Here is a 144,179-nt window from a genome sequence, read left to right as displayed (position 1 = left end):
GACCCGTATTTCTGTTGGTGGAAATACTATAGTAGTAGTAGTAGTAGTAGTAATAATAATATAGTAATGATAAAAGATAGCTGAAGTAGCGGTAAGAACATAGTAGTGCAACCAAACTGAATCTAAAGTTGACCTGTATTTCTATTAGTAGAAATACTATAGTAGTAGTAATAAATAATATAGTAATAATAAAATAATAATATAGTAATGATATAAGATAGCTGAAATAGTGGTAAGAACATAGTAGTGTAACCAAACCAAATCTAAAGCTGACCTGTATTTCTGTTGGTAGAAATACTATAGTAGTAGTAGTAATAAATAATATAGTAGTAATAATAATAATAATAATAATGTAGTAATGATAAAAGATAGCTGAAGTAGTGGTAAGAACATAGTAGTGTAACCAAACCAAATCTAAAGCTGACCTGTATTTCTGTTGGTAGAAATACTATAGTAGTAGTAGTAATAAATAATATAGTAATAATAAAAATAATAATATAGTAATGATAAAAGATAGCTAAAGTAGCGGTAAGAACATAGTAGTGTAACCAAACCAAATCTAAAGCTGACCTGTATTCCTGTTGGTAGAAATACTATAGTAGTAGTAGTAATAAATAATATAGTAATAATAAAAATAATAATAAAGTAATGATAAAAGATAGCTGAAGTAGCGGTAAGAATATAGTAGTTTAACCAAACCAAATCTAAAGTTGACCTGTATTTATGTTGGTAGAAATACTATAGTAGTAGTAATAAATAATATAGTAATAATAATAATATAGTAATGATAAAAGATAGCTGAAGTAGTGGTAAGAACATAGTAGTGTAACCAAAACCAAATCTGAAGTTGTCCTGTATTTCTGTTGGTAGAAATACTATAGTAGTAGTAATAAATAATCTAGTAATAATAAAAATAATAATATATTAATTATAAAAGATAGCTGAAGTAGCAGCAAGAACATAGTAGTGTAACCAAACCGAATCTAAAGTTGACTTGTATTTCTATTGGTAGAAATACTATAGTAGTAGTAGTAGTAATAAATAATATAGTAATAATAAAAATAATAACATAGTAATGATAAAAGATAGCTGAAGTAGCGGTAAGAACTTAGTAATGTAACCAAACCGAATCTAAAGTTGACCTGTATTTCTGTTGGTAGAAATACTATAGTAGTAATAAATAATATAGTAATAATAACAGTAATTATATAGTAATAATAAAAGATAGCTGAAGTAGCGGAAAGAACATAGTAATATAACCAAACCGAATCTAAAGTTGACCTGTATTTGTATTGGTAGAAATACTATAGTAGTAATAAATAATATAGTAATAATAAAAATAATAATATAGTAATAATAGATAGCTGAGGTAGCGGTAAGAACATAGTAATGTAACCAAACCGAATCTAAAGTTGACCTGTATTTCTATGGGTAGAAATACTATAATAGTAGTAATAAATAATATAGTAATAATAAAAATAATAACATAGTAATGATAAAAGACAGCTGAATTAGCGGTAAGAACATAGTAATGTAATAATAACAAAATAATAATAATGACAATAAAATATACTTATAATAAGATAGTAGCAATAATAAAAAATAGTAATAACAATAATAATATAGTCCTAGTAATAATACTATAAAGCAATAATAAATAATACAGTCGTAAGAATAATATAGTAATAATAATGAAGTAATAACTGCAACAATTATACCAATCATACAGTCATACAGTAGCAATAATAATAAAATCGTAATAACAAGAATAATATAGTCAGAGTAATACTACCATAGTAACAATAATAATTAATACAGTAGTATTTTATTTATTTATTTATATATTTGTATACCGCTTTTCTCAGCCTTTGGGCGACTAAAAGCGGTTAACAATAGCAAAATTCAATAATACAGTAATGATCATAATATAGTCAAAGTAATACTACCATAGTAACAATAATAAATAATACAGTAGCAACAAGAATAATATAGTAATAATAATGAAATAATAACAACAAATCATACAGTAGTAATAATAATAAAATAGGAATAACAAGAGTAATATAGTCAGAATAATACTACCATAGTAACAATAATAAATAATACAGTAGTAGTAATAAGAATAATATAGCAATAATAATGAAATAATAACAACAAATCATACAGTAGCAATAATAATAAAGTAGTAATAACAAGAATAATATAGTCATAATAATAATAATATTATAGTAACAACTAGCAGTCCCCTGCCAGGCGTTGCTGTGGCCCAGTCTGGTGATATGGAAAATAAAGTAATTAGAAAGTGCTGGTTTCTAATATATGTAAGGTCTTGATGCTTGTGGGTAAACAGCATTTCTTGCTGTTTCTTTGCCAGTGTGGATGTGGAGATTGTCTGGTTTGCCTACTCTGGAACATGCAACATATTATTGTCCTTCTTTAGGGGTCCCTTTCAAATCTATGATACTATATCTCTCTGTGTGTGAATCATATCTATCTATATCTATGGCTGGATGGCTCTGTTTTCTTGCTCTGGTGAAGGTAGTTGGACTGGGTGGCCTTAAGTATTTTCTGTTGGTCATGGGGGTTCTGGGAAGTTTGCCCCAGTTCTGTCATTCGTGGGTTCATTTAGAATTGTAGGTGAACTACAAATCCCAGTAACTACAACTCCCAAATGCCAAGGTCTATTTCTCTCGAACTCCATCTGTATTCATATTTGGGCATATGGAATATTCGTGCTAAGTTTGGTCCAGATCTATCATTGTTTGAGTCCACAGCGATCTCTGGATGTAGGTGAACTACAACTCCCAAACTCAAGGTCAGTGTCCACCAGTGTCCTTCCAGTATTTTCTGTTGGTTGTGGGAGTCCTGTGTGTCGCGTTTGGTTTAATTCCATTGTTGGTGGGGTTCAGAATGCTCTTTGATTGTAGGTGAACTATAGATCCCAGCAACTACAACTCCCAAATGACAAAATCATAATTTTTTGAGTGATGGTCACTCCTTGTGTTGTGAGACGTTTTGTTGCCAAATTTGGTGTGATTTCCTTCATTAGTTCTTTTGTTTTTAAGGTACTCATTATGCACAGAGCATTTTTATATATATAGATAAATAAATAATACAGTAGTAATAAGAATAATATAGCAATAATAATGACAATAATAATAACAAATACAGTAGCAATAACAATAAAATAGGAATAACAAGAATAATATAGTCAGAATAATACTACCACCATAGTAACAATAATACATAATACAGTAGTAATAAGAATAATATAGCAATAATAATGAAATAATAATAACAATCATACAGTAGCAATAATAATAAAACAGGAATAAGAAGAGTAATATAGTCAGAATAATACTACCATAGTAAGAATAATAAATAATAGAGTAGTAATAAGAATAATATAGCAATAATAATGACAATAATAAATAATACAGTAGTAATAAGAATACTATAGCAATCATAATGAAATAATAGTAACAATAACAAATCATACAGTAGCAATAATAATAAAGTTGTAATAACAAGAATAATATAGTAATAATAATAATATTATTATAGTAACAATAATAAATAATACAGTAGTAATAAGAATAATATAGCAATCATAATGAAATAACAACAACAACACAGTCCTCATTAGGCCAGGAAAGGCTGAGTTCCACTTCAATATCAATATTTTATAACTTTTCAGGGGGAAAATACTATTAAGAAACAAACAACAACAACAATAATAAAGGAGGAATCAAGTTCCGTCCTACCTCGGAGAAGGAGCCAAAGGGAAAAGCCCGGAAGAGGCCGAGTCCCCCTCCAAGCCTCCTTGGCTGCCCAGGCCTTGGGGTCAGGAAAGCCAGGCTTCATTCCTCCGTGAATTCGCATAGGCCGCAGTTGGGCCTAGTTGGGCTTCAAGCGGGAGAACCTTCATGGAGGGCTTTGGGCCCTTCCACACAGCCCTATATATATATATATCCCACAACATCAAGGCAGTGTGGTCTCAGATAACCCAGTTCAAAGCAAATATTGTGAGATTTTCTGCCTTAATAGTATGGGATATGGGGCTGTGTGGAAGGGCCCTTTCTGAGGGAAAAGGGTGAGGTAAAGACGGAAATCCTGTGGAGACCGAGGGCCCTTCCACACAGATTTTCAGCCATGAACTGGGATTTGTGGCAGGGTGGACCTTCCTCGCAGTATCAAGGCTTTGAACTGGGTTATCTTGAGTCCACACTGCCATATATCCCAGTTCAAAGCCAATAATGTGGGGTTTTATTCAGCTGTGTGGAAGGGCCCTCCATTGATGATTTCTGAGGTAAAGAAGTGTGAAGTCTCCCAAATGAGACAGAATGTAGGACTTCCTGAGGTTGAAAAGTGTAAAATCTTCCAAATCACATCATATCGCGTACGAATTTATGACTTCCTGAGGTAAAAAGTGTAAAATCTTCTAAATCACATCGAGTATGAATTGATGATTTCTTTACCTCAGAAATCTCCCAAATCACATCGTATTGAGACTGAATGTATGCTTTCCTGAGGTTAAAAAGTGTAAAATCTTCCAAATCACATCATATCGAGTATGAATTGATGATTTCTGAAGTAAAGAAGTGTGAAATCTCCCAAATCACATCGTATTGAGACTGAATGTTTCAATACGTATGAATTCACAACTTTCTGAGGTAAAAAGTTCCACCTCGTAATTTAAGAACTACTGGAGAGGCCCTGCTCTCGGTCCCACCGTCTTTGCAAACGTGTCTGGTGGGGACAAGGGACAGGGCCTTCTCAGTGGTGGCCCCCTGCTTGTGGAATTTGCTCCCCAGCGAGATTAGATTGGCGTCCTCCCTCCTTTCTTTTTTTAAAAAAAACTAAAATCGTGGTAGTGGAGCCAGACCTTTGGCTAGTGGGGATAGCAGCACTTTAGACACTGAACCTGGACCACAGGACTGTTACAACAATTGGAAACGGCTATGTGACAATAATAATAATAATAATAATAATAATAATAAAAAACCTTTATTTATACCCCACTACCATCTCCCGCAGGACTTGGTGCCAAAATTATACAATATGAGACTTTGCGATTTTCTGAGGTAAAAGTAGAAATCACCAAAATCACATTGTATTGACACTACATGTATGACTTCCTGAGGTAAAAAGTGTGAAGTAAAGTCAGAAAATGCCAAAATCACACAATATAAGACTGATTTTTAGATTTTCTGAGGTAAAAGCAGAAATCATCAAAATCACATTGTATTGAGACTGAATGTATGACTTCCTGGGGTTAAAAAGTGTAAAATGTTCCAAATCACATAATATAGAGCAGTGGTTCTCAACCTGGGGGTCGGGACCCCTGAGGGGGTCGCGAGGGGGTGTTAGAGGGGTCACCAAATACCATCAGAAAACACAGTATGTTGTATTGGTCATGGGGGTTCTGTGTGCCAGGTTTGGGCCAATTCTATCATTGATGGGGTCCAGAATGCTCTTTGATGGTAGGTGAACTATAAATCCCAGCAACTACAACTCCCAAATGTCAAGATTTATTTTCCCCAAACACCACATTTGGGCATATTGAATATTTGTGCCAAGTTAGGTCCAGATCCATCATTGTTTGAGTCCACAGTGCTCTCTGGATCTAGGTGAACTACAACTCCCAAACTCAAGGTCAGTGCTCACCAAACCCTTCCAGTATTTTCTGTTAGTCGTGGGACTTCTGTGTGCCAAGTTTGGTTAAATTCCATTGTTGGTGGAGTTCAGAATGCTCTTTGATTTTAGGTGAACTATAAATCCCAGCAACTACAACTCCCAATTAACAAAATCAACCCCTCACCCAACCCACTAGTATTCAAATTTGGGTGTATTGGGTATTTGTGCCAAATTTGGTCCAGTGAATGAAATACATCCTGCATATTGGATATTTACATTACAATCCGTAATAGTAGCAAATTTACAGTTATGAAGCAAAAACGAAAATAATATTATGGTTGGGGGTCACCACAACATGAGGATCTGTATTAAGGGGTCGCGGCACTAGGATGGTTGAGAAACACTGATATAGAGTATGAATTTATGGCTTTCTAAGGTAAAAAGTGTGAAGCCAGAAAATGCCAAAATCACACAGTATAAAACTGTGATTTTCTGAGGTAAAAGCAGAAATCACCAAAAGCACATTGTATTGACACTTCATGTATGACTTCCTGAGGTAAAAAGTGTGAAGTCAGAAAATGCCAAAATCACACAGTATAAGACTGACTTTGTGACTTTCTGTGGTAAAAAGTGTGAAAGCCAGAAAATGACAAAATTACACAATATGAGACTGACTTTGTGACTTTCTGAGGTAAAAACTGTGAGGTAAAAGCAGAAATCACCCAAATTACATTGTATTGAGACGACATGCATGACTTTGTGGTAAAAAGTGAGAAATCTCCCAAATCACACAATATTGAGTCTGAATTTATGACCTGAGGTAAAAAGTGTCTGGTAAAGACGGAAATCATGCAAAACTTTAGCAGATGCCAGGAGTGGGTTATTTTAAGTGTTTTAAATGTGATTTAATGTCATTTATATGTTTTAATATCGCAATTATTATATATTCTATATATTAGTCTCGGGGAAAATGGCAATAAAATCAAATATATCCCAAATTATGTGCTACGGAAAATCCCGTTTATCTCTTTGCACATGCCCCGAAAAACTAGACACACACACGGCAGCGGCGCATGTTTGAAGTCTGCAGGCTCCCTAGCTCCTGTTAGAGCCCCATCTGCATATTCATGAGCACCTGATAAATTAATCATGATGTCAGCAATGTTCACGCTGCAAAGGAGGCGACAGCTGAAGGTTGTGTTCGCACACTGTGCGCTTCCAATGGCTTTGAATCCCAATCTTTGGGGAAGGAGGAAGGAAAGCAGGACAGAAATACTGTGTGTGTATATATATGCATTTATATATTTATTTCAGGCAAACTTGGGCCCTCCAGGTGTTTTGGACTTCAACTCCCACAATTCCTAACTGGTTACCCATGCCTGATCTACCTATCACCCATGTCTATCTTTTACTCACTCTATCTTCCATCCGTCACTCACTCACTCCATTCCTCTCTATCTTATCTATCATCCATCCTTCTTTCTATATCATCTATCATCCATGTCTACTCACTCTATCTTCCATCCATCACTCACTCACTCCATATCTTATCTATCATCCATCCCTATTTCTATATCATCTTTCATCCCTGTCTATCTACTACTCACTCTATCTTCCATCCGTTACTCACTCACTCCATCCATCCCTTTCTATATCGTATTATCTATCATCCACCCCTTTCTATATCATCTATCAATCAATTATCTATGTTTATCTTCCACTCAATCTTCCATTAGTCACTCTCTCCATCCATCCCTCTATATAATCTATCTATCTTCTACTCAATGTTCCACCCATCCATCACTCACTCACTCACTCCATTCCTCTCAATATAATTTTATTTGTCGTCCAGGTCTATCTTCTATTCACTCTATCTTCCATCCATCCGTCACTCACTCAGTCTCTCTCTACTATCATCTATCCCTTTCTATACTACCTATCATCCATGTCTATCTTCTACTCACTCTATCTTCCATCCATCCGTCACTCACTCAGTCTCTCTCTACTATCATCTATCCCTTTCTATACTACCTATCATCCAGGTCTATCTTCTACTCACTCTATCTTCCATCCATCCGTCACTCACTCAGTCTCTCTCTACTATCATCTATCCCTTTCTATACTACCTATCATCCATGTCTATCTTCTACTCACTCTATCTTCCATCCATCCGTCACTCACTCAGTCTCTCTCTACTATCATCTATCCCTTTCTATACTACCTATCATCCATGTCTATCTTCTACTCACTCTGTCTTTCATCCATCCGTCACTCACTCAGTCTCTCTCTACTATCATCTATCCCTTTCTATACTACCTATCATCCATGTCTACTTTCTACTCACTCTATCTTCCATCACTCACTCACTCCATCTCTTTCTATCTTATCTATCATCCATCCCTCCTTCTATATCATCTATCATTCATGTCTATCTTCCACTCAATCTTCCACTAGTCACTCCCTCCATCCCTCCATCCCTCCATCCCTCCATCCCTCCCTCCCTCCCTCCCTCCCTCCCTCCCTCCATCCATCTATCTATCTATCTATCTATCTATCTATCATGCCTATCTTCTACTCAATGTTCCATCCATCCATCCATCACTCACTCACTCACTCCATTCCTCTCTATATAATGTTATCTATCATCCAGGTCTATCTTCTATCCATCTGTCTCGCTCTATATCATCTTTTCTATCATCCACCCCTTTCTATACCATCTATCATGCATGTCTGTCTTCTAAACTCCACTTACTTCACCCACCTTTCTATATAATCTATCAATCAATCAATCAATCATCCACCTGTCACTCACTCACTCCTTCTATATCATCTTATCTATCATCCATTTAATCCGTCACTCACTCAATCTTCCATCACTCAATCACTCCATCATCTTTCCATATCATCTTATCATCTCTTCCTACCTTTCTATAACATCTACAGTATCAATCATCCCTCCATCTTTCTGTATCATCTACCTACTTACCATTCCTCACTCCATCCATCCATCTTTCTATATCTATCCAACCTTCTATATCATCCACCCATCATCTACCAATCTACCTTTCCATCCATCCAATCTTCTATATCAACTATCCATCCATGTGTTCTGCATCAGAAACGAGCTGATGTGGTCTATCCAATGCAATTTTCTGAATCAGAACCCCAAATAACCAAATTGGCTCTGAAGTTGACCATATTTCTAAACCTTTTGGTACTAATGTTGGAGAGTGGTCCCTGGTCAAAAAAAGGTTGGGAACCACTGATCTATATAATCCATCATCTCCCCCTCCCTCTTTCTATATCATCTACCTACCTACCATCACTCACTCCATCCTTCTATATCATGTATCTATCCATCCAACCTTCTATCCATCCAACCATATCAATCATCCATACAGCCACCATACATCATCCACTCATCCATCATCTACCTACCTACTATCACTCACTTCATCCTTCTATATCATGTATCTATCCATCCAACCTTCCATATCAATCATCTATACATCCACCCTATATCATCCACTCTTCCATCATCTACCTACCTACTATCACTCACTCCATCCTTCTATATATCTATCTATCCAACCTTCGATATCAATTATCCATACATCCATCCTATATCATCCACTCATCTATCATCTACCTACCTACCATCACTCACTCCATCCTTCCATATCATATATCTATCCATCCAACCAACCAACCCTCCATATCAATTATCCATACATCCACCCTATATCATCCACTCATCTATCATCTACCTATCCACCATCACTCACTCCATCTTTCTATATTATGTATCTATCCATTGAACCTTCCATATCAATCATCCATACATCCACCCTATATCATCCACTCATCTATCATCTACCTACCTACCATCACTCTATCCTTCTATATCACGTATCTATCCATCCAAACTTCCATATCAATCATCCATCCAATATCATCCACTCATCCATCATCTACCTACCTACCATCACTCCATCCTTCTATATCATGTATCTATCCATCAAACCTTCCATATCGATCATCCATACATTCACCCATCCATCATCTACCTACCTACCATCACTCACTCCATCCTTCTATATCATGTATCTATCCATCCAAACTTCTATCCATCCAACCATATCAATCATCCATACAGCCACCCTATATTATCCACTCATCCATCATCTACCTACCTACTATCACTCACTCCATCCTTCTATATCATGTATCTATCCATCCAACCTTCCATATCAATAATCCATGCATCCACCCTATATCATCCACTCATCAATCATCTACCTACCTACCATCACTCACTCCATCCTTCTATATCATATATCTATCCATCCAACCTTCCATGTCAATTATCCATCCATCCATCCTACAGAATCCATCATCTACCTACCTACCATCACTCACTCCATCCTTCTATATCATGTATCTATCCATCCAACCTTCCATATCAATCATCCATCCATCCACCCTATATCATCCACTCATCTACCATCTACCTACCTACCATCACTTACTCCATTCTTTTATATCATGTATCTATCCATCCAACCTTCCATATCAATCATCCATACATCCACCCTATATCACCCACTCATCCATCATCTACCTACCATCACTCACTCCATCCTTCTATATCATGTATAGCCATCCAAACTTCCATATCAATCATCCATACATCCACCCATCCATCATCTACCTACCTACCATCACTCATTCCATTCTTCTATATCATGTATCTATCCACCCAACCTTCCATATCAATCATCCATCCTATATCATCCACTCATCCATCATCTACCTATCTACCTACCTGCCTGCCTACCGACCTACCTACCTACCTTCCTTTCCATCCATCCTTCTATATCAACTATCCACCCATCTTTATAATCTATCTACCTCCATCCATATCAACAATCCATATCTATGTGTGTATGTGTTATTGACACAACTCTCTCTATCTACCTGCAATGTATCAGAGTTTTACCCTGGAGTCCCGGGGGGCCGTGTCCTCATCCATCTCTTTTGCCAGATCTGTTTCCCTCAAAACAGGGCCACCTCCCCAGGGATTGAGGTCCAGACAAAACCAAGACAGGCACCGGCTGCAAAACAGTGTTTAATTCCGACCTGGAGGAGTATGATGATGATGAGGATGACCTGGGACATGCGCTTGGCCAAAACGCAGGCGGAGGGACCGACAAACAGAACAGAAAGAAAGAAGGCTTGGAACGGAACGGAAGCGGAAGGAGCGCAATCCGATTCGACAGCAAAAAGAAAAAAAAAGCAACGTCTGCTACATAACCCGGCTTTGCATATGTGAGGCTGCATTTCGAGAAAAGTTGCCTTTTTTTCGGAGACTTCAATGTCCGGCTTTGCAGCCACCGAAATCCCTCAAAGCGCCCGCCGAGTTTCCCGATTGTTTCCCAACAAAACAAAACGGACCGTTTTCCCCATTTTAATGCTTAATTTAATGCCGCTTTGCCCGCCTGTGAGTGTCTTGCCCGGGTCTGAAAACCCAACAGAATTCGGTTTATTGCCTTTGCGACAAGGAAGTTTTTCCGCCCTGCGTCATCATCCCCTATTTAACCGAAAAGCCATCTAAAGGTACAATTGATTTCCTTAAGTGTTTAAAAAAAGGCCTCAAATGGACCAAATATGGCAAAACCGGTCTCCATTTTGGCGCATGAACAATAGAAAGAAAAAAAGACAGTGTTACGCACCGGATTCCACATTGTGATAGCGCTATGTTCTGCTTCAATGGCAGAACAATGAGATTTGTAGTTCGGGGAGGCCCAAGGGCTCCTATTGGCTTAAACTACAAATCTGAGGGTCCCGCAAAACATTGCCATGGGAGCGCGTGGAATGGAAGCGCAATAATGCTTCCAAAGGATCCTGATTCCGCTTCAATGGCAGAAGGATGGGATTTGTAGTTTGGGGATGCCCAAGGGCTCCCTATTGGACTAAACTGCAAATCCCAGCATCCTGCAAAAGATTTAATTGGGAGCGTTAGTGGAATGGAAGCGCTATAATGCTTCCAAGGGATCCTGACTCCGCTTCAATGGCAGAAGGATGGGATTTGTAGTTTGGGGAGGCCCAAGGGCTCAATATTGGCCTATACTACAAATCTCAGCGTCCCGCAAAACATTGCCATGGGAGCGAGAGTGGAATGGAAGTGCTACAACGCCTCCAAGGGATCCTGACTCTGCTTCAATGGCAGAACGATGGGATTTGTAGTTTGGGGAGGCCCAAGGACTCCCTTTTGGCCTAAACTTCAAATCCCAGTGTCCTGAAAAACATTGCTGTGGAGCTAGAGTGGAACAGAAGTGCTATAATGCTTCCAAGGGATCCCGATTCCCAATGCAGCCTCTAAACTACAAATCCCATTGCCATGTAATATACAGTGCAATGACAGTACAGTGCAATGATGCCTATTGCTGTTATGAAGTTGAAAAACTTTTTTGGGGGGGAGGAAGGACACCTGCCAGCATCCTTATCCGCCATGACGGGGGATGATGGGAGTTGCAGTCCCAAATGAGCAAGCACACCCTGAGCAAAACAGACCTAGGCCTCCCAACTGGGTTGACCAATGGACTCTCTCTTCCGACCGCCTCGCTCCCCTTTATGGATCGCAAAACCCAGCATCCACTGCCCTTTGCCTTTCCCCCCACCAGATAAGTTAAATTAACAAAATATTAATAATAATTAGAATAAGAACAAAACGACAAGGAGGAAAGAAACCAAAGAGTGTGGGACGTGCCAGAGCGAAAGGGGCGACGAGGGGAGGCTGTGGTCCGGAGCCAGGCTCTCGCTTTGGGCCCTTGGGTGGAGAGGCAGGGGCCCCTTGCTCCGGCTCTTTCTTCAGTGGGAGACCTTTCCGGAACGGTGCTTCCTCTTCCGGGGGTCCCACCTCCCAAAGTGGGGGGCCGCCTCCTTCTCCCTCTTCTCCTACGAGGCGACCGGGTGGATGGGGAGCAGGCTGCCAAACTTGAAGTGCTGGATCACGGGGAACTTCTCCAGGCACTGAAGGAGGACAGAGGGAGGGAAGGAAGGAAGGCAATGCAGCATTGTTATTATTGTGATTATTATTATTATTATTATTATTATTATTATTATTTTACTGATACAAAAACACAGTATGTCATAGCCAACGAGATCTCTGTGCTGGATTTCGTATCACAAAATCACAAGTCGAACACTATTATTATTATTATTATTGCTGTTAGTATTATTATTATTGTGGCTCTGTCCTGGGCCTTTCAGGGCTCTTCATCATCATCATCATCATCATCATCATCATCATCATCATCATCTTAGTGCCATAAAGAAAGCTCTGTTCTGGGCTTTTCAGAAATTATTATTATTATTATTATTATTATTGCTGTTAGTATTATTATTATTATTATTATGGTGGCTCTGTCCTGGGCCTTTCAGGGCTCATCATCATCATCATCATCATCATCATCATCTTAGTGCCATAAAGAAAGCTCTGTTCTGGGCTTTTCAGAAATTATTATTATTATTATTATTATTGCTGTTAGTATTATTATTATTATTATGGTGGCTCTGTCCTGGGCCTTTCAGGGCTCATCATCATCATCATCATCATCATCATCTTAGTGCCATAAAGAAAGCTCTGTTCTGGGCTTTTCAGAACTTATTATTATTATTATTATTATTATTATTGCTGTTAGTATTAATATTATTATGGTGGCTCTGTCCTGGGCCTTTCAGGGCTCTTCATCATCATCATCATCATCATCATCATCATCATCATCATAGTGCCATAAAGAAAGCTCTGTTCTGGGCTTTTCAGAGCTTATTATCATTATCATTATTATTATTATTGATGTTAGTATTATGGTGCCATAATGAGGGCTCTGTCCTGGGCATTTCTGGGCTCATCATCATCATCATCATCATCATCATCATTGTGCCATAAAAGAGGGCTCTGTCCTGGGCCTTTCAGGGTTTATTGTTATTATTATTATTATTATTATTATTATTATTATTATTTTACTGACACAAAAGCACAGTATGTCACAGCAAACGAGATCTATATGATGGATTTCATATCACAAAATCACAAGTCAAACACTTCCCAAGCGTCCAGGATTGTGTGATGATGATGATGATGATGATGATTATTATTATTACTATTATTATTATTTGAAACACAACAAAATGAGTCCACAGCAGACAAGATTATTATTATTATTATTATTATTATTATTATGTTACTGACACAAAAGCACAGTATGTCACAGCAAACGAGATCTATATGATGGATTTCATATCACAAGATCACAAGTCAAACACTTCCTAAGCGTCTAGGACTGTGTGATTATTATTACTATTATTATTATTATTATTATTATTATTATTGTTAGAAACACAATAAGATGAGTCCACAGCAGAAAGATTATTATTATTATTATTATTTTACTGACACAAAAACATAATAATAATAATAATAATAATAATACTGTTAATATTATTATTATGGCTGAAGGCAGTTGGACTGGATGGCCCATTGGAGGCTTTCTAACAAATCTATGACTCTATATCTATCATATATATCTATATCTGTTGTCATTATCTGATCTATGGCTGGGGGGCCATCTGTTGGGAGGGCTTTGATGGTGTCTTCCTGTCTGGCAGAAAGGGGCTTAGATTGGATGGCCCCTTGGGAGTCTCTTCAAAATTTATGACTTTATACTATCATATATATCAGCCAGTTTCCAATCTCCCCTATTTGGGCAAAGTCATGGAACGTGTGGTGGCAGCACAACTCCAGGGGTTTCTGGTAGACACTGATTATCTTGATCCGGCACAGTCTGGCTTTAGACCGGGACATGGAACGGAAACAGCCTTGGTCGCCTTGGTAGATGATCTTCGCAGGGAGCTAGACAGGGGGAGTGTGTCCCTGTTAGTTCTGCTGGACCTCTCAGCGGCCTTCGATACCGTCGATCACGGTATCCTTCTGGGACGCTTCACAGAGATGGGACTTGGGGGTACTGCTTTGCAGTGGCTCCAGTCCTTTCTGGAGGGACGGTCCCAGAAGGTGTTACTGGGTGACACCTGTTCGGCTCCACAGCCATTGTCATGTGGAGTCCCTCAGGGATCAATTCTGTCCCCAATGTTGTTTAACATCTACATGAAGCCGTTGGGAGAGATCATTCGGAGTTTCGGACTGCGATGTTATCTCTATGCAGATGATGTCCAGATCTGTCACTCCTTCACACCTGTCACCAAGGAGGCTGTCCAGACCTTGAACCGGTGTCTAGCTGCTGTGTCGGACTGGATGAGAGCTAACAAATTGAAATTAAATCCAGACAAGACAGAGGTCCTACTGGTCAGTCGTAAGGCCGAACAGGGTATAGGGTTACAGCCTGTACTGGATGGGGTTACACTCCCCCTGAAGTCGCAGGTTCGCAGCTTGGGAGTGATCCTGGATTCACCGCTGAGCCTGGAACCCCAGGTCTCGGCGGTGGCCGGGAGAGCTTTTGCGCAATTAAAACTTGTGCACCAGTTGCGCCCGTACCTCGGGAAGTCTGATCTGGCCACGGTGGTCCACGCTCTTGTTACATCCCGAATAGACTACTGCAACGCTCTCTACGTGGGGTTGCCCTTGAAGACTGTTCGGAAACTTCAACTAGTCCAGCGAGCGGCAGCCAGATTGCTCACCGGGGCGACATACAGGGAGCATACCACCCCCCTGCTATGCCAGCTCCACTGGCTGCCGGTTCAGTTCCGAGCACAATTCAAGGTGCTGGTCTTGACCTATAAAACCCTGTACGGTTCCGGTCCAGTGTATCTGTCCGAACGTATCTCCCGCTACGTCCCACCTCGGAGCTTGAGATCATCTGGGGAGGTCCTGCTCTCGACCCCACCACTCTCACAAGTGAGGCTGGTGGGGACGAGGAGCAGGGCCTTCTCAGTGGTGGCCCCTCACCTGTGGAACTCACTCCCCGGGGAAATCAGAGCATCACCATCCCTCCTCTCCTTCAGGAGGAGGGTGAAAACTTGGTTGTGGGACCAGGCCTTTGGGCAACCAGGCAATTAAAGACCAGCAGGATGGACAAAATGGTATTAAAAGCGGAACTATGAGACAGCAAACACTGACAATGTAAGGGAGGAATTTAGGTTTGTATTGTTTTTATTGATTTTATAAATTTTTACTGGAATAATGCATGAAGCCGTTATTAACTGTGAAATTTTACTGTAAGTGTGATGATTGTTGTGATGATTGTTGTGATATTGGCATCTATTTGTTGCCTTACTGTGTAAGCCGCCCTGGGTCCCCTTCGGGGTGAGAAGGGCGGGGTAAAAGAACCCCAAATAAATAAATAAATAAATATATACACATATATCTATATCTATATCTGTTGTTATATCTGATCTATGGCTGGGTGGCCATCTGTTGGGAGGGCTTTGATGGTGTCTTCCTGCCTGGCAGAAAGGGGGTTAGATTGGATGGTCCCTTGGGAGTCTCTTCCAAATCTATGACTCTAGATCTATCACACACACATACACACATCGGTCATCATATCTGATCTATGGCTGGATGGCCATTTGTCAGGAGGGCTTTGATGGTGTATCCCTGCCTGGCAGAAAGGGGGTTAGATTAGATGGCCCCTTGGGAGTCTCTTCCAAATCTATGACTCTAGATCTATCACACATACACACATCTGTAATCATATCTGATCATATACTTGTGTTTTCCTCCACAGAAGAAGGGGGAGGGTTGGACTGGATGGCCTTTGGGGCCCCCTTCCAACTCTAGGATTCTAAACAGGACTCTGAACCCCTTCCGTCCCTCACCTCCGCTTTGTACATGCGGACCAGGCCTTGGTTGACTTTGGACCACGATGGGACCGCGCTGATGTTCCACAGCTGGTTGGAGTGTTCGGCGAAGGGGCCCGTCTTCATCTGAAAATAGGAATCATCATCATCATTAGTAATAGTAGTATTAGTAGTAGTAATGTTGTTGTTGTCACTGCTGCCCTGCTTTTCTCTCTTGATCATCATCATCATCATCATTATTATTTATCAATAATAATAATAATAATATAGTTATCCCTTCCAACTATAATAATAATTTGTACACATTTAATAAATACGTTCTCTCCAGGAATCTCTAGGTTTTCCATGGGCAACCCCACATCATTCTCTCTAGATGGGCGATAAATACATTTTAATTCCATATTTTTGCCATCTGTGGATCCCGCAAAGTCTTCATGAACTCCACATTGTCTCTAGATTGTTTCAAATCAATGTATTTCCAATATGATGATACCCCAAATGGTCTCTAGATGGGGATATAAATATAATATAATGCAATATAATATAATGTATATACATATAATATTTATATCATTATAATGTAATACAATAAAATAATATTAATAATATAATATTATAATTATATATTACGGTATATATTACATGCAATATTACTAATAATATTACAATAGTGGTATAGTACAATATAATAATATATAATACTGATATTGTACTATGCTAATATAATATATTGTATGTATATGTATATATGTATGTATGTGTGTCTGTCTGTCTATCTATCTATCTATCTATCTATCTATCTATCTATCAAGCCTATCTATCTATCTATCTACCTACCTACCTACCTACCTACCTACCTACCTATGTTGTAAGCCGCTCTGAATTCCCTTAGGGGTGAGAAGGGAAGCATATAAATGTTGTAAATAAATACATAATAAATCAATATATCTCCCATACATTGACCCCCAAAGTCCTAATCAACCCCAGATTGTCTCTAGATGGGATATAAATACAATTTAAATCAATATATTTCCCATACATTGATCCCCAAAGTCCTAATCGACCCCCAATTTTCTCTAGATGGGATATAAATACATTTAAATTGATATATTTCCCATACATTGATCCCCAAAGTCCTAATCCACCCCAAATTGTCTCTAGAGGGGATAAAAATACAATTTAAATCGATATATTTCCCATACATTGATCCCCAAAGTCCTAGTCGACCCCAAATTGTCTCTAGATTGGATATAGATACATTATAAATAAATATATTTCCCATACATTGATCCCCAAAGTCTTAATCGACCCTAAATTGTCTCTAGATGGGATATAAATACAATTTAAATCGATATATTTCCCGTACAATGTTCCCCAAAGTCCTAATTGACCTCAAATTGTCTCTAGATGGGATATAAATACAATTTAAATCGATATATTTCCCATACATTGATCCCCAAAGTCCTAACTGACCCCAAATTGTCTCTAGATAGGATATAAATACATTATAAATCAATATATTTCCCATACGTTGTTCCCCAAAGTCCTAGTCGACCCCAAATTGTCTCTAGATGGGATATAAATACAATTTAAATTGATATATTTCCCATATAATGATCCCTAAAGTCCTAATCAACCCCAAATTGTCTCTAGATGGGATATAAATACGTTATATATAAATATATTTCCCATACATTGATCCCCAAAGTCCTAATTGACCCCACATTATCTCTAGGTGGGATATACATACATTATAAATAAATATATTTCCCATACAATGTTCCTCAAAGTCCTAATTGACCCCAAATTGTCTCTAGATGGGATATAAATACATTTCAAATTGATATATTTCCCATACATTGATCCCCAAAGTCTTAATTGACCCCAAATTGTCTCTAGGTGGGATATAAATACATTTATTTTGCAATCCACTGGTACCCCAATGCTCTTGTGAAACCCACATTGTCCCTAATATATTTTAGTTCCATTTTTTCTGCCATTTTTTCTGCCATCCATTCATTTCTTGAAGTCCTAGTCAACCCTGTGTGGCCTCTAAATGGGATACGAATCTATTTGGGCTTGGATATTTCTGCCCCACATTGCCTCTAGATGGGGTTTGAAGACATTCAAAACCAATGTGTTTGCATCTCATCACAAGAGGAAACCTGGCCAGGGCTCCTGACAAAGGAAGGAGAAGGAGGGAATGGGGCCCGGCCAAAACAGGGGAATTTCCATGACATCATCAGACTCGACCCACCGAGAAGGGACTGTTTCGAAGTAACGCCCTTCCTCTTCTGAAACAAGAGGAAAGAACTCAACACAAGACGTGTCTCGTGTGGCATTGCGCTTCCAAGAGGCTTTCCATGGCAGGAAGAGGCTTCTGGTCAAGGCAGGCAGTCCCCAAGTTACAAACAAGGTTTGCAAGTTGGAACAGGGACTTTTTAAAGTGCAACTCCAGGCATACACACACATACACACCCTTCTTTATGCTGTCCAAAATGAATATATATAAATGTGTGTTTGTGCATCTATATAAATAAAAATGTAATGTTCGTTGGTGGGATTACATACAAATATTAGTTTTGAACAGCATAGGGAAAGGTGTGTGTGTGTGCGTGTATCTATATAAATAAAAATGTAATGTTCATTGGTGGGATTAACATAACTCAAAAACCACTGCGCGAATTGACACCAAGTTTGGACACAAGACACCTCTCAGGTCAACGAGTGACCATCACTCACAAAAACACTAAAAACACAGCAGAAGGGACTTAGAAAGCAAAAAGACCCCCCCCCCCAAAATGCACAAAACCACATATATACACATATACACAAATATATACACACAAAAAACACATATACATAGACTGGGCCACAGCAACACGTGGCAGGAGACAGCTAGTGTGTGTGATATATGATAGTATAGACTTATTGTCAGGGGGAAACGTTTACCTATGTGTATATATGTGTGTGTGTGTGTATATGTGTGTGTATGTATGTATATATGTATGTGTATGTGTGTCTATATATATATATATATATATATATATATATATATGAGACAGTATAGACTTAATGTCAGTGGGAAACCTTTACCTATGTGTATATATGTGTGTGTGTGTATATATGTGTGTGTATATATATGTGTGTGTGTGTGTGTATACATATACATATACATATATATATGAATGACAGTATAGACTTAATGTCAGGGGGAAACCTTTACCTATGTGTATATATGTGTGTGTGTATATATGTGTGTATGCATGTGTATGTGTGTGTGTGTGTATATGACAGTATAGACTTAATGTCACGGGGAAACCTTTACCTATGTGTATATATATGTGTGTGTGTATATATATGTGTGTATATATATATATATAGAGAGAGAGAGACAGTATAGACTTAATGTCAGGGGAAACCCTTACTTATGTGTATATATATATGTGTGTGTGTGTGTATGTATATGTATATAGTACATAGTATATATAGTGTGTGTATATATGTGTGTGTGTTAATTTTATATATAGGCAGTCCCAAAGTTATGAACAAGATAAGGACTGAAGGTTGGTTCTTAAGTTGAATTTGTTTGTAAGTCAGAACAGCAACATTTTTAAGTCTAACCCAAGCCAACACACGCACACACACATACTAGCTGTCCCTTGCCACACGTCCAGCCTGTGTATATGTGTGTGTATATATTTGTATATATGTGTATATATGTTTGTTTGGGTATATAGGTGGTTTTGCGCATGCATTGTAATGTATTTGGGGGGAGGGGTTTAAGTCTCTTCTGCTGTGTTTTCCAGTGTTTTTATGAGTGATGGTCACTTGTTGGCCTGATAGGTGTCTTGTGTCCAAGTTTGGCAGCAATTCGTCCAGTGGTTTTTGAGTTATGTTAATCCCACAAACAAACATTACATTTATATATATAAACACACACCCTTCCCTATGCTGTCCAAAACTAATACATATATTTGTATGTGTGTAGGTATATATATATATGTATATGTTTTATATACAAGCAGTCCCCAAGTTAGGAACAAGATTGGTTCTGTGGGTTTGACCCACTCTACATGACCCACTGTTGTGGTTTGGAGGAGGATGGATCATGGACATGGGGACTTGCATATGGGATCCTTCTCACACACAAAGGCAGGCTGGGTTGCAAAGGGAAAGAAGGGTGGGAGGGAAGGAAGGGAGAAAGGAAGGAAGGTAGAGAGAGAAAAGACAGAAAGAATAGAAGGATGAAGACGGACAGACGGAAGAAATACATGACATTGCCCTCTCACCCAATGTTTTAAAATTTTAATTTTGCAATTGACCCTGCCCACTGTGATTATTTCCAGCGTTTTAATGTTCTGGTTTTATATTGTTGCACCGTTTATTTATATTGGTTATTTTATTTTCTTATTTTCTGTTGTGTTCTTGTGTTATATCGTTTTACTCTATTGTTGGGTGTGGCCTCATGTAAGCCGACCCGAGTCCCCTTGGGGAGATAGTGGCGGGGTATAAATCAAGTATTATTATTATTATTATTATTATTATTATTAGAGGAAGGGAGGGAGGAAGAGAGAGAGGGAAAAGGAGGAAGACAGACACACAGAGAGGAACAAAGAGAGAGAATCAGAGAGATAGAGAGAAAGAAAAGAAAGGAGGAGAGAAAGAAAGGAAGACAGGCAGGCAGGCAGGCAGGCAGGCAGGCAGGAAGGAAGGAAGGAAGGAAGGAAGGAAGGAAGGCTGAAAGAATGGAAGGATGGAGGGAAGATGGATGGAAGGAAAGGGTGAAGAGAGAGAAAGAAGACAGACACAGAGAGAGAGAGAGAGAAAGAAAGAAAATGAGGGACAAAGAAAGACAGAAAGCAAGGAGGAGAGGAATAAAGGAAGACAGACAGAGAGAGAGAGAAAGAAAGGAAGGAAGACAGAAAGAAAGACAGAGAGAGAGAGAAAGGAAGGGAGGGAGAAAGGAAGACTGAAAGAATGGAAGGATGGAGGGAAGATGGATGGAAGGAAGGGATGGAGGAAGAGAGAGAAAGGAAGACAGACACACAGAGAGAAACAAAGAAAGAGGGAGAATGAGAGAGAATGAGAGAGAGAGAGACAGAAAGCAAGGAGGAGAGAAAGAAAGGAAGGAAGACAGAAAGAGAGAGAGAAAGAAAGACAGAAAGAGAGAGAGAAAGGAAGGAAGGAAGACAGAAAGATTGAAAGACTAAAAGTAAGAGAGAAATAGAAAGGAAAGAAGGAAGGAAGGAAGGAAGGAAGGAAGTCAGACACATAGAGAGAAAGAGAGAGAATGAGAGTGAGAGAAGACTGAAAGAATGGAAGGATGGAGGGAAGATGGATGGAAGGAAGGGAGGGAGGAAGAGAGAGAAAGGAAGACAGACACATAGAAAGAGAAAGAGAGAATGAGAGAGAGAGAAGGAGAGAAAGCAAGGAGGAGAGAAAGAAAGGAAGGAAGACAGAAATAAAGACAGAGATAGAGAGAAAAAGAAAGAGAAAGGAAGGAAGGAAGAGAGAAAGGAAGACTGGAAGAATGGAAAGATGGAGGGAAGATGGATGGAAGGAAGGAAGGGAGGAGGGAGAGAAAGGAAGACAGACACATAGAGAGAAACAAAGAGAGAGAATGAAAGAGAGAGAGGACAGAAAGCAAGGAGAGAAAGGAAAGAAGGAAGACAGAGAGAAAGACTGAAAGAAGGAGAGAGAAAGAGAGGAAGGAAGGAAGGGTGCCTGTGTGCCTGAGCTGTGTGTTATGTGTGTGTGTGTGTTTCTCTGCTGTGTGCGCAAGAGCGGGAGTGCAGGAGGAACAAGGCAGGCCCGCCGTTGACCCCAAGGGAGCGGAGTGAGTCAGGGCAGCCATATTGAGCAGGAAATTACTCACAGACGCGGCTGCCTTCCTCTCTTCTCTCTCGGCCTCCCCAGAGAATCGGCCTTTTGTAAATGGTTCCTCTGCCAAGGAAGGAGGGGAAAAAGGGGGGAAGGCAGGAGAGAAAGGAGGAGAGGGGGAAGGGAGCTGCCTGGCTCTCACGTCCAGATGAAACCAGAGCCCCTCTGCTTTCATTTTTTCTTTCTTGCTCCCCAAAAGAATGCCAAATTGAGGCTGGAAAGAGAGGGAGGCCGAGGCAGAAAGAGAAAGGTTGCATTGCTTTGGGAATGGAAAGGAAGACCACCCTGGTTTCCTTCACTGGCGTCTCTTTCCTTCCCATAGAAATCAAGTGGGTGGGTGGCTGGGGTCCCCAAAGAGGCCACAGATCCCATTGAATATAGTGCTATTATTATTCTGACATTTACCTATATTATTATTAATATTATTTGGATTTATCTATATTATTTGCTTAGTGTATTACTATTATTATATTTACTTATTATTATTTATATCATTATATTTTCTTATATTGTTATATTTATTATTATTTAGATTTATCCATATTATTATTTGCTTATTATATTATTACTATAATATTTACTTATTATCTATATTATTATATTTTCTTATATTGTTATATTTACTTATTATTATTTAGATTTATCTACATTATTATTTGCTTATTATTAATATTATATTTACTTATAATCTATATTATATTTTCTTATATTGTTATATTTGCTTATTATTATTTAGATTTATCTGTATTATTATTTGCTTATTATATTATTATTATATGTAATTATTCTATTATTAATTTTACTTATTATATTACTTATATAATTAAAATTACATTTACTTATAATTACTATTATTGTATGTATATTGTTATGATTATTTATATTACTGTTATTATGTTACCTATATTATTATATTATCATTATATTTGCTTATTATATGTACTTAATATATTTATTTATATTATTACAATTATATTTACTTATTATATTTATTATTATAACATTTATCTATATCAAGACTATATTATTATATTTATTTGTTATATTTACATTGCTATTATTATATTATGTATATTATTATATTATCCTTATATTGTTATATTTACTAATATTACTATGACATTTATCTATATTTTATTACTATATTATTATATTTATACTGTTATACTTATATTGGTATTATATTATATCATATTTACTTATTATGTTTATTCTAACATTTAGATATATTGTGATTACTAATTATAACATTTATCTATGGATATATTTACTTATTACTATTATTATTATTATAAATACTAATACTAATAATTATAATTATTTAGATTTATCTATGTTAATATATTTACTTATTACTATTATATCTATGTATGATTATAGTATCATTATTTACTATATTTATTATTATTATTAACTATTTAATTATGTTTATATGTCTCTATATTGTATTATTATTATTATTTATATATTTCATTACAAGCAGAAAGGCCAGTTTGAATATAGAATTTGGGGCATCCCAATTATAGGGAAACCCGGATTTTTGGTTCAGTTTTTTCTTGGTCAGGTTTATCCAGAGGGGCTTTCTAATGAGGCTGAGAGAGTGTGACTCACCCAGCTAGTTTCCATAGTCCAGCAATAGAATGCAGGAGAGCTATAGCCAAGATCTATACACTGTGGCTCTATGGTGCCACCTAGTGGCAGTAAGAGGCAGAACTATTCAGAAAAAGATAAACAAAATGATGATAAAATAATAAAAATTATATAATAATATTATTATTACTATTATCTTTATTCCTATCTCGCCGTTCTCCCCATTGGGACTCAAGGCAGCTAACAATATTATTATCATCATCATCTTTATTTCTATCCTGCCATTCTCTCCATTGGGACTCAAGGTTGCTAACAATATAATATTATTATTATTATTATTATTATTATTATTATTATTATTATTTGTAATAATATAGTGATACTGACACTGTAAAGCATCATCTTCCCCTGAGAAAAAAATTATAATATTACAAAGGACGACTTGTGTTTTATGGTTTTTATTGTTTGTGGCTTTTATATGATTTATATTATACATAATGTTTTTAACTGTATTTTATGTTGTTTGGGGGCATTGATTGCCGTCTGTAAGCCGCTTCGAGTTGCCTCCGGGCTGAGAGGGGCGGTATATAAATATAGTAAATAAATAAATACCACCTTTATATTTATTTATATTGTTGTACTTATATTGCTATTATATTATGTCATATTTACTTATTACATTTATAGGGACTACCACCTTACCCGCCTCATAGGAAACGTGCTACAAAACAGGAGCTTTTTTGTTGAGTTCCAGGGCCAGAGAAGCAGATGGCGGACACAGAAGAACGGCCTGCCTCAGGGGAGTGAGCTCGCTCCATCCATGTTCAACATCTACACAAATAACCAGCCACTGCCAGAAGGGACAGAGAGCTTCATCTATGCTGATGATCGTGCCATTACTGCTCAAGCAGGGAGCTTTGAGATGGTTGAACAGAAGCTTTCCGAAGCTCTAGGTGCTCTGACTGCCTATTCCAGGGAAAACCAGCTGATCCCCAACCCATCTAAAACACACGCCTTTCATCTCAAGAACAGACAAGCATCCCGAGCTCTGAAGATCACCTGGGAAGGAAGGAATCCCACTGGAGCATTGCAGCACACCCAAATACCTGGGAGTCACTCTGGACCGTGCCCTGACCTACAAGAAGCATTGCCTGAACATCAAGCAAAAAGTGGGTGCTAGAAACAATATCATACGAAAGCTGACTGGCACAACCTGGGGATCACAACCAGACACAGTGAAGACATCTGCCCTTGCGCTGTGCTACTCCGCTGCTGAGTACGCATGCCCAGTGTGGAACACATCTCACCACGCTAAAACAGTGGATGTGGCTCTGAATGAGACATGCCGCATTATCACAGGGTGTCTGCGCCCGACACCACTGGAGAAATTACACTGTCTAGCCGGTATTGCACCACCTGACATCTGCCGGGAAGTAGCAGCCAATAGTGAAAGGACCAAGGCAGAGACATCTCCAGCTCATCCCGTTGGGGTACCAGCCAGCACGTCAACGACTTAAATCCAGACATAGTTTTCTAAGATCTACAGAGACACTCGCTGGAACGCCTCAGCAAGCGAGAGTCCAAAAGTGGCAGGCTCAAACGCAGAACCTCAACCAATGGCTGATACCAAATGAGAGACTCCTCCCTGGGCGACTTGGAAGGTGCTGAACAGACTGCGCTCTGGCACCACGAGATGCAGAGCCAATCTTCAGAAATGGGGCCACAAAGTGGAATCCTTGACATGCGAGTGTGGAGAGGAGCAAACCACTGACCATCTGCTGCAATGCACCCTGAGCCCTGCCACATGCACAAGGGAGGACCTTCTTGCAGCAACACCAGAGTCACTCCAAGGGGCCAGATACTGGTCAAAGGACATTTAACCAACTACCAAACTCATACATTTTGTATTTTCTCTGTTTGTTTGCTTTGTTCTGTTAGAAATGTAATATAATTGACTGGCTGCCCTGACACGAGAAATAAAAATAAAAATAACTATATTATAACATTTATCTATAGATATATTTACTTATGTTATTATTATTTAGATTTATCTATATTATTATATGTACTTATTACTATTATATCTATTTATGATGATATTACTATAATTATTTACTATTTAATTATGATTATATGTATCCATATTATTATACTATTACCACTTCACCCGCTTCATAGGAAATCTGCTACCAAACAGGAGCTTTTTTCTTGATTTCCAGGGTCAGAGAAGCAGATGGTAAAAACAATGTTTAACATTTACACAAATGACCAGCCACTGCCAGAAGAGACAGAGAGTTTCATCTATGCTGACGATCGTGCCATCACCGCCCAAGCAGGGAGCTTAGAAATGGTTGAACAGAAGCTCTCTGAAGCTTTAGGTGTTCTTACTGCCCATCACAAGGGAAAACAGATGATTCCTAATCCATCTAAAATACAGACGTGTGCTTTTCAGCTTAAGAACAGACAAGCATCATTGTAATGTAATATATTACATTATAATATATTATTATATTATAATAATAAAAATTATTATCATTATTATTATTGCTTATAGGTCCTGGTATTTCCTGATGGTCTCCCATCCAAACACGAACCAAGTCTGACCCTGCTTAGCTCCCACCGGCAGACTTATAAAAAACCAATAAATACCACACACACACAAATATGTAATTTCTGAAAAACAAATGCAAATTAAAAAATAAACCATAATCTATCTCCACGTCAAAATAGACACAAATAACAACACAGTCTATCATCTGATTTATAAAAACCCAAATAAATACCACACACATAAATATATAATTATTTAAAAAACAAATACAAACTCAAAAAACAAAACTAAAAACCATAATCTATCCCCACCTCAAAATAGACACAAATAACAACAACACAACACAATCAGCAGACTTATAAAAACCCAATAAATATCACACACACAAAAATATATAATTTCTGAAAAACAAATACAAACTCAAAAAACAAAACAAAAAACCCATAATCTATCCCCACCTCAAAATAGACACAAACAACAACACAATCTATCAGCAGACTTATAAAAACCAAATAAACACCAGACACAGAATTATATAATTTCTAAGAAACAAATACAAACTCAAAAAACAAAAAAACCATAATCTATCTCCACCTCAAAATAGACACAAGTAACAATAACAACACAACAACACAATCTATCAGCAGACTTATAAAAACCCAATAAATACCACACATACACACAAATATATAATTTCTGAAAAAAAATACAAACTCAAAAAACAAAACAAAAAACCCATAATCTATCTCCACCTCAAAATAGACACAAATAACAACACAACAATACAATCTATCAGCAGGCTTATAAAAACCCAATAAACACCACACAGACACACAAATATATAATTTCTGAGAAACAAATACAAACTCAAAAAAAAAAAAAAAAAACATAATCTATCTCCACCTCAAAATAGACACAAATAACAACAACACGATCTATCAGAAGACTTATAAAAACCCAATAAATACCACACACATATGTAATTTCTGAAAAACAAATACAAATTCAAAAAACCAAACACAAAACCCATAATCTATCCCCACCTCAAAATAGACACAAATAACAACAACGCAATCTATCATTTATATGGCTGGATGGCCATCTGTGAGGAGAGATCAGATGGTGCATTCTTGATGTGGCAGTAAGAGGTTGGACTGGGTGGCCTTCCTTGGGCTCCCTTTCAACTCTAGGATATGTCTAATTGATATCTATCTCATATCTGTCTCTTCCTCTGTCTATGTATCTATCTTATCTATGGCTGGATGGCCATCTGTCGGGAGGGATTGATCTTTTCCTTTTATCCCCCCGGTTCCAGAATCATGTCCGGATCCTTTGCTGTCTTTTGGGGACAAAAGGGAACCAGATCGAGAGAATAGTATAAAATAAAGCGATGGGCCTCACCTCGGTAATGAAGCGGATGCATTCGAGGAACATGAAGTCCTTGTGGTTTTCGTTTACCACTTTCTCGTCCACGAAATGCCGCGGCTCCAGGTTGGGATGGTCTGGAGGGGGAAAGGGGAAATAATAATAAGCTTAATAATAATAGTAATAGTATTATATAATTATAGTTGTTATATAACTATTATTATATAAATATTATATTATATTATTGTCCAGGTTGGGATGATCTGGAGGGGAAAAGGGGTAATAATAATAAGCTTAATAATAATAATAATATTATATAATAATAATTTGTATATAACTATTATTATATAATTATTATATTATATTATTGTCCAGGTTGGGATGATCTGGAGGGGAAAAGGGGAAATAATAATAAGCTTAATAATAATAATATTATATAATAATAATTTGTATATAACTATTATTATATAATTATTATATTATATTATTGTCCAGGTTGGGATGATCTGGAGCGGAAAAGGGGAAATAATAATAAGCTTAATAATAATAATAATAATAATAATAATAATAATAATATATAATAATGTTATATAACTATAATTATATAATTATATAATTATTATATTATATTATTGTCCAGGTTGGGATGATCTGGAGGGGAAAAGGGGAAATAATAATAAGCTTAATAATAATAATAATAGTATTATATAATGATAATTGTTATATAACTATTATATAATTATATTATATTATTGTTATTATAAAATAATTATATAATAATAATAATAATAATATAACTATTACTATATAATTATTACATTATATTATAATTGTTATTATATTATTTAAATTGGGGAGGGGGGCAACACCAAAGGGCCACTTCGGCTGCCTTTCCTTAAAGTGCCGGGAAAGAAAAATATGTCCCCCTTCCAAGGAAATACCTATCAGCTGAGAGCTGCCCCAGATGAAGGGCAGGAACTGGAAGTCGTCCAGGCCCCAGACGCCTTGGCTGCCGGCTGGCTCCATCCGATAGGTCTTCTGCAGCTTCCGCATGACCTCCAGGTACCTGAAGAGAGAGGCGAGGGAGGGAGGTCCGGTTTAAACTGGGTGGCCATCTGTCAGGAGGGATTGCATGGGTCCTTCCTTACTTGGCAGAAGGGGGTTGGGACTGACTGGCCCTTGAGACTCTCTTCAAACTCTTAGGATTCTGTCATATGTCTATAACTACCTATCTATCTTATCTATGGCTTTATGGCCATCTGTCGGGAGGGATCGGATTGTGCCTTCTTAACTTGGCCAAAGGAAGTTGGACTAGATGGCCCTTGGATTCACTTTCAAACTATGAGTTTATGACCCATCAATCAATCAATCTCTATCAGCCTACCTATCTATCTATCTATCTATCTATCTATCATTTCTATGGCTGATGGCCATCTGTTGGGAGAGATCAGATGGTGCCTTCTTTACTTGCCCAAAGGGGGTGGAACTGCTTGGCCATTGGATTCACTTTCAAATCTATGAATCTATTCTCCATCCATCAATCTATCTGTATCTCTGTATCTATCTAGCATATCTATGGCTGGATGGCCATCCGTCGGGAGGGATCGGATTGTGTGTTCTTTACCTGGCCAAAGGGATTGGACAGCCCTTGGATTCACTTTCAAATCTATGGGTCTATGCTCTATCCATCAATCTATCTGTATCTCTGTATCTATCTATCTATCATGTCTATGGCTGGATGGCCATCTGTCAGGAGGGATCGGATTGTGCCTTGTTTACCTGGGCAAAGCATTTGGATGGCCCTTGGATTCACTTTCAAATCTATGAATCTATGATCCATCCATCAATCTATCTGTATCTATATCTCTATCAATCAATCAACCACATCTATGGCTGGATGGCCATCTGTCGGGAGGGATCGGATTGTGCCTTCTTTACCTGGCCTTAGATTCACTTTCAAATCTACGAATCTATGATCCATCCATCAATCTATCTGTACCTCTGTACCTATCTAGCATATCTATGGCTGGATGGCCATCCATCGGGAGGGATCGGATTGTGCCTTGTTTACCTGGCCAAAGGGATTGGATAGCCCTTGGATTCACTTTCAAATCTATGAGTCTACGATCCATCTATCCATCTACCTGTATCTATATCTCTATCAATCAACCACATCTATGACTGGATGGCCATCTGTCGGGAGGGATCGGATTGTGCCTTCCTGACCTGGCAAAAGTAGATTGGACTGGATGGCACTCTTTCACTTCCCATTCAACTCAAGTATTCTAGGACATATCTACTATGTATCTCCTATTTCTCTATCATATCTATGGCTGGATGGCCATCTGTCAGGAGGGATTGGGTGGTGCCTTCTTTACCTGTTGAAGACCTTGAAGACGATGGCTAGCTGGTCATCCACCCGGAGGACCCCGATCTTGCAAAGGCAGCACAGGAAGGCGGCAAAGGCGGCTTCGTGGCCTGGGGGGGGGGGGGTCAAAGGTCAAGGCAGAGCTCCTTAAGACTGCAGGTTGTGACCCCAATAAATATAATATTATTTTATTATATTTATTGATCGATATTAATGATATTCATAATAACAGTAATAAATAGCAACTTTACAGCTCAAGGCAGGGTACAAGAGGGCTAAAATAATGTGATTACATTATTATTATTATTATTATTATTATTATTATTATTATTCTGCTTCCTTCCCTAAAAGAGACTCAAAGCACTGAAAAGGATAAAAACATCACAGTATCCAATGTAAAAACCTAAACAAACAACTGGAAGGACAACAGCACCCACTGCTGGTCAACAGCAGCATATCGGCTGGCTATGCAGTTGCAAAGACCTTGGCCTGCACTTAAAAACAATCAGCGCTGACAAAATTACCATCTCTCAGCTGCAAAAGGCCACCCTACTGAGATTTGCGTGCATTATTCACCGATACATCATTTTTTAGGGGTGAAAAAGCCCCTCTTGGCTTATATTCGAGTGATGGACCTGGCCGGCTGATATTCGGGCTGGCTTATACTTGAATATATACGTTCTATTTAAACCTTGGAAATAGGAATGCCAATTTATTTTACAGATGACAGCCTTATCTTAAATATCTTTGCAATGGAATTATTTGCAATGGAATTATTATTGTTGTTATTATTAATTATTATTATATAGTGTAATTAATCTGGGTCGGTTTATACTCGAGTATATACGGTAATGTAATATGTTTGCAATGGAATTATTATTATTGTAATAATTATTATATAGTGTAATTAATCTGGGTCGGCTTATACTCGAGTATATACGGTAATGTAACAGGTTTGCAATGGAATTATTATTATTGTAATTATTATTATATAGTTAATTAATCTGGGTTGGCTTATACTTGAGTACATACAGTAATGTAATATCTTTGTTGTTGTTATTATTAGTATTATTGTATAGTGTAATTAATCTTGGTCAGTTTATACTTGAGTATATACGGTAATGTAATATCTTTGCCATTGAATATTTTATTATTATATAGTGTAATTAATCTGGGTTTGCTTATACTTGAGTACATATGGTAATGTAATATCTTTGCAATGGAATTATTATTGTTATTATTATTATTATTGTATAGTGTTATTAATCTGGGACGGTTTATACTGGAGTATATACGGTAATGTAATATATTTGTTGTTGTTATTATTGTATAGTGTAATTAATCTGGGTCGGTTTACACTTGAGTATATACGGGAATGTAATATCTTTGCAATTGAATTTTTATTATTGTTATTATTATTACATAGTGTAATTAATCTGGGTCGGCTTATACTTGAGTATATACGCAAATGTAATATCTTTGCAATTTAATTATTATTATTATATAGTGTAATTAATCTGGTTCGGTTTATACTCAAGTATATACGGAAATGTAATATCTTTGCAATGGAATTATTATTATTGTAACTATTATTATATAGTGTAATTAATCTGGGTCGGCTTATACTCGAGTACATACAGTAATGTAATAACTTTGCAATGGAATTATTATGGTTGTTGTTATTATTATTATTATTATTATATAGTGTAATTAATCTGGGTCGGCTTATACTCGAGTATATATGGTAATGTAATATTTTTGCAATGGATTATTACAGTGGTTCTGGATCCATGAGCGAACAACAGCTACCTGTCCCGTAGTCGATGCGGGTGGAGTTCCCGACCGATTCCTTCAGGTAGACGGCCACTTCGGGGACGGCACCGGCCAGGTCTTTGGGGATCACAGTGGCAACCAGGCCCTCTGCCCCCTAAGGAAAGGGAAAGGCATGTTTCTAAAACATAGTTGGTAAAAATGTTGTCAGTACAACACAATTTCGTTACTTTTTTCCCATTAATTGCGCAAGTGGGGAAACAGGACCGGGCTGTGGTGCAGCTAGTTAATAGCCAGCTGCATTAAATCACTACTGACCGAGAGGTCATGAGTTCAAAGCCAGCCTGGGTCAGAGTGAGCTCCCGACCATTAATAGTCTAGCATGCTGTTGACCTATGCAGCCCGAAAGACAGTTGCTTCTGCCAAGTAGGAAATTTAGGTTACTAATTTAACTAATTTACGACACCATAAAAACCTTTCAGCGGCATGCGGAAGAATGAGGAAGTACTCCATCAAAGACTCAGTGTCACAAGTGGATGGTGAAGCGACAGCTCCCCCCTGTGGCCCGAATCGAGCATACCCTCATGAAGCCAGAAAGCTGGAATGTTAAATTGCCTCTGTGTGACGAAAGGGGCAGGATCGCCCTCCGATTCCCCCCTGCCTACCTGGTCCAGCTTGGCGTACCATGTCCGGAAGGCCTTGTTCCCAAAGCGAGAGGGCTGGTCCACCGGAGGGGTCTCCTCGATCCACCGGTCCAAAGTGTTCAGGAGGGACACCAGCTTCTCAATTGGCTGCAAGGGGAGGAGGAGGAGCAAAGAAAGCTCGTCACGCCACAGGAAAGGCCCGACACGGGACCATTAGTTCAACCTGCACCACCCCAAAAAGGGGTTGCTGTTGTTGCTATTATTATTATTTTTCCTGCAGTATCCCAACAAAGGGTGGTTGCATTGCTATTATTATTATTATTATTATTATTATTATTATTATTTTGCCTGCAGCATCCCCCAAAAGGGGTTGCTGTCATTGTTACTGTTAATATTTTGCTTACAGCATCCCAACAAAGGGTTGTTGTTATTATTATTTTGCCTGCAGCATTTTAAAAAATGATGGTTGCAGTTGCTATCATCATCATCGTCATCATCATTTCGCCTGCAGCATCCCAACAAAGGGTGGTTGCAGTTGCAATTATTAATCTATAATATAAATCTGTAAGGGGCGTCGTACGGAGCCGTATAACTCCACAGCCCCCCAACGAAACTGAACCAGAATTGCCATGCCCCTAGGACAACCCACTCGGTACAAACTAATGTACTCCAAATTAAAAAAAAAACACCACAACAACGACAAAAACACCGCAAAACAACTGAACATGCGCACTGGCGCAAACTCCCCGGCACGCGCGCACGCACGGCCCCTCCCCCCCTCCCCCCGCGCGGCACACACACACGTGCGCGGTGCAAACTCCCCGCCACGCGCGCACGCGCCGCCCCTCACCCCCCCCGCGTGGCACACACAAAGGGGTGGGGTGAAGGGAGGGGGCGTGTCTAACCGGAGAGGGAGGGAGGAGGGAAGGAGTGACTCACGGAGGGAAGGGGTGGGGCGAAGGGAGGAGGCGTGTCTTCAAATTCGCCCCCTCCCTTCGCCCCACCCCTTCCCTCTCTGAGTCACTCCTTCCCTCCTCCCCCCCCCTCCGGAAAGACACGCCCCCTCCCTTCGCCCCACCCCTTTCCTTCCAGGAGTCAATCAGGAAGAGAAGAGGTGGGGCGAAGGGAGGGGGCATGTCTTTCCGGAGGGGGGGGGAGGAGGGAAGGAGTGACTCAGGGAGGGAAGGGGTGGGGCGAAGGGAGGGAGCGACTTGGAAGACAACAATGATGGATCCGGACCAAAGCATTCAATACGCCCTAATATCCACACAGATGGAGTTTGAGGGAAATAGACCTTGACATTTGGGAGTTGTAGTCACTGGGATTCAGAGTTTACCAAGACTCAAAGAGCATCCTGAACCCCACCAACGACAGAATTGGGGCAAACATGCCACACTGAACCCCCATGACCAACAGAAGATACTCAAGTTTACACACAAGCATAAAGAAGGGGGAGGACGGAGGGATGCCAGAGAGAGAGAGAGAGGGAGAGAGAGAGAGAGAGAGAAAGAGGGGAAAGGAAGGAGTGTGAGAGAGAGAAAGAGGGAAAGAGGGCGAGTGAAGGAAGGAAGAGAGGCCAGGCACAGACTTCAAAACTCTTACTAAAAGCCACAGCAACGCGTGGCAGGGCACAGCTAGTATCATTATAATTTAGCCTGCAGAATCCCAAAAAGGATGGTTGTGTTGCTATTATTATAATAGTACTAGTAGTAGTAGTAGTAGTAGTAGCAGCAGCAGCAGTAGTAGTAGTACGTTGTTGTTTTTTTGTCTGTAGCATTCCAACAAAGGGTGGTTGCAGTTGCAATTATTATTATCATTGTATCTTAGCCTGCAGAATCCCAAAAAGTATGGTTGTGTTGCTATTACTGTATTATTATTATATTGTTTGTTGTTGTTGTTATTTTGTCTGCAGCACTCCAACAAAGGGTGGTTGCAGTTGCAATTATTATTATAACTATTATTTTCGTTATAATGTAACCTGCAGAATCCCAAAAAGGGTGGTTTGTGTTGCTATTATTACTATATTGTTATTGTTGTTATTTTGTCTATAGCATCCAAACAAAGGGTGGTTGCGTTGCTATTATTATTACTTTGTTGTTGTTGTTGTTTTGTATGCAGCATCCCAACAAAGGGTGGTTGCAGTTGCAATTATTATCATCATTATAATTTAGCCTGCAGAATCCCAAAAAGGGTGGTTTGTGTTGCTATTATTATTACTATGTTGTTATCATTATTTTGTCTGTAGCATTGCAAAAAAGGGTGGTTGTGTTGCTATTATTATTACTATGTTGTTTTTGTTGTTATTTTGTCCATAACATCCCAACAAAGGGTAGTTGCAGTTGCAATTATTATTTTGCAGCTGACAGTTTTTGCAGCTGGTAATTTCGTCAGTGCCGATTGTGAAACAATCCTGTCTGGACTAGTCTGAGATCTGGGTTGCTTTGACGCTAAGAAAGAGGAAAAATACGGTCCATTTTGCTCACCTCTGAGACTCTATATTCGCAGGTCAGTTTCTTGCCCTTGATGCCTTCGTTCAGGGTTAAAATGAAGCCCATATAATCTGCATAAGCCTTAAAAAAAAGGAGAATAATGAGAAAAACAACTAGATATTTTGCATATAGAATACGGTGGAATTTGCAGGACGTTCATCCACATCCAGCGACTACTGCGACCCCCACGAATGACATACATGGACCAAATTTGGCACACAAACTCCCCACGACCAACATAACATACTGGGGGTGGGGGGAGGATCTGGGGGGAACTGGCCATGACATTTGGGAGTTGCAGGTACTGGGATGTATAGTTCACGTGCAATCAAACACCACTCTGATCCCCACCAACGATAGAATTGGGACTAACATGGCACACAGAACCCCCATAACCAACTGAACGTTCTGGAGAGGTTTGGAGGAACCGACCTTAATTTCTGGGAGTTGTAGTTCACCTACATTGGGAGATATCATTACCACCACCAACAATAGATCGGAACCAAATTTGGCACTCACAGCCCCCATGACCAACTGAACCTACTGGAGGGGTTTGGGGTGGGAACTGAATGAAGCACAGACTATGGGATTTGGAGTACCTTCACCCACTTCCAGACAACACTGCAACTCCCACGAATGGCGGACCTGACCCAAACTTGGAACACAGTACCCCCATGACAACCACCGATAATAGACAGGGACCAATCTTGGAACACAGAACCCCATGACCAATAGAACATACTGGAGCAGATTTTTTTTGGGGGGGGGGATGACCTTGATTTCAGAGAATTGTAGTTCATTCACATCCAGAGGAAACGCAATCCCACTACCAACAATGGACCGGCATCAAACTTAGCACACAGACCCAACATGACCAACTGTGAATACAGGCAGAGTTTGGGAGTGACATGACTTTGGCTTCTGGGAGTTGTAGTTCACCAGGATCCAGAGAGAACTGTACCCAGCCAGCGACAGATCTGGACCAAACTTGGCATACAGAATCCCGTTGACCATCAGAACATACTGAAGGTTTGGGTGGGACTGACCCACCCATGTGGGAGTTGTAGTTCACCTTGCATCCAGAGAGCACCCTAAATCCCACCAATGAAGGATCTGGACCAAACTTGGCATACAGAACCCTAGTGACCAAAAATGCCTTTTTCTAATAAGCTGGGCATTGCCGGGTCCCCAAGCTAGTATAAATATATATACATGCCAACTATATTTCGAAATCTGAAGTTTCATTTATCCACCTCAGATAGAATAGCTATTTTCTAGGTCCTTCAGCACAATTCTATGGTATGCTTGTGCCAGAAGTCCTCAATAATCCAGGATATAATAATAATAATAATAATAATAATAACCTACCTGGGAGCGTTTCCATTTTGCCATGTCGGGAACCATGTTAATTTCCTTTTTGGGAATCATAAATTTCTGGCCCAGGGGAAGCATGGCCTCCTCAGGGGATTCTGGGGGAGAGGAAAAGAAGGTTGCAGATTCATTACCCCATCCTTTGAAATCCAAAGTTCTACAATATCCAAGATAAGAATGAGGGCTCAACAGACATAGACTTGGATCCATGTGTAACATTATTAAAATTATTGCATATTAAATGACCTTCAGGATGAGTATATATGAAACAGGTGTGTGTATGCGTATGTGTATAGTAAAGGTTTCCCCTTGACATTAAGTCTAGTTGCGTCCGACTCTGGGGGTTGGTGCTGATCCCCATTTCTAAGCTGAAGAGCCGGCATTGTCCATAGACACCTCCAAGGTCATGTAGCCGGCATGACTGCATGGAGCGCTGTTACCTTCCCACCGGAGCAGTACCTATTGATCTACTCACATTTGCATGTTTTCGAACTGCTAGGTTGGTAGAAGCTGGGGCTAACAGTGGGAGCTCACTCCACTCCCCCAAAGATATATATATATATATATATATATAAACACATAGATTATATATTCATATATATATAATTAATATATATAGAACTAGGTTGGTAAATTGCAAATATATATATATATAGACACAAATATGTACAATAATTATAAATATATATACACTCATATAGATGTTCACACATATTAATATATATATATATATATAAACAGACACACATATATACAAATTTATTTAAATATTCAAATACACACACACAAATATAGATGCATACATTCATATATATTATTAATATATATACACACAAATATGTACAATAATTATATATACATTCATACAGATGTTCATACATATTAATTAATAATAAATAATAATAATTATAAATAATAAAAATTAGAAATAATGATTGTAAATAATAAAAATAATAGTTATAATTATAAATTATTATTAAAATAATTATATATACATCCATACAGATGTTCGTACATATTAATTAATAATAAGTAATTATGATTATAAATAATAATTAGAAATTATGATTATAAATAATAAAAAGTAATAGTAGTAATAATAATGATAATAAAAATGATAGTTATGATAAATTATTAAAACAATTATATATATATATATTCATACAGAAGTTCATACATATTAATGAATAATAAGTAATTATGATTATAATTAATAATAAGAAGAAATAATGATTATAAATAATAAAAATGATAGTTATAATTATAAATTATTATTAAAGCAATTATATATATATTCATACAGGTGTTCATACATATTAATTAACAATAAATAATTATGATTATAAATAAGAACTAGAAATAATTATTATAAATAATAAAAATAATAAGTTATAATTATAAATTATTATTAAAACAATTATATATATATTCACACAGATGTTCATACATATTAATTAATAATAAATAATTATTATAAATAATAATAATAATTAGAAATAATTATTATAAATAATAAAAATGAGTTATAATTATAAATTATTATTAAAGTATTTATATATATATATATATATATATATATTCATACAGAAGTTCATACATATTAAGGAATAAAGTAATTATGATTATAAATAATAATTAGAAATTAAGATTGTAAATAATAAAAAGTAATAGTAGTAATAATAATAATACTAATAATAATCAACAGTGATTCCCTCAGAGGGATCCTAATAGTAATAGTAGTAATGATAATAATAATAATAATAATAATAATAGTAATAGATAGTGATTCCCTCAGAGGGTTCCTTGCTTGAGGCCTGGTTGGGGTGAGGGAAGGGGTGAGGCCTGCCCTCCCGCCCTGCCAGGTAGGCCCCTCGTTCCCACTCTCCCGACCTTTCCGAGGGGCCGCCTGGCTGTCCTCCTGAGGCCCCGAAGGCTCCCCGGCCTGCCGCTCGCTCTCGGCCATCTTCCCGCCGCCTCTCTCCTCCCTTCCTTCCTTCTCCTCCTCTCAACTCTCACCGCCTGACGTTAGGTAACAAGATGGCGCCGCCCCCTCCGCCATCTTGGAAGCGGGCACTGCCGCCCATCTCCTCTCTCAGGAGCAGGTCAGCGAGGCCGGAGCGGCCATCTTCGTTAAGGGCGCACGGCTTTCCCCATCATCGGCCATTTTTGTTGAGGGCAATTCCCCTGTCAGGGACGCCCAAGGAGCCATGTCAAGGGAGGGCATGCTCACCCTGTTCCTATTAAGACATAAACTAACCAAGTGTATATGTATGTGTGTATGATATGTACGATACAATATATGTGTGTGTGTGTTTGTTCATACACACACACACACACATACACACACACATATATGTATCTCCCCCAATTAATTATCTATTGGAAGTAAGTAATATGTATATGTGTATGTATGGATCTCTATCTATATCACCTATTGGAATTAATCAATATATATATGTGTATGACTGGATCTATATATATATATATATATATATATCTCCCCCAATTAATCATCTATTGGAATTAATTAATATGTATATATATATATGTAGAGAATTATATATATATATATATATATATATATATCTTACAATTAATCATTTATTGGAATTAATTAATATGTATATGTGTATGTATGGATCTCTCTCTCTACATATATATATATATATATATATATATCCCAATTAATCATCTATTATGGCAACAAGAATGATTGACAACTGGAAAATAGAGGGAGAAACCGTGGAGGCCGTGACAGACTTTGTATTTCTAGGTGCAAAGATTACTGCAGATGCAGACTGTGGCCAGGAAATCAGAAGATGCTTACTTCTTGGGAGGAGAGCAATGTCCAATCTCGATAAAATAATAAAGAGTAGAGACATCAGACTGGCAACAAAGATCCATTGCCTAGTCAAAGCCATGGTATTCCCTGTAGTAACCTACGGATGTGAGAGCTGGACCTTAGGGAAGGCTGAGCCAAGGAAGATCGATGCTTTTGAGCTGTGGTGTTGGAGGAAAGTTCTGAGAGTGCCTTGGACTGCGAGAAGATCCAACCAGTCCATCCTCCAGGAAATAAAGCCCGACTGCTCACTGGAGGGAAAGATACTAGAGACAAAGTTGAAGTACTTTGGCCACATCATGAGGAGACAGGAAAGCCTAGAGAAGACAATTATGCTGGGGAAAGTGGAAGGCAAAAGGAAAAGGGGCCGACCAAGGGCAAGATGGATGGATGGCATCCTTGAAGTGACTGGACTGACCTTGAGGGAGCTGGGGGTGGTGACGGCCGACAGGGAGCTCTGGCGTGGGCTGGTCCATGAGGTCACGAAGAGTCGGAGACGACTGAACGAATGAACAACAAAATATATATATATCCCAATTAATCATCTATTGGAATTAATTAATATGTATATGTGTATGACTGGATCTATATATATATATATATGTGTGTGTGTGTGTGTAGAGAATAATATATATATATATATATATATATCTTACAATTAATCATTTATTGGAATTAATATGTATATGTGTATGTATGGATCTCTCTCTCTACATATATATATATATATATATCTCAATTAATCATCTATTGGAATTAATCAATATGTATATGTCTATGACTGGATCCATATATATATATATCATAGAATCATAGAATCAAAGAGTTGGAAGAGACCTCATGGGCCATCCAGTCCAACCCCATTCTGCCAAGAAGCAGGAATATTGCATTCAAATCACCCCTGACAGATGCTTAAAAGCTTCCAAAGAAGGAGCCTCCACCACACTCCGGGGCAGAGAGTTCCACTGCTGAACGGCTCTCACAGTCAGGAAGTTCTTCCTCATGTTCAGATGGAATCTCCTCTCTTGTAATATATATGTAGAGAATAATCTATCTATCTATCTATATATCCCAATTAATCATCTATTGGAATTAATTAATATGTAGATGTGTATGACTGGATATATATGTGTGTGTGTGTGTGTAGAGAATAATCTATATATAACTCCCAATTAATCATCTATTGGAATTAATTAATATGTATACGTGTATGTATGGATATATATATATATATATATATATCCCAATTAATCATCTATTGGAATTAATTAATATGTATACATGTATGTATGGAGATATATGTTTCCCAAATAATCATCTATTGGAATGAATGAATGAATATATATATTTATTTACTTTGCTTATATATATATGTGTGTGTGTATGTATTGATCTCTCTCTCTCTCTCTCTATATATATATATATATATAGATCCCAATTAATCAACTATTGGAATTAATTAATATGTATATCTGTATGTATGTATGTATCCCTATTCATCATCCATTGTATGTATGTGTGTGTGTATATATATATATATATATATATATCTCCCAATTAATCATCTATTGGAATTAACATGTATATGTGTATGTATGGAGATATATATATACACATATCCCATTTAATCATCTATTGGAATTATTTAATTCAGTTAAAATAGACATATCTATCTGCAATAGACATACATATACATAGATTCCAGATTTGCCCTTCGCAAAGATGGCGCCCACCCGGCTTCTTTCCTCCTTCCCCTCTCTGGGGGAAATGGTCCGCGTGCCCTCAAGCAAGATGGTGGGCGGCTGGCCCCGCCCCTTCGCAGCTGCTGCTGTTGTGTGCGCTCCTGTTAAGGCTCCGCCCGGGAAACGCCCGCCTCTCCCTTTTGGGCCGGGCCTCTTCTTCTGGACTTTGACCGCCTCGGGCCCCGCGTTGGCCGGCAGAGCGATGTTCTTCGCCTCGGTGGCCAGGAGCATGGTGAGTAGCCCGAGCCCCGCTTCCATGTGCCGAGGGGAGGCATTCGGGAAGGGGTCCCCCGCTGCACCTCCCTCTGCGCCTGGCCTAAAAGGGTCCCCCTCTCTCCCACCTTGACCTTTGCAGGACCCAAGTTAGCCTTGCCACTGGGAAGGCTGCATCTACACTAAGGAGTTAATGCAGTTTAAGGCCTCTTTGGAGGCTGGGAGGTGTAGTTTTCCTAGATCTGCAACCTCTTCTGCCCAAGAATGCAGCTAGTATAGAATACCACCCAAACTTTTCATGTTGGGTGACATGTATAGAGTTGCAAACTATACATATACATATATAGTGTGTGTGTGAGAGAGAATAACATATATGGTTTTGAATAATCTTATATATTTTGTCTCCATGACAACAACATTTATATTATGATCCAAAGACCCTTTTTCTCCAAGGTGATTAGATATATAGATTATATATAGATACATAAATATAAATAAATAGATATATACATACACACACATATACACATACGAGTTTCATACAACACAGATAGGTATAAATATATACATAGATATATACATACACATATACACATATGAGTTTCATACAACACACACACATATATACATACACATGTATAGTATAACATATGTTATATAAGTTTCATACGGTGTGTGTATATATATATATACACACATATTACATGCACTCACACATATACACATACAAGTTTCATACAACACAGATATATATATATATACACACACACATATACACACACGGGTTTCATACAACACACACATATATACATACACATGTATAGTATAACAGTATAGTATAACATATGTTATATAAGTTTCATACTGTGTGTGTATATATATATATATGCACACATACATATTACATGCACTCACACATATTAGTTTTAAACAATATACATACATATATATATATACAGACAAACTTAAACACATATGAGTTTCATACAACACACACACACATATATATACATACATATACACACACGAGTTTCATACAACACACATATATACATACACATGTATAGTATAACAGTATAGTATAACATATATTATATAAGAGTTTCATATATATACACACACATATATTACATGCATGCACACATATTAGCTTTAAACAATATACATACATATATACACAGACATATAGTATAACATATATGTTTCGTATAATCTTAGAAACCCCTTAGTAAAGGTAAAGGCTTCCCCTTGACATTAAGTCCAGTCATGTCCGACTCTGGTACTCATCTCCATTTCTAAGCCAAAGAGCTGGCGTTGTCCATAGACACCTCCAAGGTCATGTGGCTGACATGACTGCATGAATTGCCGTTCCCTTCCCACCGCAGCGGTACCTATTGATCTACTGACATTTGCATCTTTTTGAACTGCTAAGTTGGCAGAAGCTGGGGCAAACAGCGAGAGCTCACCCTGCTCCCTGGATTTGAACCGCTAACCTTTCGGTCAGCAAGTCCAGCATAACCCATTGCACCACCAGGGGCTCCATACACACATGCACATACGAGTTTCATACAACACACACATACATATATATACATACATACACACATATAGTATAACATGTTTAATATATTCTTAGAAACCCCTTATAAAAGTTTCATACTGTGCATATAAACACACACACACATACATGAGTTTCAAACAATATACAAACACATATACACACACATATAGTATAAAACATATATTTCATCTAATCTTAGAAACTCCTTATAAGAGTTTCATCCTATATATACACAGACACATGTATATGTGTTTCATACTATCTATCTATACACACATAACATGTTTCATATAATTTTAGAAACCCCTTATAAGTTTCATATTATATATACACACACATACAAGAGTTTCATGCAATATATATATACACACACATACACATATAACATTCATGTTTCATATAATCTTGGTTTTGTTCCCTTTCCACTTCTGCCATTCAGTTGATTCCTGTGTAGTTCGTCTATAGCTCCATGAAATACTGCGTGCATTTGCCTTAAATACACACACACACACACACATATATATAAAGATTTCTATCTCAGTTCCCAAATCAGGAAAATAGGCACATTTCTGACTTATTATTTTATATTATTATTATTATTATTATTATTATTATTATTAACTTAGTGTACCATCTTTCCCCCCAGTATAGTCAAGGTGGCTCTATAAGGACTCCATTCCCATAAAAGAGACTGCATTATTATTATTTTTTAATTAATATTTACTTAATGTTGCTTAATTTCCAAACAATATAGATATACATAGCCAAGCCTGGAAATTATGCAAACCAGGTTCATAATCCAAAACCTCTGGAGCCGTCAAATACATTATGCGTGTATATATGTGCGTGCATACACAAACACACACAGAGACACATATTTTTGTATATGTGTGTATATATATGTGTGTGTGTGTATGTGTATATATATATATATGCGCCAGCTCTAAAGGTTTTGGATTATGAACTTGGGTTGCATAATTTCTTGGCTTGGCTCCAGAGAAAGTGGTAGGGTTTCGATTGCTAACCTTTGTACATACAAAGCTGCGACTTTGGACTTGATGGCCTGTCGGAGAGAGAGAGACATAGTGCTGTTTGAACAGCCAACACCTATCGATCAATTAAGGCTCTGTAGGACTTTTCTAGGCCTTCTAATACAACTCAATAGGGTTATATTATGTTTGATATGGTGAGTGAGTTCAGGAAGAGATCTTCCCCTGATACAAAAAACTATAGTATATATATAGTATAGGGTTGTGCTATATATTCCACAGGATCCGAAGGTTGGAAAGGGTCCCCAAAAGGTCATTCAGTCCAACCCAATTGTACCAGGCAGAAAGGCACAATCCGATCCCTCCCGGCAGATGGCCATCCAGCTATTGCCATCCTCCCAAAACATATCAGTGGGTACAGACATTGCATTCTATATTCCATCTATATAAATACAAATGTAATGTTCGGTTGTTGTAGGTTGTTTCGGGCTATATGGCCATGTTCTAGAGGCATTTTCTCCTGACGTTTCGCCTGCATCTATGGCAAGCATCCTCAGAGGTAGTGAGGTCTGTTGGAACTAGGAAAAAGGGTTTATATATCTGTGGAATGACCAGGGTGGGACAAAGAACTCTTGTCTGCTGGAGCTAGGTGTGAATGTTTCAACTGACCACCTTGATTAGCATATAATGGCCTGGCAGTGCCTGGAGCAATATGTTGTTGAGAGGTGATTAGAAACATTCATACCTAGCTCCAGCAGGCAAAAGGCCATCCAGTCCAACCCAATTCTACCAAGCAGGAAGGCACAATCCAATCACTCACGACAGATGGCCATCCAGCCCTATACACACACATATACACAAAACACATATACATAGACTGGGCCACAGCAATGCGTGGCAAGGGACGGCGAGTAGGATATGTAGTTGGAAATGGCTCCCAAAAGGCCATTCAGTCCAACTCAATTCTACCAAGCAGGAAGGCACAATCCAATCCCTTGCAACAGACGGCCATCCAGCCCTATACGCACACAAAACACATATACACAAACTGGGCCTCAGCAATGCGAGTCAGGGGATGGCTAGTAGGATATATAGTTGGAAATCGGCCCCAAAAAGCCATCCAGTCCAACCCAATTCTACCAAGCAGGAAGGCACAATCCAATCCCTCATGACAGATGGCCATCCTCTCTATACACACACATATACACAAAACACATGTACACAGACCGGGCCACAGCAATGCGTGGCAGGGAACGGCTAGTAGGATATATAGTTGGAAATGCCCCCCAAAAGGCCATCCAGTCCAACCCAATTCTACCAAGCAGGAAGGCACAATCCAATCCCTCGCGACAGATGGCCATCCAGCCCTGCCCATACTACAAGAACATAGGCGTTGTACTATATATCCCATAGAATCCTAGGGTTGGAAGGCAAATCCCAGAGACTTGGACCTCATGTGCACATGTGCTGTGTTGTTATTTACATGCCAATAATAATAATAATAATAATAATAATAATAATAATAATAGATATTGTGCTAATGCTTCTTTGCAGGCGAGGGCGCCCCGCTTGCTGCAGCCGGTGGCCTTGGGTCGGCTCCCGGGGCGCTACCAGTCCCACCAGGAAGGCCTGCCGTCGCTGCCGGTCCCGCCTTTGCAGCAGACCATGGAGCGCTACATGCTGGCCCTCCAGCCCATCGTCAGCGAGGAGGAGCTCCGCCACACGCGGGAGCTGGTGCAGGACTTCCTCAAGCCGGGGGGCTTCGGGGAGCGGCTGCAGAAGGGCCTGGAGAGGAGGGCCAAGAAGCACGAGAACTGGGTACGTACGTCTGTCCATCCGTCCGTCCGGGAAAGGGGCCTCCTTGGGTCGTCACCTGAGCAAGGACTGTCATGCTGCAGCGAAAAGGGCCAAGGCCATTCTAGGAAGGCATTGATACAAATATATATATTATAGACCAGTGAGGCCTGGCTTGACCAATGGGAAAAGCATCTAAGAGTCAAGCTGAGGGTGAGCCAAGAGTGTGATGCTGCAGCAAAAAGGGCCAAGGCCATTCTAGGAAGGCATAGATACAAATATATATATTATAGATGAGTCAGGCCTGGCTTGACCAATGGGAAAAGCATCTAAGAATCAAGCTGAGGGTGAGCCAAGAGTGTGATGCTGCAGCAAAAAGGGCCAAGGTAATTCTAGGAAGGCATAGATACAAATATATATATTATAGTTGAGTCAGGCCAGGCTTGACCAATGGGAAACGCATCTAAGAGTCAAGCTGAGGGTAAGCCAAGAATGTGATGCTGCAGCAAAAAGGGCCAAGGCCATTCTAGGAAGGCATTGATACAAATATATATATTATAGACCAGTGAGGCCTGGCTTGACCAATGGGAAAAGCATCTAAGAGTCAAGCTGAGTGTGATGCTGCAGCGAAAAGGGCCAAGGCCATTCTAGGAGGGCATCGATACAAATATATATATTATAGATGAGTCAGGCCTGGCTTGACCAATGGGAAAAGCAGCTAAGAGTCAAGCTGAGGGTGAGCCAAGAATGTGATGCTGCAGCAAAAAGGGCAAAGGCAATTCTAGGAAGTCATTGATACAAATATATATATTATAGTTGAGTCAGGCCAGGCTTGACCAATGGGAAACGCATCTAAGAGTCAAGCTGAGGGTGAGCCAAGAATGTGATGCTGCAGCAAAAAGGGCAAAGGCCATTCTAGGAAGGCATTGATACAAATATATATATTATAGACCAGTGAGGCCTGGCTTGACCAATGGGAAAAGCATCTAAGAGTCAAGCTGAGTGTGATGCTGCAGCGAAAAGGGCCAAGGCCATTCTAGGAGGGCATCGATACAAATATATATATTATAGATGAGTCAGGCCTGGCTTGACCAATGGGAAAAGCAGCTAAGAGTCAAGCTGAGGGTGAGCCAAGAATGTGATGCTGCAGCAAAAAGGGCAAAGGCAATTCTAGGAAGTCATTGATACAAATATATATATTATAGTTGAGTCAGGCCAGGCTTGACCAATGGGAAACGCATCTAAGAGTCAAGCTGAGGGTGAGCCAAGAATGTGATGCTGCAGCAAAAAGGGCAAAGGCCATTCTAGGAAGGCATTGATACAAATATATATATTATAGACCAGTGAGGCCTGGCTTGACCAATGGGAAAAGCATCTAAGAGTCAAGCTGAGTGTGATGCTGCAGCGAAAAGGGCCAAGGCCATTCTAGGAGGGCATCGATACAAATATATATATTATAGATGAGTCAGGCCTGGCTTGACCAATGGGAAAAGCAGCTAAGAGTCAAGCTGAGGGTGAGCCAAGAATGTGATGCTGCAGCAAAAAGGGCAAAGGCAATTCTAGGAAGTCATTGATACAAATATATATATTATAGTTGAGTCAGGCCAGGCTTGACCAATGGGAAACGCATCTAAGAGTCAAGCTGAGGGTGAGCCAAGAATGTGATGCTGCAGCAAAAAGGGCAAAGGCCATTCTAGGAAGGCATTGATACAAATATATATATTATAGACCAGTGAGGCCTGGCTTGACCAATGGGAAAAGCATCTAAGAGTCAAGCTGAGTGTGATGCTGCAGCGAAAAGGGCCAAGGCCATTCTAGGAGGGCATCGATACAAATATATATATTATAGATGAGTCAGGCCTGGCTTGACCAATGGGAAAAGCAGCTAAGAGTCAAGCTGAGGGTGAGCCAAGAGTGTGATGCTGCAGCAAAAAGGGCAAAGGCCATTCTAGGAAGGCATTGATACAAATATATATATTATAGACCAGTGAGGCCTGGCTTGACCAATGGGAAAAGCATCTAAGAGTCAAGCTGAGTGTGATGCTGCAGCGAAAAGGGCCAAGGCCATTCTAGGAGGGCATCGATACAAATATATATATTATAGATGAGTCAGGCCTGGCTTGACCAATGGGAAAAGCAGCTAAGAGTCAAGCTGAGGGTGAGCCAAGAATGTGATGCTGCAGCAAAAAGGGCAAAGGCAATTCTAGGAAGTCATTGATACAAATATATATATTATAGTTGAGTCAGGCCAGGCTTGACCAATGGGAAACGCATCTAAGAGTCAAGCTGAGGGTGAGCCAAGAATGTGATGCTGCAGCAAAAAGGGCAAAGGCCATTCTAGAAAAGTATCAATAGAAATATATATATTATAGACCAGTGAGGCCTGGCTTGACCAATGGGAAAAGCATCTAAGAGCCAAGCTGAGGGTGAGCCAAGAGTGTGATGCTGCAGCAAAAAGGGCAAAGGCCATTCTAGGAAGGCATTGATACAAATATATATATTATAGACCAGTGAGGCCTGGCTTGACCAATGGGAAAAGCATCTAAGAGCCAAGCTGAGGGTGAGCCAAGAGTGTGATGCTGCAGCAAAAAGGGCAAAGGCAATTCTAGGAAGTCATTGATACAAATATATATATTATAGTTGAGTCAGGCCAGGCTTGACCAATGGGAAACGCATCTAAGAGTCAAGCTGAGGGTGAGCCAAGAATGTGATGCTGCAGCAAAAAGGGCAAAGGCCATTCTAGGAAGGCATTGATACAAATATATATATTATAGACCAGTGAGGCCTGGCTTGACCAATGGGAAAAGCAACTAAGAGCCAAGCTGAGGGTGAGCCAAGAGTGTGATGCTGCAGCAAAAAGGGCAAAGGCCATTCTATTTATTTATTATTTACTGGATTTATATGCCGCCCTTCTCACCCCAAAGGGGACTCAGAGCGGCTTACAAGATAGATATACATACAATATATTATGTTATTAGCATAGTACAATATTAGTACAGTTATTAGTATAGTACAATACCTGTATTAAATATTACTATATTGTAATATACTATTATATTGCAATATTATTAGTAATATTACATGTAATATAAATATTATAATTATAATATCATATTATTAATATTATTATATCATATTATTAGTAGTAGTATTATATTACATTACATTATAATATATGCATATACAATATATTATATTATATTATATTATATTATATTATATTATAAGCATAGCACAGGAGAAAAAGTGGAATTTTCCCCTGGCCCCCTCTCTCTTCACTCGGGCCCAGTGAAGAGGAAGGTAGAAATAGAAATATATTTTATAGAAATATATATTAGACAATAGAAATATATATTATAGACAATGGGCTTGATCAATGGGAAAGGGATCTAGGAGTCAAGCTGAGGGTGAGCCAAGAGTGTGATGCTGCAGCGAAAAAGGCCAAGGCCATTCTAGGAAGGTATCAATAGAAATATATATTAGACAAGTGAGCCCTGGTTTGACCAATGGGAAAGGGATCTAGGAGTCAAGCTGAACTTGAGCCGGGAGTGTGATGCTGTAGCAAACAAGGCCAATGCAATACTAGGCTGCATCAATACAAATATATATTATAGATGAGTGAGCCCTGGCTTGACCAATGGGAAAGAGATTTAGGAGTCTGGTTGAGGATGAGGCAAGAGTGTGATGCTGCAGCAAACAAGGCGAATGTGATTCTAGGCTGCATCAATACAAATATATATTGTCGAAGAGTGAATTTTAGGATTATACAAGTTGAATGTGTGCCAATGAGGAGGAAGGGGGAAAGTGTTGTTTCCAAGGTAGAGTGGGAGCCAATGGAGGGTTGGTCTGGATGGCCTTTGGGACCCTTCCAACCCTCGGCTGCTCTGTCATTTTCTCCTCCCAGCTCTCCGACTGGTGGCTGAAGACGGCCTACCTGGAGTACCGCCTGCCGGTGGTGGTGCATTCCAGTCCCGGCGTGGTTTTGCCCAAACAGGACTTTCAGGACCGGCAGGGCCAGCTCAGGTAATGGGGCAGCAGCACCTTGCCCTTCCAGGGAAACGTCTCTATAGCCAACCTTGCTTCATGGCAGGACAACCCATAATCACCACCACCAGGTTATTTGAAGGCCCATCGCCTCTCCTTCAACACGGTCTTAATTGTTGGGAATACCACTGCAGTAATTGCCGTGAAAGTAGTTGTTCTACCACTCCAGAAACTTCATTTTTGTGGCTGCCACAAACTAGGCTGGATTGGTTGAGACTCCATGAGATCTTCTTTCTAAGCTGTTTCTAAGTTTTCTAAGTCCATCCATCCTTTCTTTGGCTTTTGTCCATGTGGTTCTCTTCTCATGATGCAACTACGCCACCCTAGTCTTGTATGGTTCTATTATTATTATTGTTATTATTATTATTATTGAGCAGAGGATGGATGACCATCTGTCGGGAGGGATCCACCTACCTATCCATCTATTCATGATATCTATGTATCCATCCAGACATCCCTACATACATCTATATGTATGTATGTATGTATGTATGTATGCATGCATGTATGTATATGTCTGTCTGTCTGTCTGTCTATCTATCTATCTATCTATCTATCCATTTATCTATAATTCTATCCCTCCAACCACGCATGCATCTATCTATCTATCTATCTATCTATCTATCTATGCATCTATCTATCAATCTATCTAAGCATCTATGCATCTATCTATGCATCTATCTATGCATCTGTTTATCTAGCCATCTATCTATCCATTTATCTATCATTCTATCTATCCCTCCAACCACCCATGCATCTATCTATCTATCCATTTATCTATCCCTCCAACCACCCATGCATCCATGCATCTATCTATCTATCTATCTATCTATCTATCTATCCCTTTATCCTTCTGTCTTTCCATCTATCTGTCTGTCTGTCTGTCTGTCTATCCATCCACCCAACCATCCCTTTATCCCTCTCTCCATCCATCCATTATTCTGATTTCTCTCTCTCTCTCTCTATCCCTTTATCCCTCTATCCTATCTATCTATCTATCCCTTTATCCCTCTGTATTTCCATCTATCTATCTATCTATCTATCTATCTATCTATCTATCCATCCATCCACCCAACCATCCCTTTATCCCACTCTCCATCCATCCATCTATTATTCTGATTTCTCTCTCTCTCTCTATCCCTTTATCCCTCTATCCTATCTATCTATCTATCTATCTATCTATCTCTCCCTCCCTCCCTCCCTCCCTCCATCCATCTATATCTGTATATCCATCCAGACATCCCTCCATGCATCTATATGTATGTATGTGTGTATCCATCCATCCATCATTCTAGGTATCTCTCCAATCATCTATCTGTCTGTCTGTCTGTCTATCTATCTAATCTATCCATGCATCCATCTATCTATCCATCCATCCATTTATTTATATCTATCTATCCCTCCATCCATGCATCTATATCCATCCATCTATCTATTTTTTCTTGGAAAGTGAGACAAACCGGTCCGAGGTGATGGGTGAAGGTGAAGTATTACACCATTACCTTACACCTGATTTCTAATATTTTGGGCGTGGAAAGGCGACACCTCAGTACGCGTCTACCTTTTGCCCAGTTTTGCCTTTTGCCAGCAGTTAAGAATAGCGCCCAATCCAAGGAAAGAGCAAGCCAAGGGAAGGAAAGCCCGGTCTCTATTTATAGGCCAGGGACACAACATCAACAAAAGCAAGCCTGGGATGCCTGAAAGGTTCCCTTTGAATCCATGCAGTGGGATGCCGCGTGATGCTGTAAGATGGCAGGGATCATGGTCTCCTTTGCTAGGAAATCCATCCATCCGACTCCGTGCTGGTCCCAAAATACTGTGAGTGTGACCTTGCCTGCCGAGAGCTGGGCGGGTGCCTTCTTTGGAGGCGGCGAGTCAGGATGCGCCCATTGCATCGACTGGACTTGAGTCTCAGGATCAGAGGGATGGACCCCACTTTCAGCCTAGTTTGTGCCACATAAACAAAGTTTCCAAGTAAGGACTACATGATTAAGACAGGAAATGAAACCAAACCAGGACCGAAACATTATTCAAATTATTATTATTATTATTAGAAACATAACAAGATGAGTCCACACCAGACAAGATCACTCTGCTGGCTGTAGTATTGGATCACATGTCGGACACTTCCCATTATTATTATTATTATTATTATTATTATTATTATTGTCACCTGGGATTGCAACAATATTATTATTATTATTAGTAGTAGTAGTAGTAGTATAAACATAACAAGATGAGTCCACAGAAGACAAGGTCACTCTGCTGGCTGTTGTATTGGATCACACGTCAGACACTTCCCATTATTATTATTATTATTATTGTTGTTGTTGTTGTGTCACCTGGGATTGCAACATCATCATCATCATTATTATAAACATAACAAGATGAGTCCACAGCAGACAAGGTCACTCTGCTGACTGTCATCTTGGATCACACGTCGGACACTTCCTATTATTATTATTATTATTATTATTATTATTATTATTATGTCACCTGGGATTGCAACAATATTATTATTATTATTATTATTATTATTATTATTATTATAAACATAACAAGATGAGTCCACACCAGACAAGGTCACTCTGCTGGCTGTTGTATTGGATCACACATCGGACACTTCCCATTATTCAAATTATTATTATTATTATTATTATTATTATTATTATTTTGCAGGTTTGCAGCCAAGCTGATCGAAGGCGCCTTGGACTTCAAGACCATGATTGACAAGTGAGTTAAGAGGAATCCCCTCCCATAGGTTGAGTCAGTCGTGGGGGTCCAGTGTGCCAAGTTTGAAAATTCCCCAAAAATCCGTGGATAAGAGAAACGTTCTGAATTTTTGTGGGCTAACAGTGGTCAATGTGTTCTAGCATTGTAGCAACTTTCACTCCAATAGCTTTCAAAACGAGGGAGAAAAGAGCTCCTGAAGTTTCCTCAATTATAATAATTATGCGCAATTACTCTAATGAAATATAATTATAGATATCATTAATGGGAATCCATTAGGAAATGGTATTGATAAGCCAGGAACCAAAATCATGCTACACCATGTTTCCGATGCTTCTTCCTTCCAGCGAGACCTTACCTGTGGAATACCTGGGCGGGAAGCCGCTCTGCATGAACCAGTATTACCAGATCCTCTCCTCGTGCCGCATCCCGGGCCCCAAACGGGACTCCGTGGTGAACTACGCCAGAGGGAAGACACCCTCCACGCACATCACGGTGGTCCACAACTTCCAGGTATGGGCTCCGTGACTCCAGGCGATGGTGCCTCGGTCTCCTCCTTTGCAGAGCCTTGTTGGCATCTTCCCCCTTTCCTTCGGTTCCAGTTTTTCGAGCTGGACGTCTACAGCAGTGACGGGAGCCCCCTCACCACCGACCAGATCTTCCTCCAGTTGGAAAAGATCTGGAACACCTCGCTCCAAACCAACAAGGAGCCCATCGGGATCCTGACCACGAACCATCGTAACAGTTGGGCCAAGGCCTACAACAACCTCATCAAAGGTGCGCTTCCAAGGCTTCCCTCCTATCCTTTCCTTCCGAGAAAAAGATCCCATCTCCAAGGCAGGGCCTCCTTGGTGGTGACTCTTACCCTCTATTATTATTATTATGATTATTATTATTATTATTACATGTACATAACAACACAGCACACGTGCATATTAGGCCCATACTAGGTCATCTCTAAATATTGGGCTCTTCCCAAGGGCCTAGGGTATTAGAGATATTATTGGGCGGGAACATGCAAATTCCATACCAATAGAGAGTAAGAAACACTGGGATGTCTGTGGTGGAGGAAAAACAGAAAATCTAGGATGATATTATCCCCGTGTGAAAGCATCTGCTGGGGTGGCAGGCAGAATGGTGTTGGTGGAGGACAGGGCTCTTGGACATCTTCATGGCGCTCACCATAATTGGCAATGTTATTGGAGGGAGAACCATTGGTATCTCCTGAGTGGTGGAAGTTATAGTGGTTTGTGGAGGTGGGAGCCTGTCTGTGAATATGGAGGGACCCTCAATGGTCCCATCCTGATTGAGAGGTAGATATCCCTGTTTTGGCCTCTCCGCAGACAAGACGAACAAGGAGTCGGTGCGCTCCATTGAGAAGAGCATCTTCACCATCTGCCTGGACGCTCCAATGCCCCGAGTCTCGGATGACATCTACCGCAGCCGGGTGGCCGCCCAAATGCTGCACGGAGGGGGCAGCCGGTGGAACAGTGGGAATCGGTGGTTCGACAAGACCCTCCAGGTGGGTCAGTGGTAGAACACGTGGTCTTCATGTTGAATAGTGAAGCATGTCATCTTCATACTCAATGGTGAAACATGCATTCATGCTCAATAGTAGGACAAGTAGTCTTCATGTTTGATGGTAGAACATGTAGTCTTCATATTCAATACTGAAACGTCGTCTCATGTTTAGTGGGAGAATACATGGTTTTCATGCACAGTAGAACATGTCTTCTAATTCAATGCTAGATCATGCAGTCTTCATGTTTGGTGGGAGAATACTTGGTCTTCAAGCTCATTGGTGGAACATGTCATCTTCTTTATCGATACTGAAATATGTAGTCTTCATAATCAAAGGTGAAACATGTAGCATTCATGGTCAATGGCAGAAAGTGTGGCCTTCATATTCAATACTGAAGCATGTAGTCTCATCTCTGGTGGGAGAATACATGGTCATACTCAGTGGTAGAACATGTGGTCTTCATATTCAATTATAGAACATGTCACCTTCATGCTTGTTGGAAAATACATGGTCACTCTCAATGGTAGGACATGTGGGCTTCATACTCAATGCTAGAATATACAGTTTGCATATTCAGTGATAGACCATCCAGTCTTTATGCCCAATGGTGGAACATTAAGTTTTCATGCTTAATACTGAAACATGTAGTCTCATGCTTGGTGGGAGAATACATGGTCATGCTCAATGGCAGGACATGTGGTCTTCATGCTCAAAGGTAGAATATATAGTTTGCATATTCAGTGATAGACCATCTAGTCTTCATGCCCAATGATAGAACATGTGGTCTTCATGATCAGTAGTAGAACACACAGTCTTCATACTCAGTAGAAGAACATGTGTGGTGGGAGAACACATGGCCACTATGCTAAATGGAACATGTGGCCTTCGTGCTAAAAAGCAGAACAGGTGGTTTTCATGTTTGGTGGCCTTCATAACAATGGACACATAGCCTTCACATTTAGTGGTAGAACATACCCAGAGACAAACAATTCAAGATAGATGAGTTATTTGACTGCATCCTGAGCATTGTTCTCCCGTTTTCCACTCCTCAGTTTATTGTGGCAGAGGATGGATCCTGCGGCTTGGTCTACGAACACGCGCCCTCGGAGGGCCCCCCCATTGTTGCCATGTTGGATCATGTTGTGGAGTACACGTAAGGACCCATCCCCAAACACACACATACTTTCAACCCATAGTACAGAACCAGGTATGTAGCATTCTTAACTGAAACGCAACTGTACGGTTGCCATCCCTCCACAGGAAAAAGCCGGAGATGGTGAGGTCCCCCATGGTCCCTCTGCCCATGCCCAAGAAGCTGCGGTTCAACATCACCCCAGAAATCAAGAACGACATCGAGAAGGCCAAACAGAACCTCAACATGTGAGTTGAGGAGGGGGTAAAGAAGAGGGGGTGATTCTCTGCGTTATCTCGAGCAAAATGGGGTTGTCGTAATGTTCTTCCCCCTCTTTCTTTTGCTTTCCTCAGCTTGGTCCAGGACTTGGACATCTCCGCCATCGTCTTCCACCAGTTCGGGAAGAACTTCCCCAAGTCCCAGAAGATCAGCCCGGACGCTTTTATTCAGATGGCCCTGCAGTTGGCTTATTACAGGTAAGAGGAGAAGGGAAGGGAGGTGGGTTGTATATTTCTCATTTCCATCAGAAGATGGGGTTCATATCGGAGGGTGCCATCATCCTCCACATTTGCAGATTCAATCAAAAATTTCCTCTGGAGGAACCTCTCACTCCTCCAGTGTCACTCTAAGGTCAACTTTCTCCAATTCTGTGGGAAGAGAGAGAGATTTCTAATTTCTGGGAATCTCTAGATCTTCTTATGTGGTTCTATGTTCAGCTTTTAATGGAAATTGACCCATATGAATGTGCTGAAACCCTTGAAAATCCTAGAAGTCTTCTCTCAGAAAGAAAATCAACTTTCATGGGGTTCTTGTGCCTTGACCTTCAGCAAATGCAGACTGTATTAATGTGTATATTTCTTTTCACTCCTGTCCTTTCTCCTTTCCTTCCCATTCTCTCTGTCCTCTTTCCTTTCTCTCCTTTCCCCTTTCCTTCCTTTCTCCTTCCTTCTATTTCTTTTCTTCTATTTCTTTTTCTTTCCTTCTGTTTCTATTTCTCCTTCCTTCCATTTCTTTTCTTCTATTTCTTTCTTTTTCTTTCCTTCGGTTTCTATTTCTCCTTCCTTCCATTTCTTTCTCTTTCCTTTCTTCTATTTCTTTCTTTCTCTTTACTTCTATTCCTTCCTTCCTTCTATTTCTTTCCTTCTTTTTCTTTCCTTCTATTTCTCCTTCCTTCCTTCCATCCATTTCTTTCCTTCTATTTCTCATTTTTTCCTTCATTCCTTCCTTTTTATTTCCTTCTATTTCTCCTTCCTTCCATTTCTTTTCTTCTTTTTCTTTCTTTTCTTCTATTGCTCTTTCTCCTTCCTTCCTTTTCTTTCCTATTTTTCCTTCCTTCTATTTTTCCTTCCTTCCTTCCTTCCATCCATCCATTTCTTTCCTTCTATTTCTCCCTCCTTTCTTCCATGTCTTTCCTTCTTTTTCTTTTTCTCCTTCCTTCCATTTCTTTCTTTCCTTTTATTTCCCTCCCTCCCTTCCTTCTATTTCTTTCTTTCTTTACTTCTTTTTCTTTCCATCTATTTCTCCTTCCTTCCTTCCTTCCTCTTCTATTTCTTTCCTCTCCTTCCTTCCTTCCTTCCTTCCTTCCTTCCTTCCTTCCTTCCTAGGATGTACAATGAGGCCTGTGCCACGTACGAAAGTGCCTCGCTCCGCATGTTCCGCCTTGGACGGACGGACACCATCCGCTCGGCCTCCGTCGATTCCCTCAAGTTTGTCCAGGCCATGGATGATTCCGGAAAGCAGGTGGGACACAGGCATGACATATCTGCCACTTGCACTTAAGATTCCGAGTTGCTTTTCAATGAGCCCGGCTCTTCTTTTTCCTCCTCTTCAGGAGCAGGAGAAGGTGGAGCTCTTGAGGCGAGCGACCCAAGCCCATCGCGCTTACACCGACATGGTGAGAAATCAGACCAATAACGTAACGGGGAGACACTGCCGGGAATTGTCCAGATTTCATGGTCTTTCCTCCCTCTCCGCAGGCCATCCGAGGGGACGCCATTGACCGCCATCTCCTGGGACTGAAGCTCCAGGCCATAGAGGACCTGGTGAGCATGCCGGAGCTCTTCATGGACACCTCCTTCGCCGTGGCCATGCACTTTAATCTCTCCACCAGCCAGGTACCGCTCTTCTCTACGCATTCCTCTGATCCTTGGTAACATCCGACGCAGGTCCATCCTATACATAGGGGTTGGCTTTCTCTGATCTACTACTTCTATTTGTTCTTCTTCTACTTCTTGTTCTTCTACATCTTGGTCTAATTACTTCAGCTTCTTGTTGTTCTAGTACTTCTGTTTCTTTGTTTACTTCTTCTGTTTCTTGTTCTTCTACGTCTTGGTCTACATCTACTATTTCTTGTTTTTCTTCTACATCCTTTTGTACTTCTTGGTTTATTACTTCAGCTTCTTGTTCTTCTAGTACTTCTATTCCTTCTATTTCTTTGTCTGCTGCTTCTGTTACTTGTTCTACATCTTCTACTTCTTGGTCTATTACTGCAGCTTCTTGTTCTTCTAGTACTTCTATTTCTTCTACTTCATTGTGTACTATTTCTATTTCTTGTTCTTCTCCGTCTTGTTCTACCTTAACTTCAATTTCTTGTTCTATTATTTCTTCCTGTTCTTCTAACGTCTGCTATTTCTAGTTCTTCTACATCTTCTTCTACTTCTTGGTCTATTACTTCAACTTCTTCTTCTTTTACTTGTATACTACTTCTGTTTCTTGTTCTTCTCCATCTTGTTCTACCTTAACTTCTATTTTTGGTTCTATTGCTTCTTCCTGTTCTTCTAACATCTGCTATTTCAAGTTCTTCGACATCTTCTTCTACTTCTTGGTTTATTACTTCAACTTCTTGTTCTACTTCTTTTACTTGTCTACTACTTCTGTTTCTTGTTCCTCTCCATCTTGTTCTACTTTAACTTCTATTTCTTGTTCTATTCTTCCTGTTCTTCTAACATCTGCTGTTTCTAGTTCTTCTACATCTTCTACTTCTTGGTCTATTACTGCAGCTTCTTGTTCTTCTAGTACTTCTATTTCTTCTACTTCATTGTGTACTATTTCTATTTCTTGTTCTTCCCCATCTTGTTCTACCTTAACTTCTATTTCTGGTTCTATTATTTCTTCCTGTTCTTCTAACATCTGCTATTTCTAGTTCTTCTACATCTTCTTCTACTTCTTGGTCTATTACTTCAACTTCTTCTTCTTTTACTTGTATACTACTTCTGTTTCTTGTTCTTCTCCATCTTGTTCTACCTTAACTTCTATTTCTTGTTCTGTTCTTCCTGTTCTTCTAACATCTGCTATTTCTAGTTCTTCTAAATCTTCTACTTCTTGGTCTATTACTTCAACTTCTTGTTCTTCTACTACTTCTATGTCTTCTACCCCTTTGTCTACTACTTCTGTCTCTTCTTCTTCTATATCTTGTTCTACTTGTTCTTTTATTACTACTATTTCTTGTTATATTACTTCTGGTTCTTCTAGTATTTCTTCTGTTTCTTGTTCTTTTTCTACCTTGATTTCTTGTTCTTCTACTACTACTTTTTCTTCTTCATGTTCTTCTTGCTCTTTATGTTGCCTTATTATGGTAAGATAACAAAAATAAAACTCAAAAGTTGTACTGTACACCTTCCATTCACACTTGCCATTCTCCCTGGTAAAAGAAACCCAAAATTCATAGCCTGACAAGACGACTAGGAGGAGATATATATAGGGGCAAGATTTCTTTAAACTGTATATAAATGTGTTCTTCTCTCTAGGTTCCTGCCAAGACTGACTGCGTGATGTGCTTTGGTCCAGTCGTCCCCGATGGTTACGGCATCTGCTACAACCCCATGGACGACCACATCAACTTTGCCATCTCCGCCTTCAACAGCTGCGGCGAAACCAACGCCGCCCGCATGGCGCACTATTTGGAAAAGGCCCTTTTGGACATGCGCCTCCTGCTGCAGTCGAACCCCAGATCCAAGCTTTAAGGAGGAGTGAGTCCGTGGTTAGGAGCGTTGTGACTCCCAATGTCCGAACACCCGCCATATTGATGAGAACGGGCTCCACCTGGATCGAAAGTGCAAGTTCTGTACAGTATCAATGTGCCTTTTTCTTGTGATTCGGAAAGTGCCCTTCTCCCTCCCAGAGGAGTATTTTCTCGGAGGGCAAGTAATGCCAACCGACACTTGTATTCTCAGCATGCCATGTTTTTCTGTTTTTGCTGTGGAAACAAAAATACAGCCTTTCCCTTGTATGTAAGAAGAGGAGATAAAGCCATATACATAATGGCAACTGAAAGAACAAAGCGTCAGAGAAGAAAACAGGAGTGATGGAACACGATGGCAAGTGGAAAGACTTAAACCTAGTAATGTATGTCTTTTTTTGGATTGAGAATGTAATTCTGAGTGAGTCCAAACACCTTTTTAGATTGTGCCAAAAAAGATTCCTCCCTTTTATTTTGTGTGACTACTATATTGTTTTGCCATGTTTGAATGCTGGCACCTTGTTTTTTGAAAGTACACAAGGGTTATCCAGAAAGTAAGGTTAGCTTCTCACTCGAATGCTACATTGCCTGAATTAACTCTTAGGTAAACAACTTGCTATTTAATAGACACCCAAGAAAGCATTTCATTTCCCATGAATTCTCTCCACAACTGCTCTGACCTGCGATGCCTATTCTTCTGCTCTGAAGACCTTTGTTAACCTTCGTTGCTCCAGGTGTTTTTTCCTGGGAGCCTTCTGTATCAATTCTTCACCTAACTTCTTATCTAATGTTGCAGTTTCTGGCTGCTCTGACTGACCTTGAAGCCCTGCACTTTCTGAGTCCGATTTCTCAGAGAAGCATCATTCCCCTGACTTGAATCTTCACCATTTCATGGCCTAGGAAATCTCACAAGCAATTGCACAATCCTCTCTAAATCATCAGTGAATCCATCAGCCTCATGAGCTTCAGGTTGATCTACAACACTATGTAAATGGTGAGATAACATACAAATCAGTTCAGTAGATCCTGTAGGTCTACACCAGGGATCCCCAAAGTATTTTTTTAAAATAGAAGAATTAATATATTTTAATAAAACTTACATGGATTATAGCATAGGTTTTACACTATTTTTCCACGTAATCACCATTTAGTTCAATACATTTTGTCATCCGTGGGACGCGTTTTGGATGCCTGTGTCATAGAAGTTTCCCTCCGCATTTTTCAGCCAGTTCATCACTTCGATTTTCACCTCGTCGGAAAAGTGTTTTCCACCCAGATGATCCCTCAATTTATTGAACAGACAATAGTCACTGGGTGTGAGATTGGGATGGCTTAAAGCATCCCAACCAAAAGAAGTCAACCACTCTTGGGTTGCATGAGCGGTGTGCGAACGTGCATTGTCATGAAGGAGACAGACTCCCGTTGTCAGCATCCCACAGCATTTGTTTTGGATGGCTCTGCAAAGTTTCTTCGTGATCTCACAATATATTCCATGCCGTCTTGGTATTACATCCTCTTCATAAATGAAATAATTTCACGATGAATCGCAGTGGTGTTCATGCCTTTAGCATTCAGGTAGTGTATTAGAGCGTGAACTTTGCACTTGGAGAAAAATGGAATGAGGACGCTCGTCGCTAGCCTTCACCACAACATCAGTCGATGAGCTACCGACAACTGGCTCTGCTCGTTTGCTTTCGCAGGCATAGCACTACACAGCAGTGATACCAACTTCCCCCCGAGAAATTCCCTGCGAGAGCTACATGCCTTGTAACTTTACTTTCTGGATATCCCTCATATTGCATGAACTTCGCACTTGAAGAGAAATGGAATGAGGACGCTCATCTCTAACCTTCACAACATCAGTTGATGAGCTACCGACGACTGGCACTGCTCGTTCACTTCCGCAGGCTTAGCACTACACAGCAGTGATACCAACTTCCCCCGAGAAATTCCCCGTGAGAGCTACATGCCTTGTAACCTTAATTTGCACTTTACTATCTTTGTACAGTGCAAACTTCACACTTGGAGAGAAATAGAATGAGGACGCTCATCACCACAGTGATACCAACTTCCCCCAAGAAATTCCCCGCAAGAGCTACGTGCTTTGTAACTTTACTTTCTGAATAATCTTTGTACAGTGCAAACTTCGCACTTGGAGAAAAACGGAATGAGGATGCTAATCTCTAACCTTCACAACATCAGTTGATGAGCTACCGACGACTGGCACTGCTCATTCGCATCTGCAGGCTTAGCTCTACACAGCAGTGATACCAACTTCACCCGAGAAATTTCCTGCAAGAGCTACGTGCCTTGTAACCTTACTTTCCGGATAATCTTTGTACAGTGCAAACTTTGCACTTGGAGGGAAATGGAATGAGGACGCTAATCTCTAACCTTCACAAGATCAGTTGATGAGCTTCCAACGACTGGCACTGCTCGTTTGCTTTCGCAGGCTTAGCTCTACACAGCAGTGATACCAACTTCCCCGAGAAATTTCCCGCGAGATCTACGTGCCTTGTAACCTTACTTTCCGGATAACCCTCGTATGAATAACCAAACCCTTACATCCCTGGAAGTGCCTTATATTACCATATCCAAGGAAGACAGCCTATTTTTCTTAAATGTTTACATTTGCCTGAAAAAAAAAATCACGTTTAGTTACATCCAACCTATGTTTGTGGCGACCAGGATCGCGTAAAGGTTAAGAAACTTAAATAGTATTTTATTAATACTATTGGGTGTTTCGATTCTTATCTGAGCCTCTAAACCTGTCAGTTGGATTGTTGTTTTATTCATAGCTGAAAAACACGTCCGTATTAGAAGTCTCAAGATGTTGACGGTTAACGGTTCACAATTTTTATTTGTTTGCATTAGAAGTGGATCTAAACAAATTAACCTAATAGTGAGACTCGAGCTATTTGATTGTTCGAAGTCGACAATTTTAAAAATCGAAAAAAGTTAAAATTTCGAAGCTCTGAATTGGGAGACCTTCCTTAAAGGGTTACAGAAAAAATGTGAAGTGCTATAAGCACACCTACACTAAGGCATGCATATATACATATATATATGTATGCCAACACACTTTCAAATAAGCTGGTCAGCTACAAACGGTGGGCTTCGGAGTCTATTGCATTTCTCTTTTTCAGCTTTTTTGGGAAAACTAGAAAAAAGCGCCGTTTGAATATTGTGTGCACTTTTGTAATGCTTCCGAAAATCTTGTTTGTATGACTTTGTCATAGTAATGTGTGAAAATATATAGAGAGAGATGCTATGCCGTTTGAAAAGGGCAGGGCTGCAATAAAGGAATCCAGACGTTTGCTTGTATATAATGTAAAGGTGGCTTTTCACATTCTATGTCTCTTGTCTGTAAAAATATTTGGGAGCAGAGTAATATTTACAGCTACCGTTGATTCCCCCAATCACCGCCTGTATGCACAATTGTCTATGTTGGGTTTGTGTGCCAAGCGTGGTCCAGATCTGACGCCAGCTGGGTTCAGTGCTTTCTGGATGCAGGTGAACTACAACTCCCAAAATCGACATCAATTTCCCTCAAACTTCTCCATTATGATCAGTTGGTCGTGGGGCATCCCTGTGCCAAGTGTGGTCCTGTTCCATTGTCAGTGAGGGTCTCCGTTTCTCTGGATGGAGGTGAACTACAATTCCCAAAATGAAGGTTAATTCCCACAAACTCCTGCAGTATGTTCATGAGGCTTCTCTCTGCCAAGTTTGGTCCCGGTCCATAGTTGGTAGGGGCCGCTGTTTCTCTAGATTGAGGTGAACTACAACTCCCAAAATCAAGATTAATTCCCCCCAAACACCTCACACTTGCCTCCAACAGACAAGAGTTATTTCTCCCACCCTGGACCTTCCACAACCAGGCTTTAAAGCTTCAAGGCCATTCAGTGCTAATCAAGGTGGCCAATTGCAACATTCACACTTGCCTCCAACAGACAAGAGTTCTTCTCCCACCCTGGACCTTCCACAGCCAGGCTTTAAAGCTTCAAGGCCATTCAGTGCTAATCAAGGTGGCCAATTGCAACATTCACACTTGCCTCCAACAGACAAGAGTTCTTTCTTCCACCCTGGACCTTCCACAGCCAGGCTTTGAAGCTGCAAGGCCATTCAGTGCTAATCAAGGTGGCCCATTGCAACATTCACACTTGCCCCCAATAGACAAAGAGTTCTTTCTCTCACCCTGGACCTTCCACAGCCAGGATTTGAAGCTGCAAGGCCATTCAGTGCTAATCAAGGTGGCCCATTGCAACATTCACACTTGCCTCCAACAGACAAGAGTTCCTTCTCCCACCTTGCTGCGTATCAAATAATATTAATACTAATAATAATATCAGCTGATCGCTCGTGGCCAAGTATGACTGTAATAATAATATAGAATATAATAATAATAATAATAATAATAGAACATATGGAATAGAACATAAGTAATATAATTACAGCTTCTGCCTCCTGCAGCCAATAATAACAATCAGCCAGGCTTTGAAACTGCAAGGCCATTCAATGCTAATCAAGCTGGCCCATTGCAACATTCACACTTGCCTCCAACAGGCAAGACTTATTTCTCCCACCTTGCTGTGTATCAAATAATATTAATACTTTCTCATCTTGCTGTTATCAAATAATATTAATACTAATAATAATATCAGCCGATCACTTGTGGCCAAGTATGACTGAAATAATATTAATATAGACTATAATAATAATATTATAATCGTAATAGAATATATGGAATAGAATATAAGTAATATAACTACAGCTTCTTCCTCCTGCAGCCAATAATAACAATCAGCCAGACCTTGAAGCTGCAAGGCCATTCAATGCTAATCAAGCTGGCCCATTGCAACATTCACACTTGCCTCCAACAGACAAGAGTTATTTCTCCCACCCTGGACATCATTCCACAGATATATCAACTCCACTTGCCTAGTTTCCAACAGATCTCGCAAACTCTGAGGATGCCTGCCATAGATGTGGGTGAAACGTCAGGAGAGAATGCTTCTTGAACATGGCCATACAGCCTAGAAAACTCACAGCAACCCATGAAAGTGTTCAACAACAAAGATATTGGAAGATATTGGGTCCCATGACAACATAGACATAAAAGCATGGGATTGGAACAGAAATCCAATGGAAAATAAGAGAGACTAACTACATTGGCCAAATTACAAAGGGTGTGTCAGAAATATTAAAAATTAACTAGGTATTTTTAATTACAAAAGTGTAAGGCAAGCACTGAAAGAGTGAGAAGGCTGAAGCCTGTTAGAGTCAGTGGGCCAAAGTTGGTGTCATCCTGACGAGAGTGAGTAGGCCGAAGCCTGTTAAGTCAGTGGGCCAGAGCTAGTGTTGTCCTGACGAGAGTGATTAGCTGAAGCCAGTTAGTCAGTGGGCCAAAGCTAGCATCATCCTGAGGAGAATGAGTAGGCCAAAGCTAGCGTCATCCTGAGGAGAGTGAGTAAGCCAAAGCCTATCAGAGTCAGTGCACTAATGCTAGTGTCATCCTAACGAGAGTGAGTAGGCCGAAGCCTGTTAGTCAGTGGGCCAAAGCTAGTGTCGTCCAGATGAGAGTAGCCCGAAGCATGTTAGTCAGTGGGCCAGAACTAGTGTCATCCTGATGAGAGTGAGTAGGCTAAAGCCTGTTAGAGTCAGTGGGCCAAAGCTAGTGTCGTCCTGAAGAGAGTGAGTAGGCCGAAGCCTGTTAGAGTCAGTGGGCCAAAGCTAGTTTTGTCCTGAAGAGCGTGAGTAGGCCGAAACCTGTTAGATTCAGTGGGCCAGAGCTAGTATCGTCCTGAGGAGAGTGAGTAGGCCAAAGCCTGTCAGAGTCAGTGCGCCAAAGCTTGTGTCGTCCTGACGAAAGTGAGTAGGCCAAAGCCTGTCAGAATCAGTGCGCCAAAGCTAGCATTGTCCTGATGAGAGTGAGTAGGCTAAAGCTAGTGTTGTTTTGGGGAGAGTGAGTAGGCTGAAGCCTGTTAGTGTTAGTGGGCTGAAGCTAGTGTTGTCCTGAGGAATGTGAGGTGAACCTCTGTGTGAGAGAAGCCTTGTGTGAGAAAGCTCCACTGTGAAGACTGCTGAGCTTCACATTCAGCAACCAACACCTTTTTTTGCTTCCAGGCTTTTGAAAATAGAGGCACGCATGAGATTTGATGCCGCATGAGACTGGAGAAAATACGGATACAGGCCGGGCCTGACCATAAAAACACTTTTTATTATTATTATTATCATCATTATTATTATTGAATATGTAAAAGTTTTGGGGAATTGCTTCAGGGGATTTGTAAACCATTTAAGTACAGCGGTGGCTTAACAGTGCGTCCTTTGAGCTTTTCCATGTCAAAACAACCAGTTCACAGAGTTGAAAGGAGAGAAAAGAAGAAGAAGAGGCCAAACGACTGGCACAGAAAAGGAAAAAGTGGACCCCAAAGTAATAATAAAAAAAGACGTAAGGTTAGCATAGTGGGATTCTCACCACTGCGTCAAGCCACCCGCGGGTGCGGAGGGAAAAGTCACTAGTGTTTCTCTGAAAAAAACAAAAAACAAAATCCTCTCCGTCGTCAAATCGGGACGAAAGGCAGCTTTGAAACAGTCGTGGAGAAATGATAAACGGCCCATTTGCAAATCCTCCCAAATATAGGTTTTCCTCCCTTCCCCGAAAACCCACAAAGAGCAGTCCGCGTCGGAAAAGAATGCTAATAAATAGTGTGTTTACCGCATGCCACCAAAAAGGGAAACCGGGTTTGCTTTTCGAAAAAGAGAGATATATGGTCGATCCTGCAGACAAGATGCTGTGTCGTGTGTGTTCTCCAAACCCCCTTCCCGGCTTCTATTGAGCCAAAAGTGTGACGCGGCGGCAACAAAGGCCAACGCGATCTTAGGCCGCACCAACAGGGTTGAGAGAAGTTGCAGGATTCCCCATCTTTTGGTCAGATCTCACCTGGAATTGTAATCCTGGCCCGAAACTCAAGGAGGAGGAGATGGACGAGATGGAAGAAGGGGTCCAGAACGATCCACGGTCTTCCGGGAAAAGACACATCCTTTTGGAGATGCTTCGTTCGGAGACGAAAAATAGACTGGAAGTATCTGGAAGCTTGTTTTCGGCTGCTCTGGGAGACTAGGACACATTGCGACCAAAATTCCTGGAAATGAAAGATTCCAGAGAAACGTTAGGAAGAACGTCCTGATGGTAAGAGCTGTTCAACAGTGTGATGGCGCCTTCCTCTCTTAAGCAGGCTGGGTGGCCATCTGTCGGGAAGGTTTGGAAGGTGTCTTCCTTGAAGGCAGAAGGGGGTTGGACTGGATGGCCTCTGGGCGCCTCTTTCAAGCTCCGTGATTCTGTACCGGCGTCGAGTCGTGCAAACAAGCCCTGGGCGAAGAAACGGGTCGTGCAGGAAGGATTGGCGGCCGTCCGCGGTGCCCCAGTGATATAGATATAGATATACGTGGGGAGGAGGGAGGGGGTCCGCGCCCATCTTCAACATGCATCGGGGGGGTTGGCGCAAACTTCCGGGTTTTGCAAGGGGTGAGGATTGGTCCCTCGACTTGGCCCTTGGGTCCGCCTTCCCTCAAAAGCAAGGCTTCCTTGCGCCCGGCTCTCGCTCTGTACAGGTCTCCCTCTCTCTGCTCCGGCCCGTCGTTGTCGTCCTTTTGCTCGGCAGAATCGAGTGGTGGTCCGCTTCCGGCGCCTTCCGCGGCTCACTGCAGCTTGGTGCCCAGCTTGCGCTGCCGGTTCCTGTGGCAGAGGGACACAAATCGACACCCAGTTGTTGTTCTTACCCTGTTTCCCCAAAAATAAGATCATGTCTTATATTAATTTTTTGCTCCCAAAGATGCGCTAGGTCTTATTTTCAGGGGGTAGAGGGTAGTATTTCTCCCCGTGGGGGCTCAAAGATGGCAAACAGTATTATCATCATCATCATCATCATCATCATCATCAACAACAACAACAACAACAACTACTACTTTATTTCTAGCCCGGCTTTCTACATCTAGAGACACAAGGCTGCTAACAATAACATTAAAATGAGAACAACAACAACAACAACAACTACTACTACTACTACTACTACCACTACTTTATTTTTAGCCCGGCTTTCTACATCTAGAGACTCAAGGCTGCTAGCAATAACATTAAAATGAGAAAAATGTGTACTATCACAAAGGACAACCACCTCACCCGCCTCATAGGAAACCTGCTACAAAACAGGAGCTTTTTTGTTGAGTTCCAGGGCCAGAGAAGCAGATGGCGGAAACAGAAGAATGGCCTGCCTCAGGGGAGTGTGCTTGCTCCATCTATGTTCAACATCTACACAAATGAACAGCCAGTGCTAGAAGGGACAGAGAGTTTCATCTATGCTGATGATCGTGCCATCACCGCTCCAGCAGGGAGCTTTGAGATGGTTGAACAGAAGCTCTGCAAAGCTTTAGGTGCTCTTACTGCCTCTCCGAAGCTTGCTCCATCAATATGTACAGACATTATCAGCCACTGCCAGAAGGGCCAGAGAGCTTCATCTATGCTGAGGATTGTGCCATCACCGCTCAAGCAGGGAGCTTTGAGTTGGTTGAACAGAAGCTCTCCGAAGCTCTAGGTGCCCTTACCGCCTATTACAGGGAAAACCAGCTGATCCCTAATCCATCTAAAACACAGACATGTGCTTTTCACCTTAAGAATAGTCAAGCATCCCGAGCTCTGAGGATGACCTGGGAAGGAATCCCACTGGAGCACTGCAGCGCACCCAAATATCTGGGAGTCAGTCTGGACCGCATTCTGACCTACAAGAAGCACTGTCTGAATATCAAGAAAAAAGTGGGTGCTAGAAACAACATCATCCGAAAGCTGACTGGCACAACCTGGGGATCACAACTAGACACAGTGAAGACATCTGCCCTTGCGCTATGCTACTCTGCTGCTGAGTACGCATGCCCAGTGTGGAACACATCTCACCACACTAAAACAGTGGATGTGGCTCTTAATGAGACATGCCGCATTATCACGGGGTGTCTGCGCCCTACACCACTGGAGAAATTACACTGCTTAGCCGGTATTGCACCACCTGACATCCGCCGGGAAGTAGCAGCCAATAGTGAAAGGACTAAGGCAGAGACATCTCCAGCTCATCCCTTGTTTGGGTATCAGCCAGCACGTCAACGACTTAAATCAAGAAATAGTTTTCTAAGATCTACAGAGACACTCGCTGGAACACCTCAGCAAGCAAGAGTCCAAAAGTGGCAGGCTCAAACCCAGCACCTCAATCAATGGCTGATGCCAAATGAGAGACTCCCCCCTGGGCACACAGAAGACTGGGCGACTTGGAAGGCGATGAACAGACTGCATTCTGGCACCACGAGATGCAGAGCCAACCTCAAGAAATGGGGCCACAAAGTGGAATCCACGACATGCGAGTGCGGAGAAGAGCCAACCACTGACCACCTGCTGCAAGGCAACCTGAGCCCTGCCACATGCACAAGGGAGGACCTCCTTGCGGCAACACCAGAGGCACTCCAAGTGGCCAGATACTGGCCAAAGGACATTTAATCAACTACCAAACTTGCAAACTTTATGTTTTGTTTGTTAAAAATGGAATACAACTGTTTGGTTTGCTCCTGACACAATAAATAAATAATTGTTGATGTTGTTGTGATCGTCAATAGTCATGTCGACTAATAATGACCGGGCTTTGGCGCAGCTAGTTAATAGCCGGCTGCATTAAATCACTACTGACACGAGAAGTCATGAGTTCAAAGCCAGCCCGGGTCGGAGTTAAGCTCCCAACCATTAATAGTCTAGCTTTCTGTCGACCTATGCAGCCTGAAAGACAGTTGCATCTGTCAAGTAGGAAATTTAGGTACCAATTTATGCGGGGAGGCTAATTTAACTAATTTACAATGCCATAAAATCCTCAAGCGGTGTGCAGAAGAATGAGGAAGTACTCCATCAAAGGATTCAGTGTCACAAGTTGCTTTTGGCACAATCTCCCATCCCGATTCTCACCTGGCTTCAGCCCGGGTGACAGTGTACTCGAACCATAGGATGTTTGGGATGAGGCTGGTGTCTCGGATTAAAAAGAATTCCGATATCGGCCTGGAAAAGGGCAAAAGGAGGAAGAGGCATTCAACTTGGCTGGTGAATTTTTATGATTCAATTACACCCACGGCGCAGAGTGCAAAACGGCAGGACCTGAAATGTTTAGATATTTAGAAAGCTACCCAGAATCTGTAATTACATATTAAATTGGAAAGTAGAGACAGCCATGTCGTATAGCTCTATATTCTACTTTCAACTGCAGAACGATGGGATTTGCAGCTTAAGCAGGCCCAAGGGCGTCCTATTGCAACACACTCAAAACTGCAAATCCAAACACGGCCATAATAATATAGGAAAATAATAAATGCAATAACAATAATAATAAATGTAAAATAATGGAAATGTAATAAGAATAGTAATAGAGTGAAATAATGGAAATGTAATAATAATAATAATAGAGTAAAATAATAAATGTAATAATGATAATCATAATAAATAGAGTAAAATAATGGAAATGTAATAAAAATAATAGAGTGAAATAATGGAAATATAAGAATAATAGAGTAAAATAAATATAATAATAATTATAATAATAGAGTAAAATAATGGAAATGTAATAATAATAGAGAAAATAATAAATGTAATAATGATAATAACAAGAGTAAAATAATGAAAATAACAATATAGTAAAATAATAACTGTAATAATGATAATATTAATAGAGTAAAATAATGGAAATATAATAATAGAAAAATAAATGTAATAATGATAATAATAAATAGTGAAATAATGGAAATGTAATAATAATACAGTAAAATAATAAATGTAATAATGATAATAATAAATAGAGCAAAATAGTGGAAATGTAATAATAATAGAAAAATAATAAATGTAATAATGATAATAATAAATAGAGTAAAATAATGGAAATGTAATAATAGAGTAAAATAATAAATGTAATAATGATGATAATAGAGTAAAACAATAGAAATGTAATAATAATAGAGTAAAATAATAAATGTAATAATAATAATATATAGAGTAAAACAATGGAAATGTAATAAGAATAACAGAGTGAAATAATGGAAATGTAATAACAATAGAGTAAAATAATAAATGTAATAATGATAATAATAGAGTAAAATAATGGGATTGTAATAATAATAATCATAATAGATAGAGTAAATTAATGGAAATGTAATAAAGATAGAGTAAAATAATAAATGTAATAATGATGATAATAGAGTAAAATAATGGAATTGTAATAATAATAGAGTAAAATTAAATGTAATAATAATAAATGTAATAATGATGATAATAGAGTAAAATAATGGAAATGTAATAATAATAGAGTAAAACAATGGAAATGTAATAATAATAATAATAGAGTAAAATAATAAATGTAATAATGATAATAATAATAATAATAAATAGAGTAAAACAATGGAAATGTAATAAGAATAACAGAATGAAATAATGGAAATGTATACTAAAAACAGAAAGAAAGATCATAACAAAATTATACAAGAAATTAATAGAATGGAACATGGAAACAGAAGATGAAAAAAATACATGAAAAGATGGAATGAAAACCTGGGAAAAACAATTAAAAAAGAAGTTTGGGAAAGAATTTGGAGAATAAAGATCAAATATACATACGCAATAGATTTAAAAGAAAATTGGCTTAAGGTGGCACATAGGTGGTATATGACCCCTAAAAAAATTAGGTAATACTTATAAAAATATAAATATAAAATGCTGGAAATGTGGAAGGACGGAGGGTTCATATTTCCACATGTGGTGGTCGTGCTCAAAAACTAAACTGTACTGGAAAAAAATCCACGAAATGATACAGGAAATGCTACACATAAGAATCCCATTCAAACCTGAGCTATTTTTATTAGGCATAACAGATCCAAAGATAGATAAAAACACAGATAAACTCCTTTTTTTATTGAACACAGCAGCAAAATTCTGGAAGAAGGAAGAGACTCCAGAAATTAAGGACTGGACAGAAAAAAATTTAGACATCAGAAATATGGACAAATTAACATATCTGATATCAAAAAATAAAGGAACCCCAATAAAAGAAACTGATTGGACAAATGTGACAAACTATTTGAAACAAGAAAACAGAAACGTAATAATAGAAATAGAAGAGAAAACCGGAAGAAAACACAGGTGGAAGAAAGAAAAGGAAAACCTGCTCGGAAGATATAAAGGAAGTCAATGAAGATGTATACCGGCTGTCTCTGATGTTTCTTTTTTAAATTTTTCTTTTTTTCCTGCTATTTCTTTCTTTCTTTCTTTCTTTCTTTCTTTTTCCTTTCTCTCCTGTCTCTTGCTTTTGTACTCCCTACTTCTTCCTCTCTGGTCACTCTCTATCTTCCTTTTCTCTCTCTCTCTTCTTTTTTCGTTCTTTTTCTTAATCTATTGCACTGTATGTCATAAAAGAAAACTTTTAATAAAGATGATATTAAAAAAAAAAGAAATAATGGCAATTAATAATAATAGAGTAAAATAATAAATGTAATTTTTTTCCCAGTCAGGAGCGACTTGAGAAACTGCAAGTTGCTTCTGGTGTGAGAGAATTGGCCGTCTGCAAGGACATTGCCGGGACGTTTGGATGTTTTATCATTCTTGTGGGAGGCTTCTCTCATGTCCCCGCATGGGGAGCTGGAGCTGACAGAGGGAGCTCATCTGCTTTCTCCCTGGATTCAAACTCTGACCTGTCAGTCTTCAGTCCTGCCAGCACAAGGGTTTAACCTGGGAGCTCCAATAAATGTAATAATAATGATAATACAGTAAAATAATCTAAATGTCATAATAGTAGAGTAAAATAATACATGTAATAATAATAAAATAAAATAATCAATGTGATAAAATATTAATAATAACAGAGTAAAATAATAAATAACTTTGACTCGTGAATAAGCCAAGGAGGGTTTATTCAGCCTTGAAGAAGGGCTGAAAAACCCGGTTTAGACTGGAATATAATGGCGCTGCATTCAGTCATGCCGGCCACAGGACCTTGGAGGTGTCTATGGACAACGCCAGCTCTTCGGCTTAGGAATGGAGATGAGCACCACTCCCCAGAGTTGAACACGACTGGATTTAAATGTCAGGGGAAAGCCTTTACCGCCAGAGGTCAGAACCGCCCCAACAATCCTGACATTCAGGAAACAGGTGAAGTCGTGGTTATGGAGACAGGCTTTCGAAGAATGAGACAATGATCTGGATGGAAGATGGTGTATATTCGATTTTAGTATGATGACTGATCACTGTAGTTTTAAATATATGTGCTTTTTTAATGTTTTATTGTAATGTGTATTTCGATATTTTACAGATTGTATGTGTTTTTATGGTTGGAAACCGGGCTGAGTCCCTCTTATGAGGTGAGAAGCTCGGTATATAAAACTTTGAAATAAATAATAATAAATAAATTTATATACGGTACATTATTAATAGATGTAATAATTATAACTACAAGGCTTCTCTTTCCACACCTCCCTCAACCCCCTTCCTCTCTGTCGGCGACATAATAGACATTTGTAAATTTACTAACAAGAACTCCACTATCCTCTTTTTCTTCTTTTTTTGCTTTCTGTGTGAGAAAACAACAACAATAACAACAAACTTAGAGAGAGAAAAAAGTCAGCTTGGAAAGGTAATGTCGGTTAGGAAAGACTTTACCTTTCCAAGCTGACTTTTTTCTCTCTCTAAGTTTGTTGTCGGTTAGGAAAGACTTACCAGGCCGCTATCCTAGGGAAGAAGGGCGTGAGGATCTCCTGCGTGAAGGCGAACCACACGACGGCCATGACGGTCCCTGCAAGGCCACCGTAGATGACTTGGCTCCCGGTGTGGTAGCGTAGATAGACCCTGGAGGGGGGCGTGAAAGAGATGAGGAGAACTAGTTATCCCAAGGCCGCCAGGAGCGCCAACACCGCCAACTATTCACCGCAACAAAAGGGACGTACCTACTGTATGAGACCAGGAAGGCCACAGTTAAGAGGCAGAGGGAGAGCACGTGTCTCCATAGTAAGTCTAGGAACCTGGCGTTGTTCGTTTGGTGCATTCTGTGAGGAAAAAAGACATTGGAAGGACGTGGAACTATGGAACGTGGAGCTTCTGTTCAACCATTTCAAAGCTCTCTGATTGAGCAGTGATGGCATGATCGTCAGCATAGATGAAACTCTCTGTCCCTTCTGGCAGTGGCTGATCATTTGTGTAAATGTTAAACATTGATGGGGGGACAAGAGAAAAGCCTCCCCACAGGATAGTAACACATCTGGTTGACCCCTGGGCAACGTCTTTGTAGATGGCTTATTCTCTCACACCAGGAGCAACTTGCAGCATGCAACCAAACAATAAATGTAATAATAATAATCCAGAGAAGCCTCCCCACAGGATAATAACACATCTGGTTGTCCCCTGGGCAACGTCTTTATAGACGGCTGATTATCTCACACCAGGAGCAACTTGCAGAATGCAACCAAACAATAAAAGTAATAATAATCCAGAGAAGCACCTCACAAGATAGTAATACATCTGGGTGACCCCTGGGCAACGTCTTTGTAGATGGCTTATTCTCTCACACCAGGAGCAACTTGCGGCATGCAACCAGACAATAAAAGTAATAATAATACAGGGAAACCCTCCTACAGGATAGTAACCCCTTGTCAACATCTTCGTAGACGGTCGATTCTCTCACACCAGGAGCAAATTGCAGCATGCAACCAAATAATAAAAGTAATAATAATAATAATAACAACAACAACAATAATCCGGAGAAGCCTCCCCAAAGGATAGTAACCCCTGGGCAACATCTTATAGATGGCTGATTCTCTCACACAAGGAGCAACTTGCAGCATGCAACCAAACAATAAAAGTAATAATAATGCATCCATCTATTCTATCTTATCTAGCTATCCATCATATTTTGCAATAATAATAATAATAATAATAATTATTATTATTATTATTTCTTACTCACCTCTCCTCACGGATTGAGGCAGGTTACAGCAGCTTTAAACATTAGCCATGAGGAGAGGCGAGTAAGAACTACACATAAATATTAAAATAGGTTAAGAGGGGAAGAAGGCAAGCAGGGAGCTGCCCTCTCTGAACTACACCATTTAATAACAAAGCCTGGAAAAGCCACATTCAGGGATTCACCTTAAATAGAGGAAGAGGAAGGAGTAGGCAGCAAAAAACCACATGAACTGGGAGTGGCTGGAAGGCATCGCGTACTTGGAAAAGACCGACGGATGGATTTCTGGAAAGAAGGGGGGGAAAGGGCAGAATTATTCTTCCCATTCCGCAAACGGCTGTAGCTCCCCATGGCTTTCCCCAGCAGGGATAGTCTCCTACCTGGACAGGGCCGCGGCTCCTGGACAATGCTCTTGATGAGCCAATTCACACCTTCATTGAGCACCAACCCCAGCAAGAAAGAGATCTGTACAGAAAGGATAGAAGAGGCTGAGATGGATGGGCCAACTTGCCATGGCCAATGACAAAGTCAATAATGATAATAATAATAATAAATCCAGCATATATTGCTGTGACATACTGTGTTTTTGTGTCATAATAATAATAATAATAATAATATTTATTTATGTTCCGCTTTATCTCCTTGGATTAGTTTTACGTATATAAGGCAAACATACAAAGTAAACAATTACATACAATACACAATCCATTTCCAGAATCTGGAGGTAATGCTCAACTATTTAGTGATCCTTTTATTTTATCAGTTTTTAAACTTAATTATGTATGTAAAGCTGTTGACACAAAATATAAAAAGTTGCACCTTAAATTCCAACAGCTGACGTAGCTCTCGGGTCTCTAAAGCGGTTTCATACCCCTTTAATTTCCATGGCTCAATGCTTAATAATAGTATTAATAAGAACAATAGCGTATTATTATTATTATTATTATTATTACTACTATTACTATGATAATAACACTATGGAACACAATTTGAAAAAAAATCTCTTCTTAGTCTGGAAGTGTTCTGTCGTGTTTAATTCTGGAGAACAACCTCTTTCAAAGGAAGGAACTATTTTGAAAGTAGTTGTTCTACTCCAGAAACATTGTTTTTGTGGCTTTCACAAATTAGGTTGAATGGTTTGGGATGCAATGACGACCCCACCCAATTAGTCAACTTTCGGCCAGTTTCCAATCTCCCCTATTTGGGCAAAATCATGGTCCATAGATTACTGCAACGTGCACTATGTGGGGTTGCCTTTGAAGACTGGGAGTGTACTGGGAGTGTACATACCACCCCCCGTTACGCCAGCTCCACTGGCTGCCAGTTTGCAACTGAGCACAATTCAAAGTGCTAGTTTTGGCCTACAAAGCCTTACATGGTTCCGGACGAGCTTAATTGTCTGAACACTATCTCCCTCTATGATCCACCTCAGAGTTTATGAACATCAGGGGAGGCCCTGCTCTCGATCCCGCCACCCTCACAAGTGCGATTGGCGGGGATGAGAGACTGGGCCTTCTCGGTGGTGGCCCCCCCCATCTGTGGAACTCACTCCCTAACGAAATCAAGTTAGCCCCTCCATTCCTTTACTTTAGGAAAAAAACTTAAATCACGGTTGTGGACCAAGCATTTGAGCAACAGATACAGCAATAATAATGTATACGACTTATGTGACTGACAATGAATAGACCTCAGATTAAGACTTTGGATTTGTTTACTTTTTAAATTGAGGTTTATAATTTGATGTTTTCAACTAATGTTTTAATTGTGATTTTAATTATTGTTGTTTGTTTGGCATCTAATGCCAGTTGTGAGCTGCCCTGAGTTCTAGTCCAGCTGGACCAAGATAAAAAGAGCCTTGAAGATAGTGAAATAATGAGCAGGCAAGAACGCTTAGAATTAAGGGTCCGGAGGAGCTCTTGCTTAGCTGGTAAGCGAGAAGCCAAGTCGGCCAAGGGTCATCGCAATGCGTTCATGATTGCAAAGGGTATTTAGCCTTCTGGCTGACAACGGGAGTTGTCAGTTCAACGTGGCTCTTTCCATGCAAGCGTCTATGGATTAACCTTGGCTTTAAGCAGCATGCTTTTGGCTTCCTGAATCTGGGATTTTGGGTCTTGTGTTTCACTGTTTTACCATGGACTCTTGTTTGATCATTGCCTAAAGGATTATGCTTCATGTTTTGGATCTTGGAAACTGTGTTTTTGCATTTAAGCCTCTGTCCTGCTTGTGGAACTTTTGCATTTCTTATTCTATGTTTTGACTTTGCTTTTTTCTCACTAAACTACAAAATCTACAGCCCTGGTGTGGTGGTGTTTGGGAGCAAGGTGAAACTGACCTGAGTTGCAACAGAGAGGGGCTTAACTTCAGGTGTAAGGCAACACAGGTGAAGGGGAGCTGCTAGGCCGCAATTGGGAGAAGTGGACTCCCAAATGGGGATGATAGGAGCAGGACTCACCGTGTGAAGCTCCCTCTTGAAAACGATGAGCGTGAGGAAGCCGACAATGATGAAGATGGGACCTAGGCTGACCCAGGCCAGGAGATAGCCAGAAAAGTCACCTGGGGCGAGAAAGAGAGAAAAGAGATGAGAGCGGGCCTGTGAAGGTGGTCGGGCCTGTTTGGCAACGTCTCCAGGACCAGGCTTGCCCAAGTCGCTCGTTTAGCATGTTCGTTAGGGATCAAAACAAAGAGATCGCAAACCGGATTAGCAACAAACATTGCGCTGTTTTGATTTTCGAAATGAAAGAATCAGAAGGTGCATCTATACACAGGCATAGGCAAACTTGGGCCTTCTGGGTGTTTTGGACTACAACTCCCACAATTCGGCTGTTAGGAATTGTGGAAGTTGTAGTCCAAAATACCCGGAAGGCCCAAGTTTGCCTATGCTTGATCTATACTGTAGAATCAATGCAGTTTGACACGACTTTCACTGCCATGGCTCAAATGCTATGGAAGCAGTGGCTTTACAATGCCTTGCGCCTTCTCTGCCAAACTACAAATCCCAGGATTTCACAGCATTGAGCCATAGAAACATCAGAGTTGTAAGAGTCCATCCAGTCCAACCTCAATCTGCCAGTACCATCAAAGCCTCCCAACATATGGCCATCCAGCCTCTGTTTATAGGAATTCAGAGAAGGAGTCTCTATTGGACTCTGAGGCAGAGAGTTCCACTCCTGAACAGCTTTTCTTACGCTCAGAAAGTTCTAAATGTTCGAGTAGAATCTCCTTCTTGTCATTTGAACCCATGACTCCATTGAGTCTCAATCTCCAGGGCAAATGTATTAATAATAATAACAATAATAGTGATAATAATAATATCAATAATATTAACATAAATGTAATATAGTAATAATAAATTCTGAAAAGGGTCCGCAATGCTTAATAATAATAATCTTTATTTATACCCTGCCACCATCTCCCCAAGGGGACTCGGAGCAGCTTACATGAGGCCAAGCCCGACAACACATCAATAAAACAAAAAGCAATGAGCAAATAAAACAATGCAATTAATATAAATCACATATAAACAACAACACGCAAGGATTTAAAAACCTATGTCTTGTTGAATTGATTTATTTATAACTTTTATATCCCGATCTTCTCTACCTCCGTAGAGGGACTCAGACCAGCTAAGGCTTAGATGCAGGCAAAACGTCAGGAGAGAATGCTTCTAGAACATGGCCACATAGCCCGAAAAACCTACAACTCCAGGGCAAATGTTTCCACGTTTCCATTTTGCGTAACTGATATAGCTATGATAAAACCCAGTACTGGTGCCTGTGTGTCTAAATGTGTGTATTTTAATATGTATTTTATAGAAACACACATTATAGAAATACTTTTTAATGTGTGGATTTATAGAATTTTTACACTGGGTTTCTGTGAGTTTTCTAGGGTACCTGGCCATGTTCCAGAAGCATTCTCTCCTGACGTTTTGCCCACATTTATGGCAGGACTCCTCAGAGGTTGAGGGGTCTGCTGGAAACTAAATAAGTGAGGTTTATATATCCGTGGAATGTCTAAGTGGAGGAAAGAACTCTTGCCTGCTTGAGGTACATGTGGATGTTGCAATTTGCCACCTTGATTGGCATTTAATGGCCTGCAGTTTTAAGGCCTGGCTGCTTGCTGCCTGGGGGAATCCTTTGGATTTCAATGGATTGTCTGTGTAGTCCAACATGGTGGTTGTGAGAGTGGTGCAGCATTTTTGTGTTCTCAAATAATATGTTGTGTCCAGGTTGGTTCATCAGGTGCACTGCAATGGCTGACTTATCAGGTTAAATTAATTTGCAGGGCCTTTCATGTCCCTTGATTCGTGTTTGGGCAATGCTGCGTTTGGTAGTCCCTATGTCGACTTGTGGACGAAACAGCAGGAGAGAATGCTTCTGGAATATGGCCAGAAAATTCATAGCTACCCAGTGATTCTGGCCATAAAAATCTTCGACAACACAATTTTTAGTGTTCATGTGTTTCAATTATGCTGTAACCCACCTTCAAGCCACAAGGAGAGGCTGATAAGAACTAAAATTATTATTGAGTTGTTGTAGGTTTTTTCGGGCTATATGGCCATGTTCTAGAGGCATTCTCTCCTGACATTTCGCCTGCATCTATGGCAAGCATCCTCAGAGGTAGTGAGGTCTGTTTTGTACTGTTTATTTTACTTGATGGGTTTATTTATTTTATTGTGATGTTATTTGTTGTTTATATTTTATGGTGGCGGGGTATAAATAAAGATTATTAGTATTATTATTATTATTATTCCTTCCTGATGTACTCTGTCCCACTAAAAACAGATTAAATAATATTTTTCAAAGTTCAGAAAGTATTCACGACAAAAGTCAACATCTCTCCTGAATTGCTTTATCCATAATGGGACACAGGCTCATTATTCCAGATAAAGAGGTCCAACCAAAGTAAAGTAAGAGAGGGGATTATGATCTCCATCTAGACCCTGGCCCTCAACCTGTGGGTTCCTAGATATTTTGGGTGGAATTTCTGGGAGTTGTAGGCCAAAACACTTGGGGACCCACAGGTTGAGAACTGATCTAGTTCTTATTTGGATACAATGCAAAAATCCCATTGGTTTTTGGAGCCACGGAAGTTCAGGTGGTGTCAAACTGCATTCACTCTACATTGTAAACACACCCACAGTCAATAGCAATGTACCAACTGTATGCCACGGGATATAGACAGCTATCGGGCCCAGCTTGGCGCAGGAAACGCAAGAGGAGGAAACTGAACATCACAGAGATAAATAATACATGGGGCTCTGCTTTGCTTTGTTTTGTGGCCACTCCTGGGGTGCTCAAAAGAGGGATGAAAGGGAAAAGATAATAATGGTGAAATGCAGGTCTGCCCAGAAATACCAATGCCCTGGAAAAGGAAGCTGAATTTCCACTGGGTAAAATGAAGCCCATGCTTTCCTATTGTGTGTAAGAGCATATATAACGGGCATGGGCAAACTTCGGCCCTCCCTCCAGGTGTTTTGGACTTCTACAGTTACCAACAACCGGTAGTAGTAGTAGTAGTAGTAGTAATAATAATAATATATAGGAGCCTCCGGTGGCGCAATGGGTTAAACCCTTATGCCAGCAGGACTGAAGAGTGACAGGTCAGAGGATCGAATCCGGGGACAGTGTGGATGAGCTCCCTCTGTTAGCTCCAGCTATCCATTGCGGGGACATGAGAGAAGCCTCCCACAAGGATGGTAAAATCCGGGCGTTCCCTGGGCAATGTCCTTGCAGATGGTCAATTTTCTCACACCAGAAGCAACTTGCAGTTTCTCAAGTCGCTCCTGACACACACACACACACATATATAATTGATATTTAATTCTGTTTTAATGTTTGCTGGTTTTTGAATTGTATTGCACATATTCCATTCTAACATTCCTGCACTGCTCTATTTTTCAAATGCCTGCTCCCAGGGCCAAGTTTTGACTCTCTTTCTAAACACTAGGAGGGAGGGGGCTGCCCTGATATCACTAGGGTGGGAGTTCCACAGGCGAAGAGCCACTACTGAGAAGGCCCTGTCTTTCGTCCCCACCAACCGTGCTTGCGAGGGGAGTGGGACCAAGAGCAGGGCCTCTCCAGACAATCTTAAACTCCGAGATGGTTCAAAGGGGGAAGATACGTTCGGACAGGTAGGCTAGGCTGGAACCGTTTAGGGCTTTATAAGCATTCTATCCTGATGTTTTGCCCACATCTATGGCAGGCATCCATCCTCAAAGGTTGTGAGACCTGTTGGAAACTAGGCAAGTGGGGTTTATGTATCTGCGGAATGTCCGCTTCCTTGAGACAAGTGTGAATGTTGCATTATTTTCCATTATGTTATTTTGTAATGTGTATTTTACTTGATTGGTTTATTTATTTTATTGTGATGTTATTTGTTGTTTATATTTCATGTTGCTGTAATATATCGCTGGGCTTGGCCTCATTTAAGCCACTCCGAGTCCCCTTTAGGGAGATGGTGGCAGAGTATAAATAAATATTATTATTATTAATTGGTCATCTTGATTAGCATTGAATGGCCTTGTAGCTTCAAAGTCTGGCTGGTTGCTGCCTGGGGGAGCCTCTGTTGGGAGGAAAACCCACAGCAACCTATTAGTAATTATAATTATATATTTTATTTTTCATGTAGTATTTCTAATAATATTACAATATAATGGTATAGTGCAATATAGTAATATATAATACTGATATTGTGCTATGCTAATAATATAATATATTTTGTGTGTGTGTATATATATCTATCTATCTTGTAAGTTGCTTTGAATCCCATTCGGGATGAGAAGGGAAGCATATAAATGTTGTAAATAAATAGTATGTTATTATTATGTCTTCTTTTAATCTCTTGATAATATTCTGTAATGACACATCATCTGCATCTCTTTGTAAACATTTCCCTCATTATCCAATAATATTGTATCATGTATATCTACCTTTCAGGATTTATTATTTTTGTTACTATTGTTTGCTACAAAACGAGATTAGGACACAGCAAACAAGATCATTTCTGTAAAGACACATCTTTATCCACGTTTCTTTGTCAACATTGCCCCCTTAAATCTGAATTCACTATAATACTACAATAATTTATTATTAATGTATTTATTGTTAATATTATTATTATAACTATAGTTTATTTTCTTATTGTTAATATTGACATAACTATAGCTTTTCATCTTATTATTACTGCTATATATTAATATTATTGTTATATTTTATTTTTTATTGTTAATATATAGCTTTACATCTTATTATTATTACTGCTATATATTTATTGTTAATATTATTGTTATTATAACTATAGTTTCTTTTCTTATTGTTAATATTGATATAACTATAGCTTTACATCTTATTATTATTACTGCTATATATTTATTGTTAATATTATTGTTATTATAACTATAGTTTCTTGTCTTAATATTGATATAACTATAGCTTTTCATCTTATTATTATATATTTATTAATATTATTATTTATTAATATTATTGTTATAACTATATTTTATTTTTTATTGTTAATATATAGCTTTACATATTATTATTATTACTGCTATATATTTATTGTTAATATTGTTGTTATTATAACTATAGTTTCTTTTCTTATTGTTAATATTGATATAACTATAGTTTCTTTTCATCTTATTATTATTACTGCTATATATTTATTAAGTTCTTGTGGGTTTTTTCGGGCTATATGGCCATGTTCTAGAGGCATTTCTCCTGACATTTCGCCTGCATCTATGGCAAGCATCCTCAGAGGCGAGGATGCTTGCCATTCTTATATATTTATTGTTAATATTATTGTTATTATAACTATAGTTTCTTTTCTTATTGTTAATATTATTATTATAACTATAGTTTCTTTTCTTATTGTTAATATTGATATAACTATAGCTTTTATCTTATTATTATTACTGCTATATATTTATTGTTAATATTATTGTTATTATAACTATAGTTTTTCTTATTGTTAATATTGATATAACTATAGTTTCTTTTCATCTTATTATTAGTACTGCTATATAATTATTGTTAATATTATTGTTATAACTATAGTTTATTTTCTTATTGTTAATATTGACATAACTATAGCTTCTTTTCATCTTATTATTATTACTGCTATATATTTATTGTCAATATTATCATTATAACTATAGTTATAATATAGTTATATAGTTTATTTAATATAGTTTATATAATATAGTTATATAGTTTATTTTCTTATTGTTAATATTGACATAACTATAGCTTTACATCTTATTATTATTACTGCTATATACTTATTGTTAATATTATTGTTATTATAACTATAGTTTCTTTTCATCTTATTATTATTACTGCTATATTTTGATTGTTAATATTATTGTTATTATAACTATAGTTTCTTTTCATATTATAATTATTACTGCTATATATTGTTAATATTATTATTATAACTATAGTTTATTTTCTTATTGTTAATATTGATATAACTATAGTTTCTTTTCATATTATAATTATTACTGCTATATACTTATTGTTATTGTTATTATAACTATAGCTTATTTTCTTATTGTTAATATTGACATAACTATAGCTTTTCATATTATTATTACTGCTATATATTTATTGTTAATATTATTGTTGTAACTATAGTTTATTTTCATCATCATCATCTTATTATTATTATTATTACTATTATTATTATTATATTTAGGTTGAGAAACTGGGCAGACCAAATTCATTGAAAGTCCAAGCCCACGGCCGCGCATGCGCAGAAAGCTCCCCAGCCACCGCCCCCCAGTGCGCATGCGCGGACGCTTTCTGCCCAGCGCCCCTCAGCAACGGCTCCGGGATTCGGCCTAGTTCTCAGCTTCCGGGGCCTTCTTTCCGCCCGGAGACCCCTCAGCCGAAGCCTTACCTGCGGGGTACTCGACGTGCGTGAGGGAAACCGAAGTCAACGGCACTGCGAGCGAGCACTCTTCTGCCGCGGCCATCTTACCCAGATACCGGGCCGGGCGGCCTCAGCCAATGGGAAGGCACACACGGGGCGGGGCAGCCAATGGGCGCGGAGGAAGGCGGGACCTCGTCCCGCCACTCAGAGACCTCGGCTGAAATCTGCAAGTACTACCACCAACCCAAAAGCCACTCCCCTCTCGCTTCGCTTAGGAGGTGAGACAGACAGGCGGCGAAAGCAATAGGCGGCGAGAGTTAAAGAGGCGGGTGTTCGCAACGCTTGCTGATTGGGCGTCTCGTCTCGCCAATCGTCGGGTCTGATTTCTCTCTTTCCCTCGCCTCGCTCGGGAGGTGAGACAGACAGGCGGCGCATCCAATAGGCGGCGAGGATTAAAGAGGCGGGTGTTCGCAGCGCTTGCTGATTGGGCGTCTTGCTCGCCAATCGTCCGGTCTGATTTCTCTCTTTCCCTCGCCTCGCTGGGGAGGTGAGACAGACAGGCGTCGTATCCAATAGGCGGCGAGGATTAAAGAGGCGGGTGTTCGCAGCGCTTGCTGATTGGGCGTCTCGTCTCCCCAATCGTCGGGTCTGATTTCTCTCTTTCCCTCGCCTCCTCTGGATCCAGCCCCGCCTTTCCTGATCTTCAGCCAATCAGAGTTGAGGAAGGAGGGACGGACGAGGTGCATTGTGGTCCTTCTGGGCAAAATGGCGCCTGGCTCTGCTTTTACCTCAGGAAAATAAACCTTGAGAGGAATGAATGGGAAGCAGCAGAAAGGCCGAACCCACACAGAAGTAGGATGATGGGGAGGATGATGATTTCCACTTACAGATAATAACAGATGTTTGGAGAGAGAAAAGATGCATAATAATAATAATAATATAAATTCCACATTAAGTCAATGCCAGTTGCTTTTGAGAGAGAAGATGCATAATAATAATATAAATTCCACATTAAGTCAATGCCAGTTGCCTTTGAGAGAGAAAAGATGCATAATAATAATAATGATAATAATATAAAAATTTCCACAGGAAGATAATGCTGGCCGCTTTGAGAAAAAGCAGTATAAATAATAATAATAATAATAATAATAATAATAATATAAATTCCACATGAAGTCAATGCCAGTTGCTTTTGAGAGAGAAAAGATGCATAATAATAATCATCATAATATAATTTCCACAGGAAGACAATGCCAGCTGCTTTGAGAAAAAGTATATAAATAATAATAATAATATAAATTCCACATGAAGTCAATGCCAGTTGCTTTTGAGGGAGAAAAGATGCATAATAATCATAATAATCATAATCATAATCATAATAATAATATAATTTCCACAGGAAGATAATGCCAGCAACTTTGAGAAAAAGCAGCCTATAAATAATAATAATAATAATAATAATATAAATTCCATATAAAGTCAATGTCAGTTGCTTTTGAGAGAGAAAAGATGCATAATAATAATAATATAATAATTTCCACAGGAAGATAATACCAGCCGCTTTGAGAAAAAGCAGTATAAATAATAATAATAATAATAATAATATAAATTCCACATGAAGTCAATGTCAGTTGTTTTTGAGAGAGAAAAGATGCATAATAATAATAATAATAATAATAATAATATAATGTCCACAGGAAAATAATGCCAGCCACTGAGAAAAAGCAGTATATAAATAATAATAATAATAATAATTCCACATGAAGTCAATGCCAGTTGCTTTTGAGAGAGAAAAGATGCATAATAATAATAATAATAATTATTATTATTATTTCCACAGGAAGATAATGACAGCTGCTTTGAGGAAAAGCAGCCTATAAATAATAATTTATTATTAATATTATTTATATCCATCTATATATATAAAGGAGCCCCCGGTGGCGCAGTGGGTTGAAGCACTGAGCTACTGAGCTTGTTGATCGAAAGGTCGCAGGTTCAATTCCGGGGAGCGGCGTGAGCTTCCGCTGTCAGCCCTAGCTTCTGCCAACCTAGCAGTTCGAAAACATGCAAATGTGAGTAGATCAATAGGTACCGCTCCGGTGGGAAGGTAACGGCGCTCCATGCAGTCATGCCGGCCACATGACCTTGGAGGTGTCTACGGACAACGCTGGCTCTTTGGCTTAGAAATGGAGATGAGCACCACACCCCAGAGTCAGACATGACTGGACTTAATGTCAGGGGACTACCTTTACCTTTACTATATATATAAAAATGCTTTGTGCATAATGAGTGCCTTAAAAACAAAAGAACCAATGAACGAAATCACACCAAATTTGGCAACAAAATGCCTCACAACACAAGGAGTGACCATCACTCAAAAAAAAATTATGATTTTGTCATTTGGGAGTTGTAGTTGCTGGGATTTATAGTTCACCTACAATCAAAGAGCATTCTGAACTCCACCAACGATGGAATTGAACCAAATGTGGCACACAAGACTCCCATGACCAACAGACAACACTAGAAGGGTTTGGTGGGTATTGACCTTGAGTTTTGGAGTTGTAGTTCACCTAAGTCCAGAGAGCACTGTGGACTCAAACAATGATGGATCTGGACCAAAATTGACACAAACACTCAATACGCCGAAATATGAACACAGATGGAGTTTGGGGGAAATAGACCTTGACATTTGGGAGTTGTAGTCACCGAGATTCACAGTTCACCTACAATCAAAGAGCATTCTGAACCCCACAAACGACAAAATCAGGGCAAACTTCCCACACTGAACCTCCACAACCAACAGAAAAGAATAATAATAATAATAATTTCCACAGGAAGATAATGCCAGCCGCTTTGAAAAAAGCAGCATATAAATAATAATGATTTCTTCTTATTATTATTACTATTTATATGCATCTTTTTCTCTCAAAAGCAACTGGCATTGACTTCATGTGGAATTAATATTATTATTATTATTTATATTATTATTTATATGCTGCTTTTTCTTAAAGTGGCTGGCAGTATCTTCCCTTGAGAGGTCAGGAGTCTTGTGCTCCAAAACTCTGTCTGGCTGAATTCAGAAGTCCCAGAGTAGTTTGACATGTTCATTTTCAGGGTTTTGATCTCAGCAGTTCTTTGTTGCAGGAAGATGGTATTTGTGGCAGAAGTTCCAATGGATCATCTGAGCAATGGTGTTGTGCCTCTGCTTGTAGTCTGTCTGAGCAATCTTCTTGAAGCAGCTGAGGATGTGATCTATTGTTTCATCTGCTTCCTTGCAGAGTCAACACTTGGGATCCGTCATCAACTTCAATTCTGGCTTGGCTGGCATTTGTTCTAATTCCCTGTTATTATTATTATTTGAAACACAAGATTAGTACACAGCAAACAAGATCACTATGCTGGATGTTGAAATGGATCACACGTCAGACACTTCCCAAATGTCTAGGACAGGGGTCCTCAAACTATGGCCTGGGGGTCGGATATGGCCCTCCAGCTCATTTACCTGGCCCAACCTAAGTCTGAAACAACTTGAAAGCACACAACAACAACAACAACAATCCTATCGCATCAGGCAAAGCAGGCCCACACTTCCCATTGAAATACTGATAAGTTTATATTTGTTAAAATTGTTCATCATTTTAATTATTGTATTGTTTTTAAGTGTTTTTTTTTTTTGCACTACAAATAAAGTATGTGCAGTGTGCATAGGAATTCAAATTGTGGGGTTTTTTTTTTCAAATTATAATCCCACCCTCCAACAGTTTGAGGAGCTGTGACCTGGCCTGCTGTTTAAAAAGTTTGAGAACACCCTGGTCTAGGACTATGTGATGTATTGGCGAATAATGCGTGCAGATCCCAGTAGAGTGGCCTTTTGCAGCTGACAAATGGTAATTTTGTCAGCGTTGATTGTTTTTAAGTGCAGGCCAAGGTCTTGAGGCACTGTACCCAGAGTGCCGATTAGCAGCCTTCTATTGTTGTTATTGTTATTATTATTATTATTTTAAAGACTTTTAAAGATTTTAAGTACTACATTTGGCCCTGCCACTGGTTTTAATGGGCTGTGGTGTTATTGTTTATGGTTTTTTTGCTTTGTTTATGAGTTTTTTTTATTATTGTACTGTTGTTGTGTTTTACTGATGTATTTCGGCTCGGCCTCTTGTAAGCTGCACTGAGTCCTTCGGGAGATGGTAGTGAGCTATAAATAAAGGTTTATTATTATTATTATTGTATTGTCGAAGGCTTTCATGGCTGGAATCACTCAGTTCTTGTGGGTTTTTTCGGGCTATATGGCCATGTTCTAGAGGCATTTCTCCTGACGTTTCGCCTCAAGAAGAGTTTGCTCCAGGCACTGCCAGCCCATTGTATGCTAATCAAGGTGGTCAGTGGAAAGACTCACACCCAGCCCAACTTACAAAAGCCCTTTGTCTCACCCTGGTCATTCCACAGATATATAAACCCCCTTTTTTCCCCAGCTCCAGCAGACTTCACCTCTGAGGATGCTTGCCATAGATGCAGGCGAAACATCAGGAGAAATGCCTCCAGAACATGGCCATATAGCCCGAAAAAACCTACAAGAACTGGATTATTATTATTATTATTATTATTATTATTATTTCCTTATGAATGAAATGCCTGCCACTGTAAAACCCCAGGACCAAACAAGAATTCTTCCTCCAAACCATTTTCTGATCATGAAGGAAAAGATTTATTTGATTTTTCCACTTTTCAATGTTAAAAATCCCTCCCAGGATAGAAAAAAAGGAAGGGAAACACAGTGCAATAATAGAACAAAATAAAATGGGAATATTTACACCTTCCGGGGGAGGGAGAGATTGGCTGGAGAAAGAGAGGCACAGAAACAGTACATTCATGACATTCGTCGGGTTTCACAAAGCAAAGGGGTTTTCGATTTGGACGGGTTGTCTGACTTTATACTTGCGTATCATAAGACCCAAATTTATGGAAAAGCCTTTCCAGATGAAATTCCTATTAAAAGTCTAATTCTCATTGAAAAAACATGATTTCTTTCCATGCTGGAGCTCAATCAAGATATTGTTGGCCCTAAGTTCAAATATTAGGCCCAAGGCATTAAAAATAATATATTAGACCCAAAATATTCGGAGAAAATGTTTGGGATCCTTTTAAAATAGGTCAGTCGTGAAGATGTGGACACTGGCTTTCATCCCATGAAAATGATAATCGGTTAGACAGGAAATAATAATAATACAGTAGTTGTTGTTAGGAAAAGACCCCTTTCTTCACAGATGTGTGCTAGGACGGGAAATAAAGTGAACGAGTGAGAAAGCAGATTTTAAAAAAAGGACCAAGGCAAAAACGAGTCTTTAGAAAATAAGGATTTTCTCTGGATTGCCCGCTCGCGCTTCTCCCAAGATGGAGTCACATCGGTTTGTGGGAGGAAAGCCAGGCAGGGCTCCCTCTCACCCAGATGGATGACCTCGGTTGACTCCGTTGCTCTCTTCGTCTTCCTCCTCCTCTTCTGTCGGTGGTGTCAGCGAGGTATCGACCCCCAAATACCCCAAAAGAATCTCGCTGCGGCGTCGGGAGAGTTGCAGCACGTCCTCCGCCAGCAGTGGCACCGAGGTATAGCGCACGATGTCCAGGTCGAACATGTCCTTCAGGTATTGCAGGATCTGATGCTGCGGAGACAACGGGGCCAAAATAATATAATATAATATATAATATAATATAATATAATATTGTGTGTATGTGTGTTTGTGTGTGTGTGTGTGTGTATATATATATATATATATATATATATATATAATGTCATATAATATAATAATATGATATTATAATTATATATTTAATATTGCAGGTAATATTACTAATAATATTACAGTATATTATATATTTAATATTACAGGTAATATTACTAATAATATTATAGTATATTATATATTTAATATTACAGGTAATATTACTAATAATATTACAGTATATTATATATTTAATATTACAGGTAATATTACTAATAATATTATAGTATATTATATATTTAATATTACAGGTAATATTACTAATAATATTACAGTATATTATATATTTAATATTACAGGTAATATTCCTAATAATATTACAGTATAATGGTATAGTACAATATAGTAATATATAATACTAATGTTGTGCTATGGTAATAATATAATATATTGTATCTACATATTACTTGTAAGCTGCTCTGAGTCCCCTTCGGGGTCAGATTGGCAGCATAAAAATGTCATAAATAAATAAATCAATATGTGCTGTGATTTTATGATATGAAATTCAGCATATATATCTCATTTGCTGTGTCATACTCTGCTTTTGAGTCAGTAAAATAATATTAAGAAGAAGAATATCCACATGAAGATAACACCAGTAGATTTGAGAGAGAAAAAGCGGCATATAATAATAATAATAATAATAATAATAATAATGTCCACATGAAGATAACGCCAACAGCTTTGAGAGAGAAAAAGTAGCATATAAAGAATATAATGATGATGATGATGATGTCCACATGAAGATAATGTCAGCAACTTTGAGAGAGAAAAAACAGATTATTAATAATAATAATAATAATAATAATAATAATGTCCATATGAACATAATGCCAGCGGCTTTGAGAGAAAAAGCAGCATAATAATAACAACAACAACAACAACAACAACAACAACAACAATGGCATCCACATGAAGATAATGCCAGCGGCTTTTAAAAGGAAAAAGCAGGATATAAATATAATAGTAATAATAATAATGGCCACGTGAAGATAATGCCAGCAACTTTGAGAGAGGAAAAAGCAGATTGTTATTATTATTAATAATATCCACATGAAGATAATGCCAGTAGCTTTGAGAGAATAAGCATAATAATAATAATAATAATAGTAATAGTAGTAGTAGTAATTATGTCCACATGAAGATAATGCCACTAGTGGCTTTGAGAGACAAAAAGCAAGATATAAATATAATAATAATAATAATAATAATAATAATAATGTCCACATGAAGATAATGCCAGTGGCTTTGAGAGAAAAAGAAAGATATAAATATAATGATGATGATGATGATGATGATGATGATGATGGTGATGATGATGATGATGATGTCCACATGAAGATAATGCCAGTGGCTTTGAGAGAAAATGCAGGATATAAATACAATAATAATAATAATGATGATGATGATGATTTCCACATGAAGATAATGCCAGCAGCTTTGAGATAAACTGACTTCATGTGGAAATAATAATAACAATAACAATATTATCTATCTCTCATATCTAATATGTATTATATTATTACAACTCTCCAAACGCCAAATTCTAGCCTGAATTCCTTGCGACTCCATTTCCTGTAGAAACCATTGGCCCCAATCTCTCAGGTCCAACAATAAGAGTTCTCCTTAAATCATTGTAAGGATTAATGTCAATAATAATATTTTGTGTTAATAGCTGATGATATATTAATATTGTTTAACGATGCAACACATCTGTCTGGCTGAGCTTGACCTGACCTAGGGTTTATTTTGGGTCCGAGGCGCATACCTTGAAGAAGCCACAGACTTCGGAGAGATGCTCCTTTGGTCCCAGGAAGCCGAAGGCCAGGACGGGGCTGACGTGCTCCGATACGGAGTAGAAATGGGAGATGAAGCCTTCGGGGACCTGGAAGAGAGCAAAGGGAAGAGCCTAAGACACTATCCCACAAGCCCATATTGTAAATTACAATCCCCAGGGTTTCTTGGGAAGAAGAAATGATGGTTGACAGTATGTTGTGCAGGCAGGAGGCCTTTGGGGTCCCTTCCCATGCGCCGGTCCTTTGCGCTTACCATCAAGAGGCGCCTCTTGGCTTTCAACACAGACCAGCAAGCCGTTGCCAGGGCCTGGGATTCAAAGGAAAGAGAAATAAGCCTCCAAATCTTAATATTATTATTATTTATATTATTATTTATATGCTTTTTCTCTCTCTCAATAATAATAATAATAATAATAATTTCCACAGGAAGATAATGCCAGCTGCTTTGAGAAAAAGCAGCATATAAATAATAATAATAATAATAATAATAATAATAATAATAAGATGCACAACAAGATGAGTCCACAGTAAACAAGATCACTCTGCTGGCTGTTGTATTGGATCGGTGAACAATGCGTCACAGGCTACCGAGCTTTCAAATATTAGCTTATCTCTCTCTCTAAATAATGCAGGAATGGATTATATCAGTTCTTTGTAGCCTGACACCTAGCAAATATCTTGTTAAGAAAATCATATGGTACTAATAATACTTATAATAATAGTGATAATATTAATAATTATAATGATAAATATAATACTACAAAGAGTACTAATATTTAATAATAATGATAATACTAGTAATAATAATACTTTTAATAATGATAGCAATAATAGTATTAATTACAATTATAATTATAATACTAAAAGAGTAGATAATAATAATGATAGTGATAATGACAATAATACTAATAATCACAGTAATACTAATAATGGTAGTGATAATAATATTAATAATTACAATGATAATTACTGTATATACTCGAGTATAAACCTAGTTTTTCAGCCTTTTTAAGGCTGAAAAAGTCCCCCCTTGGCTTATACTCAAGTCAAGGTTATTTATTATTTTACTCTGTTGTTATTGTTACTGTTGTTATTATTATTACATTTATTATTTTACTCTATTTATTATTATTACATTTATAATTTTACTTTATTACTATTATTATATTATTTTACTCTTTATTATTATTATTGCATTTATTATTTCACTCTATTATTATTGTTATTATTACATTTATAATTTTACTTTAATATTGTTATTACTACATTTATTATTTTACTCTTTATTATTGCTATTACATTTAGTATTTCACTCTATTTATTATTGTTATTATTACATGTATAATTTTACTTTAATGTTGTTATTACTACACTTATTATTTTACTCTTTATTATTATTACATTTATTATTTCACTCTATTTATTATTGTTATTATTACATTTATAATTTTACTTTATCATTGTTATTTTAAATTTATTGTTTTACTCTTTATTATTACATTTCCATTATTTTACTCTATTATATAAATCTGGGGAGCGGGGTGAGCTCCCGCTTTTAGCCCCAGCTTCTGCCAACCTAGCAGTTCGAAAACGACCACCGTAAGTGCAAGTGAGTGGCGGGAAGGGGCACACCGTCTCTTTGAAGCTGTCGGAGAGCCAGCGGTTGCGCAGGACGGCCAGGACAGAGGAGGGTGGGTTTTCCAGGTCCTCGAAGGCGTCCATCAGGATGAAGTCCAGGACGATGTCGAAGAAGCTCATGCAAACCACCTGTTGGAGATAGGCGGAGAGAGAAAGGCCTAACAGAGGTAAGCGCAAACCTTCGTCAAGGGACCCCCAAATGGCCAAACTCATCCAACCCCATTTCTGGTGTTATGCAGGAAAAGCACAATCCAATCCCTCCTGACAGATGGCCATCTAGCCAGAGGTATATGGCCATGGATATGATTGAGAGAGGGATATTTAAGGTGATATATTACAGAATCCTAGAGTTGGGACCCTCCCAAAGGCCATCCAGTCCAACCCCATTTCTGCAACGATGTGGGAAAAGCACAATCTGATCCTTCCTAGCAGATGGCCACCCAGCCTCGTAGACATAAGTGTCATGGAGAAGTAAGGCTATAGAATCAAGGACTCGTAGAGTTGTGTAGGGGCCCCAAAGGCCATCCAGTTCAACCCTATTTATGCCATAAGAGGGTGAAGAGAGGGGAGATATCGATGTGGGACGTACCCCTCGGCCTTCCAGCTCTTTCTGCGTTGTCGGCCAGGTCTCGGGCCTCAGCGTGTAGCGCAGCATGGCGTCATACTTTTCCAGGAAGCCCTTGGTGTTCTATGGGGAAAAGACACAGTATTCATCCATGTATATGTACCTACCTACCTAATCAGACACTTTAAATCCTTGTATCGTGTCAGCTATTCCAGTTGTTGTTGTTATTATTATTATTATTATTATTATTATTATTATTATATGTACCCTGCTTTTTCTCTCTAAAAAATCCCTTAAAGTGGCTCACGGTAAAATTTGCATATTTTAGATTAAAAGTTAAAAATATGCAAATATTAAAACATAATTTAGTATTAATGGGATCAGCAATGCCTACCTTCTCAGCTTTGGCCATGAGTCCCAGCACCATGCGCTTCCCCACTTCGCCAAAGAAGCGCTGGTTCCTCTCTAGCTGCAGAAGCTCCTGCAAAGAGAACGTCCCATTGGAAGCAGCCATTATTATTTGTATTGGAGAGAAATACAATACAATTTAAAGCATGCACACATTAAAAATAGAATTAAATATGAATGGGATTTAAAGAGATACCTGGAAGGCTTGCCTGACGCAGTGGAGCTTGGCCAGGAAGTCCTGGTCACTGTAGCAGCCCAGCAGTTCCGTGCTGGAAGAAGGAAGAGAATCAGGGCATCATCACCATCATCATCACATATTTATTTATACGCCGCTTTATCTCCCCCAAAGGAGACTCAAAGCGACTTTGCACAAAAGCATCAGCATAACCATTTAAAATATGCAAATATACAAAATAAAAAAATGCTAGCAGCCATGGGCATCTATCCACCCACCCCATATACAGACCCCTCGAAATCTGCCCAATCCTGGCCCCCGACTCACTCACCGGAAAGTCCGGCAGCAAACCAATCCTTCCTTTACCAATTGCAAGGCTTCTTCGTAAGCAGCTGCTGGTTTGGAGAGCGGGAAAGGAGCCTCTCCGATTTGCAGGGAGTCAAACAACTGCGAGGGAGAAAAAGGTCCAAGGGATCCCTGTTACTACTAGTAGCACTGCTATTATTAGTATTGTTAGTAGTACTGTTAATAGTGTTAGCAGTATTTATTTTTGTTTTTTTGGCTTTTTAAGTCTTTTCTGCTGTATTTTTCAGTGTTTTTATGAGTGATGGTCACTCGTTGGCCTGATACGTGTCTTGTGTCCAAATTTGGTGTCAGTTCGTCCAGTGGTTTTTGAGTTAAGTTAATCCCACAAACGAACATTATATTTTTGTTTATATAGATTCTACTATTTATATGTTATATGATTCTGTATTATTATTCCACTCATACTCAGCCATGAGTGATTGCCTGATAATTGTTGTTGTTGTTGTGAGTGGCTATTGGGGGGGGGGGGGTTCCCAGAAGCTGTCGTTCACCCCAGACAACCTCCATAAACTCGGAGAATATCCCACTCGATGGGGGATTTCCTGGTGCCCCCACCGCTGACCTCGGCCGCGGAGAAAAAGGACTCCTCCGAAGTCATGCTGTCCTCGTCGTCGTCGGCCCGAAGCCTCAGCGACTCCTCTCTCAAGGGGAGCATTAGGGTTCTCTCTGGGGGGAAAGAAACAAAACCCCAAAAGTATAAGGCAAAGATTTTGTTTTGTTTCATAAGCTTCCCCTAAAAGTGATATGCATCCCTTACCCAGGTCTAGCAGCATGCTGTCGGCCGGAAACGTGGCGCCGAACTCCTCCTGGAGATGATAGGCTCGGTGCAAGAGGGACTCCAGCTTCTCCGCAAACTCCTTCTTCTGGGATTCCTGCTAGGGAAAAAAAGGGATTTATATCGGGATTGGTTTCCTTCTTCACCCTGCTCCGAAGATACAATGAAGAGCCATTCGGAATGAGGGAAAAAGGTGAACGAGAATCCTGACTGTCACTGCCTTGGTCCCAAAGGATGACAAGAGGAGGCAGCCTCAGCCTAGATTTTGTCCGGGCCACAAAGTCAATGGGAAACCTGTCGTCCCAACTGCCACTGCCCTGGCCTAGAAAAGAAGACAAGGTAGGCACAACTCCATTATGTCTAAGTTGTCAGGTAGATGAGAAAGTGTTCTTCCCAACTGCCAATGCCTACGCCAAGCCGTAGATGAAAAAGACCCTTCGTCCCAACTGCCACTGTCCTGGCCAAGGAGCGAAGGAAGGAAGGAAGGAAGGAAGGAAGGAAGGAAGGAGAAGCAAGCACAGGAATATTGATGGAAGGTCTTCTCCCTCCATCTCAACTGCCATTGCCCTGACCTGAAAGGGAGAAGTCCATCTCAACAACAATAATTAATGTATTTCTATCACAACTAGTTCCAGAAGTACATGGAAGGTCCCCTCTCTCCATCCCAACTGCCATTGCCCTGACCTGAAAGGGGGAGGTCCATCTCAACAACAACAACAAATGTATTTCTATCATGACTAGTTCCAGAAGTACATGGAAGGTCCTCTCTCTCCGTCCCAACTGCCATTGCCCTGACCTGAAAGGGAGAAGTCCATCTCAACAACAACAACAAATGTATTTCTATCATGACCATCTCCGGAAGTACATGGAAGGTCCTCTCTCTCCATCCCAACTGCCATTGCCCTGACCTAAAAGGGGGAGGTCCATCTCAACAACAATAAATGTATCTCTATCATGACTATCTCCAGAGGCAGATGGAAGGTCCTCTCTCTCCATCCCAACTGCCATTGCCCTGACCTGAAAGGGAGAGGTCCATCTCAACAACAACAAAAAATGTATCCCTATCATGACTAGCTCCAGAAGTACATGGAAGGTCCTCTCTCCTTCCCAACTGCCATTGCCCTGACCTAAAAGGGAGAAGTCCATCTCAACAACAATAATAAATATATTGCTATCATGACTAGCTCCAGAAGTACATGGAAGATCCTCTCTCTCCATCCCAACTGCCATTGCCCTGACCTGAAAGGGAGAGGTCCATCTCAACAATAACAATAAATGTATTTCTATCATGACTAGCTCCAGAAGTACATGGAAGGTCCCCTCTCTCCATCCCAACTGCCATTGCCCTGACCTGAAAGGGGGAGGTCCATCCCAACAACAACAACAAAAGTATCACTATCATGACTAGCTCCAGAAGCAGATGGAAGGTCCTCTCTCTGTCCCAACTGCCACTGCCCTGACCTGAAAGGGAGAAGTCCATCCCAACAACAACAAAAGTATCACTATCATGACTAGCTCCAGAGGTTCTACTGATTGAATATGAGAGGCCTTCAATGAAATAGGTCAATAACAATATGTCAAAACTTAAAAAAATTAGTCGATGTATGAATATTTCTGAAAGTTGGGGGGAATGACCCCCTGTTATCTTGTGTCATTGGATAGAAAATTCAAGGGGATTGCACTTGTAGTTTATTTTATATAAAAACTTAGGAAAATGCAACTGGAAGGGTGTGCCTACCTCCGGGAGGTCTATTTGCGGCGGTTCCACAGCGCCATCCCAGGTGACGGAGAGGCTCCCGGAAGGGTCTCTGCTCCGGACGGTCAGGGCCTGCTCCCACTTTTGCAAGGCCTCCTCAAAGAGCTCCATCCCTATCAGGGCAGAAAGGAGACCCATGGAAAGGAGGCTTTGAGGGTGTGCAGGAAGCTCCTCCAACCTATGATCAATGCTCAGATCCTTTGTTATCAATAGATTGTATTGGGAAAGAGGTCGGGAAACAAGGCTGACGTACAAAAGGGAAGAAGAGCAAAGCAGGAGGAATGCAAACCTCTTTGAGGCGCTTGCTTTAGAGGGAATAATAATAATAATAATAATAATGAATCATCTCATGTCCTCGTGTAGCCCCAAACCAACCCAACATAATAATCATAAATCCCATGTCCATGTGTAGCCCCCCAAAACCTATCCAAAATAACAATAATAATAATAATTCCCATGTCCATGTGTAGCCCCCAAAACCTACCCATAATAATAATAATAATAATAATAATAATAATAATTCCCATGTCCAGCCCCCAAAACCTACCCACTATAGTAATAATAATTATTGATCCCATGGTCATGTGTAGCCCCCAAACCCAACCCAATATAATAATAATAATAATAATAATAATAATAATAATAAATTCCATGTCCGTGTCTAGCCCCCCAAAACCTAACCATAATAATAATAATTATTATTATTATTATTATTATTCCCATGTCCAGCCCACAAAACCAACCCACTATAGTAATAATAATTATTGATCCCATGGTCATGTGTAGCCCCCAAAACCAACCCAATATTATAATAATAATAATAATAATAATAATAATAATAATAATAAATTCCATGTCCGTGTCTAGCCCCCCAAAACCTAACCATAATAATAATAATAATAATAATTATTATTATTATTATTCCCATGTCCAGCCCACAAAACCAACCCACTATAGTAATAATAATTATTGATCCCATGGTCATGTGTAGCCCCCAAAACCAACCCAATATAATAATAATAATAATAATAATAATAATAATAATAATAATAAATTCCATGTCCGTGTCTAGCCCCCCAAAACCTAACCATAATAATAATAATAATAATAATAATTATTATTATTATTATTCCCATGTCCAGCCCACAAAACCAACCCACTATAGTAATAATAATTATTGATCCCATGGTCATGTGTAGCCCCCAAACCCAACCCAATATAATTATAATTATAATATAATAATAAAAATAATAAATTCCATGTCCATGACTGGCCCACCTAAAACCTACCCATAATAATAATTCCCATGTTCAGCCCCCAAAACCAACCCAATATAGTAATAATAATTGATCCCATTGTCATGTGTAGCTCCCAAAATCAACCCAATATAATAATAATATAATAATAATGATAATAATAATAAATTCCATATCCATGTCTAACCCCCAAAACCTAACCATAATAATAATGATGATAATAATAATGATAATAATAATAATAATTTCCATGTCCAGCCCACAAAACCAACCCACTATAGTAATAATAATAATTGATCCTATGGTCATGTGTAGCCCCCAAAACCAACCCAATATAATGATATTATAATAATAATTCCCATGTCCATGTGTAGCCCCCCAAAACCTACCCATAATAATAATAATAATAATAATAATAATAACCATATCCAGCCCCCAAAACCAATCCAATATAGTAATAATAATTGATTTCATTGTCATGTGTAGCCCCCAAAACCAACCCAATATAATAATAATAATAATAATAAATCTCATGTCCAGCCCCAAAACCAAGCCAATATAATAATAATAATAATAAGAAGAAGAATTGAGCCCATGTCCATGTGTAGCCCCCAAAACCTATGCAAAATAATAAATCCTTTGTCCAGCCCCCAAAACCAAACCAAGATAGTAATAAAAAATAATAGATCTCATGTACACATGTAGCCCCAAAACCTACTCATAATAATAAAAATCCCATGTCCATGTATAGCCCTGAATATCAATCCAACATAATAATATAAATCTATAATCTATATCTATATCTATATATATAATAAAAGAGACTGTTTGTTTGTATCGGACAGAGGAAGGGCGGTGTATGTGGCAGCGTTCTGATTGGCTGCCACTGTGGTCTCTGATTGGCCAGCCTGAAAGTTCCAAGATTCCGATTGGCTGGGCAGCGGTGCTATTTGCATATGGTCTCTGATTGGCCAGCTTCAAGAGGAGCCCCTGGTGGAGAAAAGAGTTCATGACAGAAACGGGGACATGAGAAGGAAATTTGCATATGGTCTCTGATTGGCCAGCCTCAATTCCAAGATTCCGAGATGACAAAGAGAGGAAAGGAAAAGGCCAGAGGGGGCTGAGTCAGAACATTACCAATACAGACCACACTTGGCACACAGAGCCTGCAAGACCGACTCGACATCCTACTGCAACCATGGATGATGGGACTTGCAGTATCATCACTCACATTCTGAGACCGCTGTTAACCTCATCCAATGACTGATCAGAACCAAACTTGGCACATAGACCTCTCATGCCCCACTTTACATCCTGGTGTGGTTTGGTCGGGGATAGACCTTGGATTATGGGACTTGCAGTACCTTTGCTCAATTCTTGAGACCACTGCAACCCTCATGCAATTACCGATAAAGACCAAACTTTGCACACTGAGTCTCCATGACACACTCTACATCCTGGTGCGGTTTGGGGGAGGATGCACCATGGACGATGGGACTTGCAATACCTGCACTCCCTTCCTGAGACCATTACAACTGCCAACAGTGATGGATCAGGATCACAATTCGCACAGAGAGCCCACATGACCCACTCTACATCCTGGTGCAGTTTGGAAAAATATGGAAATGGATGATGGGACTTGAAGTCACTTCACTCACTTCCTGAGACCACTGAGACCCTCGCCAATGACGGATCAAGACCAAACTTGGCACACAGAGTCCCCATGACCCACTCTACATTCTGGTGCACATTTGAGGAGGACAGACCATGGATGATGGGACTTGAAGTACCTCCACTCCCTTCCCAAGACTGCTGCAACCCTCATCTAATGTCCGAACAAAATCAAACTTGGCACACAGAGCCCCCATGACCCACTCTACATCCTACTGCGGTTTGGAGTAGGGCATACCATGGATGATGGGACTTGCAGTACCTTTACTCACTTACTGAAACCACTGCGACCCTAATCCAATGACCGATAAAGACCAAACTTAGCACACAGAGCCCCCATGACCCACTCTGCATCCTGCTGCAGTTTGAAGGAGGATGGACTTTGGATGATGGGACTTGCAGTACCTTCACTCACTTACTGAAACCACTGCCACCCTCACCCAATGACTGATAAAGACCAAAGTTGGCATACAGAACCGCCATTACCCACTTTCTCTAATAACCCGGGCAGCGCCGGGTCCCCAAGCTAGTAATAATAATAAACCCAATTTCTACCCCCCAAAACCAACCCAATACAGTAATGATGATGATGATGATAATAATAATAATAATAGTAATAATAATAACAACAAAAACAACAATGTCATTTCCCGACCTTGGAAATAGAGGTTTTCGGGGCTGCAGTCTCCGGCGGCTCCGGGGTCATCTAAAGCCTGGGCCTCCCAGGGTCCCGCCGAAGCCGGACTGGGAGAGTTTGGGGCCGCCATCTAAGGAAAGCAGGAAGAACAACCCATATCCATAAATATAATACAAGTCAACGTTTGTTTGTATAGATGTATTTCCCACTTCCACAGAGCACCGTGACTCCCGCGTACTGTATATGTGTGTGTACAGGTGCCTTGTACATATACGTCTATATTTATGTCATTATTATTATTATTCTGCCAATGTGCCAAGGTGCAAGCTGCTCACCGAAGCCAAACTGTGCGAAGAGCTGGAGTGTTTGCTGGGCTCGAGGGAGGAAATCCCGCTGAGAGTGTCATTGCTTTTGCTGCTGGGGCTTTGCACTCGCCTCCCCGAGGAGCCTGGAAGGGAAGGAGAAAGAGTGGGGGGTCCTCCCTTAGCAGGGCTTCTCCAAAACTTTTGAAGCAGAGAGCAGACACAACATGGAAAGCAGAGGGAGAGGTAGGCTAGAAAGAAAGTCAATAACAACAATAATAACAACAATAATAACAATAATGTTGTTAGCCAACTTGAGTTCCCATGGGGAGAAAGTTGGTCTAGAAATTAAATAATTATTATTAATAATAATTTTATTGTTAGCTGCTTTGTGTCCCCGTGGAGAGAATGTTGGGATGATGATGATGATGATAATAATAATAATAATGTTAGCCACTTTGAGTTTGTATGGGGAGAAAGTAATGGAGAGAATAATAATAATAATAATAATAATAATAATAATAATAACAATAATAATAATAATGTTAGCCACCTTGAGTTCGCATGGGGAGAAAGTTGGTCTAGAAATAAAATAATTAATAATAATAATACTTTTATTATAAGCTGCTTTGTGTCCCTGTGGAGAGAAAGGTGGGATGATGATGATGATGATGATGATGATGATGATAATAATAATAATAATAATGTTAGCCACCTTGAGTTCACATGGGGAGAAAGTAATGGAGAGAATAATAATAATAATAATAATAATAATAATAATAATGGTAGCTACCTTGAGTTCCCATGGGGAGAAAGTTGGTCTAGAAATAAAATAATTAACAATAATAATAATACTTTTATTGCTAGCTGCTTTGTGCCCCCTTGGAGAGAAAGGTGGGATGATGATGATGATGATGATGATGATGATGATAATGCTGATGATAGTAATAATGTTAGCCACCTTGAGTTCCCATGGAGAGAAAGTAATGGAGAGAATAATAATAATAACAACAACAACAACGTTAGCCACCTTGAGTTCGCATGAGAAAGTCATCCTAGAAATATAATAATAATAATAATAATAATAATAATAATAATGATGATGTTAGGCACCTTGAGTTCCCATGGAGAGAATGTAATGGAGAGTATAATAATAATAATAATAATAATAATAATAATAATAACAACAACAACGTTAGCCACCTTGAGTTCGCATGAGAAAGTCATCCTAGAAATATAATAATAATAATAATAATGTTAGCCACCTTGAATTCACATGGGGAGAAAATCGGCCTAGAAATATAATATAATATAATAATATTGTTAGCCACCTTGAGTTTGCATGGGGAGAAAGTTGGCCTAGAAATATAGTAATAATAATAATAATAATAATAATAATAATAATAAAGTTTGCATGGGGAGAAAGTTGGCCTAGAAATATAATAATAATAATAATAATAATAATAATAATGTTTGAGTCCCTATGGGGAGAAAGAGAACAACAACAACAACAACAACAACAACAACATTGTTAGCTGTTTTGAGTTCCCTTGGGGAGGAAGACAGGCTAGAAATAACATCAACAACAACAACAACAGAAGGCGCGCAGAGGGGGAAACTGGGCCTCCGAGATGGAAAGGGCTCCACTGCCCTTTGGTCCGCACCAACGCACCTTTCTTGATGGAAGGGGCCCCCCTCCTGGTGGGCAGGATGGGGACGGGGGCCCCGGCCGACTTGGGGGCCACCTTCTCCGTGGGCGGGGGCAGCGTCTTCCGGTGTCGGCGCCGGCGCTTGAGCTGATGCGCGGCCAAGGCCAAGGCCACCGTCCCCAGGGCCGTGGCAAAGAGCACCTTCCGGAGGCCGGGACTCAGGCGTAGCTGCGAAAAGGCCGCCTGCGGGAGAGAGGAATTATTATTATTATTATTCTAATAATGTGCAAATGAACTAGCGTCATCAATAATAATTTTCATTATTATTTTATTATTATTCTGACAATGTTCCAACGCCATTATTATGGCTGAAATGAGGGAGCACACTGGATTTGTGCCATATGGTCCTAAGCTAAAGGGGAAGTTGCACCTGGAGCTTCTATTTTCAGGACATCACTTCTCATTTAATAGCAATGGGATCCTGGGATATGTAGTTTGGTGGTGTTGCCAGCATCCTTTGGCGGAGATCATGTCAAAGACAGTGTCAAAGTGCATGAGACTCAGGGAGGGAAATGTGGTGTGTGTGCCCCCCCTCCCCACTTCCGTGTACCTGTCCAAAGGTGGAGTAGAGGAAGACGGGGATCTCGGCCACGGTCATGGCCAGCGCCTGCAGCAGGGGAACCCCCTCCGGCCTCTGGAAGGCCATCCTGCTCCAAGGGGGCCGCTTCCGGAGCCAGGCCCAACTCACCACCGGAGCCCCCCCTGCGCCCGGAAGCGCTTCTCCGGCACAAGGAGGACACCTCCCTGCAGCACAGACAGAAAGAAAGAGCGAGAGAGAGTGAGAGAGACAGGTAATAATAATAATAATTTATTATTGGGTTGTTGTAGGTTTTTCCGGGCTATATGGCCATGTTCTGGAGGCAATTTTTCTCCTGAACATGGCCATATAGCCCAGAAAAACCTACAACAACCCAGTGATTCTGGCCATGAAAGCCTTCGACAATACAATTTATTATTATTACTATTATTAAAAATTATTACTATTATTACAACAGGCCTTTATCTCTGTTAATAATAATAACAATAATATAATATTTCCTCTTCTTATATTATTATCATATTATCAATTATTAGTGCCCTTTTTACCCTTCTTTTTATATTATTATTATTATTATTATTATTATTATTAAAAAGTTGAAAAAATACTACACATGTCTTCATCCCACCTTCTGTTCCCAGGTCTATACCATCCCATTACTTACATAGCATTATACAAATACGTCACTGTGAATAATAATAATAATAACAACAACAACAACAACAACATAATCTCTAATTAGGACACAGCATTATAAAAATACATCACTGCAAATAATAGTATTAATCATAATAATATCTTCTCATTACTTACACAGCATTATAAAAATGCATCCCTGTCATTAATAATAGTAATAATAACCACCTCTAATTAGGACACAGCATTATAAAAATACATCACTGCGAATAATAGTATTAATCATAATAACCTCTAATTACGGACACAGCATTATAAAAATACATCACTGTCAATGATAATAATAATAATAATATCTAATTACTGACACAGCATTATAAAAACACATCCCGGTCAATAATAATAATAATAATAATAATAATAATAAAATAACCTCTAATTACAGACACAGCATTATAAGAATACATCACTGTCAATAATAATAATAATAATAATAATAATAATAATATCCTCTAATTACAGACACAGCGTTATAAAAATACATCACTGTCAATAATAATAATAATAATAATAATAAGCCTCTAATTATGGACATAGCATTATAAAAATACATTCCTGTTAATAATAATAATAATAATAATAATATGCTCTAATTACGGACACAGTGTTATAAAAATACATCACTGTCAATGATAATAGTAAAAATAATAATATCCTCTAATTACTGACACAGCACTATAGAAATACATCGCTCTCAATAATAATAACGATAATGATTCCTCTTCATATATTATTATTTTATTATCTATTATTTTATTATTATTAGTAGTAGTATTGGTCCTCTTTTTCATCTATTATTATTATTATTATTATTATCTTTAAAAGATGCCACAAATGTCTATCTCGCCTTCTGTTCCCAGGTCTATACCCTCCCATTACTTGCACAGCATTATTATTATTATTATTATTATTATTATTATTACACTATGTAACACAATTTGGAAAACGTTCTGTTCCTGGTTCGAAAGTGTTATTTCCTGTTTCGTTGTGCAGTCCTTACTTTGAAAGTTGTCGTTCTGATCCAGAAACTTTGTTTTTGTGGCTGCCACAACGTTAAATTGGGTCGAGACTCTTCTGAGAGATGCATGGCCAGACGAGAGCAAAATGTGCAAGAGCAGAAGTTTGCGCAGTTTCATACACTTTTCCCATGTCTTTTTTTAATGATGGACGCAATTAGAAAACGACACTGATCACCCAGGAACAAAAATCATTGTGTTACATAGTGATAAGGCACAAAGGCGGCTTTGTGGGCCCGTAAATGGTATCTCTAGAGAGAGAGAGAGAGAGGCAACGACACAACACCCCAGGATATTGTGTTCCCTTCAAGGCCGGGAATGTCAAGGTCTGAGCCGTTTCCAGCTTCGGAAAGAAGAGAAAATAATGCAAAGAGGGTTTAAAACACTCAAAGATGGCTCTTTTAATTCTATTTAACTTTTGTATATTTTGTACACACATACAGACATATATACAATACACATATACATACACACCTGCTCTGTCCTATATATACACACACATATATACTATACACACATATATACACCTGCACTGTCCAATATACATATACACTATACACATATACATACACACCTACCCTGTCCTATATATACACACACATATATACTATACACATATACATACACACCTGCCCTGTCCTATATATACACACACATATATACTATACACACATATATACACCTGCACTGTCCAATATACATATACACTATACACATATACATACACACCTACCCTGTCCTATATATACACACACATATATACTATACACATATACATACACACCTGCCCTGTCCTATATATACACACACATATATACTATACACACATATATATACACCTGCACTGTCCAATATACATATACACTATACACATATACATACACACCTACCCTGTTCTATATATACACACACATATATACTATAAACATATACATACACACCTGCACTGCTATGTATGTATGTATGTATGTATGTGTATATATACATACACACACACATATACCATGTCCTATATATACATACATATATACTGCACACATATCCATACACACCTTCACTGTCCAATATACATATACACAATACACATATCCATACACGCCTTCCCTGTCCTATATATACACACACACACACACATATATATACTATACACATATACATACACACCTGCACTGTCCAATATACATATACACTATACATATATACATACACACCTACCCTGTCCTATATATACACATATATATAAACTATACGCATATACATGCACACCTACCCTGTCCTATAGGGCAGGTGTGTATGTATATGTGTATAGTATATATGTATGTGTTGTACATATGTATATTATATCCAGGCTGAACTCAAAGTCTCCATACATAGGCAAAAATTAACAAACATATATACTATACACATATACATATACATCTGCCCTGTCCTATATATATAACACATATGCATACACACCTGCATTGTCCTCTGTCTCCCTCTCTATACACACACACATATACATACACACCTACCCTGTCCTATATATACACATACATATATAATATACACACATATATATACACACCTGCACTGTCCAAGATACATATACACTATACACATATACATACACACCTACCCTGTCCTATATATACACATACATATGTAATATACACATATACATACACACCTGCCCTGTCCAGTATGTGTGTTGTGTATGTATGTGTGCGTGTGTATCTGTGTGCGTATATATACACACACACATATACATGCATACACATATATACACATACATAATGCACACACACCTGCACCGTCCTATATATATATATATATATATATATATACACATACACACACACACATACACATACACACACACATTGTTTGCATATATACTATACACATAATGCACCTGCACTGTCCAGTATACTTATACATATACACATACACACACCCGCACTGCCCAATATACATATACACATATACATACACACCTGAAGTGTCCAATATACATATACACTATACACATATACATACACACCTACCCTGTCCTATATATACACATACATATATAATATACACATATACATACACACCTGCACTGTCCAATATACATATACACTATACACATATACATACACAGCTGCCCTGTCCAGTATGTGTGTGTATGTGTGTATATATATATATATATACACACACACACACATATACATACTTACATACTATACACATAATGCACACACACCTGCACCGTCCTATACACACACACACACACACTGTATGCATATATATACTATACACATAACACACTTGCACTGTCCAGTATACTTATACATATATACATATACACTATACACATACACACCTGCACTCCCCAATATACATATACACTATACACATACACACCTGCCTTGTCCAGAATACATACATATACACTATACACTATACACACCTGCACTGCCCAATATACATATACCTATATACTAAACCCACCTGCCCTGTCCAATCTATAGACACACCTATAGGCAATGCACATATTCATTCTCCCTTGCCCTGCGCCCTAGACACACAGGCATCCATACACACCTCAGGGCAGGGCAGGCCAATGGGGGGGGGGGGTTCATGAGTGCAGGCCAGGCAGTGAGAAGGCAGCCTTTCCCCCCTCTTTTCCAATGGGCGAGCCCGCCCCCCTGCGGCCCTGGAAGGAACGGGCCCAACCATTCTCCCGCAAGAGGGGGAGGCAGCCCAGCTCACCGTGCAACTGCGCGCCATGGCTCTCGGAAGGGCAGCCTCTCCTTCCCGGCGTCGCAACCTAACCACTACTAACCACCAGGGGGCGGGGCTGCGTGGGGAGACCTCGGAGTGGCAGGTGGAGACGGCCAATCAGAGCGCGGGTCTTACTCTCTGGGAGTGCCGATTGGTGTAATAGACCCCCAGCTCGACCGAGAAGCGAATGGGGGAGGAAGGGGGCGTGGTCTTAGAGTTGGAGGAAAGGGGGCGCGGCCATCCTTAAAGGGGCAACGCTCCTCGGTGGGACCTAGGAAGGAAAACAACACACAAATTGGAGTTTAAAGCAAATTAATTAATTAATATTTATTAAATTAATAATAATGAAGCTAACTAATAGTTTATTATTTATGCATTATTAATTAATATTCATTATTAATTAAATTAATAACAATTAGGCTAACCAATAGTTTATTATTTATGCATTATTAATATGTATTATTAATTGAACTAATAATAATGACGCTAACCAATAGTTTAATATTTATGCATTAATTGATTAGTATTTCTTATTAATTAAATTAATAACAAGGTTAACCAATCGTTTATTATTTATGTATTATTAATTTAATAAATAATAAATGTTAATTAATAACACATAAATAAACGATTGGTTAGCCTCCTTGTTATTAATTTAATAAATAATAAATGTTAATTAATAACAAGGAAGCTAACCAATAGTTTATTATTTATGCATTATTAATATTTATTAAATGAATAACAATGAGGCTAACCAATAGTTTATTATTTATGTATTATCAATTAATTAATTAATATTAAATTAATGATGCGACGAGAGCAGGCTAACCACTACTTTATTTTTTATTAATAATTCATTAATATGCATTTATTGACAATTAAATTAATAATGAGGCCAACCAATAGTTTCTTAGTATTTATTATAAGTAATGTATTGTTATTATTATGATTATTATTATTAATTAATGATGATGCAACCAGAGCAGGCTAACAAATCAAATGAATCATTAATTATTATTATTATTATTATTATGAAAGGCCTTATAAAACTATCCCATAATGTATTATTATTATTATTATGATTAATTCATATGATGATGCAACCAGAGCAGGCTAATAAATCAAATGAATCATTAATTATTATTATTATTATTATTATTATTATGAAAGGCCTTATAAAACTATCTCATAATGTATTGTTATAATAATAATAATAATAAATTAATTAATTGATGATGCAACCAGAGCAGGCTAACAAATCAAATTAATCATTAATTATTATTATTATGAAAGGCCTTATAAAACTATCCCATAATGTATTGTTAATATGATTATGATGATAATTAACTAATGATGATGCAACCAGAGTATTAACTAATTATTATTATTATGATGAAAGGCCTTATAAAACTATCTCATAATGTATTGTTATTATGATTATGATTATTAATTAATGATGATGCAACCAGAGTATTAATTAATTATGATGATGAAAGGCCTTATAAAACTATCTCATGTTTTGTTATTATGAATATGAATTAATTAATGATGATGCAACCAGAGTATTAACTAATTATTATTATTATGAAAGGCCTTATAAAACTATCTCATAATGTATTATTATTATGATTATTAATTAATGATGATGCAACCAGAGCATTAATTAATTATTATTATTATTATGAAAGGCCTTATAAAACTATCTCATATTGTATTGATATTATGATTATGATGATTATTAATTAATTAATGAAGATGCAACCAGAGTATTAATTAATTATTATGATGAAAGGCCTTATAAAACTATCTCATGTTTGATTATGATTATGAATTAATTAATGATGATGCAACCAGAGCATTAATTAATTATTATGATGATGAAAGGCCTTATAAAACTCTCATAATGTATTATGATTATTAATTAATTAATTAATGATGATGCAACCAGAGCATTCATTATTAATTATTATTATTATGAAAGGCCTTATAGCATTGAGTCCAAAACTATTCCTTTGAATACAATCTCTGCAATTTGTGACCCCTTTTAAAAACTTTGGCACCTTTCCTATCAGCAGCCATGTTTGGGTGTGGCCACGCCCCCTGGGTGACGTCACGGGCTTGGGGAAACAACCCAGCCTTGCCGCTAGAGGGCGCGGGGAGGCGCTCCCATAGGAATGCCCGGCGGGTGACGTCACTGCTGGCGGCTTCTCTTAGCGTGGGCGGAGTCCCTTGCAGGGAAGGGCGGCGCCGCCAGGTGGCAGCAGAGAGCAATCCCCATAGGGAAGCATTGGGCCAGCCAACCTGCGCAGGTGCAGAGAGGGAGGGAGGAGGAGGAGGAAGAGGAGGGGGCTCCCACTGGCTGGCTCCTCCTTTTCTGGGAGGGGGCTCTCCTTGCTGGAAGGATGGACTTCAACATGAAGAAGCTGGCCTCCGACGCAGGGGTCTTCTTCACCAGAGCTGTCCAGGTGAGCCAAGAGGGGAGGGAGGGGGGGGGGGGGTGCAGCCAGGTTGCAACATCTGTCAACAGACATATCTCACACCTAGGTGCAGATCTCTATCTGGCAAGCCTATCATTCCCCTTGGAAGCCCCTCTAGGGGGGAAACACCCACCCATCCCACCCTTTCCTGGGCATCCCATGGGCTTCCAGGTTGCAACATCTGCTAACACACATCTTTCAGATCTGTACATACTATCTATAGGTCTGTAGGCATATATTTCCAATTGTTAGCACTCTGTATGGTTTGCATACATATTTTAGATAGATATATATCTAGATCTGTTTCATCTATAAATGTAACTATTTTATAGACATATTTTCATATATATATAATACGTATATGTATATGAATACGGTGGCGCAGTGGGTTAAAGCACTGAGCTGCTGAGCTTGTTGATCGAAAGGTTGCAGGTTCGATTCCGGGGAGCGGCGTGAGCTTCCGCTGTCAGCCCTAGCTTCTGCCAACCTAGCAGTTCAAAAACAGGGCGTGAGCTTCCGCTGTCAGCCCTAGCTTCTGCCAACCTAGCAGTTCAAAAACAGGGCATGAGCTTCCGCTGTCAGCCCTAGCTTCTGCCAACCTAGCAGTTCGAAAACATGCAAATGTGAGTAGATCAATAGGTACCGCTCCAGCGGGAAGGTAACAGCGCTCCATGCAGTCATGCTGGCCACATGACCTTGGAGGTGTCTACGGACAACACTGGCTCTTCAGCTTAGAAAGGGAGATGAGCAGCAGAGTCCCAGAGTCAGACCTGACTGGACTTAATGTCAGGGGACTACCTTTACCTTTACCTATTGTCGCGACCCTCTGCTTCTGCATCACTTCTTCTTCTTCTCTTACTACTACTAGTAGGTATGGTGCCAGAATGCTGAGTCTCAACACATATAATGTATGTTCACATGTATATTTTCATGTAGACATACGTATATATTCTTGTTATTTATTTATCGTGTCATCCGCAACCAGAACATTATATTACATTTCCAACAGAACAAAACAAAGATTAAAAAACACACAAATTTTGTGTACATATGTTATTATATATGTGTATATTAACATATGTACACAACAATATATATGTATGTCTACACGAAAATATACATGTATATATATGTTATTATATATGTGTATATTAACATATGTACACAACAATATATATGTATGTCTACACGAAAATATACATGTATATATATGTGTGTGTATTTTAAATATAGATATGTACATTGTGTGTATGTATGTGTATATATATATATATACACAATATATATATATATATATGCGGTACAGATATGTACATATTATATTTTAAATATAGATATGTACATTGTGTGTATGTGTGTATATATATATATACATACACACACATACATACACAATATATATGTGGTATAGATATGTACATATTATAGATGTGTATATTTTAGATGTAGATATGTACATATGTATATGTGTGTATACATATATATATATTAGGTATAGATACGTACATATTATTATATGTGTGTGTGTATTGTAAATATAGATATGTATTTGTATATTAGATACAGGTTTATACACATATTTCAGAAATAGATGTGTACAATTATATACACACATATACATATACATATATGGTACATATACACATATATGTATGTGTACATTTTAGATATAGATATGTATATATGTATTACATATATAAGGTATAGATAAGTACATAATACATTATATATGTGTGTATATATTGTAGGTATTTTTATATTAGATACACACATATATATCTTTTAGGTATGGGTATGTGCATTATATGATAAATATGTATCTATTTTAGGTACAGATCTGTACATATTTATGTGTATCTATAAGGCATTTATGTGTATCTATAAGGCATTTATGTGTATCTATAAGATGTGTGTGTGTGTGTAATGTTTTCACCTACAATGAACTTCTCTGGATCTCATGCGCAATCATGACATAGATTCTCTCACACATATATGATGTATATTCTTATATACATATAGTGTATTCTCTCTCGCACATATACAAAATCTATATTCTCTTGCATACCTGTTTATTCTTGCACATCTAATGTATACATATACATAACGTATATTCTATCCACATAATGTATATTCCTGTGTACACATAATGTATATTATTGTGTACACATGTGTATTCTCATGTAAACATGTATATTCTTATGTTCACACAATATATGTGCTCATGTAGATGTACATGTATATTCTCATGTAAACTATGTATATATTGACATGTACACATAATGTATATTTTCATGTACACAATGCATATTCTCCTGTAATGCATATTCCCATGTACACATAATGTATATTCACATGTGGGTAAACATATATATATTTGTGTAGACATACATGTATATTCTTGTATACACATAATGTATATTCTCATGTAATAACATATCCTCTAAATATAGTGTATATTCTTGGGTAGACATAATGCATATTCCCGTGTACTTATATTCTCATGTATACACATTACCTATTCTCATGATTATCACTGGTCATGAACACGTAATGTATATTCCCATGTAAATATAATATATATTCTCATGTGGAAATAATGTATATTCCCATGTGGACTTACAGTATATTCTCATGTAAACATAATGCATATTCCGATGTACATCCAAAGTATATTCCTTCTCCCATGCACAAATATATATTCATTCTCCCATGCTCAAGCACAATGTATATTCTCTCACATATGTAAACACATTATATATATATAATATTCCATATATATTATATATATTTTTCCACATGCACAATGTATATATTGTAGGTATAGATATATACTTGTATATTAGACACAGACACATATATACCTTTTGGTTATGTGCATTATATGGTTATGTGAATTATATGATATATAATATCATATATTGCACATAACCATATTATACATGGTTATGTGCATTATATTTTATATAATATGGTTATGTGCATTATATTTTAAATAATATGGTTATGTGCATTATATGATATGTATTATGGTTATAATATATATCATATTATATATCATATAATGCACATAACCATATTATATATCATAAAATGCACATAACCATATTATATATTGTTATGTGCATTATATTTTATATAATATGGTTATGTGCATTATATTGTATATAAGGTTATGTGCATTATATGATATATAATATGGTTATGTGCAATATATGATATATAATATGGTTATGTGCATTACATGATATATAATATGATATACAAAAGTGCACATACACATATATAATGTACATGCATTTTTCCTCTCTCACACACATACACAATATATATTCCATCTCACACAAGCGCAGAGATATTGTCTACCTCCCTCACTCTCATAATGTATATTTTTCTTATATGTGTATTCTCTCGCATATATGTCATTTGTATTCCAGCTCTCCTATGCATGGAATATATTCTCTGCCATGTTATATTATTCTTATTACAAGACTATTATATTGCTTTGCATCCCGCTTTCCTCTCTGAAAGGAGACTCAAATATAATGCATTATTATTATTATTATTATTATTATTATTACTCCTCTTCCTGGGTGCCATCTGCTTGCTCTATCCTACTCTGATATAATGCATTATTATTATTATTATTATTATTATTATTATTGCTCTTCCTGAGCGCCATCTGCTTGCTCCATCCGCCCCCGTGCATTGTTTAGCTGCAATCCCATGATGATGATGAGAAGGAGGATGATGCATCTCTCCTGCAAAAAAATAAAAAAAATTCTCATAGGGAAACATTGCAAGCGGGTGACACCGGGGGAGGCGGAAGTGGGGCCAAACTGCATTAATGTGCCAGTGCGGAGGCCCCTTTTTCTGCGCCCGATGCTCACTCATCCGGAGCCAGGCTGCAGTGCTGCTCAGCTGGTTGCATTGGGCCAGGCGCTCTCTCTTCTCTCCCTCTCTCTTCTCTCCCTCCGTGCTGGCATCAATCCCGCGTTTCGAGGAGGGAACCGAATCCTGGCATGAAATATTGATTTCTTGAGTCGCCGGACAGTCTCGGGAGGGCTGCATTATTCATGGCAAGCTGGCCTCCCTTTTGGGTTGGAAGCAAAGCTGGAAGCCAGGCGAGAGGATGCGTCTCCAGTGCGTTTAGTTCTCTTATTAGGAAGGGGCAGGACTCATGGAGAGGAAGACATCGATTATTATTGTTATTATTATTATTATCATTATTATTATTTGAAACACAACAAGATGAGTCCACAGCAAACAAGATCACTCTAAGATTATTGATTACATTATATATATATCGTGTTTGCAAGCTTGGTAGTTGATTAAATGTCATTTGACCAATATATTATATTATTATTATTATTATTATTATTATTATTATTTGAAACACAACAAAATGAGTCCACAGCAAAGAAATCTCTCTGCTGATATTATTATTATTATTATTATTATTATTTGAAACACAACAAGATGAGTCCACAGCAAACAAGATCACTCTAATATTATTAATATTATATTATTAATTACATTATTTATATATATAAAATATCGTGTCAGGAGCAAACCAAACATTTGTATTGTATTTTTTAACAAACAAACAAAACACAAAGTTTGCAAGCTTGGTAGTTGATTAAATGTCCTTTGACCAGTATATTATATTATTATTATTATTAATTATTATTAGTATTTAAAACACAACAAGATGAGTCCACAGCAAACAAGATCACTCTGCTGATAATATTATTATTATCATTATTATTATTTGAAACACAAGATGAGTCCACAGCAAACAAGATCGCTCTAATATTGTTAATATTATATTATTAATTACATTATATATATATATATATATATATATATATATATATAATGTCAGAAGCAAACCAAACAGTTGTATTGTAATTTTTAACAAACAAACAAAACACAAAGTTTGCAATCTTGGTAGTTGATTAAATGTCCTTTGACCAGTATATTATATTATTATTATCATTATTATTATTTGAAACACAAGATGAGTCCACAGCAAACAAGATCGCTCTAATATTATTAATATTATATTATTAATTACATTATATATATATATATATATATATATATCATGTCAGAAGCAAACCAAACAGTTGTATTGTATTTTTTAACAAACAAACAAACAAAACACAAAGTTTGCAAGCTTAGTAATTGATTAAATGTCCTTTGACCAGTATATTATTATTATTATTATTATTATTATTATTTGAAACACAACAAAATGAGTCCACAGCAAACAAGATCGCTCTAATATTATTAATATTATGTTATTAATTGCATTATATATATATATCATGTCAGGAGCAAACCAAACAGTTGTATTGTATTTTTTAACAAACAAACAAAACACAAAGTTTGCAAGCTTGGTAGTTGATTAAATGTCCTTTGACCAGTATATTATATTATTATTATTAATTATTATTAGTATTTAAAACACAACAAGATGAGTCCACAGCAAACAAGATCACTCTGCTGATAATATTATTATTATCATTATTATTATTTGAAACACAAGATGAGTCCACAGCAAACAAGATCGCTCTAATATTGTTAATATTATATTATTAATTACATTATATATATATCATGTCAGGAGCAAACCAAACAGTTGTATTGTATTTTTTAACAAACAAACAAAACACAAAGTTTGCAATCTTGGTAGTTGATTAAATGTCCTTTGACCAGTATATTATATTATTATTATCATTATTATTATTTGAAACACAAGATGAGTCCACAGCAAACAAGATCGCTCTAATATTATTAATATTATATTATTAATTACATTATATATATATATATATATATATATCATGTCAGAAGCAAACCAAACAGTTGTATTGTATTTTTTAACAAACAAACAAACAAAACACAAAGTTTGCAAGCTTGGTAGTTGATTGAATGTCCTTTGACCAGTATATTATATTATTTATTTATTAATTATTATTATTATTATTATTATTTGAAACACAACAAAACGAGTCCACAGCAAACAAGATCACTCTAATATTATTAATATTATATTATTAATTATATTATATATATATCGTGTCAGGGGCAAACCAAACAGTTGTATTGTATTTTTTAACAAACAAACAAAACAAAGTTTGCAAGCTTGGTAGTTGATCAAATGTCCTTTGACCAGTATATTATTATTATTATTATTATTATTATTATTATTAGAAACACAACAAGATGACTCCACAGCAAACAACATCACTCTGCTGATAATATTATTATTATCATTATTATTATTTGAAACACAAGATGAGTCCACAGCAAACAAGATCGCTCTAATATTATTAATATTATATTATTAATTACATTATATATATATATATATATATATATATTGTGTCAGGAGCAAACCAAACAGCTGTATTGTGTTTTTTAACAAACAAACAAAACACAAAGTTTGCAAGCTTGGTAGTTGATTAAATGTCCTTTGACCAGTATGTTATATTATTATTATTTTTAATTATTATTATTATTATTATTAAAAACACAACAAGATGAGTCCACAGCAAACAAGATCACTCTGCTGATATTATCATTATTATTATTTGAAACACAAGATGAGTCCTCTGCTGATAATATTATTAATATTATATTAACAATTACATTATAATATATTATTTATTTATTTATCGTGTCAGGAGCAAACCAAACAGTTGTGTTGCATTTTTTAAACAAACAAACAAACAAAATACAAAGTTTGCAAGCTTGGTAGTTGATTAAATGTCCTTTGACCAGTATATTATTATTATATTATTATTATTATTATTATTATTATTAATATTATTATTATAATGGCGCAGTGGGTTAAACCGCTGAGCTGTTGTATTTGCTGACCAAAAGGTCGCAGGTTCAAATCCGGCAAGAGGATGCGTCTCGAGTGCGTTTAGTTCTCTTATTAGGAAGGGGCAGGCCTCATGGAGAGGAAGGCATCATTTATTATTATTATTATTATTATTATTATTATTATTATTATTTGAAACACAACAAGGTGAGTCCACAGCAAACAAGATGTCATTTAATATTATTATTATTTTATTACTACTACTACTACTACTATTATTATTATTGACATAAAAAGCACAATATGTCACAGCATACAAGATCTCTATGCTGGATTTCGTATCACAAAATCATAAGTCGAATACTTCCCAAGCATCTAGGACTGTGTGACATATATTATTATCATTATTATTATCATTATTATTATTTGAAACACAACAAGGTGAGTCCACAGCAAACAAGATCACTCTGCTGATAATATAATTAATATTATATTAATTATAATATATATATATATATATATATATATAATATTATAAATATTATATTATTATTATTATTATTATTATTATTATGGTGCAGTGTGTTAAACCGCTGAGCTGCTGAACTTGCTGACCAAAAGGTCACAGGTTCAAATCCTGCAAGAGGATGCGTCTTGAGTGCGTTTAGTTCTCTTATTAGAAAGAGGCAGGCCTCATGGACAGGAAGACATTATTATTATTATTATTATTATTTGAACCACAACAAGGTGAGTCCACAGCAAACAAGATCACTTTGCTGATAATATAATTAATATTATATTAATTATAATATATATATAGATATAGATATATATAATAGTATATTATTAATTATTATATTAATTATATTATTATTATTATTATTATTATGGCACAGTGGGTTAAACCGCTGAGCTGCTGAGCTTGTTGACCGAAAGGTCACAGGTTCGAATCCGGGAAGCGGCATGAACTCCTGCTGTCATCCCCAGCTTCTGCCAATCTATCAGTTCGAAAACATGCAAATGCGAGTAGATCTATAGATACCACTCTAGTGAGGAAAGTAAAGGCGCTCCTTGCAGTCGTGCCGGCCACATGACTTGGAGGTGTCTACGGACAATGCCTGATCTTCAGCTTAGAAACGGAGATGAGCACCAACACCCGGAGTCGGACATGACTAGACTTAATGTGAGGAGAAAACCTTTATTATTAATATTATTGTTGTTGTAATGTTCTTCTCCTCCGCAGTTCACGGAAGAGAAGCTGGGCCAGGCGGAGAAGACCGAATTAGATGCGCATTTTGAGAACCTCCTGGTGCGTGCGGACAACACCAAGAACTGGACGGAGAAGATCCTGCGCCAGACGGAGGTCCTGCTGCAGCCGAACCCAAGTAAGCCCCCCTTTTGCCTCTGACCGGCTTCTCTTGGGGGACACCCAAGAGCCTACCTATAGATTGAGTATTACGGGTCAGCAGGTTAGATTAGTATGGATCCGTAGCAATTCAGTTGTTGAATCATCTTGTCCTCTTTTGGCCTCCAGGCGCCCGAGTCGAGGAGTTCCTCTACGAAAAGCTAGACCGGAAGGTCCCCTCTCGGGTCACCAATGGCGAGCTCCTGGCCCAGTACATGACCGAGGCTGCCAATGACTTTGGACCAACGTCCCCCTATGGTGAGTTGAATACGGGTTGCTTCCTCTTGAGGTCGAGGCAAATAGGGTCATATGGGTGTCCCATTGCCTCTTGGGATGGTCAGATAGGGTCGGACGAGGGTCCCGTTGCCTGTTGGGATGGAGTCACATAGAGTTGGATGGGTGTCCCATTGCATCTTGGGATGGAGTCGAATAGGGTCAGATGGATGTCACATTGCTTGTTGGGATGGTCGAATAGGGTTGGGTGGGTGTCCTGTTGTCTGTTGGAATGGTCAAATAGGGTTGGATGGGTGTCTCGTTGCCTCTTGAGATGGTCAAATAGGGTTGGGTAGGTGTCCCATTGCCTCTTGGGATGGTCACATAGGGTCAAATTGATGTCCCATTGCCTGTTGGGATGATAAAATAGGGTCAGGTGGCTGTCCCATTGCTTGTTGGGATGGAGTCTAACAGGGTTGGACGAGTGTTCCTCTGCCTCTTGGGATGGAGTGGAATAGGTTCGGATGGGTCTCCCATTGCCTCTTGGGATGGAGTGGAATACCGTCGGATGGGTGTCCCGTATCCTCTTGAGATTGTCAAATAGTGTTGGATGTGTGTCACATTGTCTGTTGGGATAGTCACATAAGGTCAGATGGGTGTCCCATTGCCTCTTGAGATGGAGGCAGACTAGGTCTGGTGGGTGTCCCATTGTCTGTTGGGATGGTCAAATAGGGTCGGATGGGTGTCACTTTGCCTGTTGGGATAGTCAAATAATGTTGGATGTGTGTCACATTGTCTGTTGGGATAGTCACATAGGGTCGGATGGGTGTCCAGTTGCCTCTTGGGATGGAGTCACAAAGGGTCAGATGGGTGTCCCATTGCCTGTTGAGATGCAGGCAAACTCGGTCTGGTGGGTGTCCCGTTTTTTGTTGGGAGGGTCAAATAGGGTTGGATAGGTGTCTCGTTGCCTCTTGGGATGGTCACACAGGGCCAGATGGATGTCCTGTTGTCTGTTGGGATGGTCAAATAGGGTTGGATGGATGTCCCATTGCTTCTTGGGATGGCCAAATAGGGTCGGATGGATGTCCCGTTGCTTCTTGGGACGGTCACACAGGGCCAGATGGATGTCCCGTTGTCTGTTGGGATGGTCAAATAGGGTCGTATGGATGTCCCGTTGCTTCTTGGGATGGTCACACAGGTTCAGATGGATGTCCCGTTGCCTCTTGAGATGATCAGATAGGGTTGGGTGGGTGTCCCGTTGCCTCTTGAGATAGAGGTTGGATGGGTGTCCCGTTGCGTTCTAGAAGATGGGGAGAGGGTTCGAATGGAAGTCCCTTTGAACGGGAGGCCTGTACATTGTGGTTGTTCCTCCCGTAGGGAAAACCCTCATCAAAGTGGGCGAAACGGAGCGGCGCTTGGGAGGTGCCGAGCGGGACTTCATCCACTCCTCTTCCATCAACTTCCTGAACCCGCTCCGTAACTTCCTGGAGGGCGACTGGAGGACCATTTCGGTACGTGGAACCCATTATCATCATAATACAACTTCCAATTCCCGTCTCCAGAAATTCGAAAACCCGAAACACTCCTAAAATCGTCCACCAAGACCTTTCCTTTCGGGGAAAAACCTCTCTCGCGATGGAAACCCATTCCCGAAATGGGCTGGTTGGCAATCTATACCTTTGGTCCTCTCTGAACCACCTTTCCCCATTTGGCCCACAATCTCTGCCATCGTTTGATCCATCAAAGCACTTCTTCCCGCCTTAGGAAGGCACTCAACACAACGCCTTAACTATTAAGATATATTTGGAAGATACGCTCATGCATTATGTATCAGGAACGTATTATTATTGAGCGGAGCGTTTCCAATAAAACCCGTTTAGACTCGGATCCCGTCTATTACGAATATGGAAGTATTCCAAAATATGGAAAACAAACACACCCCACAATCTTTTTGGTCACAAGCATTTCAACCTTTATATAGGATTACTCCAAAATGGGAAAGCAAAGAGATGCTTTTCTCCGCCAACCGTATTGATATTCGAGACACGCTTGCCTCGGGGCTCAATAATACCTAATTTTGGCAGAAAGCCTCCCGTCAGTTTGTCCTTTAGGATCCAATTCAGTTCAGCAGCACTCTCTCCAAACATTCTCTCCATTTACTATCCTTTTTTTCTTGCTTTTGTAACTGAGCAAATGGTATCTGTGGTCACCATTATTATTATTATTATTATTATTATTATTATTATTAGCTGTCCCCTGCCACATGTTGCTGTGGCCCACTCAGGTGGTCATGGGGGTTCTGTGTGGGAGGTTTGGCCCAATTCTATCATTGGTTGGGTTCAGAATGCTATTTGATTGTAAGTGAACTACAAATCCCAGCAACTACAACTCCCAAATGTCAAGATACTATTTTCCCCAAACTCCACCAGTGTTCACATTTGGACATATTGAGTATTCGTGTAGAGTTTGGTCCAGGTCCATCATTGTTTGAGTCCAGTGATCTCTGGATGTAGGTGAACTACAACTCCAAAACGAAAGGACACTGCCCACCAAACCTTTCCAGTATTTTCTGTTGGTCATGGGAGAACTGTGTGCCAAGTTTGGTTCAATTCCATCGTTGGTGGGGTTCAGAATGCTCTTTGATTGTAGGTGAACTATAAATCCCAGCAACTACAACTCCCAAATGACAAAATCAATTTTTTTTGAGTGAAGGACATACATTGGGTTTGATCTGCAAACGAAAACTTTTGCTTATTTCTGTAATGCCAGGTGCTTTCCTTTGAGAATTTTCCATTTTATTTCATTCTTCACTCAACTCCTTATCTAATGACGTTGTTTCTGGCTCCAGTAACTAACCTTGGAGCTCAGCACCATCTGAATCAATTTCCTTTCCCTGGCCTGAATCTCCATCACTTTGAACCCCAGGAAACCCCAAAATTGCTTCCGAATCCCTTCTGTTATTTCCTGTTTAATTGTACGGACCTGTCTTTGAAAGTTCTCGTTTTCCAGAAACGGTTGAATTGGTTGCGACTCGATGATGAAAAACTAGAGCAAAATATGCTGCAGAATGATGTCCCTTGCGCAAAGATAAAGTTTTGGCAGTTTAGTCAAGTTTTCCCATGTTTTTATGATATAATCAGTGATAACCCAGGAAGCAAAGTTGTGTTGTGTTGTGTAGCGGGAGATGTTTTGCAAGCCCTTCGCAGGTCTTGATGTCCTCCCTGTTTTGCAGAAGGAGAGGCGGATCCTGCAGAACCGGCGCTTGGACCTGGACGCCTGCAAGGCCCGGCTCAAGAAAGCCAAAGCCGCCGAAGCCAAGGCCGCGGTAACTGACCCCCTTTGCCCTCGGCCTTGTCCCTTGACCCCTGCGCATGTGCAGAGTTCGCATCGGTCCCCTCCCCGCCCCTCTTTGGCCTGTCCATTGTCCTCCCAACTTTGCTTTCTCCCTCTAAAAAGCCAGGATCAGGGCGTTTGGCACAAACCAGAGGCGACCCACCAAACACTATCATTTTATTTATTTTTCTCCCCAAACTTAGATGGAGTGATATACAAAGCATTTTTTCCTCCTTCATGCCTTGCTATCCCAATTGGAAGGGCTATTGATCTATATTTATTATATTATATTAATTGTTATTAATAAAATACATTTATTTATATTTCTTATTAATAACAATTATTTATATTAATAATGCATTTCTTTTTATTTATCAGTAATATTACATTTATTTATATCTAGTAATAATGTTATTTATATTTTTAGTAATTATTTATTAATAATAATACTTCTATTTACATTTGTTATTAATAGCATTATATATATTAGTAATAATACATTTATTTATATTTGCTATTAATACTGCATTTTCTATTTATTTTGTTATTAATAACATTATATTAGTACTAACAATACATTTATTTATATTTCTTAGTAATAACAATACAGGCATTTATATTTATTAGTACTAATACTACATGTATTTACATTTATTAGTTTTAACATATTTCTTTATGTTTATTAGTAATGCATTTCTTTGTATTTATTGGTAATAATAATACATTTATTTATATCTAGTAATAATAAAGTATTGCTATTTGCTATTAAAACATAAATATTAGTAATAATAAGAAATTTATGTATATTTGGTATTAATAACATTATATATATATATATAATACATTTGTTATAATTATTAGTAATAACAATACATTTATTTATATTTATTAGTAATAATACATTTATTTATATTTATTAATAATACATTTATTTATATTTATTGGTAATAATGTATTTCTTTATATATGTTTGTAATAATACATTTATATATATCCATTAGTAACAATAACAATACATTTATATTTATTGGTAATAATGCATTTCTTTATATTTATTTGTAATAATACATTTCTTTATGTCCATTAGTTACAATAACATTACATTTATTTATATTATTAATAATAATACATGTATTTATGTTTAGTAATAATAATAAATCATTTATATTTATTAGTACTAATACATTTTATATCTACTAGTAATAATAATACACTTATTTATATTAGTAATAATAACAAATTATTTCTATTAGTAGTAATAATAATAAATTATTTATATTTATTAGTAGTAATAATCAATTATTTATATTTATTAGTACTAATACGTTTTATATCTATTAGTAATAATAACAATACATTTATATTAGTAATAATAACAAATTATTTATATTTATTAGTAGTAATAATACATTATTTCTATTTATTAGTGATAATACATTATTTATATTTATTAGTAATAATACATTATTTCTATTTATTAGTAGTAATAATAAATTATTTGTAATTATTAGTCATAATACATTATTTATATTTATTGGTGAAAATAATATATTTATATTTATTTGTAATAATAATACATTATTTATATTTATTGTTAAGAACATACATCTCTTTATATCCATTAGTAACAATAACATTACATTTATTTATATTATTAATAATAATACATGTATTTATGTTTAGTAATAATAATAAATTATTTATATTTATTAGTACTAATTCGTTTTATATCCTTTAGTAATAATAACAATACATTTCTTTATATTACTAATAATAACAAATTATTTCTATTTATTAGTAGTAATAATAAATTATTTATATTAGTGATAATAATACGTTATTTATATTTATTAGTTTTAATAATTTATTTGTAATTATTAGTCATAATAAATTATTTATATTTATTAGTGAAAATATATTTATATTTATTAGTAATAATAATGTTATTTATATTTATTGTTAAGAACAATAATAAATGTATTTGTTTATATTTCTTAGTAGTAGTAATAATATGTTTATTACCCACTTCTTGTTATTATTAATATGCCATATTTTCTCTTAGAAGGCACTCGAAGTGACTAACCACACTAAATGATATATATACGATTAAAAACCCAAATAAAAAGAGATATTATAAAGCCGAAAACGGAGAATAAATACCTTGTTGACCCGATCGAATCCCAGGCAGACCTCAACGATCCAAACCCAAGGGGGGGGGGGTCATAAATAGGGACGACCCAAGCGCCCCCCACGAACGACCCGTCCCCGAATCCGCCCCCCTTTTCCTAAGTCGACCGAAGCGCCTTCCTTCCTTCCTTCCTTCCTTCCTTCTCCCGCCTTTTCCGTTCGTTTCCGCTCCTAATCTCTCGACGACGTTCCTCCGTCCTCGTCGTTTCCGTCCACTAACCTCTTCGTTTTGTTCTGTCTTTTTTATCGTTTTTCCCGCCCCGTGTTTATTTTGGCTCAGTGTGAGGGAGATGTGAGTATCATTGCCTGCGTTTTCCTCTTTGCTCTGTTGTCGTGTGTTGCCGTTCTTTCTTTCGCTTTCCGCGACGCTGCTGCTTTCCTATCTTGTTTTATTTCCTGGCCTTAAAACAAAAGAAAAACGGAAGCGCATTGCAAGCACTGAGACCGGAACCGCAACGAAAGCGCATTGTGGGCGCTGAGGCCGTAGCCGCAACGGAAATGCCTGCCCGTTGCCATTTCCGAGCCTCTTGGAAGCCTGGCTCAAGAGGCGGCTTCGGAAGAGTTGTATGTATGCCGCAGGATTCAATGCGATTGGCTTCAAAACATAATACGGGAGAAATAAGCCCATAGGCGTTCCCCCATTTTCGGCGTCTTGGAGGCTCGTGCTCGGTTCCGGCCTTCTCACCCCGCAGGGCGGATTACAATGCACATATACATGGCAAACATTCAACATATATAGACAGACACAGAGGCAATTTAACATTCAAGCTATTCCGGCGTCATGAGGTATGCTCAGTTCCGGCCACAAGGGGGAGCTGTTGCTTCACCGTCCGCTTTGATGGAGTACTTCCTCATTCTTACGTACGCCGCTGGAAAGTTTTATGGTGCCGTAAATTAAATCAGCCTCCCCGCATAAAGCGGTACCAACCACGATTGTGACGGTGGGGGGGACAGCGAGCAGGGCCTCCCTGGATGAACTTAAGGTCCTAGATGGTTTGTAGTGAGAGATACCACCACAGAGAAGGCCCTGTCTCTTATCCCCATGAACCGCGATTGTGGTTCATGGGGTAGTTTGTAGTGAGAGATACCACCACAGGGAAGGCCCTGTCTCTTGTCCCCATGAACCGCGATTGTGGTTCATGGGGTGGTTTGTAGTGAGAGATACCACCACAGAGAAGGCCCTGTCTCTTGTCCCCATGAATTGTGATTGTGGTTCATGGGGTGGTTTGTAGTGAGAGATACCACCACACAGAAGGCCCTGTCTCTTGTCCCCATGAACCGCGATTGTGGTTCATGGGGTGGTTTGTAGTGAGAGATACCACCACAGAGAAGGCCCTGTCTCTTGTACCCACCAACCGCGATTGCAACGGTGGGGGGACAGCGAGCAGGGCTTCCCCGGACGATCTTAAGGTCCTAGGTGGTTCGTAGTGAGAGATACGTTCGGACAGGTAAACAGGGCCAGAACCGTTAGCATAGGTCAATAGCAAGCTAGACTATTAATAGTCGGGAGCTCACTCCAACCCGAGCTGGCTTCGAACTCATGACCTCTTGGTCAGTAGTGATTTAATGCAGCCGGCTACTAACTAGCTGCGCCACAGCCCGGTCCATTAGCAACATTAAAATAAAAGATATTTTTTATGAGAATCCCAGAATAAAGAAGTATCTGAAATGACAAAATTTGGCCTCATTAGCAAGGGAAATCCAGGCTCAAACGAAGCCCCAACTGTCTTCCAACCTGATGTCTTTAGTTGGCATTTCTTTTTTCGAAACCCTCTATTCCTCTTACTAACGGCAGAGCTTTGAGAGTATGTTGTGTTTGTGGCTGGCTTTCTTGTTTGGTTACCTTTCCTGAATTTAATTCCGAAACTCGAGTGTCTGTTATCGGCAGAATATTATGTTCCTTTGCGAAAGCAGAGACAGAGAAGGGGAAACCGAGAAGTCAAAAGGACTTAAATAGAACTATATTTTCCACCTCCCTTCCCTGCATTCGTTCATATCCTTCTATGTTCTTCCTTTCTTCCAAGTTGGCCAGAATTTCCCCATATATATGCATTTTTGACAGCTTACTCTTCCATTTTTGGGATGGATCAATTAAATTGCCTTGTTTTCCCAAAAATAAGACCTACCCTGAAAATAAGCCCTGCTTCAAAAATAAGCCCTAGAATTGCTGAAAAAGTCAATTGGGAAAATAAGACCTACCCCAAAAATAAGTCTTACTTCAAATATAAGCCCTAGTTAGAGTTCCCAAAAAGTCAGTTTGGAACATAAGACCTACCCCAAAAATAAGCCCTACTTCAAAAGCAAGCCCTAGTTACAGTTCATGAAAAAGTCAATTTGGAAAAATAAGCCCTACTCAGAAAATAAGCCCTACTTCAAATATAAGCCCTAGAGTTCCCCAAAAAAGTCAATTTGGAAAAATAAGCCCTACCCCGAAAATAGGCCCTACTTTAAATATAAGCCCTAGTTAAGTTCCCAAAAAAGTCAATTGGGAAAATAAGACCTACCCCAAAAAATAAGTCCTACTTCAAATGTAAGACGTAGAGTTCCCAAAAAAGTCAATTTGGAAAATAAGGTAAAGGTAAAGGTAGTCCCCTGACATTAAGTCCAGTCATGTCTGACTCTGGGGTGTAGTGTTCATCTCCATTTCTAAGCCGAAGAGCCGGCGTTGTCCGTAGACACCTCCAAGGTCATGTGGCCGGCATGACTGCATGGAGTGCCCTTACCTTCCCGCAGGAGCGGTACTATTGATCTACTCACATTTGCATGTTTTCAAACTGCTAGGTTGGCAGAAGCTAGGGCTGACAGCGGAAGCTCACGCCGCTCCCCGGAATCGAACCTGCGACCTTTCGATCAACAAGCTCAGCAGCTCAGTGCTTTAACCCACTGCACCACCGGGGGCTCCCTTGGAAAATAAGACCTACCCCAAAATAAGCCTTTCTTCAAATATAAGCCGTAGAGTTCCCAAAAAAGTCAATTTGGAAAATAAAACCTACCCCGAAAATAAGCCCTTCTTCAAATATAAGCCGTAGAGTTCTCAAAAAAGTCAATTTGGAAAATAAGACCTACCCCAAAATAAGCCCTACTTCAAAAACAAGCCCTAGTTACAGTTCATGAAAAAAGTAAATTTGGAAAAATAAGACGTACCCCAAATAATAAGCCCTAGCATGGTTTTCAAGTATTTTGAGAATGCTCAAAATCTAAGCCCTGCTTAAAAAATAAGCTCTAGTTAGGGTTCACGAAATAAGTTAAGTTGGAAAAAATATGACCTACCCCAAAATAAGCCCTAATATGGTTTTCGAGGATGCTCGAGATATAAGCCCCACTTGACAAATAAGCCCTAGAGTTCTTGAAAAAGTCAACTGAGAAAAATAAGACCTACCCCAAAAAATAAGCCCTAGAAATAAGAACTAAAGTTCATGAAAAGTCAATTTGGGAAAATAAGCCCTACTTCAAAAATAAGCCCTAGACAGTTGGGGGGGGAGGGATCCCAGAACTGAACCGTCACGGTAAGTTTGACTCTTTGGTCCCTCAGCCACACTTCTCAGGCGCATCCACACCGTAGGATTAATGTGGTTTGACCCCCTCCCCCTCGAACCACCACGGTTCCGTGCTACGGGGTCCTGGGAGTTGTAGTTTCTCCTCGATGATCTATACGTGAACTTGTGTTCCCCGCTGCTGTGTAGGCCGTGCCCGACTTTAACGAGACTAGACCGCGTAATTACATTCTCTCTGCCAGCGCCTCTGCGGTAAGACCCCACTCCCCCCTCCGTCGGTCTTTGTATGATCTCGCCTCTCTTTCCTCCTCTTCTCCTCTCTAACCAAACATCCATCCTGTTTTCAACATTTTAACGTGGTGGTAGGACAGGGGCTCCTACTCGGTGGTGTGGAGGCGCTGGACATTAAGCCAAGCTGAACCCACAATGGGTCGTAGCATCTTCACCCCGGAGGTCAAGATCTCCTATTCGTTGCCACCAAGAGAGTGTTTCCATGTCCAACTTTGAGGAACAATCTCCCAACTTTTCATGATGGAAGCCTCAGCCATGATGTTCTTTCTGATGGAAAGCTCTCCAAACATCGATGATGCAAGGTCTTGACCGTGATGGTCTTTCTGATGGAAAGCTCTCAAAACCATGATGATGCAAGGTCTTGACTATGATGTTTTTTTCTGATGGAAAGCTCTCCAAACATTAATAATACAAGGTCTCTGCCATGATGTTCTTTCTGATGGAAAGCTCTCCAAACTATGAGAATGCAAAGTCTTGACCGTGATATTCCTTCTGATGGAAAGCTCTCCAAGCTATGATGATGCAAGGTCTTGACCGTGATGTTCTTTCTGATGGAAAGCTCTCCAATCTATGAGAATGCGAGGTCTTGGCCATGATGTTCATTCTGATGGAAAGCTCTCCAAACATCGATGATGCAAGGTCTCGGCCATGATGTTCTTTCTGATGGAAAGCTCTCAAAACCATGATGATGCAAGGTCTTGGCCATGATGTTCTTGCTGATGGAAAACTCTCCAAACTTTGATGGTGCAAGGTCTCGGCCATGATGTTCTTTCTGATGGAAAGTTCTCCAAACTATGAGAATGCAAAGTCTTGATATGATGTTCTTTCTAATGGAAAGGTCTCCAAACCATGATGATGCAAGGTCTCGGCCATGATGTACTTTCTGATGGAAAGCTCTCAAAACCATGATGATGCAAGGTCTTGGCCATGATGTTCCTTCTGATGGAAAGCTCTCCAAACTATGATGATGCAAGGTCTCTGCCATGATGTTCTTTCTGATGGAAAGCTCTCCAAACTATGAGAATGCAAAGTCTTGACCGTGATGTTCCTTCTGATGGAAAGCTCTCCAAGCTATGATGATGCAAGGTCTTGACCGTGATGTTCTTTCTGATGGAAAGCTCTCCAAACCATGATAATGCAAGGTCTCAGCCAAGATGTTCTTTCTGATGGAAAGCTCTCCAAACCATGATGATGCAAGGTCTCGGCCATGATGTTCTTTCTGACGGAAAGCTCTCCAAACCATGATGATACAAGGTCTTGGCCATGATTTTTTTTTCTGATGAAAAGCTATGATGATGCAAGGTCTCAGCCATGATGTTTTTTCTAATGGAAAGCTCTCAACATCTTGATGATACAAGGTCTCAACCATGATGTCCTATCTGATAGAAAGCTCTCCAAACCATGATGATGCAAGATCTCTGCCATGATGTTCTTTCTGATGGAAAGCTCTCCAAACTATGAGAATGCAAAGTCTTGACCATGATGTTCTTTTTGATGGAAAGCTCTCCAAACTGTGATTCCATAAGGTCTTGACCATAATGCTCTTTCTGATGGAAAGCTCTCCAAACTATGATGCCATAAGGTCTTGACCATAATGCTCTTTCTGATGGAAACCTCTCTGAACTATGAGAATGCAAGGTCTTGACCATGATGTTTTTTTCTGATGGGAAGCTCTCCAAACATTGATCTGGATGATGCAAAGTCTTGGTCACAATGTCCTTTTTGATGAACAGATCTCCAATTTTGATGATACAAGGTTTCAGCCATGATATCTTTTTTGATGGAAAGCTCTCCAAACGTGTTGTCAAAGGCTTTTGTGGCTGGAATCACTGGGTTGTTGTGCGTTTTTCAGGCTGTCTGGCCATGTTCCAGCAGCATTATCTCCTGATGTTTCATCTCCAGGTGTGGCTGGCATCTTCAACAGAACCTCTGAAGATGCCAGCCACAGATGCAGGGGAAACGTTAGGAGATAATGCTGCTGGAACATGGCCAGACAGCTCAAAAAACTCACAGCAACCCAACTCCCCAAATGTTGAAGATGCAAGGTCTCGGCCATGATGTTGTTTCTGATGGAAAGCTCTCCAACTTTTTTAAAATGTAAGGTTTCAGCTACGTTGACAGATGACGTCCTTTCTTGTGGAAAGTTTGACTTTTGATGATATAAGTTCTCAATCCTGTTGAACTACTCTTAACCTTTTTTGAGGAACCGATCTCCAACTTTTCACGGTGCAATTCTAAATCATGATGTCCTTTTTGATGGAAAGCTCTCCAAACTTCAACAGTGCAAGGTCTTGGCCACAATGTCCTCTTAAGGGGAAAATATCTCCAACTTCTGATAATCTCAGCCATGCTGATGTTCACCAAGCCTTTTCAGCCATGCTGATGTTCGCCAAGCCTTTTGACGGACAGCTCTGAGTCTCTTTTTTGACCAGATTCAGAGTTTCTATACCAAGTCCAACTTTTGGTGATGCAAGTTCTCAACAATGTTGACATACTCTGACATTTTTGATGGAAAGCTCTCCAAACTTTGATGATACAAGATCTCAGCCATGATGTCTTTTTTGAGGAACTGATCTCCGACTTTTGTTGATGCACGGTCTTCAGCCATGTTGACGTTGACCAACTCTTTTGACGAATAGCTCCAAGTCTCTTTTCTAACCGAATTCAGAGTTTCTTTATCAGCTTCAACTTTTGGTCTGTGCCCCGATGTCCTTTTAGATTAAAAGATCTCAGACATTTTGACATATGATGTCCTCTTGCATGGAAAGATCTCCTAGATTTTGGCGACGCATGGTCACAACCATGTTGACATCCACCAACCCTTTTGAGGAATATCTCTGTGTCCTTTTCTGAATGGATTCAGTTTCTTTATCCTGCAGGATATTGGCCTCCCAGGATCAGCCACCACATATAGTGACTTGTGATCTAGATCACATATCAGAACATAGTTTGGGCCCCTTCTCTGTTGCTTTAAAGTATGAATATCCTCTATAATGGAGATTACAGAGGTCTCTTCCAAGCCAAGAATAAATCAAGAACCCATCAGGCAAAGAAGACAACTCTTGTCTTCCTTTCTCTGGGAAAGAGATTGTGCTGTCTTTCATGGAGTTGAGATCTGAGCGTGGAGAAGATGGCCTGGAACGTATTATCTTCTAGTCTTTGGTCACAAACAATGCCCTCTTTCCTGCTGGTGAAGGGAAATGGGCCACTCAAAGAAATATGGCCATATCTTTGGTTGTCTTTGGCTATCAGAAGACAAGTGCTGCTTAATTTGTGCCAACCTTCCATCTTCACAACCGGATAGTCCTCCGAATGTACTGCGTGTCCCATCGACCGTTAAAATGTTGAAAAACCCCTTGCCTTTTTTTGCTTCCTGGGTCACCGGTGGAGCAACACTGATGCCCTTCTGTGCGACTGAATCGCAATCGTGGGATTTCGTAAACAGAGCTTCTCTGGGAATGGTAATATGGCCGTTGCGCTGTACGCAGATGATACGGCCATTGCGTTGTACAGAGTCCTCACAGATGGCATCAGTGTTGGGTCCACTTTGTAGAAATCCTTTTAGGTAGCCAAGTCTTGCTTGCGGTAGAAGTAGTCAACTGCTTCGCTTCTGAGCTATTTCGGGGGAATCTCGCATCCCATGCTGTGCATTTCTTTTCCAGAGCGGGTTCTCCATTGGAGTTTATGGAGGAGAAAATAACCTTTCAGTCATGGGTCGTAGAATGCCCTCAATCTTAGCAAATCAAGGATGTACAGCAATGAAATTACTATATAGCTTTCATTAAATAGAAAAATTGCCAGCTTCTTGTATCAGAAACACTTCCAATTTGTGGCCGAGTTTCCCCCCATAAAGATGGTGCATGACATCCCGATAAGATTAATACAAAAGGGTTAGTTACCCTTTTTGGGGCTGCAACTCCCAAAATGCCCAGCCTGGCAAGACAAAACTCTTTAGTGGTGAGGAATGGAGATCCAGATTGGTGAACCCACCTTCGAATTGAGAGGTCCCGGGTTCCTATCCCGGACGAGCCCCCAAATTGTTTATCCCATGCAGAACAAATGCCATCCCGTCGTTCCCGGTGAGGAAAAAAAAAGAAAAGGGGGGAAACCCGCATGGCTTCTGCTGTCGAAACCACATCTACTTTGTGCTGCTTCTCCCTTGTTCCTTCTGCGTTTGTTTTTGGGTGAATTTTGGTCACAGGTCGCTGTCCTTGTGAATGGGAACCATCGTCCTCATTTTCTCAAGATAACAGTAATAATTACATCGATTCTGTTTGGTTGTTGTTGTTTTTCCCCCTTCCATGCCAGCCTCCCTGCCTTGCCAGCATCTCAATGAACCCGCTGGTCAGAGCAGCCTCTGTCCTGGAGTGGGCCGGGCGAAGGGCCTGCTGTGGGAAAGAAATGCCAAAGGCCCCTCTGGAAAGTTTGGACTCTTCTTTACTTCGCCCCTTCCTTCCCTCCTCCTTCTCCTCTTCCTGCTTGTTACTTGCATTTTGTCATGTCTTGTGCTGCGGACGGCATTTGGCATTCGTTTCCATCACCTCTGAGCTGGGTGCGGAGTCAGGCGAGCAGAGAGCCTTGCTGGATCCCAAGAGGGGAGTCTTTAGTGGTGAGGAATGGAAATCCAGATTGGTGAAGCCACCTTTGAATTGAGAGGTCCCGGGTTCCTATCCCGGACGAGCCCCCAAATTGTTTATCCCATGCAGAACAAAAAAAAGGGGGGGGGGGATTGGAAATTACGAGAAAATATTCTACCTGAACGAATGGGGAGAACGTAGTGGTGGTCATTGCTATTCAGCAGTAGAGTAGACTCCTTCAAGGGTTGGATTCTCCATCTTTGGAGGACCTCACTAGTAATTTAATAGGACCTCTAGGATGATTCTATTTATTTATTCATTTGTTTATTTATTTATTTACTTTACTTGTATACCGCAGTTTCTCAGCCTAACCGGCGACTCAACGCGGTTTACAACAAGGGTAAAATTAATCACAATATACAATTTAAAACACAAAAGCACAATATACAGTATTACACAACAATAACAATTCTATGGGAACATTCGGCCTTGCTGGATCCCAAGAGAGGACTCTTGAGTTTCCTTGGATTGGAAATTACGAGAAAAGATTCCACCTAAACGAATGGGGAGAACGTAGTGGTGGTCATTGCTATTCAGCAGCGGAGTAGACTCCTTCAAGGGTTGGATTCTCCACCTTTGGAGGACCTCACTAGTAATTTAATAGGAACTCCAGGATGATTCTATAGGAACATTCAGCCTTGCTGGATCCCAAGAGGGTACTTGGAGTTTTCTCGGATTCGAAATTACGAGAAAAGATTCCACCTGAACGAATGGGGAGAACGTAGTGGTGGTCATTGCTATTCAGCAGTGGAGTAGACTCCTTCAAGGGTTGGATTCTCCATCTTTGGAAGACCTCACTAGTAATTTAATAGGACCTCTAGGATGATTAACATTAAATGGGAACCACAAATTTCCCTGGAGGACCTTAACAAGGCCTCCTCCTCTAGGAAATTGTAGGTCCTCTATAGCAATTTCCAGTGGAAGTATGCCGTTGCTTCCATCACCTCTGAGCTGGTTCTGGAGTCAGCTGAGCAGAGAGTCTTGCTGGATCCCAAGAGGGGACTCGGAGTTTTCTCAAATTTGAAATTACGAGAAAAGATTCCACCTGAACGAATGGGGAGAACGTAGTGGTGGTCATTGCTATTCAGCAGCAGAGTAGACTCCTTCAAGGGTTGGATTCTCCACCTTTGGAGGACCTCACTAGTAATTTAATAGGATCTCCAGGATGATTCTATGGGAACATTCAGCCTTGCTGGATCCCAAGAGGGGACTCTGAGTTTTCTCGAATTCGAAATTACAAGGAAAGATTCCACCTGAACGAATGGGGAGAACGTAATGGTCATTGCTATTCAGCAGCGGAGTAGACTCCTTCAAGGGTTGGATTCTCCACCTTTGGAGGACCTCACTAGTAATTTAATAGGATCTCCAGGATGATTCTATGGAAACATTCAGCCTTGTTGGATCCCAAGAGAGGACTCTTGAGTTTCCTTGGATTGGAAATTACGAGAAAATATTCCACCTGAAAGAATGGGGAGAACGTAGTGGTGGTCATTGCTATTCATCAGCGGAGTAGACTCCTTCAAGGGTTAGATTCTCCACCTTTGGAGGACCTCTAGGATGATTCTATGGGAACATTCTACAGGAACCATAAATTTGCCTGGAGGACCTTAACAAGGTCTCCTCCTCTAGGAAATTGTAGGTCCTCTATAGCAATTTCCAGTGGAAGTATGCCATTGCTTCCATAACCTCTGAGTTATGGAAGTGAGATGAGCACAGTGTCTTGCTGGATCCCAAGAGGGGACTCAGAGTTTTCTCGAATTCGGTAGTCATTGCTATTGAGATTCCTTCCAAGGGTGGATTCTCCACCTTTGGAGGAATTCACTAGGAATTGAATAGGACCTCCAGGATTATTCTATGGGAACTTCCTGTGGAAGCACTCCATAGAATTGCCTAAAGGACATAGAAAATTTCCCGAAGGATGTCCTCTCTAGTAATGTGTTGGTCCTCCAGGAAATGCTCCATCCCTCGAAATTACATTATTTCATCAGATACGTGGGAATCAGTCAAGCTATGGTGTTGATAAGTATACAGGTAACTTTCCTAAGTATTATTAGTGGTGTTAGCATTTTGTGGGGCATGGAGGGCCATTCCTCCATTGTGGCCATGCACACTTTTGGGCACGCTTGGCTCTCTGGCCGTCTTCCGCCGAGCGACAGGTGCCCTCTGACCCTGGATTTAACCCAATGTGTCCCGTGGCGTGGCTCCTCTGCCTGCACTTCCTCCCAATGGCGGCTGTTTTCGTTGTGGGACGTGGCCCCTTGACGTCACGGCCCTCGTCTCCTTCCGGTGCTGACTGCCTTCCTTTCCTGTTTGCTCTACGGGTCCCGCAGCTGTGGAGCGACGAGGTGGAAAAAGTAAGTACCGCCAACCATTACGATTTTGTAAAACGATTCCATGGGGAGGATTGTATTGCGATTCCATTGGCCTGCAGGGTGGATTATGGGAGATGGACTTCCAAAAAAAGCTGTTATGTCTTAGAGTAGACTAATAGCAAGAGTTTCGTACGTCCTTCCAGAGATTGATTTTGTGCCGATGTCATGAGTCCTCAAACCCAAATCTATTGTTGGTGGGGTTCAGAATGCTCTTTGATTGTAGGTGAACTATAAATGCCAGCAACTACAACTCCCAAAATCAAGGTCTATTTTCTCCAAACTTCACCCGTGTTCACATTTGGGCATATTGAGTATCTGTGCCAAGTTTGGTCCAGATACATCACTGCTTGGGTCCACAATGCTCTCTGGATGTAGGTGAACTACAACTCCCAAACTCAAGGTCAATGCCCACCAAACTCTCCTAGTATTTTCTGTTGGCCATGGGAGTTCTGCGTGCCAAGACTGGTTCAATTCCATCATTGGTGGAGTTCAGAGAACTCTTTGATTGTAGGTGTACTATAAATCCCAGCAACTACAACTCCCAAATGACAAAACCAATCTCCCCCCAACCCCACCAGTATTCAAATTTGGGCGTATTGGGTATTTGTGCCAAATCTGGTCCAGTGAATGAAAATACATCCTGCATATCAGATATTTATTACAATTCTTAGCAGTAGCAAAATGACAGTTGTGAAGTAGCAACGAAAGTAATTTTATGGTTGGGGGTCATCACAACATGAGGAACTGTATTCATGAGTCGTGGTATTAGGAAGGTTGAGAAACACTGCTTTAGGCCGTTATGACTAAGATGACTTCTCCGTTTTCTTGCAGGCGGAACATGAGCTCCGGGTGGCTCAGACGGAGTTTGACCGGCAAGCGGAAGTGACCCGCCTCCTCCTCGAAGGGATCAGCAGCACCCATGTGAGACCCCCCGTCCCCATCCTTGAAACGGGCTTTGTAATGGCAGCGGGGGCTCTGATTTTGGGTCTAGCGGGTCATGGGAGCATCCACCCCATACCCAACATGACAATGGGAGACCTGTCTTGTGCCCAACAGAGAGACAGGAGACCCACCCCGTAACCAACGTTGCAGTGGGAACTCTGTCTTATACCCAAGTGGGCAACGAGAGTCCAGTTCCATACCCAATATGGCAAGGGGACACCTGTCTTGTGTCCAACTGGGAGACAGGAGACCTACCCCATAACCAATGTGGCGATGGGAACTCTGTCTTGTACCCAAGTGGGCAACAGGAGACCTGTCCCATATCCAGTATGGCAGGAGCACCCATCCCAGACCAAACATGGCAACAGGAGACCTGTCTTGTGCCCAACGGGGAGACAGGAGACCCATCCTATACCCAACGTGGCAGTGGGAACTCTGTCTTGTACCCAAGTGGGCAACGGGAGTCCAGTTCCATACCCAACATGGCAACAGGACACCTGCTGTGTGTCCACCTGGGAGAGAGGAGACCCATCCCATATCCAACGTGGCAGTGGGAACTCCACCTTATACCCAAGTGGGTGAGAGGAGCCCTGCCCTATATCCATTGTGGCAGGACTTATCCCATACCCAACATGGCAACGGGAGACCTGTCTTGTGCCCAACTCGGAGACAGAAGACCCATCCCATTCCCAACATCAAGTGGGTGATGGGAGCGCTGTTCCATCTACAACATGGTAGTGGGAGCTGTCTTTTACCCAATTGGGCAACAGGATCCTTGTCCCATATCCATTATGGCAGGAGCGCCCATCCCATTCCCAATATGACAATGTGAGCATCCATCAAATACACAATGTGGCAGTGGGAACCATCTTGTACCCAATTGGGCAATGGGAGCCCTGCCCCATACCCAACATGACAACGGGATACTTGTCTTGTGCCTGAGAGAGAGGAGACACATCCCATATCCAACGTGGCAGTGGGAACTTCATCTTCTACCCAAGTGGGCAACGGGAGCCCTGTCCCATCTCCAATATGGCAGGAGAACCCATCCAATATGGCAATGCGAGCATCCCATAGCCAGCCTGGCAATGGAAGCGTCACAATTGCACTCACATGTCAGTGGGGCCCCCATTTTGCATCCTATACCCAACAAGGCAACAGGAGCCCCATCCCACACCCAACATGCTGATGGAGCAACCACACAGGGTCCAACATGGTAACTGGAGCCGCCTTACTCCCAACTAAGCGATGCAAGTCCCATCCTGTACCCAATATGGCAGGGGTCAGGAACCTTCGGCCCTCCAGGTGTGGTGGACTTCAACTCCCACAATTCCTTGGGCCAAGGTAAGCCTTTGGGGCAAATGCCGAGCCTCAAGGAATTGTGGGAGTTGAAGTCCACCACACCTGGAGGGCCGAAGGTTCCCCATGCCTGCAATATGGCATCAGGAGTCCTATCATGTATCCAAACAGGCAACGGGAGCCTTGTTCTGTACACAACTTGGCAACAGGAGTGTCTGTCCCATTCCCAGTATGGCAATGGGAGCATCCATCTGGCACTCAATGTGATGATGGAAGCATCCATCTTGGTGATGGGTGCACATCTTAGATCCATTCTTGTCCTATCCCCGACTTTGCCCTCTACTTGGGTGTTCTTGTCTTATGGGTTTCCCTTCTTCTCTGGGTCCAGGTCAACCATCTCCGCTGCCTCCACGAGTTTGCAGAAGCGCAGACCACCTACTATGCCCAGTGCTACCAGTACATGCTGGACCTCCAGAAGCAGCTGGGCAAGTAAGGAGACAACACCTTCTTATTCTTGATTCTCAGGGATTTCTGTGGTCTGCAAGCTGGTGGCCATGTTGTGAGATCCACCTGTGTTTTCCAAAACATGTTTTGGGACCATCCCTTGGTGCCATTATAACACAATGACAGGGGATGCTTTATGGCCGCAGTCCGTTGATACTGTCTTATCTCTCATTCTTTCCCTTTGCGTCCAGTTCCAGAGGAGAAATGTGAGTAAAAAGACCCAAAGGAGGTTGGGCGGGGGTTTCGGGAAACTGAAGGAGAGAAATCTAAATCTGATCCTCTACAAGCTAGCTGCCATTCTCATGCTGATGTATGTTGGGAGTACAATGTATGTCTATGTATGTGTCAAATAACATTGGCATTCTATTAAATGTCCTTTGACCAGAAGCTGGCCACCTGGTGTTGCTATAAGAAAGTCCTCCATCGTGCATGTGGCAGGGGTCAGGCTCCATTGTAGTTGGTGGCCTGTGGTTTGCTCTTCTTCTCCACACTCGCATGTCGTGGACTCCACTTTGTGGCCCCATTTCTTAAAGTTGGCTCTGCATCTCATGATACCAGCGCCTTCCAAGTCGCCCAGCCTTCTGGGTGCTCAGGAGGGAGTCTCTCATCCTGTCTCAGCCACTGATTGAGGTTCTGGGTTTGAGCCTGCCACTTTTGGACTCTTGCTTGCTGAGGTGTTCCTGCAAGCATCTCTGTAGATCTTAGGACACTGTTTCTTGATTTAAGGCGTTGGCGTGCTGGCTGATATCCGAACAGGGGATGGGCTGGAGACGTCACTGCCTTGGTCCTTTCATGATTGGCTGCTACTTCCCCAAAGGAAAACATTCCTTGTGTGGTGGGCCGTACGATGTTTGGAGAGGGCAATGTCACTGGAGGGAGGGCTTTTGGTAGCTGCTCAGCACTGTGGGTTATAGCTGTTTGTGGAAGTGGGCACCCCAGCCACATAAACATACATATTTTCACTTTATGTGTATATATAAATATAAATGTTTTAAAGAAACAGTGACAAAGACCTAGTTGTAACAATGATAATTTTGTAAAAAAACTCCCCATACCCCAACAACCCTCACCACTCTTTGTTTTCTCCTTGCGACATAATATACACTTGTTAAGATGCAACTAACCAGTGACTAATACAGCAGAGTCTTGCTTATCCGACCTTTGCTTATCCGATATTCCATCTTATCCGAGGCCCCCCCTTTCACCTATTGGGAAGGGAGCGCTCCCCAATTCTCTCTGCATTCCCAATAGGTGAAAAAGGCAAGACGAGGAGGAGGAGGAGGAGGGAGGAAATGGAGAAAAGAGGCAGGTCCAGAAGCAGAAGCATCTCCCTCCTTCCCTCTGTGATTTCCACACTCCTCTCCCGCATCCGGGCACTTCACAGCTGGGTCACTCTACCCCCGAGGCCTTGCCTTGCCTTCACCCTTTGAGTTGTTAGTATTCTAGGTGTCTTGCTCCATGTTGGGCAGGTAACAGTAGGAGACTCTGTATTATCCAACATTCCCGTTTATCTGACATTCTGCCAGTCTGTTTATGTCGGAAAAACGAGACTCTACTGTAATAATAATAATAAACAAATTTATTTCTATCCCGCCCTATTTCCCGAGCGAGGACTCAGGGTGGCCAACAACATATAAAGTGTTCCCTCACTTATTGCGGGTCTTACGTTCCAGGACCACCCGCAAAAAGTGAAAATCCACGAAGTAGGGACGCTATATAGCAGAAGCGAGGAGAGATTCAAAGGCACCACACACCTCTTTTTTTTGCTAGCTATAAGGAAGGGGCTATAAGGCCATGATTTACATACTACTTTGTGATTTACATACTACTTTGCTGTATGCAACGGCAACCATTCATAAACTAGGAAGCGGCCTCACCACCGAGCCTCATTGGCGGCCTGGTAGGGTAAACAAGCTGGGATTCACAACCGCTGGTAGGGTTGCAGACCAATGGCGGGCGTACTACACAAGTGCAGAACGAGTACTGCAAAAACCCGCAAAACTGCAACTCTGCAAAAAGCGAACCACAAAGTAGTAATGGCAAATATTCAATGCCGTATAATACAATCAACTAATAAACAAAACATACTACAAATTGGAAAGAGAAACACCTTCAACATAATGTCCTTTCTCTGTCCGCTTCGTAGGCTTCCGGGGACTTTTGTGGGCAACGCGGAGTCCGTCTCTCCTCCGCCGGACAATGCTTCCCCTACTGTTGCCGCTGCCGCCTCTTCCGTCGCAGGCCCGGCCGTGCCCACCATCCCGGTTGTGCCCACCGCTGTCGGTGCCCCGGGGTCCGCCCCATCCGTGGAAGCGCTCAACGCCAGCGACGTGAAGCCCCCGGCCAGTGGCACCCGCAAGGCCCGCGTCCTCTACGACTACGAGGCGGCCGACAGCAGTGAGCTTTCCCTGCTCTCTGACGAGGTGCGTACCACCAGATCCATGCTTTCTGCTCATTCCAATAAGGAGCCATTCGTTAGAAATCCCCTGGTCAGCCTTGCTTTGTCTCCAACTGAGACGGCACTGAGATAACAGGAAGTGAGCAATCTTCCCTTCTGAGGGTAAATAGACCCAGCTGTTTAAGACACTCCTCAGAGGGATTATTCGTGGTCTCCAAGCCTTTGATCCTTTTAGTCGCCCTCCTCTGGACACCTTCCAGCTTAGACCCAATATCTCTTCTGAACTGTGGGGCCTAGAATTGTTTGCTTGCAAGGAGCTCATGGGGGACTTTTACCCACATTTGACTAGTGTCTCCGTGCCTCTTTTTCACAGATGATCACGGTGTACAGCCTCCCAGGGATGGACCCCGATTGGCTCGTAGGCGAGAGGGGCAACCAGAAGGGCAAGGTGCCCGTCACCTACTTGGAACTGCTCAGCTAAGCACACACGTCCGAAGCAAGGCGGTCCCCCTTCCTCGACATTGTATTTTTTCCCTCCCCAAAACAGGGTCTTGATCCAAGACCATTTGCTCGTTTCAGGTCGGATTATATTTTTTCCCCCCTTCACTTTGGGTCGAGGCCGCACCGATGACGAGTCGCAACAAGGCTTTTGGACCGGACTCTCTTCTTTTTCCTCTGCTCGCTGCACCCACTTCGTATCGCTGTCGTCGGGCTGACGTCTTCTTGTCCGTTTTGTACATTCCGAGCTTAATTCGTTCCCCACTTTCGGCCCTAACTGTACTCGAGAACTGTGAATCGTAGATGGAGAAGGAAGACTCGTTCCCAGCTGGCGAGTTGAAATTCCAAAGAAAGGGATGAATGCAACCCCGAAAGGAAGGATGGAGATTCGCGGTCTTTTGTTGCTTCCTTCCACGGCTGATCCAAAGAGCATTCTCTCTGCACGCTTTTTAATTTATTTTCGTCTCACCGGACTTGGATGCCACTTTTCCCCGGACACTTTTCTCTTCGCTTGGACACTTAATGAAACCCCCAACTTGGAAGCGTACGAAACTCACAGCGGACCCTCCTCCTTGCCTTCGAGTAAGCCATATTTCCTTCTCCGGAGCGAGAGAAGAACCCGGAGATTACTATTCTCTCCCATCGGCTTGCCCTTTCGGATATGGCTGCGCTTTTTTCTTTTCTTCTTTTCCGAGATCCCTCTAACAATTTAATCCTGGTTGCAGAGCATTTTGGTGTGGCACATCTTATATCTAGAATAATGACTGACATTTGCCAATAAAGCGCCTGGCCTGTCGTTCTGTCATGCTTTTCTTTATAGATAGAATCCTAGAATCATAGAAGAGACCTGGTGGGCCATCCAGTCCAACCCCATTCTGCCAAGAAGCAGGAAAATCACATTCAAATCAACCCTGACAGATGGCCATACAGCCTCTGTTTAAATGCCTCCAAAGAAGTAGCCACCACCACACTCCAGGGCAGAGAGTTCCACTGCTGAACAGCTCTCACCATCAAGAAGTTCTTCCTAATGTTCAGATGGAATTTCCTTTCTTGTAGTTTGAAGCCATTGCTCCACTGCGTCCTAGTCTCCAAGTTTTTCCCCTGACATTACGTACGGTTGTGTCCAACTCTGGGGGCTGGTGCTCATCTCCATTTAACCCAAAGAGCCAGCATTGTCCGGCTGCATGGACCACCGTTACCTTCCTGCAAGAGCAGTACCTATTGATCTACTCACATTTGCATGTTTTCGAACTGCTGGTTGGCGGAAGCTAGGGCTGACAATGGGAGCTCACACCACTACCCAGTTTCAAACCTGTGACCTTTCAGTCAACAAGTTTAGCAGCTCAGTGGTTTAACCCACTGTGTCAATATATTATTATTATTACACACATAATGCCAGAAGTTGATATGGGAAACTGCTAGCTTGACGGAAGCTGGGGCTGACAGCGGGAGCTCACGCCACTCCCCGGATTCAAACCTGTGATCTTTCGGTCAACAAGTTTAGCAGCTCAGTGGTTTAACCCACTGTGTCAATATATTATTATTATTATTATTATTATTATTATTATTATTACACACATAATGCCAGAAGTCGATATGGGAAAACAGGAGGGGTGTATTGCTTATAGGTCTATTTAGTTGATTGCTTTAATCCGAGTTCACATTTTACACCCAGGAAAGTTAGTTTTGGGGGGACTCCCAGCATCCCCAACCCAGCATGGCCATTGGCGATCTCCCATCCAAGTAGTAACTGAGGCTGGCCCTACTTACAAGCTCAGCAGCTCAGCACTTTAACTCACTGAGCCACCGGGGACCCATATATATATACCGTATATTCCGGCATATAAGACGACTGGGCGTATAAGACGACCCCCAACTTTTCCAGTTAAAATACAGAGTTAAGATGACTCCCATGCATAAGATTACACCCGCATATAAGACGACCCCTGACTTTTGAGAAGATTTTCTTGGGTTAAAAAGTAGTCTTATACGCCAGAATATACTGTATATCAAAACACGCATCAAAATACAATTGTATAAGAAGGCAGGACTGTTTTAGGTCTTTGTAAAGAATTCCAGAAGATTCAGAAGCCTATAATAAATATACAATATCTGACATAGGCCAGCAGAATGTCAGATAAACGAAAATGTCGGATAATAGGGAGTCTCCTATGGTTACCCGTCTGACGTGGAGCTAGACACCTAGAAAACTAACTACAGGGACTTAGAGTTTATTGATATATTTACATTTATATGCCGCCCTTCATACCCCAAAGGGAACTTACAAGATATATATACATACAATATACTGTATTATTACCATAGTACAATAACAGTATTAAATATTACTATATTGTACTATACCATTATATTGTAATATTATTATTAATATTACACGTAATATAAATATATAATTACAATATATTGTTATTAGTAGTATATGGCATTACGTTATAATATTATAACTATTATATGTATATACAATATATTATATTATTAGCATAGTACAATATCAGTATTATATATTTCTATATTGTACTATACCATTATATTGTAATATTATTATTAATATTACATGTAATATACATATATAGTTATAATATATTAGTAGTAGTAATATATTGCATTATATTATAATATTATAAATATTATATGTATATACAATATATTATATTAGCATAGTACAATATCAGTATTATATATTGTACTATACCATTATATTGTAATATTATTAGTAATATTACATGTAATATAAATATATAATTATTTATATTTATATATTATATATTTATATTATTATAAAACAATTTTATTAGTATTATATTGCATTACATTATAATATTATAAATATATATTATAATATAATATTATACAATATATTACATTATTTGCATAGCACAATATCAGTATTATATATTACTTTATTGTACTATACCATTATACTGTAATATTATTAATATTACATGTAATATAAATATATAATTATAATATATTATTATTAGTATTATATTGCATTACATTATAATATTATTACACAGCACAGGAGGCAAGGCAAGGCCTCGGGGCTAGAGTGGCCCAGCAGGAAGTGCCCGGATGCGGAATAGGAGCATGGAAATCACAGAGGGAAAGAGGGAGGACACTTCCGCTTCCAGCCCTGCCTCTTTTCCCTTTTCCCTTCCTCCCTCTTCGTTTTCCTAATCTTGCCTTTTTCACATATTGGGAATGGAGAGAGTTGAGAAGTGCTCCTTTAATTGAAGGGGAAATGCTGCATAAGAGCGTCGGATAAGATGGAATGTCAGATAAAAAAAGGTCGGATAAGCAAGACTCCACTGTTATTGTTATTTATAGCTCACTTTCCCCTCTCAAACAAGGCTCAAAGCACTTTTCAGGTCCCACTAGGAGGTAGGTCATAATCCCAAAGAGCAAAACATCGGCTTTCCATTGTTGTTGTTGTTGTTATTATTATTATTAGCTCACTTTCCCCTCTCAAACAAGGCTCAAAGCCCCTTTCAAGTCCCACTAGGTCATAATCCCAAAGAGCAAAACGTTGGATTTCCATTATTATTATTATTATTATTATTACTACTACTACTACTATTATTATTAGCTCACTTTCCCCCCTCAAACAAGGCTCGAAGTCCCTTTCGAGTCCCACTGGGAGGTAGGTCATAATCCCAAAGAGCAAAACATTGGATTTCCATTATTATTATTATTATTATTATTATTACTACTACTACTACTACTACTATTATTATTAGCTCACTTTCCCCTCTCAAACAAGGCTCAAAGCCCCTTTCGAGTCCCACTGGGAGGTAGGTCATAATCCCAAACAGCAAAACATTGGCTTTCCGTTGTTGTTGTTGTTGTTATTATTATTATTATTATTATTAGCTCACTTTCCCCCCTCAAACAAGGCTCAAAGCCCCTTTTGAGTCCCACTGGGAGGTAGGTCATAATCCCAAAGAGCAAAACAGCTTTCCATGTTTGTAGTGACATTTAAAAAGACTTCCTACCTGACGCTGGGCTTCCCTGGTTCATATCCAAACCTTTCCTGCTCTTCCTCCCAAGCTCCCCCTATTCCTTCGAGCTCCCTCCTGGCTTAAGGAAGCTCGGGTTTATTTCCGGCTGCACTGAAACGAGAACGCAAGCGTCATGGCGATGCTTTGGGAAAAAAGGACGGTCCCGGGATTGCTTAGAAACGTAAGTGTGTGTGTTTTTAATCAGTATAAATAGGGAACGAGTCGTACAAAAAAAAGGAAGCGACGGAAAGCCTGGCGTTTTTAAAAAAACAACAACGGAGTCTTTTGACGGAAGAGGCGGAAGGAGAATCCTCGTCCGTTCCGCAATCGTTACGGGAAGTCCGTCCCTCGGCCAGAGAGAGGAGGCATCGTCTTTGTAACGGGAACTCCATGCCCGGGAATCTCTCTCTGTCTCCTCCCAAACCCCAAACGGCAGCGACGACGTCCCTCGCCCGGAGGCCCTGGACCGACCCCCGACCCCCGAAGCAGGTGGACAGGGATCCTCCTTCGGGAAGGGAGCCTTATCTCTGGACGTGTCGGACGAAGGCCTG

At 39.5% G+C, this 144,179-nt stretch overlaps 6 protein-coding genes across 17 annotated transcripts in view; 2 read left to right on the top strand and 4 right to left on the bottom strand.

Annotated features, from left to right (window-relative positions):
• Positions 1-10,747: 10,747 nt before the first annotated feature.
• On the bottom strand, positions 10,748-38,553 carry PTPA (protein phosphatase 2 phosphatase activator). The gene is made up of 10 exons (XM_060757508.2): positions 38,374-38,553; positions 36,481-36,581; positions 35,107-35,193; positions 32,645-32,770; positions 32,019-32,136; positions 30,220-30,319; positions 28,783-28,907; positions 27,878-27,978; positions 16,471-16,578; positions 10,748-12,669 (listed from the first exon to the last, which is right to left on the bottom strand). The coding sequence occupies exons 1-10, from the start codon at positions 38,444-38,446 to the stop codon at positions 12,595-12,597; spliced, it is 1,014 nt and encodes a 337-aa protein (XP_060613491.2). The 5' UTR covers positions 38,447-38,553; the 3' UTR covers positions 10,748-12,594.
• A 2,635-nt stretch (positions 38,554-41,188) lies between these two features.
• CRAT (carnitine O-acetyltransferase) lies at positions 41,189-62,342 on the top strand. The gene is made up of 14 exons (XM_060757509.2): positions 41,189-41,296; positions 45,382-45,645; positions 49,526-49,644; positions 52,345-52,398; positions 52,743-52,908; positions 52,998-53,172; positions 53,739-53,917; positions 54,970-55,070; positions 55,178-55,297; positions 55,403-55,525; positions 56,654-56,789; positions 56,881-56,943; positions 57,026-57,163; positions 58,796-62,342. The coding sequence occupies exons 1-14, from the start codon at positions 41,267-41,269 to the stop codon at positions 59,009-59,011; spliced, it is 1,884 nt and encodes a 627-aa protein (XP_060613492.2). The 5' UTR covers positions 41,189-41,266; the 3' UTR covers positions 59,012-62,342.
• A 2,862-nt stretch (positions 62,343-65,204) lies between these two features.
• On the bottom strand, positions 65,205-83,047 carry DOLPP1 (dolichyldiphosphatase 1). The gene is made up of 8 exons (XM_060757511.2): positions 82,926-83,047; positions 76,480-76,580; positions 74,408-74,492; positions 74,213-74,312; positions 73,015-73,113; positions 72,788-72,916; positions 69,005-69,094; positions 65,205-66,745 (listed from the first exon to the last, which is right to left on the bottom strand). The coding sequence occupies exons 1-8, from the start codon at positions 82,999-83,001 to the stop codon at positions 66,709-66,711; spliced, it is 717 nt and encodes a 238-aa protein (XP_060613494.2). The 5' UTR covers positions 83,002-83,047; the 3' UTR covers positions 65,205-66,708.
• Positions 83,048-87,579: 4,532 nt separating this feature from the next.
• Positions 87,580-106,813, bottom strand: MIGA2 (mitoguardin 2). Of its 3 annotated transcripts, none has more exons than XM_060757512.2 (16): positions 106,716-106,813; positions 102,280-102,473; positions 101,693-101,912; positions 100,054-100,166; positions 99,737-99,848; positions 96,137-96,267; positions 94,381-94,498; positions 94,186-94,289; positions 93,589-93,704; positions 93,279-93,351; positions 93,069-93,155; positions 92,699-92,797; positions 92,104-92,238; positions 90,725-90,778; positions 90,444-90,560; positions 87,580-88,555 (listed from the first exon to the last, which is right to left on the bottom strand). In XM_060757512.2, the coding sequence occupies exons 2-16, from the start codon at positions 102,373-102,375 to the stop codon at positions 88,337-88,339; spliced, it is 1,794 nt and encodes a 597-aa protein (XP_060613495.2). In that variant the 5' UTR covers positions 102,376-102,473; positions 106,716-106,813; the 3' UTR covers positions 87,580-88,336. The 3 variants fall into 3 exon arrangements, with proteins under 3 accessions (XP_060613495.2, XP_060613497.2, XP_060613496.2); XM_060757514.2 differs by having other exon boundaries at positions 94,381-94,495; XM_060757513.2 differs by lacking the exon at positions 106,716-106,813 and adding an exon at positions 106,548-106,568.
• A 2,184-nt stretch (positions 106,814-108,997) lies between these two features.
• SH3GLB2 (SH3 domain containing GRB2 like, endophilin B2) lies at positions 108,998-140,405 on the top strand. 10 transcript variants are annotated; one of them, XM_067471793.1, is made up of 14 exons: positions 108,998-109,192; positions 117,280-117,421; positions 117,571-117,699; positions 119,032-119,165; positions 120,887-120,979; positions 123,455-123,466; positions 126,858-126,920; positions 131,268-131,378; positions 133,927-133,950; positions 134,800-134,889; positions 136,598-136,698; positions 136,905-136,919; positions 138,860-139,136; positions 139,485-140,405. In XM_067471793.1, exons 1-14 carry the CDS (start codon positions 109,130-109,132, stop codon positions 139,590-139,592), a joined length of 1,362 nt encoding a protein of 453 aa, XP_067327894.1. In that variant the 5' UTR covers positions 108,998-109,129; the 3' UTR covers positions 139,593-140,405. The 10 variants fall into 10 exon arrangements, with proteins under 10 accessions (XP_067327894.1, XP_067327895.1, XP_067327897.1 ...); XM_067471794.1 differs by lacking the exon at positions 123,455-123,466; XM_067471796.1 differs by lacking the exon at positions 126,858-126,920.
• Positions 140,406-143,797: 3,392 nt separating this feature from the next.
• NUP188 (nucleoporin 188) overlaps positions 143,798-144,179 on the bottom strand; it is a 57,431-nt gene continuing 57,049 nt past the window's right edge. The window contains exon 44 of the mRNA XM_060757523.2: positions 143,798-144,179. This exon is cut by the window's right edge and continues 141 nt beyond it. Within this exon, the coding sequence (XP_060613506.2) occupies positions 144,150-144,179 (30 nt within the window). The 3' untranslated portion in view covers positions 143,798-144,149.

Source organism: Anolis sagrei, chromosome 11 (genome assembly GCF_037176765.1).
Source record: "Anolis sagrei isolate rAnoSag1 chromosome 11, rAnoSag1.mat, whole genome shotgun sequence".
Taxonomy (NCBI): domain Eukaryota; kingdom Metazoa; phylum Chordata; class Lepidosauria; order Squamata; family Dactyloidae; genus Anolis; species Anolis sagrei.
This window is presented reverse-complemented; position numbering and strand designations above follow the sequence as displayed.

What these genes read in the sequence shown, in the direction of transcription:
- PTPA (XM_060757508.2), bottom strand. Translation starts at nt 38,446, where the DNA reads ATGGCCGAGAGCGAGCGGCAGGCCGGGGAGCCTTCGGGGCCTCAGGAG. An exon ending in GCGAATATAGAGTCTCAGAG is followed by an intron (nt 32,771 to 35,106) that starts GTGAGCAAAATG and finishes CTCCCCTTGCAG; the next exon opens with CCAATTGAGAAGCTGGTGTC. An exon ending in GGTACGCCAAGCTGGACCAG is followed by an intron (nt 32,137 to 32,644) that starts GTAGGCAGGGGG and finishes CCCTTTCCTTAG; the next exon opens with GGGGCAGAGGGCCTGGTTGC.
- MIGA2 (XM_060757512.2), bottom strand. Translation starts at nt 102,375, where the DNA reads ATGGCCTTCCAGAGGCCGGAGGGGGTTCCCCTGCTGCAGGCGCTGGCC. An exon ending in TCTACTCCACCTTTGGACAG is followed by an intron (nt 101,913 to 102,279) that starts GTACACGGAAGT and finishes TCTCTCCCGCAG; the next exon opens with GCGGCCTTTTCGCAGCTACG. An exon ending in CGAAAACCTCTATTTCCAAG is followed by an intron (nt 96,268 to 99,736) that starts GTCGGGAAATGA and finishes CTGCCCTGATAG; the next exon opens with GGATGGAGCTCTTTGAGGAG.
- SH3GLB2 (XM_067471793.1), top strand. Translation starts at nt 109,130, where the DNA reads ATGGACTTCAACATGAAGAAGCTGGCCTCCGACGCAGGGGTCTTCTTC. An exon ending in GGAGCGACGAGGTGGAAAAA is followed by an intron (nt 133,951 to 134,799) that starts GTAAGTACCGCC and finishes GTTTTCTTGCAG; the next exon opens with GCGGAACATGAGCTCCGGGT. An exon ending in AAGGGATCAGCAGCACCCAT is followed by an intron (nt 134,890 to 136,597) that starts GTGAGACCCCCC and finishes CTCTGGGTCCAG; the next exon opens with GTCAACCATCTCCGCTGCCT.
- CRAT (XM_060757509.2), top strand. Translation starts at nt 41,267, where the DNA reads ATGTTCTTCGCCTCGGTGGCCAGGAGCATG. An exon ending in GATCATGTTGTGGAGTACAC is followed by an intron (nt 55,071 to 55,177) that starts GTAAGGACCCAT and finishes ATCCCTCCACAG; the next exon opens with GAAAAAGCCGGAGATGGTGA. An exon ending in CTGCAGTTGGCTTATTACAG is followed by an intron (nt 55,526 to 56,653) that starts GTAAGAGGAGAA and finishes CTTCCTTCCTAG; the next exon opens with GATGTACAATGAGGCCTGTG.
- DOLPP1 (XM_060757511.2), bottom strand. Translation starts at nt 83,001, where the DNA reads ATGGCCGCGGCAGAAGAGTGCTCGCTCGCAGTGCCGTTGACTTCGGTT. An exon ending in GCACGTCGAGTACCCCGCAG is followed by an intron (nt 76,581 to 82,925) that starts GTAAGGCTTCGG and finishes TTCTCGCCCCAG; the next exon opens with GTGACTTTTCTGGCTATCTC. An exon ending in GTCACCCGGGCTGAAGCCAG is followed by an intron (nt 66,746 to 69,004) that starts GTGAGAATCGGG and finishes CCTCTGCCACAG; the next exon opens with GAACCGGCAGCGCAAGCTGG.